General features: G+C 43.3%; 5 protein-coding genes across 11 annotated transcripts; 2 read left to right on the top strand and 3 right to left on the bottom strand.

Moving 5' to 3' along the window:
* Positions 1 to 29,259: 29,259 nt before the first annotated feature.
* Positions 29,260 to 33,291, top strand: rag2 (recombination activating gene 2). The gene is made up of 2 exons (XM_052060091.1): positions 29,260 to 29,491; positions 30,146 to 33,291. Exon 2 carries the CDS (start codon positions 30,161 to 30,163, stop codon positions 31,763 to 31,765), a length of 1,605 nt encoding a protein of 534 aa, XP_051916051.1. The 5' UTR covers positions 29,260 to 29,491; positions 30,146 to 30,160; the 3' UTR covers positions 31,766 to 33,291.
* A 177-nt stretch (positions 33,292 to 33,468) lies between these two features.
* On the bottom strand, positions 33,469 to 40,177 carry rag1 (recombination activating 1). The gene is given in 5 exon segments (XM_052060033.1): positions 33,469 to 35,121; positions 35,123 to 36,827; positions 37,458 to 38,587; positions 38,676 to 39,021; positions 40,032 to 40,177. Coding segments are annotated over 5 exon segments (3,240 nt in total). The 5' UTR covers positions 40,057 to 40,177; the 3' UTR covers positions 33,469 to 35,087.
* A 10,229-nt stretch (positions 40,178 to 50,406) lies between these two features.
* si:ch211-256a21.4 (uncharacterized) lies at positions 50,407 to 54,511 on the bottom strand. Of its 2 annotated transcripts, XR_007961611.1 has the most exons (5): positions 53,955 to 54,511; positions 53,643 to 53,841; positions 52,899 to 52,983; positions 52,470 to 52,661; positions 50,407 to 51,163 (listed from the first exon to the last, which is right to left on the bottom strand). XR_007961611.1 is itself a non-coding variant. In XM_052060135.1 (4 exons), exons 2-4 carry the CDS (start codon positions 53,827 to 53,829, stop codon positions 50,856 to 50,858), a joined length of 687 nt encoding a protein of 228 aa, XP_051916095.1. In that variant the 5' UTR covers positions 53,830 to 53,841; positions 53,955 to 54,502; the 3' UTR covers positions 50,407 to 50,855. The 2 variants fall into 2 exon arrangements, 1 of the variants encoding a protein (XP_051916095.1); XM_052060135.1 differs by lacking the exon at positions 52,899 to 52,983 and having other exon boundaries at positions 53,955 to 54,502.
* A 747-nt stretch (positions 54,512 to 55,258) lies between these two features.
* accs (1-aminocyclopropane-1-carboxylate synthase homolog (Arabidopsis)(non-functional)) lies at positions 55,259 to 70,750 on the bottom strand. 4 transcript variants are annotated; one of them, XM_052060046.1, is made up of 17 exons: positions 70,617 to 70,750; positions 70,405 to 70,519; positions 65,313 to 65,998; positions 62,908 to 63,593; positions 62,752 to 62,811; positions 62,590 to 62,660; positions 62,441 to 62,510; positions 60,976 to 61,042; positions 60,108 to 60,205; positions 59,623 to 59,700; positions 59,422 to 59,522; positions 58,448 to 58,537; positions 58,295 to 58,340; positions 58,005 to 58,146; positions 57,459 to 57,601; positions 57,149 to 57,302; positions 55,259 to 56,371 (listed from the first exon to the last, which is right to left on the bottom strand). In XM_052060046.1, exons 3-17 carry the CDS (start codon positions 65,953 to 65,955, stop codon positions 55,953 to 55,955), a joined length of 2,868 nt encoding a protein of 955 aa, XP_051916006.1. In that variant the 5' UTR covers positions 65,956 to 65,998; positions 70,405 to 70,519; positions 70,617 to 70,750; the 3' UTR covers positions 55,259 to 55,952. The 4 variants fall into 4 exon arrangements, with proteins under 4 accessions (XP_051916006.1, XP_051916005.1, XP_051916007.1 ...); XM_052060045.1 differs by lacking the exons at positions 70,405 to 70,519; positions 70,617 to 70,750 and adding an exon at positions 67,408 to 67,744; XM_052060047.1 differs by lacking the exons at positions 70,405 to 70,519; positions 70,617 to 70,750 and adding an exon at positions 67,408 to 67,743 and having other exon boundaries at positions 65,529 to 65,998.
* furinb (furin (paired basic amino acid cleaving enzyme) b) lies at positions 70,599 to 143,972 on the top strand. 3 transcript variants are annotated; one of them, XM_052060058.1, is made up of 16 exons: positions 70,599 to 70,740; positions 73,928 to 74,199; positions 90,339 to 90,437; positions 105,099 to 105,194; positions 107,427 to 107,555; positions 107,636 to 107,712; positions 115,846 to 115,934; positions 122,378 to 122,550; positions 128,823 to 129,035; positions 131,531 to 131,631; positions 133,427 to 133,530; positions 134,011 to 134,128; positions 134,226 to 134,405; positions 135,470 to 135,597; positions 138,532 to 138,660; positions 139,825 to 143,972. In XM_052060058.1, the coding sequence occupies exons 2-16, from the start codon at positions 74,026 to 74,028 to the stop codon at positions 140,475 to 140,477; spliced, it is 2,463 nt and encodes an 820-aa protein (XP_051916018.1). In that variant the 5' UTR covers positions 70,599 to 70,740; positions 73,928 to 74,025; the 3' UTR covers positions 140,478 to 143,972. The 3 variants fall into 3 exon arrangements, with proteins under 3 accessions (XP_051916018.1, XP_051916020.1, XP_051916021.1); XM_052060060.1 differs by lacking the exon at positions 70,599 to 70,740 and adding an exon at positions 71,891 to 72,090; XM_052060061.1 differs by lacking the exon at positions 70,599 to 70,740 and adding an exon at positions 73,297 to 73,416.
* Positions 143,973 to 144,179: the final 207 nt, after the last annotated feature.

The raw sequence follows: 144,179 nt of genomic DNA, 5'->3' as shown, positions 1-144,179 counted from the left end.
AGAGGAGCCAGATGAGGTGTCTTGGGCATCTGATTTGGATGCCTCCTGAACGCCTCCCTGGTGAGGTGTTCCGGGCATGTCCCACCGGGAGGATACCCCGAGGACGACCCAGGACACGTTGGAGAGACTATGTCACCCAGCTGGCCTGGGAACGCCCTGGGAACCCCCGGGGAGAGCTGGAAGAAGTAGCTAGGGAGAGGGAAGTCTGGGCTTCCCTGCTAAAGCTGCTGCCTGTTGTGTCCGAAAAACGTGAGGACACGACTTCCTTTTTCAACGGTCTTTTATTCCACTGATGTCACAGGTCTCAGTTGTCACCCAACCCACCAATGCTTTGCGACACTGCCGTAACATCGTGTAGCAGTATGGTAAACGGCCATATGCTACATTTACCCCCTCCCTTGATGGAATCTGGAAAACTTCTCAAATCACAAACAACTAGACAAGGGACAGAACAAAGCCCTTCCTGAGCTGAGCAAACCGGGTAGACTGCCGGTTTACCCGCTTAGCCTTGTGGGTATTCTGCCACGCAACAGGCTAAGCACTAGCTAGAACTCAGTCACGTAGTCGTCTAAATAACGAGGTCGGAGGCGGACCCGAGCTGGACGAGGCCCCGGTCCCTCGGGCACAGCTGGTTCCCCATGTTCTTGAAGGCGCCTCACCGGTGTCCCAGGACAAGCAGTAGGAAAATCGTAGTCCCTGTCGGAGAGGTCCAGATCTGCTACAGGTCTTTCATTCAAAGGAGTAGGTGATGCCACTCTCCTGAGGCGGCTGGCATGCCAACGCGACCCGTCGGCCAGACGGAAGGTGGCTGGTCCAAGTTGAGCAGTAATCTGGACAGGCGCTGTCCAGAATGAGTCCAGTTTGTGTGAACGGCCTGGCCGGCGAATGCGGACCCAATCTGACACCGTAAGTGCGGGTTGCTTCGCCCGGTGCTTCTCATCAAATCGCCGCCTCATCCGCTGCTGCTCATTGGCCACCCTGCTGGCTGGAGAGACTGCTGATGCTGGAGTGGCTCTTGTTGGAGGACGGAGGCGATCAAGGGGCAGCTGCAATTCGCGTCCCAGCATAAGGGAAGCTGGGGAGGTGCCAGTCGTGGCGTGAGGTGTTGCTCTGTAATGCAACAGAGTGCCCTGTAGTGCGGAAGAGAAAGGAAGGCCATCCGCCAGGTGTGCTCTTAGTCCATTCTTGAGGGTTTGGTTGAATCTCTCCACGCCCCCGTTGGCCTGGGGGTGATACAAGGCGGTCCTGATATGCTTTATCCCCCTCGCTCCCGTGAAAGCTGCGAAGTCGGCTGAGATGAACTGAGGCCCATTATCCGTCGTGATAATGTCAGGCACGCCCCATCGTGCAAAAAGAGAGGATAGGAAGCCCGTGACGACCTCGGTTGTGATAGACCCAGCAGCCAGAACCTCGGGCCATTTTGAGTGAAGGTCGTATGCCACCAGGAGGAAACGCTGGTGATGAGGCACGGCATGGAGTTCACCGCAAATGTCGACCTGGATATGAGTCCACGGGCCGGCCGGCCACGCCACGGGTTGCAGAGGGGGGGGAGGGGTGTGGCCAGTCTTGCCACTTGTGAGGCACGCTGAACAGTCCTTGACCATGGTCTCCACATCGTTGTCAATACCTGGCCACCAGACCAGGCCCCTGCAGCGTTGCTTGACCCTCACGATGCCCAGATGACCCTCGTGAACCATGGTCAGGATGCGAGGCCTCAAGATGACAGGAACTACAGTGCAGAGCCCCCTAGCCACACAGACATCGTTCCAACAAGAAAGCTCACCCTTCACCCGGTGAAAAGGTGCAAGTTCCTCTGAGATCTTTGCGGGCCAGCCCTCACGGATGAAGGTCCGGAGCTTGGTTAGTGTTGGGTCTACGGCGGACGCTGCCTGAAGGTCTTGCAGTGAGACGGCGGCTTGGAGGGGTGTGTGGAGATGGAGGATCAAAACTTGTTCCAAGGTGTCATGGTCTGTGTCCGGTGCGGGACTGGGCGTGGCCCGGGAAAGCAAATCCGCCACCACGTTGTCCCTACCTGGTGTGAACTGGGTGGCGAAATTGTAAGCTTGTAACCTCTCAGTCCACCTATACAACCGCAGCGGCTTGTGCCCTGACCCGGTTGTAGCTAATAAGGCTGTGAGAGCCTTATGGTCGGTGCGGAGTGTAAAGTGTCGGCCATATAGGTACATGTGCCACCTCTCACATGCCCAAACACAAGCCAGGGCCTCCCTCTCCCCAACAGAGTACTTCTGCTCAGCAGAAGTGAGTGACCTTGACGCAAAGGCTACCGGGCGCTCCGTCCCGTGATGGAGCTGAGACAGCACAGCCCCAACCGCAGTGTTGGATGCGTCACAGGTCACGAACGTTGGGCTTTCCAAGTCAAAATGGGCGAGTACTGGTGGGGAGGTGAGCTGTGCCTTGAGCCGGCGAACGGCTGCTGAGCATACCGGCGTCCACGACCACAAGGCGTCCTGCTTTAGGAGGGCACGCAGTGGCGCCGTCGTATCAGAGTAGTTGGGGAGAAAGCGCAAGTAAAAAGCCGTCATGCCCAGAAAGGTGGACAGTTCTGCGGGGCACGAGGGCTCTGGCAGGCGCAATACTGCATCGACGTTGGAGTGTAGTGGACTCAGGCCATCAGTAGTCAGGCGAAATCCCACAAACTCAATAGCCGATGCCGAAAAGATGCATTTCTCCCCATTCGGGGTGAGGTTGTGGCTCGCCAGCACATCAAGCACCTTGGAGAGGCGGTCATCATGCAGGTCACACGTCGCACCGTGTACTACAATGTCATCCAGGTAAACAACCACCCCCGGGATGCTTGCGAAGATGGTGGCCATGATCTTTTGAAAACAGCTGGGGCAGAGCTGAGGCCGAAAGGCATGCGGGTGTAGCGGAAAACTCCCATGTGGGTCACAAAGGCTGTAAGGTTACGACTGTCAGGGTGCAGGGGAACCTGTAGATAGCCTTGGCGCAGGTCCAGTTTTGTGAACACCGTAGACCCATAGAACTTGGCAGCCAACTCCTCCGCTGTGGGCAGCGGGTATTTGTCAGGAATCACTGCCTTGTTAGCCATTCTGAGGTCAACGCAGGGTCGCAGACCACCCGTCTTTTTCTTTGCTGCCACCAGGTTGGAGATCCAAGGGGACGCGTCAATCCGCTCAATGATGCCAGCATCAAGGAGTTTCTGTAGCTCGGCCGAGATGTCATCACGCAGGGCGAGGGGCAGTCGGCGAAGAGGCTGGATCACGGGGGGCACAGTAGGATCAATGAGTGGCTGATGGTTGAAGGCAGTGAGACAGCCCAAACCTGTAAAGAGCGATGGCCAACGGTGCTGCCAGGATGTAGTCACCGTCAGAATTGCGGCGCCTACATTGTCCGTGATGGAAAATCCGAGTGCGCAAAACAAGTCGAAGCCCAAGAGGTTGGCGCCATGACGGGAGACTTGGAAGGTGAATGCAGGGAGAGTTTTGCAGCCATAGCGCACGGTGAAGGTGGCGGTGCCCACCATGCCAATTTTAACGTGGCCATAGCCAAACAAGTCTTCGGCGTTGGCCTTAATCGAGAGCCGGGGAAATAGGCGTCTAACTGTGGACACGTTCAACAGAGACCTGGAGGCTGCAGTGTCAAGTAGAAGTGGCAAGCTCACGCCGTCCAGTTGCACTGTGCACCACTTGAATGGCTTGGCGCCAGAGCCCACGGAGTGAATGGTGGTCAGGCCTGACCGGACAGGTGAGCGGGATGAGGGGTTTGTCGGTGTGGGGGCAGAGCGGCACATCCTGGAGAAGTGGTTCATCTTCCCGCAGCGCTGGCATCTTTGTCCGGTGGCCTTGCAAGATGGCGCACGCGTGGGGTGTGAGGCCGAGCCACAGTTGGCACAAGGTCTGCGTGTGGCGGCCCCTTGACGTCCGGCCACATTTACCTCGGCACCGTCGTAGGTGGAGGCGGAGTCTGAGGGCTGAGCAGTCGGAGCGACGATCTGAGCCTGAGCAGGAGAGCGTGAAGCGGTGGGTGTGTCTGGATTCGCGAGCCGTGCTGCCAAGTGTGCTGCATTCTCGAGTTGGAATGCCATTTCCACAGCCTTCGACAGCGGGAGGTCGTCCGGCGACAGTAACAGTTTCTCCCGGAGCTTGGGATCAATCGTGTGCTCCGCTAATTGGTCCCGAATCATCTCCTCCTCCAAGCGGCCGAATTTGCAGAGGCCCGCTAAGCACCGCAAATCGGCAATGTAGTGGTGCACCGGCTCGCCCGTGTGTTGCCGTCGTTGGCGAAAGGTAATGCGCCATACTATCACACTCTGCGGAGCAGCGAAATGTCCAGCCAATAAAGAGACACAATCTGCATAAGTCCGTGCGGGTCCGAGAGTACGGAAAATGCGCTGCCCCTCGATGCCCAAGCTGTGCACTAGCATAGCCGTTAGCCGTGCGTCGCTTGCCTCGTTTAGTCCGATCGCCGTCAGATATGTTGTAAAAGAGTCATACCAGCGGGACCACGGGACTGGTGGCTCACCGGGGAGCGTAAGGAACGAGGGGAGGGGAGCTGCGTTAAAGTCCATCTTCGTCGCCAAAATGTTGTGTCCGAAAAACGTGAGGACACGACTTCCTTTTTCAACGGTCTTTTATTCCACTGATGTCACAGGTCTCAGTTGTCACCCAACCCACCAATGCTTTGCGACACTGCCGTAACATCGTGTAGCAGTATGGTAAACGGCCATATGCTACACTGCCCCTTTGACCCGGCCCCAGATAAGCGGGAGAAGATGGATGGACATCTTGACTTATACAGTATAGCACTTTCACAACAGCTGCAGCTGTAACAAAGTGCTTTACAAAACAATTAACAGAAAGTAAAATAATAAACACAACACACAACATAATAACACGCTTAACCTCATACGCTTTGTAGTATGAAGCACGTTGAAAATAGCTATCACATAAGGCATTTCGCCGCGATATAGCACAACATGCTATATACGTACACTGTACTTACACTGTACAATGTACACTGTAAGCATAATCTACAGTGTACATTATGCTTACCGCTTCATTTGACTCTCATGAAGCATCACTTGTAATGTAAATGGACCTCAGTCAATATAAATCATGATGCTGAATTTGCCCTGACAATCAAACTTTTACTGAATCCACTGAAATGAATGTATTCTACTAACCTTTATGAATACAGTACATCACATTGAGGGTCCTCCAAGATTTTTTTTCTCCCCCAGAACCGTATTGAAAAGATTGAAAAGCAGCAACTGAAAAGCAACACCTTTTTGCGAGTTGATTCTTTGAAATTGTTTTTTCTGTTTCCATGTTAAAGCAAAAAATGTGTATTTACTTGGATTCTAAGTTAGTATATGTTCAACTCAACTCAGTCATTAAGAAGCTAATTATGGGGGGAGGGGATCAAACGTCTACTGAAAATATCTTTCAAAGAGGTGTTGATGTCATTTAATCGCACAACCTGAAAAATGTGATTCAGTTCAAAAACAGACAAGTCTAAAATAACTTATAAATTGACGGTGAAATAGTATTATGCTTTGGGAATAAAAATGAGTAGCAGGTGAGTGATACAACCACAATCTGTTGAATAAACCCTTGGCCCTAATTTCTCCCTTTCAAAGGGAGGACAAGTCGGTTATCTGTTACTGCAATCTTCAAGATCATGGCGACCTGCTTGATTGTGACCAACTTCAGCAAAGGTTTCCTCTCAGGATCTGCAGACTTGATACGGTATCACGCCATCCGGTGGCGCCTCTTTAAATTATGTCAATGGTCACTTCTCCGTGCGTGACCATCCTCATTACTCTTTTGTCATGAACTCCAACCACTGTGCTCCCTCGTGTAATGTGGTAAAAATGAGTTATTGATTTGTGCTCCCAGTTAAACAAGTACCTGTGGAAATATACAAGTCTTCGCCCCTTTTGCTATCCAAAAGCACATGTCCATGGCGAGCTGCCTCGTCAACTCGCATCGCTACACATCACAATGGTCCAATTGAGTCAGACTTACTCATGCGCTTTGGTTTTCTAAACGTGAGATTTCTTGTGCTCCTTCTGATTAGGATGTTTGAATGCACTGGACAGTATTTGTCCATTAGCTCCTGAATCGGTTGGTCCAGGCCCAGTAGCAGCAAAATTGTGAAAGGCAGAAGTAGAGAACAAAAAGTATATAAATGCATATAAATTCTAAAATAAACTTTAAATGAAAGCATATTACAAACGATCATTGTTGTCTGATGCTTTTCTTCCACTGGGTCATTTCACAAAGTTATCACGTCCACGAGTATTTTTCCTCTTTTGTCTTTTTGGTTAACTCACACAATGAATTGATTTCATTGCAAAATGATGTCTTCCTAGGATTGAGTTGTTTTATTTTTTCAATTTGGAGCTTTGCTCACAGCGGGGTGACGCATTGGGATACCTTTTTTTTTTTAAATCTACAGTTATTGGGTTACACAATATTAAATATTAATATATGTAAATAAATATTTACTTATTTATTTACATATATTTTAATGATAATGAAATCTACCTTACCATCAGGCTTTTGTTTGAATTTGTTCCGCTGTGCTATTAATGCTACTGGTGAATTATAAATTAGCCGTGCACCTCAACAGGGTATCGGCTGTGTACGTCTATTAATGCTTTAGAGGAGATGTGAGGGCAGTGGTTACAACAAGCCAGAACTTGTGTTGCGGGTCTGATTCAATTTAGTGACAGAGAATTCTATTATATTACCCCAGAGTATTACTGTTGTCACTCATTTCCACGAACATTCAATTTACTTTTCTATAAATGTGTTATCTCATTGTGACACAACAGCACAAAGTAGAATTACTGGATACTGTGGGGATGTACCAACAGAAACAGATTAGGTGATGCACATGCCATTCAAATTAAAAAGAAGAAATATCTTATTTAATATAGATTTTTTTTACAATATCTGGATTTCCTACAATACTTTCAATTTGTTCCCATTACCTGAATCCTGTATACGTCTTGTTGAATCCTGATGAGCAATGCTGCTTACCAATTTGCTCAGCAGCTGCACAATTGACAATACACTTGCCAACTGTCACAGATCCATCTTGCTAAATTTCAAAGTGATGGTGAGCAGCCGAAGGCCGTCATGGAAATAGTTTAATTGTGGAGTTTGCCTGCCATATGGTATTCATATATTTGTGTCCATAGCTACATCTGTGATATAACTAAAACAATCAATGTATGAAAAAAATACCCGGATATCCATTTCCTGTACAGTAGCGTTTATCTTCATTAGGGTCACAGTAAGCTGAAACCTATCCCAGCTGACTTTGGGTGAAAGGCGTGATACACGTTGGACTGGCTGCCAGACAATCACACTGCACATATCAACAAGTATTCAGAATGTCTTCACACTAATCAGGGCCACCCCTGAACAAACTGGGGCCTCAAGCAAGATTGTATTTTGCGCCCCCCCCCCCTACCACATTACAGCCCACCTCTTGCCATTGCAAATGTATCATCGAAAGAAAATGACCATACCACAAAATGGCATTTGACACGCATTAACAGTTAAGAGGTATAATAATAAAATATAGACCTGAATTAAATAGATGTTTCATGTAGAATAAAAATGAGTTTTAAAAAAATCTAAAGTTCACATGCAAGTGTGTTTTTTACATCGGACCACCGCTGCATTTTTGGATGCAATCTCATATAAATTGGCCCATTGTATGGAAAATGTGCAATGTCACAACTCATACAAAGCACTTAAAGCACTCTTCTGTCATTGATAATCGTAGATAACTCCTTACTGCAATGCGGCGGGCAATCCAGATATTTGGAAATGGTATATCTTAATAACAACAATAATAATAACAATACAAAAACTACTGCAATTGCTATAACTTAACTGTCTATGATAGACTATAATGCAAATATTAGCCTACCACTACTACTACAACTACATCAGCAGTGAGGAATGTCATCAGGTTGAAGAAGTACCGGTAGTCCTATTGGGCTTATTTGGCCTGTGGAACGCCAGCGGCAGCTAATGGGTACCCGGTTAGCGAAGCAGAATGCAGCTTTGGGTTTCACCGAGACAAAAACTCAATTGGGTCCACACAACAGAGCCACTAAAAGGAATGTTTACTGTTTATTAAGGTTGCTGGTGACTTGCTCGCTGGTTCCTACACAACGCTGCAGACCAGCAGCAGTGTCATCCAATATGTCAGCGGCTCGCTTGGTGTGGGTCTACAAAGCAGAGACACTTCAGGGAAATTAACCATTTATTAAACACAGCTGTATATGTTATTCCGATTGTGGGTCATACTGCACACTGTATGTGACTATAAACACTGGAGAAGCTATTGTGAGAAGGTACTGTTTGAGTGACAGGTAAGACTTGAGCAGAAGCGCTCACAGCCTATTTCGAAGACACACTCACAGCGCCTGAAAGCTGAGAGACAGTCTGGATTTGTCACCATTTTGGAGTCAAATTTGACAGTTCACACTCTTTTAAAAAGTATATTATTGACTTAATAACTTTTGGCTCTGCATATTTGGTTTAGTTGTAACCTGAAAGTAATTGACAAATTGCCAATTGTATTGCTTTAACATTAAGGCACTTGTATTACATTCAGTAATCCAGCTGCATTATTTATTATTATGATTCATTTTTTTTAACATTTTTCTTTAACAGGTAAGAAATAAATGAATTGGAATAAAATTTTAAAGGGCGGCCCGGTAGTCCAGTGGTTAGCACGTCGACTTCACAGTGCAGACGTGCCGGGTTCGATTCCGGCTCTGGCTTTCCTGTGTGGAGTTTGCATGTTCTCCCCGGGCCTGCGTGGGTTTTCTCCGGGTACTCCGGTTTCCTCCCACATTCCAAAAACATGCATGGCAGGCTGATTGAATGCTCTAAATTGTCCCTAGGTGTGAATGTGAGTGTGGATGGTTGTTCGTCTCTGTGTGCCCTGCGATTGGCTGGCAACCGATTCAGGGTGTCCCCCGCCTACTGCCCGAAGACAGCTGGAATAGGCTCCAGCACCCCCCGCGTCCCTAGTCAGGATCAAGCGGTTCAGAAAATGGATGGATGGATGGATAAAATTTTAAAGTACCGGTATCCCTCCCAACAGACGTAGCTCATAGCTGCTGAGGAGCAAGATACTGTAGCTTAGTGCCTCCCATTCACCTGGTAGTCCGCGAGCAGCCTGAAATTCAGGAAGGATCAGTGACTATTTGACAAGGACACATGTGTGGCTGGACGTTCCGCCAGCTCCTTGATCAGATGTGCTGGAAGTAATTTTCCCACTGAGCCAGATGCGATAATATCAACATCAAGCATTGTCACGATTGCTCAGTTGCATCCAAATCAATACCGTGAAACAAATGTATACCATGCATCACATATGCCACATATACCACACAGTTCTAAGTGGGAGGACTTGCTTTTTAGACTGGTTGTATGCACATTCAAATCCTGACAATGTGTCGAACAACAACAAACATATGGTTTTCAGCAGCACCTATGCAAGTATTTGTCCAAGTAAATCCCAATCCATCAAAAAATCCACACTCGTCCTTTTGGGGCTTGGTCTGGCACCCGGGGCAAGTTACTGAGTAGTTGCAAGGTGACTTTCTCCCATAAGGGAGCAGAACCAGTCCCGCGAATAAAGCCTAAAGTGCTGATCTCTAGTTTTCTCTATGTATTTCTTTTGATCTCTTCCACATTCACGCTGCCTTGTTATCATACATTATTACCACTGCATTCATTACAATTCAGGATGAATCCTAGCCCGGTGCTTCAACATTGATAAAGTGTTATGAGCTTGGAATCAAATTAAACAAAACCTGATCACATCCATATCAACAACAATCAAAGGTGGTATCACCACAGGTGCATTTGTCTCCTGCTTTCATTAACATGGCAGACCAGGAAGGTCTTTCATGACAAATGCAAATCTCACAACGCAAGTAGGTTCTCCTTTGTCTCCAAAGCTTTGAAATGTGTTTACTATTGAAGCTATTTTAGACCATTTGCCTGCTTGGTTGTCTTCCTCTATTTATCTCACAAGTATATAAGTACAGTAAAGCTGAGCTTCTACCTTAACACTCTCTCCCATGTAACATATTTAGAGTTTTCGGCTTTCTGCCTCATTCCTCACTGCCAGGATGAATGCTCACACATACACGAAGAGTGTGTGTGTGTGTGTGTGTGTGTGTGTGTCTGTGTCTGTGTGTGTGTGGCCTTGGCCATGCGTCTTGTTGGTTGCATAAATAGTGTTTTACTAATGGCTTGGGTTCATCAGCCAGTATAAGGCATTTATACAGAGGCAGCCCTGAATTAGACTATGTGAAGTAACAGTGACACCCACAGGACAAGAAAAACGCATTCCCACCTTCTTTACAGAACCTGTATCCTAATCCCTGATCGCCTGAATGCAAAATTGGGAGGAGGGAAAAACACTCAAATATTAATGCCGCCTTTTAAAAAACTCTGTCTGAATATGTCAGGTAAAAACATGAGAATTACAAATGACCTTTGAGAACTTGACCAATGGCTTTTTAGTTCACTTTTCCAACTTGTATCTCAGAGTGGAGCCGACAGTTGGCTGGCAACCAGTCTGGGGTGCACCCCACCTATCGTTAAAAGTCAGCTGGGATACGCTCCAACTCAGCAGTGACCCTGGCAAGGACAACTGGTGTACAAAAATGAATGGACAAAGCTAGTACAATACAAACTTTTTTTTTTATTCACACACTTTGGTAGCAAGCTTAAAAGTCCGTAAAACAAAGTAATGCTAAATAGTGAAACAATCTTTACCTTGTTTTACCTTGTCATTAAAAATACTGTAAATAGAGTAACAAAAAAAAAGGAAAAATAATTCTGTTAAATCACGTGATGTGTTCACTTGTAAATCAATGAGGAATGTCTCAGCCCTTGATATAAACAAGTAATATGTAGCTATTGCCAGAAGCGGTCATTCCGTCAGTACTGACGGAACTTCGGTCAGTGCATCACTGACGGACAGCCATTTTGCTAACGATTGACGAATGATGGGAATTTATTTTTTTTTAATGATAGACTAATCAGTGACGGGGGGGATTTTTTATCCGTAATCATCAGGAACCGAGTCAAGTACCGACGGGCCACTCAGTCCGTCATTGACGGACTCTTGTTTTGCTGCCAACTGATAGAAACACGCTCCACCTGTCTTGTCTGTTTGTTTGCGGGGCTGAAGAAAAGCAGTGTTGCTACCAGTTGCAAAATGCATTGACCAACTGACGATTACACAATTGTTTTGCTCTTAATGAGGAATGAAAATAAAACGAATGGATTATTATTATTATCCATACATTATCTAATCTGTTTATACTCACGAGGCTCGCGTGCGTACGGAAGCCTATCCCAGCTGTCTTAGGGCAGGAAGCGGGGTACATCCTGTCCAATCACGCAGTCACAGGGCAAACATCGATGAACAACCATCCACGCTCACAATCACACCTAGGGACAATTTAGGTTTTTCTATTAATTTGTCAGGCATGTTTTTGGAATGTGGTAGTACCCAAAGAAAACCCACCCAGGCAGGGGGAGACCATGCAAACTCCACACAGGTAGGCCAGAGGGGAAATCAAATCCTGCACCTCTACACTGTGAGATGGACGTGATAACCAGTCAACCTTGTGCCACCTGTTAATATTATTATCATTATTATTATTATTATAAAATAAATCGTCCCTAGGGAGACAAAGAGTATACTGATGATGATTGTATAACCATGTTGTACCACGGTGTTTTGGTTTTGGAAATAATTTTGTAAAATAATTTTAACTTCATTTGTACATTAATTTTCTTAAAAATTGGTCATTTTACTTTTGTTTTTTTTAATGCCTGTGGAAAATCAACTTCTCCACAGAATCAACACTTTTTCTCAGCTGATTCCTGTGGGGACTAATTAGAGAGGGGGAAAAATGCCTCTGTAAAAATTACTTTCCCAATTTTATTGTGTAGAGCCCAAAGTTAAATTTCAGGTTCTATGCTTTTCATTATAATGGTCTTCACGTCATGACCGCAGTTCTTGTTTCTCCAGCTCTCACTTACAGGCCAATAACATGTCTTTCTTATGTGCTTACTTCAGTTTACTTCAATTGGAAATGCCCCAAAGGCAAAGAAAAAGTCTTATGAAGAGAACTTTTAGATGTGCGCGTAGAGATTTGTTGACTTTTGAGACATATTTGTCCCGAAAACTTGGGTGTTCAACCACTTATATAGCATAAAATCTGATTCTGTGATGTTTTGTGTATGAAAATGTTTCTCTTTCAAGTAACATTAGCATTTATACATAGCATATTTACATTTATGGTCAAAATTGTGATTGTCAAAAATATTGAGTAAAATAGAGATTTTGATAAATGCGTTAGGGTGGTTCTGTTTGTGACCAACAGGTGGAACTGTAGGGCTCCTCCTGCAGTGGCACACCTGTTGGTCATTGTTTCATTAGTGTGTGGTTAAAAGGACTCCCTGCCCAAAGAGTCAGTGTCGGATCATTGTGTTTCTGTATACTTGCCATGTTTTGTTTTCTGTCTCCTTGCTCCTTTGATTTCTTTTGGTTTTTCTGGACTTTAATTGAGTGAGTTTTTTTTTAGCTCGTTTCTCCGTTTTATTGCTGTTGCAATTTTTGTCACTCCACCCTGCTCCTCCCTGCCTCCCTGATTTTTCGGGTCCTTCAACTACCACCTCGCAAAACGTGACAAAATGTTTGCCATCATTGTAGCTTCAAAGTTGTTGTGTGCAACATGGAAGTTATGGGAGAGATCAGACACATCATAGCAAATCAATCATGATTCAATCTAGTTTCCATCTGCCTGTGAAATGGACAAATGAGTGTGCCCCACACCAGGGCCTCAAATCACCTCGGTTAGGTAACATACAGTTACCCCTACTGTCCACAGAGCCGACGTTTAGATTCTGCTTGTAATTATTTCCGTAATATTCATCAATTACCCATCTGGCTTTGCCCAGTTTATTTTGTTCTGAATGTCATCCGAATGCCAAATGTTGATTGTACAATGTTCGCGCCTTTGTACTCCAGCTGCTGTCTACTTGGCAGTCCATCAAGCTTAAAGGGCTAAATTGTTAAGTTGTTTGTTGAATCGGGGTGATGACTATAGTATTGCGACAAGCCATGTCCCACTGTTTTTCAGTTGTACACAATGTAGATGTCTTGCGTCCAACAATTGGAGCCCATAATGTAAATAGAACCAATTATATCCAACCCTTTTTCACAGAAGCCAAAAAAGAACAACGTACATTTTTTCTCACGTCATGACCAAAGCGGTCTTCATTTTCGATAAATAGCATGCTGTAATTAATTTTTGGCGATAAATCCTTGAACATTTGGGATGTGACTGTTCAAAATGTTTTTTTTTTCTCTCAGACAGTCAACAAATAATGCTTGTAGCAATTATCACATCATCACAGGATAATTCCATGGATAATAGTCTTGAGTTACTGATGGTGTCGTGGTACATTCGCCTGACTTCCATGCAGGCTGTGTAGGCTCAATTCTTATTCAATGATGGTGTGAATGTGGTGGTTAATACTAGTTGTCACTCTGTTCTCTGTCATTCACTGACAACCAATCCAGGGAGTCTGTCTATTGCCTAGAGTTGGCTGGGAATGGCCCTGACTCCCCATGGCACTGAACGGGACCAGTGGTATCAAAAATGGATGGACGGAAGGATGGATGGATGGAAAATAATCCTGTCATTGACTGTAAGTGCTCACTGCGGCATTGCAGAATACAAACATTCTAACTGGGTTATACAACACTATCCTTGGGTTTACATGTAGCATATGAAAGTATTCAATAATGTGTTCGTGATAAGGGTTTAATATTGAAGGAATCTAATCTGTGTGGACAAACAGTGCTCTGAGCAGCTGATGCAAGTTGTAGTCTTACATCATTCCCTTTCTGTCACCTGCTTGCTACTGTTGGTGCCCCACTGCCAACACACCTGCAGACAACACAGGAGGCAAGTTGAGGCTTCCTGTGCCTCTTTTATCTAACTGTAAGGCTGTGGTTATGACCACTATGGTTTCGCCACAACAGGCAGAGGCACCTCCTGGAAGGAGAATGAGTCTGAGCATTAGTGCTGCACGACCCCCACTCGTCTAGGGCATATTTGTTTGGGTAGAGTCACTTCTCATCCATACGAACACAATCAGCAGCAGGGAAAATAGCACTAAATATACTAGATTTATTGAATGGGTACATTTCTGGAAGAATTTCTCAGCAAGATGAGCTTTCGGAAAGCTTTTGTTTGTTCGTTGGGTGTTTGCAGTAGGTTTAGCCCAAAACTAAATTACCATAATTAGCATAAATCTTTTTGGCACAGATGAGAGATGGGCATAATATTTGAGTATGGACACTGTTTAGTCAGTCATTTGTTTAATGAAGAACAATGTGGTGTCTGAAATGGGAATTTTAGCTATTAATGGCAAAATTATAGGCTGGTGTGGACAGAACATTCATAGATATTCCCCATTATTAAGCAAAGAAATGTAGTCATACATACCAATATGGGTATCCGCGGAGGTGTACAATGCACTCCGTGTGCTCTTCAGGCTACCATGATTCATAGACTGACAATAGCAAAAGTGTCAGGCCTGTGAGCAATTTTTACTTTGAGCAACTGCAAGAAAATCTTGACACATTTGAAAAGGTCTTGTCCTTTGGACTTGCTGTGCTTTTCCACCTCCCAATTAAAATTCAGTAACTGAGGGTGAGCATTGAATAGGCATCTCTTCAGAACCAGTGTGCACATGTTAACATACTCCCACTGTTTTCAAATGAAACGTAATCAGAATTTGTGCAGGTTGTCTTTAAAGAACAATAATGACTCCGACCACAAATGCTGTCTGTGCATGATCAGACAAAAAACAAATTGACATGAAACACAAAAGAGGGGACTTGTACAGTAAAATAATTATTCCACATCATCTCACTACCGCACAGTATTTATCTTCTTCAGCAAACCGACAATTAATTATTCCAATTAAAGCACGTTTGCTTAAATAGTCATAAATTTGATGTAAACATGTGTTGCTGTCCATCTTCTTTTATGACTCCCAGACTCATCCATTTCTTCTAATGGGGAAAAATAAGTGCTGCAATGGCAACATCGCATTCCGGTTCATATATACGGCAAAGTAACACGCATTTTCAAGAGAAACGCGCACTGGTAATGCAGTACATGTGTACAGTCCCATAGTGTGTCATGCAGGCTGGGCTGCAAGATAACCTGCAAAATATAGTGTTAAAATCTTTCTTATGTTTTTCTTTTTCAATGACTTTTTATTCTATGAACAATGACTGAGCTAGGTGTCAAGCGTGGGCTCCAGTGTTATTGGTAACGCACGCTCATTGAAATTGTCACGTCGCGTGTCCGCCAGCAGGTGGCGGGTTTTCTCACCCGCCATCTGCGCACCTGTCCGTAATTTCGGGCTGATTACCCTCCTATATTAATGAGACTCCGGCAGTTCTCCCACTGCCGGAGAATTCCTCACCGTGCCATTGATCTCTCGTGCTAACTCCTCTATTTGTAGATTACTCGTTGCCTTCTTGCCTTGCGGCCTTTACTCTTGCCATTCGCGTTAGTCACTAAATTGAATACTTAGATATTGCCTAATCAGTAGCTCCTCGCACTTTGTTTTTCAGCGAGCGTTTTCAGTTGTTTCCTTATTTCTTCCCTGGTCCTTATTTGACCAGCGTTTTGTGTTTCCGTTTTTTCCCTGTCGGGCTCTTTCTGTTTTTTGTCATTAAAGACACTCTTTGCTTTGAGAAAATTCTTTCGTTGTCTGTTTTCCGGGGATCCAATCCTCTATTTTTTCGTTCTGCACGGAGCGATCATTATCGCTTCGGGCAGATCGTGACAGAATTCTCCGGCCACCATGGATCCCGCAGACATCGAAAAAAAATTTTCCGCTCTTTCCCGACAAGAGCAACAGATGAGTCAGCAGGGCCAAGCCATTAGGGAACTCCGTGGCGCGGTCTCCATGCTGGCTCATCGGTCCGATGATTTAGAACCTCGGTTGGTCCGGGTGGAAGAGCGGAGACCATCTCCCCCCGGGGTTCATTCTATTATTCCCGAAGCGCCCTCCTCATATCCCGTTATGACGAGGGAGCCATCGCTTCCACACCCCCCTCGCTACGGGGGCGAGCACGGGCAGTGTGGACACTTCCTCCACCTGTGCTCTCTCATATTCGACCTACAGCCTTCTGCCTATGCTAATGACGCCGCCAAGGTGGCTTATGTCATGAGTCTGTTAACAGGTCCGGCGGCATCGTGGGCGATTGCGACCAGTGACGCCAAGCCGAATCTCCGTACCTCGTTCCCCGACTTCGTGGCTGCGTTCCGCCGGGTGTTCCATCATCCCGTGCGAGGCAGAGAGGCAGAGGGCCGGCTACTCGCCCTCCGCCAGGGAGAGCGATCGGTAGCGGATTACTCCATCGAGTTCCGGATCCTGGCCGCCCAGAGTGGATACGATGATCGGGCGCTGTGTGGCCTGTTTCGCCGCGGGCTACACCCTCAACTCAAGGACGAGCTGGCGACCCGCGACCACAGCACCAACCTGGAGGAATTAATCGACCTCTCCCTCCTCATGGACAATCGCCTGAGGGAGCGAAGCCGGGAGCGTGGAGGTGATCGGTCCCAGTTCCGACGAACACCCACGGAGGAACAGGTGCAGCTGGGAGGCAGGGACGCTGGTGCGGAGGAAAGAAAGCGTCGTTTCAGCGACCGAGCGACGACTGACGGCGTTCCACCATCTCCTCACGCCGCAACCAGCCATCCGGGGTCGTCACCCCCTGCCCACCAGGAGTACTGTGAGTCACGACCGCGCGCGCCCCCCTTCGAGTCTAGGCGAGTCGACTCGCGGCCTGGACACCCCAACAGACTCGAACTCGAGGGGGAGATATTAACGGGGTCCCGGTCGTGGCGGGTTCGGGCTCTGGTTGACTCGGGGGCTGATGACTGTATAATGGACACCGATCTCGCATCCGAGCTGGGTTGTTCCGTGGAGAGGTTGATAGATAGGAAGCGGGTTTGTGATCTTGATGGGCGCCTCCTGGCGGTAGTTACGCATAGGACGGAGCCGTTGAAACTTCTACTGTCCAGCAACCATGTCGAACATCGCCGTTTTTACCTAATGCCGTCTCGCAATGCCCCGATCGTTCTCGGGTTACCCTGGCTGAAGACACACAATCCCGTGATTTCCTGGGCGCGCCCAGCGATAGACAGCTGGAGCCCATATTGTTACCAGCACTGTCTTCAATCGGCCGTCGGGAAGCATGAACGTGTCACGCCCCCCGAGGAGATCTGCCTTGACGGAGTGCCGGATTGCTATCGGGATCTAAAGGAGGTGTTCAGCGAGGATCGTGCCCACTCTTTGCCCCCACACCGCCCCTACGATTGTGCTATAGACCTGCAGGCGGGCGCTCCGTTGCCGACCTCGCGGCTGTATCAGGTGTCCCAACCCGAGCGCGAGGCATTGACGGAGTACATCAACAGCTCGCTCGCCGCAGGTCTTATTAGACCATCGCGTTCACCGTTAGGGGCGGGTTTTTTCTTCGTAGGGAAGAAAGACAAGACCCTGCGACCCTGCGTAGACTATCGGGGATTAAACGAAATAACAATTAAGAATAGATACCCGCTACCCTTGCTGGACTCCGCCTTCGCCCCATTGCAGTCAGCCACCATTTTCTCCAAATTAGACTTGCGCAGCGCTTACCACTTGATTCGCATCCGGGAGGGTGACGAGTGGAAGACGGCTTTTAAGACCCCTCTGGGTCATTTTGAATACCTGGTTATGCCTTTTGGGCTCACCAACGCCCCTGCCGTTTTTCAAAATCTAATTAATGATGTGCTAAGGGACATGATAAACATCTTTTGTTTCGTTTACCTTGACGATATTTTAATTTTTTCCCAGTCACTACACGAGCACCAGCAACACGTTAGGCTGGTGCTACAACGTCTACTGGAGAACCGGCTCTTCGTCAAGGCAGAAAAGTGTGAATTCCATGTCCCCGTCATCTCCTTCCTAGGGTTCATTATTGAACAGGGCAGGTTAAGGGCGGACCCCATTAAGACGCGTGCAGTCACTAACTGGCCGGTTCCGTCCAATCGCAAGGAACTGCAGCGCTTTCTGGGGTTCGCCAACTTCTACCGACGCTTTATCCGCGGTTATAGTCAGAAGGCGCTCCCCTTAACCCGCCTTACGTCCATCAAAACCCCATTTAAGTGGGATTCGACCGCGGATGCGGCGTTCGCAAACCTGAAGGCGGCGTTCACCAGTCCCCCCGTACTACAGCACCCTGATCCTGATCTCCCCTTTATCGTGGAGGTGGACGCCTCGGATTCGGGGGTGGGGGCTGTGCTGTCCCAGCGCTCTCCGGTCGACCAGAAGTTGCACCCCTGCGCCTTCTTCTCCCGTCGACTCAGTGCCGCTGAGTCCAATTACGACGTGGGCAACCGTGAACTGTTGGCAGTTGTGACCGCCTTGCAGGAGTGGCGGCACTGGCTCGAGGGGGCAAAGGAACCCTTTACGGTCTACACGGATCATAAGAACCTCGCCTACCTCCGCTCCGCCAAAAGACTGAACGCCCGTCAGGCCCGGTGGGCCCTCTTCCTTACCAGGTTCGACTTCATCCTCACCTACTCTCCCGGGTCTAAGAACACCAAGCCCGACGCCCTCTCCCGTCTCCACGAGCCTGCGGGGAGGGATCGATCCCCGGAGACCATCCTCCCGGCCCGGTGCGTCGTGGGGGCCGTTCAGTGGGAGGTTGAGCAGCGGATCCAGGCAGCCCTGGAGGGGGTTCAGGTGCCGACGGAGTGCCCAGCAGGGAGGCTATTCGTACCTCCTCCCTTACGATCTGAAGTTCTGCAGTGGGGACATGGGTCCAAGGTGGCGTGTCATCCCGGGGTGAACCGGACTGTGCAACTCGTCGCCCAGCGTTTCTGGTGGCCGGAGCTCCGCAACGACGTGACGGAGTTCGTCAAGGCCTGCACCTCCTGCGCCTGCGGCAAGTCGTCCCATCAGCCGCCGGCGGGACTGCTCCAGCCGTTGCCCATTCCTCCTCGCCCGTGGTCCCACATCGCCCTGGACTTCGTCACGGGTCTCCCGCCTTCCCGGGGTCGAACTGTCGTACTCACGATCGTGGACCGCTTCTCCAAGGCGGCTCATTTTGTTCCTTTGTCCAGGTTGCCGTCGGCGCTGGAGACCGCCGACCTCCTTGTCGAACACGTCTTCCGTCTCCACGGCATTCCACTGGACATTGTCTCGGACCGGGGGCCCCAGTTCGTATCCCGCGTCTGGAAGCAGTTCTGCCGGTCCCTCGGGGCCACGGCCAGTCTGACCTCGGGGTACCACCCCCAGTCCAATGGACAAGCCGAGCGTGCCAACCAGGATCTGGGGGCGGCCCTCCGCTGTGTGTGCCTTCACCGTCCCTCATCCTGGGTCGACCACTTACCCTGGGTGGAGTACGCGCACAACACCCTCGTCTCTTCTGCCACTGGTAGGTCCCCCTTCATGGCCGCCTACGGGTACCAGCCGCCGCTGTTCCCGTCCCAGGAGGGGCAGGTGGAGGTCCCCTCTGTGCAGCACCACCTCAAGCGGGCCCATCGCGTGTGGAAGGAGGCCCGGGCTGCGTTGTCCCGCACGGCGGCCAGGAACCAGCGGATCGCGGATCGTCGCCGGCGCCCGGCTCCTTCATACGTGGTAGGACAGAAGGTGTGGCTGGCGACTAGGGATCTTCGGCTGGCCGGCACGTCTGCGAAACTGGGACCCCGATTTACTGGACCGTTCGAGGTCGAGGCCGTCATCGGTCCGTCTGCAGTCAGGCTCCGGCTGCCGCCCACCATGAAGGTTCACCCCGTCTTCCACGTCTCCCTACTCAAACCCGTGTCTTCCAGTGACTTGGCTCCTCCTCCCACGCCGCCGCCCCCTCCGCGGGTCGTCGACGGTGACCCGGTGTACACGGTTCGTGCCATCCTGGACTCTCGGCGCAGGGGAAAGGGGTTCCAGTATCTGGTCGACTGGGAGGGCTACGGGCCTGAGGAGCGGCAGTGGGTGCCTCGCTCCTGGATCCTTGATCCATCCCTTTTGCGCGACTTCCACGCTACACATCCATCCAAGCCGGGTAGTCCGCCGGGAGGCGTCCATTGAGGGGGGGGTACTGTCACGTCGCGTGTCCGCCAGCAGGTGGCGGGTTTTCTCACCCGCCATCTGCGCACCTGTCCGTAATTTCGGGCTGATTACCCTCCTATATTAATGAGACTCCGGCAGTTCTCCCACTGCCGGAGAATTCCTCACCGTGCCATTGATCTCTCGTGCTAACTCCTCTATTTGTAGATTACTCGTTGCCTTCTTGCCTTGCGGCCTTTACTCTTGCCATTCGCGTTAGTCACTAAATTGAATACTTAGATATTGCCTAATCAGTAGCTCCTCGCACTTTGTTTTTCAGCGAGCGTTTTCAGTTGTTTCCTTATTTCTTCCCTGGTCCTTATTTGACCAGCGTTTTGTGTTTCCGTTTTTTCCCTGTCGGGCTCTTTCTGTTTTTTGTCATTAAAGACACTCTTTGCTTTGAGAAAATTCTTTCGTTGTCTGTTTTCCGGGGATCCAATCCTCTATTTTTTCGTTCTGCACGGAGCGATCATTATCGCTTCGGGCAGATCGTGACAGAAATAGATCCATAAATTATTTCACGTCGGGAATGAGATCCTGCCCCAACTGGAGAGCTTTGCTTCTCTTGGGGTCTTGTTCATGAACGAGAGAAGAATAGAGATCGACAGGCAGAGTGAAGCAGCTTCTGGAAGGATGCATTACTCAGCATGGTTCTGTCGTCGTGAAGAAGGAGCTGACCCGAATGTTGAAGCTCTCAATCTCCTGCTTGAGCTACATTCCTACCCTCACCTATGGTCACAAATGTCCTTAATGTCAGTTCCCCTGTTGTGACAAAGTGAGAAGCTACATCATCCAGGAGGGAAGAAGAGTAGAGCTGCTGCTCCTCAACTCTTTGTTCAAATTGGGCTGAAAGCTCACTGACTTGCCATTTTTTTAACCCCGTTCATACAAAACACCTGAGCCATCTAGAGGAGTTAAAAAAGAAGGTTCAATGAAGCAAATTTGAAGCTTCATTTTTCTATCACTAAATAGATCGCAAAGAATCATCCACCCGTCCATTCATTTTCTGATTCGCTTTATCCTCACAAGTGTCGGGGGGTGTGCTGGAGCCTATACCAGGTATCTTCGGGCAGTAGGCGGGGGACACTCTGAACCGGTTGCCAGTCAATCGCAGGGCACACGGAGACGAACAACCATCCGCGTTCACACTCACACCTCGGGATAATTTTGAGTGTTCATTCAGCCTGTCATGCATGTTTTTGGAATGTGGGAAGAAACCAGAGTACCAGGAGAAAACCCACGCAGGCACCGGGGAGGACATGCAAATTCCACACAGGAAAGCCAGAGCCGGAATCGAACCCTGCACCTCTGCACTGTGAGGCCGACAGGCTAACCAATTGCCCACCGGGGTGCCCACGAAGAACAATGTTTTTTTTTGTTTGTTTGTTTTTAAGAATCATTCACAAGCTGCTGCTTGTTGCAAAATGAGCTGAGTTCACTGCCACCACACAGCGCTTGATCGCAAATATTTGCATGCAAGTCAAAGCAACAAATTGGCCAAATGACGGCTCGTATTATCCATCTAGACATCCATTTTCTGATCCGCTTTATCCTCACAAAGGTCGCTGGGCATGCTGGATCCTATCCGAGCAGTCTTTGGGCTGTCGGCGGGGAACACAAATTAATTACTAAATACATTAATCTCCCTCAATGTCTCAGGGCACCACTGCATCTCAACAATTGACAGAGCAAATGATGATATACAAAACTGTCATACTCACGAGTTTGTCCATTGTAGATGCCCCTCAAAGTCAATATTACCAAATACTAGTTGCTCGTATAAGACCTGGGTTACATATATGTGTTGAGCTCTCGTGTCATATGAAAACAAGCATATGGGCTACTGTGTTTCCTTATCGCTTCAAGGTGTGATTTGACATTTTGGGTGTCTTCATGTGGCGCTGAGGGTCATTTGCAGTTGTGAGATGGAACACAAGAAGGTGAATCAGAACACAAGCCCTCACTTTCACCAACTGAAAGATGCCAGAGGACAAGTGATTGATCCTGCCTTATGAAATGCATTCGAAAAAATAGACATTCTCCATCTGGGTCACTGCGAGTACATCAACATAATAACGAATGTTGCCTCCAATGGACACTTAATGCTGACAACCTTGTGATTAAATGTGAGAGACCAAACCACTCAGTCCTTTTCCAGCTTCTCCCATTTTGTCGTCAGACGCTTCACTGGTTCCGCTTGATTTAGAATGACGGCTTCCCTTCCTTGCATGGTAAATCTGTGCACCCTTTAGATCACAATATGTGGACAAACAGCTGAGAAAAACACTTTAGACGATTGTCTCATTGAGTGAATTTGGTGCGATCGTCAAACACAATTCTGGGGAAAGACAATCACATTAGTGGAAATCAGAGTTGACTTTGTGTGCAATTAAAATCAGGGTTCAGTTATTTCTGAGTGGGTCATTTATAATGTGGTGTTATTGAGATGCATCGCCAGGATATCATGCTCCTGTGGACACTCCATTAGGTATACTTGCCCAGTTTCATTAGATGCGAGAGGAGCTGCAACAAACACTCTGCCTTTACAAAATTTGTAATATTGAGTGATAGGAAGCAATTTGAGGGTAATTATTGTGTCTCACCAGGGGGCAAACGGGAACAGGTTGCAAAAAATGTGTCAGTTCATGACCACTGTGGTTCTAGGAACAAATGAGTCATGACAAAAGAGAGAAAAGCAAGACCATACCCACCCATCAAATACATCATAGTAAAACTGAGAAATTATCTTTGCAACTTCTGTAAAGCCAGAGTTTGTATTCTATTTTTGTAAAGTATGATTTTGTTGACACTGCTTTAGTTTTGGATCTTAGGGTGAGAAATAACAGTTGTGACTTGGGAGGTTTGTCTGCATGTGGGCAAGAGGTTTGTCTTGTGAATATTCTCATTTTGTATTTGTGCCTTTGACTGTAAACAGCAAAAATAAGCAACTTTTTTTTAAATGTCTGTTGCTGGTTGTGATCACCTCTGTCACTGTACTAACGGAATCTAAAGGCAGACAACACGCAGAAGAGACAAGCACGGTCAGAAATGCAGAATAACAACATGCAGATAAAAAGATCACAATGATGGGGCCAGATGGGGCCAGCTCAAAGCAGACTAGGAGGTGACTGTCAAAGGGCGTATACAATTTGGTACGCTTGTGTTCATTAAAAGGAGGGTTTACGAAACACCATTAAAAAGAAAGAAAGATGTTAGGGCTGTAAATTTCAAACGATAAGTGTTTAATTAGTAAGAGGCAATGCAATGCAATGTTGTAATAGGAAACTCTTATGATGCAACATTTCCATCGGAAAAGGGCACCTGAAGATAATTTCCTTTTAGCAGAGGAATAAGGTTGTTTTTCCTTTTTTATTGGCACTTGAACGGTAAAATGGCTCACGAGAGTACACACATTATATTAAAGCCGCTCCCCCTGTGAAGTCATGAAATAATTGGCAGGTTCACTTCATGAATGAAATAAATAAGAGTCCCGACGATGGCTTGTGCCAAATCAGCCAAACTAAACTCATCCCTTCAAAACAAATATGGACGCTTTCCACTGGCAGGACCATTTAAAATAATAAGACCCTTGACATTCACACATTGGTTATTATTCACCGTGCCAACAATGTTTTGTTTTTCAACGCTGTGTGGTTTAGTTTTAACTATCTTGAGTTTTAGCAGCGCAGACGACAAAATGTATTGTTGAGCCAAATTCCAACGAGGCCTAAATCTCTCCAAATAACTGATATATTCATGCTGATGCAAAACGTCCAGCGATGATTTGTTCTGCGACAGAGGAGTTGTTTGCACTCAAAGTCAAAAAGACACTTTCCAAAACACCATCTTTCACTCTCATTTTATGCTTGCAGCCGTACATTCATAATTAAAGCTGATAATCAAGGTGGGCGCTCACAGTGGGGTCTTCCATTATATCAGCATCGCTGAGTGGCAATACAGGCTCCTGCCAAATAACTTCTGTGTCAATTGGCAGCGATGACCTTAGCCTGCTGCTTTGCCTCTCAACATCAAATCCCACGCATGCCGTTGATTGAACGCGTATGCCCGACATGCAACATGCATGAGCCAAGCATCTTTTCTTGCTTCGATGATAGGAGCGCAGTCAAGGTTATGTCTTTAAACAAAAAAAGTACTTTGCATGGAACTCTGATTATTCATGAAAATGATAACCCATAGTTAATATTTTCTACAACTCAGCACATTAGGGCAGTACATTCAATGTTGTTCACAAGCTTAGAGAAGAGGCAAACCGATAACATTTCTTGTTTGATTTGCAGCGTTGCTTAAAAAGACAACAAAGCCATTCATCCATCCATCCATCCTTTTTCCAATCTGCTTATCCTCACGAGGGTCGCGGGGGGTGCTGGATCCCATCCCAGCTATCTCCGGGCAGTAGGCGGCGGACACCCTGAACGGTTGCCGGCCAATCGCAGGGCACACAGAGACGAACAACCGTCCACACTCACACTCACACCTAGGGACAATTTAGAGCATTCAATCAGCCTGCCATGCACGTTTTTGGGAGGAAATGTGGGAGGAAACCGGAGTACCCGGAGAAAACCCACGCAGGCACAGGGAGAACATCCAAACACCACACAGGTGCACCTCTGCGCTGTGAGGCCCGACGCGCTAACCAGTCGACCACCGGGGCGACAATTAATAATAATGATGACAATTATAATTATTATTATTGTTATGAAAAAGTCAATTTGATTGAAATGTTGACATCTAGCTGTTTTGCTGTTATCGAGAATCTCAAAGAAAAATGAATTGGTTCATAGAAGCAGTTGTTTTATGTTGTGCATTTGACATTCTTATTTTTACAACCCAAGATATACAGCTGTCGGAGAGGAGCATATTTCATCATAATGTTACTGGGCCAGCACTCCAAAACAAGTCATTGCAAGGATCTTGCATGTATTATTGATTGTCATTTTTCCATCTAGTGCCTGGACAGTTGGAGGCCACTCATGCTGAACTGTTTCCTATGCTAAGGGACTCTTCTCATTTTAAAGCTAATCAAGAATGTTATTAATTAGAAGCCAAATATTGGATCCCTGCTGGGACCATCGGTTTCAGTGTATAGTCCATTGATCTATGATATTGACTGCAACGAGGAGCCCCCTCATCAGAATCAGGGCAAAATCAATAGCTGTTGTAGTTTGAAGCTCTGCCCATGCCTCAGTGTACACATCTGTACTTAACTCCAAAGCGTCCAAACAGCCCCTCCGTTTGCCTCAGAACAAAGCAGCTCCAGCACGCCCCGTGACCCTTGTGAGGATAAGCAGATCAGAAACTGAATGGATGAATGGATATTACAATTAGGTGTAGTTGTAGTAGTAGAAGTCAAAGTTATGAGTGAAATTATAACACTGATTTAATCCACGAGACACATTTTTTCTTATACTTTCTTGAAGTATTTCTCAATGCACAGTTGAACAGAATTCATCAAATAAAAGCATTGTTCTCTTTCCACAATCATTAGGACATTACAAGAGAATCAAGAGATTTCACTTTGTGCATGTGCAAAGAGCGAACCCAACAATGGAATGCAATCAATATTTAGCCCCAAAGGCAACACAAACTGTAATAACCTATATACTGGATGTAAGTGCACGGAAACACAATACCCCAAACACAATGCGTGACTCGCTCTTTGTAGCAAGACCACATGCAGAGTTGAAGGCTTACCGTATATAACAAAATTCACATACAAATGATTCTCCAGACTGGATGCTTGCACAAAGTTGAAATATTTATATATGTACAGTACCTGTATATATTTTTTTACTTTGCCATGTTTAATATCCCAATGTTAAATAAGATTGTATCATTGTATCGCCAAAATTCTTCATGCAAAATATATTTGAGCAAGCAGACACTAATGAAATAGCCTGTCACATAAAAACAATTATGCAAAGCAATATTGATCATTTTCTTTAAACAGCCCAAACAAAGCTCCAAATGTGTTTTAATGCTGCCTGTTGACAGACCCAGAGTCTGAGTGCCACACAGATTAAATGGCAAAATACAAACGCAAAGGACCATCAAAAAGTTCTTGTTTTTTTGTGCATTGTTGAACTATTGTAGGAGCAGAAACAGGTGCAAGTGACACACTCTCACGTCCCTGAAGCATGGTCCCTTCCTTGTCTTTTCTCCTCTAACTGAAGAAAGTGGTGTGCAGGTTGTTTGTTTGTGGAGCCTACTCGACAAGAACATTAATTTTTGGGAGAATCAGCACTTGCCCTCAACCTATTTCTTCATTTTAAAACACGAGCAAATTTGACTTTCATGTTTGAGGCTCATTTTTTCACCCTACCTGTAACATCTCAATCGACAGTGTAGCACTGCTACACTTTTTTCTTTTCTTTTTCTCAACCTGTCCTCTTCAGCTGCCAGCTTATGCAGAATGACAGGTCTGTATCCTCTTGATGCCGGAACATTTTTTTCCTCTGCAAAGGTGTTATTTTTTATTTATGCGACCTCACAGCGCAGAGGTGCCGGGTTCAATTCCAGCTCTGGCCTCCCTGTATGGAGTTTGCATGTCAGCGTGGGTTTTCTCTGGGTACCCCGGTTTCCACCCACATTCCAAAAACATGCAGGCTGATTGAACACTCTAAATTGTCCATAGATGTGAGTGTGAGTGCGGATAGTTGTTCATCTGTGTGCCTTGCGATTGGCAGGCAATCAGTTCAGGTTGTCCCTCGTCTACTGCCCAGAGACGGCTGGGATGGGCTCCAGCACCCCGCACAACCCTTGTGAGGAAAATGGATGGATGGATGGATGGACTGTAGCAATTAGAATAACACTGAAGCCGAGCAACATCACACAGTGGATTGGATTCAACTTTTGAGGTTGTGCATAGGTACGCAGGGTGATGGGAAACGATTGTGCCTTGTTTCAGATTTACAAAAGAAGGATTTGAACAGATGTCCTCTGTCAAAATCAGAATAGCAACAGCCAGGTAGTGATGCATTACCAAGGACAGAAACAGGTGCCGCTGTAGATTGTATGACTTTCTTCTATTAATTATGTACAGATCCATGCACCCCGTGAGGTGCGCCCACACGACATACACTGCACATTCCACAAAAGCCCATCTTTGGCTCCACAGCTGTCTTCAACGGTGCCTCGACGTTTGATTTTTCTTCCCGTCACTGAATACCTACCGATGTAACAATTGTTAGAGAATAAAGACGAAACACGCGAATCTGACATCATGTAATATCCTCAAGCAACGAGGGAAGTCTTGTCTCCACAACTCCGCTCTGTAAGCATCAGTTTAGACACACAGGTGCTTTTCAAGCCCTAACGATTTTCCAGGCACTTGTGGTTTCAGTCTTTGTTGTTCACCGCTCGAGTGTTCTCTCAGCCACTCCGTGCACATAAACATTATGATAATGAGAGAGCGTACATCTGCTTCGAGTTCAGTTTTTCTCTGGGTGTTTGGGCGTGCTACTTTCTTTTCAACCCTCAGCTGATCAGACAGATGGGTGGACAGACATCTTTTTCATCAGCTAATAATACAGCATCATAGGAGAATAATGTGTCCACACACTGTTCTGTGTGCTTCAATGGCCCATGCGCATTGTACAGATTTCAATCAGCAAGTGAATGAGATGTGCACCAGTGGAATGCCTTCAAGAAGTAACTCCATTAAAATGTCTGTGGTCTGTTTGGCTTTCTGGCAAGCCTGCAATTAATTTTGATGCCAGAAATGAGCACAACCTTAAGGGATGAGCAGAAGGAAGACAGAAGAGGCTTTGTGTGTGGGTAAACACATAAGAAAAATAAGTGCAAATCAAGAAACAGCGAAACCAAGCATTGTACATGTATTGAATGCAACAGAATCTAGGCTCTGCGCAGCAGTAAAAGGCTGCAGACTAATGCTGTATTCGCTTGATAAATACACTGGAAAATGTCTTTTTTCCTGTCCCAAAAAATATTAGTTAAGACAAGATGAAATAATTGTTTTCCAAAGCAGTTGGAAACAATTAATTACGCTGGTCAACAGCAAGTTTATCAGAGATGGCTTTATGTGATTTTTGACGTTGATTTCCTTTGTGTCTTAGCTTTTTTTCTTGCATATTAGGTCTTTGAGATGGTTTAGTTTGTTGTTTTGAAGCTTGACCTATAAAAACTTGCACAATACAGACTTATTTTACCATGCATTGCAATTTATAGCTTCCAAAATTTCATATATATATATATATATATATATATATATATATATATATATATATATATATAACATAATTGTGATCATATTACGATGATAATGATGATGGTGATAACGATGATGAAAAATGGACATCAGCACAAAACAATTAATCTCATTTATTTGCATCTCTGAGTAAAAAAAATATTGACCAGTGTTCATTAAAATTACATTTAATGTCCATTTCAGATATTAATCGGCTAGATGCAAATTGCTCATTTACTATTAATTAACGACGAGGACATGGTGATATGTAACAAATGAGCCTCCTCTTAAAGCTGATAAAACAGAAACGTCAGTTAGGGGGTTGTGGCATTCTAATTTTGTCACATTTTATTTTGTGTGTTATAGTCTGCGTCTTGTAATGGCATTGAGTACAGGCGGTCCTAAATACGTCTGCTGTGCCCCAAGAGCTGACGACTACATTTCTGTCATCATGCATTGCCTGTATAATTTAGGTTATTTTTTTCCGCTGTATTTTATTTTCATGCTGGTTGTGATTTGGCCCTCTGTTGCGGTAATCAGCATGTGTTAATTATTTAGCTGTTGCCTAATTACAGCAATTTTTGTCTGACACACTTAATTTATGTGACCCCTTGTGGAAAGTAAGGAAGTACAAGTATAACAAGCAGACCACTTGGTCTTTTAGGGATGTCATTGTAGGTTTTTTTCTTCTTCTTACAAGCATCTCTCAACATATTTAAACATTTGTTGACTTTGAACTGCGTAGCGAAATCGGTCGCTGTTTTTCTGAGCTTCTTAGGTGCATTTGATCTGTGGCTGTACCTCTGAAGTGGCTTGCTAAACGCATTCAGACAGTGCCGCCAAAGAGCAGCAGTCACACACAGTTAACCTCAAGAGCTGGAAGTGTTTGTGAGTCAACGAAGCTTTACAAACTCACTGCCAGTGTCTGCTTTTGTCAGAGATAGGCTATAAAGAGTGATTAGGTCGAGCTTAGTGATCTTAAAATTCACAGTAAAGTGAGCTAAAGGTCTCAACGCTCTCGTCTCCTCACCCTGGCTGCAAGGTAAGTGCATTAAAATTGATCGGAAATAACTGGAAGTTATGAGGTTACAAATTTGCATGGCCACTTTAGTCAGTTGAGTGTATTAGTGGAAAGGTTCTGCTACGCGCAGCAGATATAAAAATGGCATGATCAAAGGAATGCTGAAAATAAATTCCAACATGTCCTGTTGGTACTGAAGTGTTTAGTTTTGTCATTTTGTTTGTCTAGCAACTGTACTTCAGTAATGATGAACCAAACTTTTAGATTAGGCTGATAACATTTTAATGACTTGTTGCTCCAGCACCACATTTAAAACACTGTGTGGCCAAATAAAGAGCAGCGTTATGTAGACAAATAACCCAATTAACCATTGTTAGCCTGTAAAGATGATACAAGCATGGATTGATGGGATAACGAAGTTGCTTGTCCGATAGCCTATTATTATTGTTGTGGTCGTCATCGTTTGGTTTGCAGCGCCAGTTACCGCAAATTAACACCGCTCGGTTCGGTCTGAATTAACTTGTGGCAAAACAGAAAAGGCTTTACAACTGTGGTCGATTCTAATTACAATGTTATTGTAACGTCGGCGTACTTTAAAAAGTAATGAAAACAACATCTTTGTGTGCATTCTTGCATGCATGTGTTTGTGTACATGTGTGTGTTGTTTTGAAGCAGACACCTGCACCCAGGATGACTCTGCAGCCTTTAAATCCAGTGAACTGCGAAGGTCTTCTGCAAACCGGTTGTTCTCTTCTACATCTTGATGGTGAAGTTCTCCTATTTGGCCAGAAAGGATGGCCAAAGCGCTCCTGTCCAACAGGCGTATTTGGCGTGCACTTGAAACATGGTGAGCTCAGGTTGAGAGCCATATCTTTCTCCAGTGACTCCCAATACCTTCCTCCCTTGCGCTGTCCTGCTGTTTGCCGCCTTGATCCACACGATGGACTTCCGGAAAGTTATCTCATCCATGGCGGCCGCACCCCCAACAACGACATCTCATCCAGTCTCTATGCACTGAGCATGGATAGTCGTGGCGGCAATCGCAAACTGACCCTGCGGTGTAAAGAGGAAGAATTGGTCGGAGAAGTGCCAGGTGCCAGATATGGTCACACAGTCAGTGTGGTTCAGAGCAGAGGGAAGACTGCCTTCGTAGTTTTTGGTGGAAGGTCCTACATGCCCGCAAAAGAGAGGACCTCAGAGAACTGGAACCGTGTCATTGACTGTCCTCCTCAAGTGTTCTTGTTTGACAGGCAGTTTGGTTGTTGTTCTGCTTATGCTTTTCCAGAGCTGACTGACGGACAGTCTTTCCATGTGGCCCTTGCGAGAGAGGACCATGTTTACATCCTCGGGGGTCACTTTTTGAAATGTGACGGCCGACCACCTCGGCTCTTTTGTCTGCACGTCGAGCTCCTCCAAGGTTGTCCATTATTGTCATGTGAGCTTCTCGATTTTGGTCTATCCATCTCAAGTGCTATCATCACTCGAACAGGCCCCGCTCACAACTATATTATCTTGGGAGGATATCAATCAAAGTCTCAGAAAAGAATGGAGTGCAGCACTGTCATTCTGGATGAGAAGGGGATTCACATAGAACCTCTTGAACCGCCAAAATGGACCCCAGATATCATTCACAGTCAAACTTGGTATGGCGGTGCTGCAGGGGAACAAAGTATGTTGCTAGCTGTGCCAAGTGAGGGCAGATCGTGCCAAACAAATATGCAATACTTTTACCTCGTAAACTTCCAGAAAGTGGAAGACGCCAAAGAAGGCATACAAGCCCAGCAGGTTTGCAGCCAGGAGCTGACAGATTATGACAATTCTACTCCTCTAGAAGAGTCAGACGAGCTCTATTTTGGTCGTGAGCCGCAAGAATTGGATGGGAGTAGTGAAGGTGAAGATAATAGCTACAATGAGAAAGATGAGGAGGATGAGTCACAATCAGGCTACTGGATCAAATGTTGCCATAGTTGCCAGCTGGATCTCAATACATGGGAGCCGTATTACACCACTGAGCTCCAACGACCAGCCATGATCTTTTGCTCCACAGGAGAGGCCGGGCACTGGGTCCACGCTCAGTGCATGGAGCTGTCTGAGACACTGCTCCTAACACTCTCCCAGGGCAACAAAAAATACTTCTGCCTAGATCATGGCGGTCTTCCGATCCAGGGGATGACCCCACCTCAAAAGGTCATGCCACAAACACGTCCCCCTTTAAAAGTGAAACTGAGGAAACCCCAGACAGCTTTCAAGATGTCCAGAACCAAAAAAAGTGTTTTCAGAAGACTTTTTGATTAAGACGTTTCATTGAGGTTGTGAAGTGACAGCCGAGAAAGATCTGTGTTAAATTTGTCTTTGTCACAGAGAGCAGGAGTCACTGTCCATTTTGAAGATGACAGCTGCTTCATGAGCGATGATTAGATGAAGCGCTTGCAGTTTGAAACGCATTTCTGAAACTACAAATTACCTTTTATAACATAACTACAAGAAAATCAGATACATATCAATATGCAACACTTTTTTTCTATAAATGTCTACTATTGTTCAAATTTTCAAACAATCACTTCTACAATATTCCAACTATTAACTATTTTCAGAAAAGGTTTGCGGGCAGTTGTCTTTGGAGGCCCGCCGGCACCAATTTGGTGACCCTTGAAGGAGGGAGTAAAAATAAAAATCGGGTACAGACAAATACAAAACTGAAATATTAAAGTCACTGTACAAATTGAGTGTTAAAGCTAAGAAATCGGTGTCACAGGTGTGTTAATGTCTATCAGTAAGTGTTTTCTTCTGCATTTATGATTATTCCAATAGAAACTATGGAAATGAGACTTTGCCGCTTGTTTTTCTTCGCAGCTTTTTAATGGCCCTTGTGTTGTGTTGTTGTTGTGTAGTTAAGTCAAAATTGTTTCCTTTGGTTCAAACAGAAAATCAATGCGCAAAATGAATTGTGACAAAACAGTTTACGTGTCCTCACAAAAAAAATATTAAAAAATTCAATCGAAACATAAACAAAATCTATTTTGCCTTTAACTTTCTGGAATGATTCAAATAGTAACACCAGAAAATAATCTCAAATGGATGTTAATAATAAATTTACATACATTTGACCCAGCATTGTGTCATGAAACTCAATTTGAATCGTTTTTGTTGACTTTCTAGGAACCCCGGTGTGCAACTTGATTTTGTGTAAAAGGGATCTATGAAATTGAAATCTCACACAGTGTTTTTGATTAGAAATTGTACATTTTCAGTCCTGCTGGTGTTGATGTTGGATCGTAGGATTAACAAATTGGAAGACAGTTTGTTTGCTTGTTTGTTTTTCCAAGTGTTTGCGATTGGCATCGGTAGGTGAATGAGGAATCGGTGTAAAGCAGTGTAAAGGCCGGGGGGGGCAAACTCGTTTTTTGTCACGGGCCACTTTGGAGTTACGTCTTCCCTCGAAGGGCCGTTATGACAATAAAACAAAATAAATGTATAATCGTCTCATTGTATTATTACTGGTACACAACAAACTGATGGATAACTAGTTTTGAAATCACTATAGATTGTTCAATTATTGTTCGAGTGTAATCAGGGTAACAAAATGATTGCTAAATCTCAATGTTATTTATTACACCTGACAATTTGACATTTTGGTAGATATTTTACCAAAAATCATAGAAGTTGACACTCATGATTTGCTTTTGTGGGTTACATAAAATGATGTGGCTGGCCGGATCTGGCCCCCGGGCCTTGACTTAGACACCTGTGACCTAAGGTATAAAAGTGTTCTATTTAAGTGATAGTGTGTATGTTATAAAAAGAAAGAAAATAAAGAAAATGACAACCAAGTGTATAATTTTGAGTTGATTTTCCATGTTTTTCAGATGAACTGAAACATTTCTGCACTGTTGAAAGTACAAAAAAATTGAAAAAAACTGCAGATTACACGTCAAGTGGATTCATTAATATATATGAAAGAAAAATCCAAAGAGTTACTCAATGCATATTATCTAAATCAGAGGTGTCAAACTCAGTTCCTGGAGGGCCGCTGTACCGCATGTTTTTCAAGTCTCACTGTTGCAACGCACCTGATTCAAATGAACAGGTTCAATGTCAGGCTTCCGCAGAGCTTGCTGATGATCTGATCATTTGAATCAGGTGTGGTTCAACAGGGAGACTTGGAAAACTTGAAAGACAGCGGCTCTCCCGGATCTGAGTTTGACACCCATGATCTAAATGGCTTGAAAAGAAACAAAATGAAATCATTTTGACTATCTATGAAAGTGTCCTGTGTCCTGAAGAAAAAAAAGAATATTCAATTAAATATGGTTGAAAGATGTAGTGGAATGGAAAAATAATTACTTGCAAAATTAGTTTTGAATGATGTTGACTTTATTAAAAAAAAGAAAGAGGGGAAAAACCACGTTCAACTGTGAAAACCTGGTGTGCAAACTGACATGTAATTTAGTGGAGAGGGGAAAGAAAAAATGAGGAAAGCTAAGACAGAAATGCTTGTGAATCATCCATCACCGATTTACTTAGAAGTGCAATTTATTTTGGCAAAACACAACTTTGAGACACGCCGTCATAAAATGCATTCTAAAAGATGATGTCTGTTGAGGCCGGTGACAGCCACGTTGTTGTATTGTTGCACTTATGACAGTAAAATGGAATCACACATCCAATAAAATAAGAAAACAAAATTGCTTGCCTCACCCAAAAATGTCAAGGGCAGGAAGAGACAATGCAATCGATCAAAGAAATAAAGTTGCCAACAAACTCAGTTTACACAACGTCCTTCTGTCTTTCTTCCATCTCGGGCCATTGTGATGAAGAAATGTCAAAAGAGGAAAAGTGCAGTTTTGTACCAAGCTAAAGAAAAATCCCTGCTCAAGACTGGGCTTGGTGTTTGGCTGTAAACTGCATTTTTATGATATATGAAAAAGGCCATTAGATGCTTTATTTTATGTGAAGGTGTCGAATAAGCATGATGTATCATCTGAGACGCACAAAATAAGAAAGCTAAAATTCGGTTCAAAGTGACCTGGCATATATTCGGCCCTCAGGGGTGCCAGGATAAAGCAATAAATTAATCTTTTGCAGAGGGCAGTCATGAAACAAAGAGCATTAAACTCTGTGAGTGGGTTTCTCTCCATTCGAAATGGCCACAAATCCACAGATATGGTCAACTTAACACACTTTCCCCACAATGACTTCCACCATTTTCATCTGCTTCTGTAAATATTCACTTGATAAAGTCGTGAAGATGTCACATCCTTGCAATACAATAAACGTAGCTATACTTCACATATTGGAGGGCGGGGAAATTACATTTGTGTTGCAAAATGAGTCTGTGGTTTACCGTCTACATCAATTTACAACCCGTTCCTACACAGTAACCATCCAAACAGCTAAGATACACAATTAACTAGTCCAACAGCCTTAACATCATCCAACATTAATGAACAATAAATGAATGAATAAATAAACTTAAAATTGGCCATTGGTTGCCTGGTTATTACATGAACTACTAAAAACAAATAATTCCACTCATTGACATTTTTTTTTGTAAATAGTGTGTTAGTTAACAACTTGGAACATTAAATAAATCAAAGTTTTAGGGTTAATTTCAAAATCAAAAATCAATGACCTCCTGGGACATACTTTTCCTCTGCTGGGTCAATGGTTGCCTGCAGGGTTTTCACAGAGTACTTATGAGCCTGCATGAACTTCTGTAAGTACTTTGACGTGTAGAGCCAGTGATGTTTCAGGACATCCTCCAGCTCAAAAGCTTTTGACTGACGTGCGTTCATCTTGCGGAAACGCCTGAACAGTTTGTTCGCCGACTCATTCCCCTCACTGGCCCAGGCACCGATAGATCCATCTCGCTCTATTATTTCGGGTACATGGGCCAGGGTCTTGTGCAGGTAGTTGGTTATTTTACCTTTGTAGCGATATTTGAAGGTAGTGGAGATTAGGTCAGCAAAACTCTGGGAGTTAAAGGAGTAGCGGCAAAGTTGGTCAGGACACTCCTTGGCTGGGCAGGTGGAGCGCCACACGGGCTTCATCTGAAGGTACAGCCTCATCAGCTCCCTCAGGGCCTCCCTCCTCTCCACCGAGGGGACCAGCTCACACACCACTTGCACCGCCTCAAGGGTCATTAGCTTACGGGCGTAGTTGCCATTCATCCTCATCACAGGTTTGAGCTTCAGCTTCTGCCTCAGTTCTTTATCTAGGGCTGCCCGCCAGCTGCGTCGTTCCTCCCGGCTGGGGTTTTCCTTTCGGTACACCTCCCCTATTTCGTCCTGGAAAATTTTGTAGAACTCTGTGGCATTTCCAATCTCACAATGCAACGCATCAAGTGTGGAATGGGTTTCTATGAAGGGCTTGGTAGAGACCCCTTTGACTCTGTTCCGCAGTTCTTCTACAGACTCAGAAAATGGGTTGGTTCGCCAGATTTCATAACGTTCCAGGTTCTCCTCATGACTGCGTGTAACGGAGTGGAGCACCATATTTTTAGAGGCCTCCACTCGACTGGAATCACACAGTGTGCAGACGTAAGTGGATCCAGAGGCTTCCAAGCCCTCAAATACACGTACCATCTTTTCATCGTATCCCGACCCTCTAAAGTGGAAGCGAAATGATCGAGGCAGCCCAGCTATGGACAGGATAAGCCTGCTCTCCTTCATCGCGTTACGCTCTGCGACCATGGGCGCCAAGACAGCTGTGAGTGACTCGTGGTCCGCTTCGTCCACAAACATCAGACAAAGGGGCTTACAGGACAATTCTGAGTTTGGCTTTGGCTCAGTGAAGATTGTAACCTCCTGCCTATTACCTTCATCTAGCAATACAGAAATAGACATTATGGTGAAAGAGAAGCGAACAGCTTTCTCAGGAACAACTGGGCCTCCGCCGTGCTTTTCACTGACATCTCCCATGCCGTCACAAGATTCTTTAATCAGAACACTGAAGCCTAGGGTACAGGCACTGTCTTCCATCCCACTCTCTCTCATACCCTCCACTATGTCCTCCTCCAGATCCTTTATTGCTGACACCAGAGCCACATCGTAGCGGAATCGACGTGTGATGGTCTCAGGTGGTGAGTCATCCAAAGTCGAAGTCCAACCAGAGAGCCCATTTATGATCCTGACATTGCAAGATGCAGACATGTTCTTGAGAGCTGGCTGCCATTCAAACTGGTGAAAGCCAGGGAGAAGCTCTTTCTCTGCAGCTCGCAAAGCATGCAAAGGCTGAAAGATTTGCCGGCCGCTGGTGGCTTTGACAGTACGGTACACTTTGTGATACTGGCTGCAGCTCAGGAAGGTGTTGACCCGGATAGCCAAACACACAGCAGGATGCAAGGCAAAGCCTCTGCCTGTAGATAGAGACAAATTAAAAAGTTTCAGTCAAACACAAAATAAAACAGAAACAACAAAGGATGGGAGAAAAGCGCACTAAGATAATAACTCAGGACCAAACTGTGAAGCTCAAACTTCCAAAAGAGCCGGAGAGACGAACTTTTTCTCATTCAAATGTGGTGTCATTCCTACCACAGCACAGCAAGACCGTAAATGTATCTTTGTCCAGAGCACACAAACCTTTGGATAACCAATGTAATATTTCCTTATTTGTAAATGTCATAATGGTCTGCAGGGGGAAACAATGTAGTCTGATTCCAATGGGCCCTTCGCATGAGTTGTTATTGTATATCAAGAGTGGAGTGAAAATAAAAGTCTGACAGTTGGGCAGAAAGAAAGTGAGGGCTGCAAAAATTCAAAAAGGGCCAAGAATGATACTTTAATAGATAGAGATGGACAAGCATGAAAAGAACAGTAAATCTCTCCTCAACAGTGAACTTTTCAACTCATTGTTAATTAAGGAATGAGAGCAGCCCTCAGACTATGGCAGAAATTAGTGAGATCTAATTAATTTGTTTGTGTCTGTGTCGTTCGGTGCGAAGGGGGTGCACAGCGATTGAGCAAGAGACTGATTCATAGCCACTTACCTTGCATTGTGACCTCCAGCTCATCTGCCATTCGGTGTTCATTCGCAGATCTCAGAGCCAGAAGATACAGCGTCAGGCACACTGACTTTAGGTCGCCGCCTTCTTCTTTATCCGCAAACATCCTCACCTGTTTCTTCAGAGACCTCAGTCGATGCTTCTGGGCTCGACGCGTGAGGGATAGCAAGTGTTGGCGAGGCCTTCCTCCTTTATTGGCAACCATGTAGTTGTCAAGCTGTGATGATTGCTGCCGTGCATCCTGTGCTTCATGGCTCATACAGTGAGCTTTAAATGAATCCAGTCTTACATGCTGACCGCAGCCATCTCTTGGGCAGATCAAAAGCAGAGAATGCAGGACGAACAAAAAAGTTTTTGCGGGAGGAATGAGGTCATCGCTGGAACAGGGTAAGTTGCAGGCAGGACAATGAGGCCCTATCAAGTTTTTGTATTTTATAATGCAGCTGCGGCAGAAGAGGTGGCTGCAGGGGGCTTGAACTGGGTCAGAGAGCAGATGGTCACACACCATGCAGGTGAAAGAACGGAGGAAATCAACAGGGAAATTCTCAGACATAAGCTTGCTACTCAAGTGTTGTTTCTGACAGTGTGTGATGGTCCTCATCCAGTGCTTTCTTTGGATACTGGGACTTTTCCATGTCTTAATAAGGGCAGCACCATGAAGGCGGCTGCCAAATGGTCTCAGAACTCGACCTTCACTGCTGACAGTGAGATGGCTGTGCTCCAACCTGGTTCTTTTGACTAAGCTGTGGGCTCTAGAAGGAGCTGTTCTCCTTTTTCTGCCAGTGGTGTGGAATAATTGTTTCTTAGGCAAACACAGGTGGCAGAGAGCACAATGAGGTTTCCACTCAGGGACTTTTGTCTCGGACAAATTGCAAACCCCCCCTCCCCGTATAGCAGTCATCCAGCAGCGATGGCAGAAGGAAAGAGGATGAACAGATTCAGTATCTGTTGTCACGTCCACTTTAAAGACTTTGTGTATGACCTCTGGCCATTTTGTGAATGTGCAGCCCATTTTGCGGAGGGAATTCTTGCTGTCGTTATCCAGAACTGCGTGAACATCATGGATTGGGCCACCGACTTTCCTTAACAGGACTCCACAAAGACGGCACAGACATCTTCAAAAGAAAACATGCATTACTGTTTCGGTCAAAGAGAGATCGAATGTAGAAGATTATCAAGTAAGGTTTCATGTTCACTAATCACCTGAGGTGCTTTATGTGGTTGTCAATTTCTTCGAGCTTCATATCCATGCTCTGATGAGATGGTTCAGCAGTTTCCTTGCTTTTCCCACCAAGACACAATTTGATAACACTCCCTGTAGTCGTACCATTATCAAGGAGTATATTTGGAGCTGTACCAAGGTTAGGTTTAGAGATCCCTGACATGGCTTCCTTCTCACTGGACATAGGGGCCTTCTCAATGGACTTCACTCTAAACAGTTTGAACTTCCACTGAGTGTACTTAGAGTAGGGATGGGAGAGCTCAGCCGGCATGTATGATCTGGGGCCATCTGTCTCCAGGCTTTCCTCTGCCATAATTGGACTTAAGCCTGGGAGAGAAGAAAGGGATGCAATGAGAAGGAAAGTGAGATGTGCATGTATTCAAAATCTCTGGGTGACTAATCTTCACAGACCTCAAAAAAGTATGGGAAGAAAAGTGCAGCAGAGAGACAGATTTAAGGATACAGAAAATGATGTTGGATTTCAATTACTCATTAGTCCCCAGCAAGGGTATTTTAGCTTGGAGCCCTAACCATTGTATGTGATTCTGATAAAACACTTCTTTACATACCCTAAGATCCACTGAAAAAGGTAGTGAATACTGAAGTGCATTGCCAATATACTGAACACATGAAACAAACACTGTGTGATCGACACAACGCCAAGGATCTTCATTTCTCTCATCTCCATTCTTCCTGCTCTAGGAGCCGATGAGACTGTATTTCTTTGACACAGAGCACTTGCTAAATCGCCGCCCCTTATCCCTGCAAGCCTGTCAATCATTTATATTTGTCATTTTCTAAGCTGGAGAGCAAATCCGAGCCCCGGGAGCCATAAACTGGCTTTGTGAAGGCGGAGGGGGGTATTGAAGACATTTATACTTATTTCACAATACATTGATAGTGACTAGAGAGGCAAGGAGGAAAAGAAAACAAGAAGCCACCACACCAAATCGAGATCATAATGAATTATTCCAAATACAACATTGTTCGGTTTGACAGTTAATAATTCAGCAGATAAATGAACATATGGGATGTACAGGAAGGATCAACGATACTGGAAACATGACAGTGTTTATCTTATCCTCGCTAAATTCCATGATCACATCAGACATTAAAGCAAGCTTGTCAAAACAATGTTGAATAATCTGTTAACTATTTAAACCTTACCATATTATACCAATGGCGCTCTTCCAGAAGCATCTCGTGTCTAACCATCTATCAGCATACTCCCGAGAAAGCTCTTTCATTTTAAGAGGCCTTTATTTACTTCTCATGCTGAAGTCTCTTTTGAGACAAACAGCTGAGCCTGTGTACATGAAAGTCAGCTGGGCTCCTACCTTGTTTTTCATTCTCAGCTGGCATCAGTCCCTCTGGGCTCCTCTCTGCGTGAGGGCACAAGGGAAGCCCAGGAGCGATAGGTCTAAACACACTCCTCAATGTGTTTGTTTCTCACAGCTTGAGGCATCTGTTACCGGGAGTCAAAGCTCCATACACGGTAATTGATGCTGTCTTTACCTTTGTGGCTTGCATTTATACTCTTTCCTTGTCAGAATCTCAACAGTCAACCCTCGCCACCTGATGCAAACAGCTGATTTTTTTTTGGGGGGGGGGGGGTACAAGTTCAGAGCCGTAGTGGTTTTCCACATGTGCATAGTTTGAGCTGGCCGTAGTGGTTTTCCACATGTGCATAGTTTGAGCTGCAGACAAAAAAAAATCTACCCCACCAAATAGCACAATGTTTGGTGGGGTAGATGCTCAATTAAAGAATGAGAACAACATGTTGTTTTGTTTTGTCCGCAACTTTCTTGTAATGGCAAAATGAAATGTTATATTTCGTCTCTTTAAGTCCCGAAAATGTGTTGTATATACTGCATTGCAATCAGCAATTTAGACGTGTAACGATTAATTGACGACTAATCATTTCTCAAACTAATTGAGCATTATTTTTGATGTTCAATTAATCATTTAGATAGCTTTTTTTAACTTCCAGTTATGTCCAAAAGCTCTGCATTTCAGCTTCACAGCTGTAAATTTTGGTCCGATGTATGTAGTGCTCCATGAAAGTAGACTGAATAATCAACAGATTAATCGATTATTAAAAGGAATCTTCAATTGCAGTCCTAAGGCAATTCTTACAAAGCGATGTTTAATTCGCAGGGAGAAAATCGGTTGCGGCTGACAAATTTGGTAGAGCACAAAAAAAAAAAAAAACAGCCACAGCATCGAGAAGGTAGCGAGATATCTTGCTGAAGAACTTAGGGTTGTCATTTTAAAATGTCATTTAAATGTCACGTCCCTTTGAAGATGTACCATATTCAGTCTATGACATTCAAATATGCAGCAAAATGTATGTTTTCTGCAATTTACATGTTTGAACTCCGAGGTTCAAATCTCAGCTCAAGTCTTGCTAGCCTGGGGATGGTAGATTGTTGTCCCCATGCTTTCTTGTGTTTTCTCTGGCCACCCCTGGTCCCCCCACCCACACACACACACACACACACCCACACACACACACAGAGGAAAAGAGAGAGAGAAAGAGAGAGAGAGAGTGACATTAGTTCGGAAAATAATTTTATAGGCCTGTCATTAGTTCGGAAGATAATTTTATGGACCTGTCATCCAAAACAAAGCAAATCTCGGCAATCGGGCCCAAGTTTGAATTTCATTTCATGAAACCCTCTGACTGTGGATTCTATGATGCACGGCCACCACTGGCCAACCTTCACTGAGGTGTTGTGCCACCCTGGTCACCTCACTAAAATAATTTCTGGTTACGCCCCAGCATTTACCTCAATTTGGGAATCACTGATGTTGACGATCACCTTAGGTCAGGATCAAGCACCACTAAAATCATCTGGATGGCTCTGTAAGTGGATATGATTAGTGTGTGTGTGTGTGGGTGTGTGTGTGGGTGTGTGTGTGTGTGTGTGTGTGAGTGTGTGTGTGTGTGTGTGTGTGTGTGTGTGTGTGTGTGTGTGTGTGCGTGTGTATGTGTGTGTGCGTGCGTGTGTGTGCGTGTGTGTGTGTGTGTGAGAAAGCATAATAAGTGCAGAATAATTCGTGTTTTGGGTTGATCTTGTGCAGGAAAGTAAAAGGCAAGCTTTTTAGACAAAGCAAGATACCATCATTTGAAAAGCTGGACTGTTATTACATTTTATGACCAAGAAAAAGACTATGGGGACGTTTTCGGCAGATTTGTTTGTTGGGAAGACAACAACACAATTTGATACAATACAAAAATTTGTCCCAGATTCCCCCTCGAATCATTTCTTTAGGGTTTGTTTATATAAAACATCGAAGAGAAGAGAATGGTATATGAGAGGAATGGCATTGACAAGGGATATAGGAGTGATCTTGTATGAAGGAGTTGCAAAGGATAGCAGGCTTAGTTCAGAGTAAAAAAAAACGTCAGAGCTTTGGGTTGATTGCAGGCTGTGACAAGGAAAGGGGCGCAGAGATCAAGCCTTCCAAATACAACTGTTAAAGCTACAAGTCTAAAAAGACTCGGTCCCAGTGCAGCTTAAAGAAAAATGTCAACAGCAGAAATGAACAATGAATGAACAGCACTGATGCTTCGCTATCGTTCTCATAGGGAGTAAAATGTCAACATGGTGTGAAGTGAATATAAAATAAAAAAAATAAAAATCAACCCTGTTCAAATGCCAGGTTTATCTGATATAAAAAGAGTGACACCAAAATAAATAATTTCAAAACATTTTCCAGGATAATGTGCACATAAAATTGTAAACAAACTCCAAATAGGGTTGCACAGATTGTCCACACGCCTCCTGTGACGGGTTTTTAAACGACTTATCTTGATCACAATAACTTGCCATTTGAACAGGGGTGTGTTGACTTTTTATATCTACATTTGAATGAAATCTTTGCGCCATCTTTCTAAATGTCCCGAAAAATGGATGCATTTCTGTGTATGTAAAACAATGAACATTTGGGGAGCCCATTTTTACTATACTATGTAGCCTCTCCTCACTAATGCATTGATGATTTGGCAGCGTAGAACTTTAAGCAGCAATGAAATCCATACATCGCCTACTGTTGATGCTGTTGTCTTCTCGTCTCTTTCTTTTTGCACTCACCTCTGTTATTCCTTTACTTATTTATTTTTCGTCATCAATTGCAATTATTCCAATGAGATGGTTGACAAGTGTCCGCCACAGCCCACTTTACCTTCGTATGACTGCATTGGTGTCAAACATACGCCCCGTGGGCCAGAACCGGCCCCAAGAGGTTCGATCCGACCCGCGGGATCATTTAAAAGTTAAAAAAAAAAATGCATTGAAGACACAGAATGAATATTTTAAATAAAATGCAATTTGTGGATTATCCGCTAGGGGTATACTGTTTTGCTCACAGTAGAAGACAACATTGTTTTGATCGGGGAAGAAAACAAGCAGTCTCAGTCTGTCACCGAGATAGACCCAACACAGCAAATGATATGAAAGCGCCAATCAATGCTTCTTGAGACCAAAACAAAGGAAAGAGATGACATTTTGGTGATTCATAGCACAGTATGGTATAATGTTAATGGTTCGGCCCACTTGACATCTACCGAGTCCGTATGTGGCCCACAATGTGAAATGAGTTTGACCCCCCTGTATTAGTGGGTCTGTCATAACAGTGCGAAGAATAGGGGGACATCCGAGTTGTTGTCTTAGGCCTTGTGTGACTGCGGGTGACTGCTGCTTTTGCTGTTTGCTAATCACGACTGATGGAGCTTTGAACGAGTGCCGAGACGCACGACAGCGTCACGGCTTTCACAAATAGCATCCCCTTCACAAGCCGCTGGCCGCCCGATATCCCAATACTATCCTTGTCGAGCTTTGCTAATATCAATTTTATTGGAGAGCCTTTAGGCCTCATTGATTTGTCCCCAAAACCTTCCCCCAAGCTGCAGGTTTATTTTGGACTTACACTGGTTCCATGTGTCTCCTCTGATTTGTTAAACAATATGGAAAGCAAGTTAGAGCAAATTTGTTCATACCATTTGTGGGGTTTCTTCAGAAATGGAAATTTCCTATTGCCACAGCATACCGGGCATCCAAAGTGAAATAACTTGCAGAAATTAAAGTGTACTCAGTGGGATTATGTTTAGCCTTCCCTAAAGCAAAACCTACAACTGTGAAGGCAATCCAGATGGATGATGATCCACTTGTAGACAACTAAATGAAATTAAAAGTCTAAGCCATGCCGTTTTAGGCCACTAAAGAAGGCCCAGTCTCTTGAATCAAAACAGCAGTATACTTCTTCTGTGTATTCTGTGTTTAATTAAATGGCGATAGTCCTCATTGGAGAACGGTTCTTCTGTTGCTAGGGGACTTACAGTCGAGTAAAAACCCACTGAACTGCATTTGGCTTGTGTTTAACCAAGTATTCAGCCTCTTTTCCTCACTGTCTGATGAAGATTTACATAGAAGGTCTGTCAGCTGAGGAATAGTCGCTTTCAAACAACCACTTAATATTTCAAATGTTCACATTCCATCTTTAATGCCAACTTGTCTGCTTCAATATGTGTTTGTGTGTCTCGTATTTGTACAATTCTGAAATCAAAAATGATTTAAAAAAACAGTACATGTTCAGTCTGGTCTCAATTGGTCAGACCTGCCCCGCTCTACACAATGAGCAAATTGTGGGAAGCTATGAAAAAAGAAAAATCGGTTCTATTATGTGTCAAGGAGTGGGAAATTCACATGGTTTTAAATGTCCCCCAAACAAAAAATCCTTTCTGCATGGAGATCTTTCCATTGTTGTCTTGTCTTTTTTTTAATTAAAATCCCATTATAAGAAATACCAGTTGAGCTGTGCCCTTTTCTTTACCGTCGCTGCTCAGAGCTGAGACAAAGGAACAATGGGCACAGAAACACATTCAGATGAATTGCTGATTTGGAACAGTGTTTTTCAAACATTCTAACGCGGCCAGTGTTGCCACAATTACTTTGCAAAAGGAACTTGTCTAACTCATGATTTGCCTTAAAAGGTAACATTTGACTGATTTTGAAAGAGACTGCAACAAGTAGGTAATGTATTTTGTGTTTATGAGATGCTTACATAATAAGAATAAAAAAAATAATAATGGTGGCCCGGTAGTTGTCCTCACAGTGCAGAGGTACCAGGTTCGATTCCAGCCATGTCCTTCCTGTGTGGAGTTTGCATGTTCTTCCTGTGCCTGCGTGGGTTTTCTCCAGGCACTCCGGTTTCCTCCTACATTGCCCGAAGACAGCTGGGACAGGCTCCAGCACGCCCCGCGACCCTTGTGAGGATAAATTGCATTGGAAAACGGATGGATAATAATGCTAAATGTTATTTGTAAAGTGCTTCAAAAAATACTCAACATAGTAAAAGACAATAAATAAAAAAGAACTATTGTCCAATTCAACCTGTAAAAACGTAGAAATGATCAGCACAATATTTTCAATTTGGTGAAAGTGATGATGGCTTTTCCTCCTTGGAGCTGATGTTTAATGTAAAAAAGATCCAAAATATTGAGCTGATCGATTTTATATTTTTCATAGGTTGAAGTGGACATGAGTAGAGCTGTGCATATGAGTTTTGGTGAGGATGGATCACAGTTGTCAATCAGAGTTGTTGAGGAAGAGCTCTGTGTGTCTTTCTTTGATTCCTGCCAGTACAAAAGCTCTTTTTTCCATCCAAACAGGCCCAGGTTTCACACTGATTGAGTAGAAATATCAATGATTATAAAATATCTTTGTGTTGATTTGATTGCTATCCACGACGCTTTGATGGGAACAACCTGTCACAGTATTGTCAATGTAAACTACATAACTTGGTTTTCTGCTAGTGGTGTGCCTCATGAAATTTGAATGAAAAAAAAAAAGGCCGTGGCTCAAAAAAGGTTGAAAACATTGAGTTCCAGTGACGAGCCTAAAGTCCAATTTACGGACAGGAGGTATTTTTTTTTTCAGGGGAAGGAAGGCATTATTGCTCCGGCCTGGCATCTTGGTGCAACTTGCTGATTGTGAGAATGACGGTAGCGATGGCGTTCACAGGCAGACACGCAAGTAATTGTCTGCTAAAAAGCCTTATGATTGACTGGCGATCAGTACACTCCCACCTCTCAGGCAGTCAGGAGGACGCTCCAGCTGAACCCGAGCAGGAGAAAATGGATGTGTGGATGTGAGAGGGAATCAAATACTGGGGCAATTAAAATAAGTGTCATGTGAGTTTTGCACACACTACACCACAGTTCTTTTTTTTTTTTTAATTCTGTCCCTGAACTTACGTGTGACTACAATTGGAGTCACACGTAACTTCTCATAATGGCTCACCTAATCAATGGGTATAGCAGTAGCTGCTAACCACAAAAGCATACATTACAGTATTACTCTGAGCAGTACCCCAACAAAATAGTACAACGGTTACAGGTTGGATGAAACGGGGGGGGGGGTCAGCCATCCGAAGGGTCCTTCCAAATGGGCACGTCACTGAGTGCTTCAGGACAAACCGTCAGCCGAGATACTGAATGCTTTGGCATGGCCGTCACGTACACCTCCGTTGCGAGGGCCCGCTCTGTCAGAGCATATCATTCAAACGAAATCAAACCACACTACTTGGTGAAAACAGGGCTTTGCAAACGTGAGCTGTGTGAGATTTGAGGGGACTAAATGGCTCTGAATTCGTATGTCAATAGATATCCACCTGACTACTAGGGGCCTGATGTACTGTATATTGAGGTATTGATACAGTTCTGCTTTTGAAGATCAGTTTATGCAGTCAAGTGCAGCAGACTCCGCATAAGTATTTACAGTCTGACCTGAATAGGGATTTAGGGAAGGAAACAAGTGTGGTGTGTCATTATAACCTCTATTGTTCTATTCATACTCACTTAGGCTTTATCAGCTTGCTCCCACACGACTGTGATATGCAGTGATTTTCATCCCTTCCCTTTCAGTGAAAGAAATGCTGGTGCAATGAGGGAGGAAAGAGATGAGAGATGAGGATTGTTTATTCAGTCAGATGGTCTATCGTGTGCAAAATTGATTTGAGCTGAAGAGAAAACCATCTTCAAAAGGCTCTTGGCATGGCCAGGAAGTCACCGACGCTGTATCCAAAGCATTGGGTCAAATGGATGAGAATTATAAAACTGCCTGGACATACTTAGGTTCATTTGTTTTCAGCTTTTCTTTTCAAAGAAAAAAAAAATGGTTAACATGCCTGAGTTGTCGTTGGGTGTCTTGGCATCATGTTTTATCTGCATACTGAATGCAGTACGGTATTTTCAAAAATGACCTGTCCTCTAGATATCAGAGGCAAAGGTATTTGTACTCCCTCATTCCGCCTCTTCGTGCCAATATGAGAAGTTACGTGTGACTATTCTCGTGGAGCTGAACCCATTATTGTAAATAAGCCAATAAGTAACCTCACAGTGTGTGTCTGCAAAGCAAGTACACTCTATATGCAAAACAGAGGCGCATTGTTAAAGAAACGGGCGGGAAGTGATTATATTTGTAATTTAATTTCCTTGGTCACACAGATAAGAGAATGGAACGGCTACAGTTTGCCAATGTTGACGCGAGCGAGGTTCGAACGGAACTAAAGCTTCATTGTTTGAACGTCAAAGATGACACCACTTGCACGAGCAAAGCACCCATTGGGAATTTATAGTACATGTGATGATTCAATAAGAAGTCAAGGACACAAAAGCAACCTTAACGTACCAAACAGCATAAAGGGTTGAGCAATGCAAAGAAAAAGACTGAAACTCTTCTTCCTTGTGTCTGTCTCATTTCAATGTCAGTTCGGGTGGACAAATGTAATCAGCAGGGTAGGCTGGGTGGCGCGTCCATCACAAAGAGCAGTGGTTCTTTGAGGATTCCACAGACGAGATGAACTGAAGTCTTGGCAAAAAGCATGGCTGAAGGACGCAATGTATATTCACATCCCACATCCCTCCCTCCCTCCCTCTTTAGGCTTTTTCAAAGATTGTGGAGCCGTTCACATCGAGATTCCTGACTTCTCCAAAAGTGTCCACTTGATGCAGTGAAGGACACAGTATTCCAGTGGCCATGTTCTTATTTCAACTACATCAGATGTTTCGAGGCAAAAGAGGGATGGTGATGACAAGGGAGATGGAACAAGAGTGAGTTAGAAGGTTCATCACAATGCTGTAAAGATTTTAGGGACATTTTGAAGCTATTCTACGGCGTCGAAAATCCTCCCTCCAACTCTTTGTTCTCTGCTCTCTACTCCCTCATCTCGAGTCTGCTCCTCTCCTGCTGTCTTGTAGTCTGCACATCACCACTTTTTTTTTCTTTTAACTTTCAACCCGGTCGTACTTATCTATCAGGAAAGTTGAAAATGTTCAAACTGAATTATGTAATCTCCAAAGAAATGAAATCGTAAAAAGCATGAAAGCCTGGCTTTATTTGATCATTTATTGTGCTTCAAAAATGGCGTCTAGCAATCAACATATTATTTGGTATTTTATACTCGTCTCATTCTGCCTATTTCACAGAGGAAAAAAAAGAACATAAATGCATGTATACCTGCGGAGATACGTTATGCTGCATTACTCATCCGACTAGTTTTCCTCTGCTTCGCCAAATGACATTGTAAAATATGAATGTTACACTAGCACCACCAACAGGCCAAATAGGAAACTGCTTACTTCAGTCAGTGGCACACTTTGGTCTCCTGCAAACGTATCTGTAAAATCTTGCAACGCTTTCGAGGTACATTTATTTAACTCAGTTAGCGCAACTACAGAACGGCAAGTACATACTAAGCTTTCTTCCTGTTGAGGGTGGTGTAACATAATTAGCACGACATGGCTGGATGTCGTGCTAATTATGACATTGAAATGAGACAGACCCAAGGAAGAAGAGTTTCAGTCTTTTTCTTTGCATTGCTCAACCCTTTATGCTGTTTGGTACGTTAAGGTTGCTTAATAATGATATAATTGATATAAAAGCATTGGATGAGCACAGGTTGTGTTCTATACATGCTGCCAGCTGCCTGCAGGAAGCGCCAGTGGCCTTTGAGCAGGGAGACGTCCTCTGATTGATGTCACTTTAGCAAATGCCCTTCAATAATCAGCTTCCACAATCTCATATCGCTCAGGTTGCATCCGCCTGTTATTGCTTCCTCTTTTTTGAAGACACACCCCCCCCCCCCTCCTCTGGAACATCCCCCAAAGCAGGAAGTCTAAATGTTTGTTGCTGGACATTGGAATTGATACTGCCAAGGGATGATATGCCACCTTACAAGAGAGAACAGAAGCTTCAAGTAAGAATGAATCCATTTGAAACATATTTCCCGATTAGTCATAAAGTGGGTTTCCAGTTCTCTCGTGTATCAAATTAGATTTCAAGAGCTTTCTTTTAGAGAGGAGTGGGTGGACCTGAAACAATAGCAAATGCTGAGAGGTACAGGTGGACACAAGAGTACACTCCACAGTCAATTGGATAGTTTTCGGTGGGATTCTATTTGTGGTTTGAGAGCTGATGCAGGATGACCCTCAAGGACGTTTGCCTCATTTACACAGCAATTAAGCACCGCCCCGTTGCTAAATTGAAAAAGAGACAAAAATCCTCTGTGGATTAAATAACAAATTCATTAGCAGGGTCCAATTGGGTGGAACTGCCTTTTAATCAGAGCATCATCTAATTAACGCCCAATTAACAAAACCGGGGCCTCTTAATTTTCCCCACTTTGGCACGTTGAGAATACAAGCAGAAAGAGCCTAAAGTCGGTGGTGCCCCTCCTCAGGGGAATGTGGGACGTTCAATGTAATGTCTTTGGAGTCAGTCTGCTGGTGGTCCTAACACGTGGCAGCAGCGATCTTGTGAGCGATCACTCGTCCACCATGCTCTCAAGTACATAACTATGTATGGCCGTGTATAAAGAGAAGTAAAGTATTTTTTTTTCCTCTTTCTTCTTTCTTCTTTCTACATACATTCTTGCTGCTGGAGGCTGTAAATTTCCCCGGTGTGGGACGAATAAAGGATATCTTATCTTATCTTATCTTAAAATGTTGCTCCATTGAATGTATTTGCAAACGCATGATACTTTAATTATTGTCAAAATGTTCAACTGACCCATATTAGAGCTGCAGCTGTTGTGAAAGCGCTATATAAATAAACATGTATTGGGCAAAACAACTGGACTGGTCGCAAGACATCCAATTGTGGAGCCAGTAACTTTGAGGCTGATTTAGAAAGATCCCAAAAAGCAGGCCCTGAACTGCTTGTTCACTCCAACTTACTGTGCGCGCTATTGGTTGGACATGTTGGACACGATGTCCTAAGATTACAATCTTTTCCCAAGATCCCACACAACAGAAGCTGAATAGCACGTTCTGTCTCGAACAGATTGCGCCAAGTGATGGCAACAGGTGTACAAGTGGCGGAGGGAGCCGCATTAAAAGAGGTTTTTGCGCTTTAGGTATTGCAGATGGTTTTCATCATGGAACATTTGGGACGGCATCTGAGAATAAATTAAGTTTGAAGTTGTGGAATTGGAAGTGTTCGTGGAAAACAAACATATGACTGAGCCACAAAGAACAAATCGATCACCTGTGCAATTTTTGGTGTAGCCAGCAACTGCAGAAAAGCCAGAGTACCCATTCTGAATGACATTCGGAACGTTCAATACAATACTTGGGATAGCACACTAGAAAAAAAACAGCACCAGGCAATTGTCACAGTGCACTGAAATGATGACACATGAGGAAACACAAAGTTGGAAGTATTTTGCAATCCTTTACGTCATTTAATAAAGCGCCAAAATTGCATTGGTGAACAAACAATATATCGGCATTATTTTTGATTCGAGCATTTGAAAAACATTTCCTCAAACACAAAAGATCCGTTTCCCCCATCACCTCTCACTTTGTCTGCACCTTCTCACCACGGTTAGACACGGAGATGCTGTTTTCAGCAGCCTTTGCGTCGCTGTATTCAAAAACCAAAAACAAGCTATTGCAATTAAGCTCACTCCGGTGTGATAAATCACTTTGCAAACCGTTGGGAAATTGGGCTTAAGTGTCTTTTTGTGAGTTCATATGTCTGGAAGATGCCTTCGGTATCGTGATAAGATGCTGTTTTCCACATTGAGTTTGAACATATTCACGTGAAAATACTGTATTGCACACATTTTCACTGTCATATACAAATGTCGGAGCCCGTTCAAGGTACTGACATGTACCGCTTTGGAGCTATCTTACTTTTACTGATTGCAAGCTGAGGACAACCATCACTGAAGCTACGATTGAGCCGAGAGTTGACCCGCCATGACTTCAGTACCTTCTCCAGGTCTTCCAGGATGTCAGGCACAATAGCTTGCTCAGCTACGAAGATGATCGTTTCGACAACCAGCAATAGGATCCAGCCTAAAGCCCCCAGCCAGTAAGACGAGCCTAAGATGGAAAAGTCCTGGTAGATTTCTTCAGAGTGATGATAGGTGAAAAAGGACCAGCTGAGTAGGAAGAAGAAACCTGCCAATGGAAGGAAAAAAAAAAGGTGGTAAAATCACGAGTCACAAAATGAAAAACGTCGTTAAGGTCTATTATTGGATGCCTCAAGCTTTACAATTGTGTTTTTATGATAATGAACAAGGAAATTAAAACGTCTATTTAAATACATGCTCCCCTTGAGGATATGTAAATGCAACACATTGAAGTCTTCTTGAAACCAACCCAAACCAACACAACAAAGTATTTTTGAAGGTTAAAAGAAAACATTGCTATTTTTAGGACTTTGCTCAGAAAGTCTGCTATATTTAAAAGTAATACAAGGCGGCAACAATGTCCCACCAGATCCAGGAGATAGATGTATTTTGCTCTTTTGTGTATTTAGAAAAGAAAAGACCAAAAAAAGAAATGGAACATGTACGGAAGTGTAGAACTGCCAAGTGGAGTTACCATTTTTGACTGCCAAATACATTCAAAGATGTTTGCGAATATGTTCGAACATATTTGCAAACACGTTGGAATGTATTTGAAAGTACAGTACGTTCAAATGTACTTGTTGACTCAATGTTAATAACTTTTTTTTTTCACATAATTGCCTGGTGGTATTGACTTGCACATGCACAAATAAAAATAATGCTATTTTTTTAAGCATTTGGCCTATATTATACCAATACATTTGAAAATTAAGTTAACATTGTTTAGTGATAATTTTTCATGATTTATTATGATAACTGTGGTGCATGATTTCCATTCTGTATTTTAACCTGATTTTCTAACTTCATGGTATAATGCGGGCCATATGCTAAAAAAAAAAGAAAAAAAAGCATATTTTTAAAATGTGCGCTTGGCAACCCCATACCCTGCGGCATTATGTGGGAATTTTTTTTTTGTTTTTAGCATTTAGCCTACAAGTACGTTGTAAATACTTGTGAACCTGTAAATACGTTTGAACATATTTTTAAGTATGTATAACCCCGTCGGATTATAAATTACATTTATGAATTTCTCAGCTCCCCTATGTGCTCCCTTTAGCCTCAGGGCAGAAAAAGAAATTCTGGATCTGTCTATATGTAGCACACAGAAAACTGTTTATAGATACACCGATGGATTGTTTTATCTTCATTGAACTCAAGTTGAGGGTTTCAGTGGGGTTAGTTTCACAATTTTTGGTCCATAAAGCAGCAGCACTTGATTACTGCTTGATTACTTTTTAACTTTTTACCTGAAAATTGCTTGAGGTGCATCAGATAAAAACTGACGCCTGTTATACATATTTCCAACAGTGTTACTCAGTCAAATGAAAGTCATCTTGGGCATGTAAAGCTATTACCTGTCGATGACATGGTGAGGAGCAACAAGGTGGTGGGATAGAGCGCCTGGCCTGCCATCAGCAGAGAGCGAGTGTTGGAGTAGGAACGCACTGTCTCTGATGTCCAGCAGAGGGCAAAAACAAGTGAGAGAGCCCCTGTGCTCAAGGCCAATAGGAAGGACAGAACCCCAAAAACTCGCTCTGCTTGGAGGGCTGCATCGTAACAGGCACAAAATAAAGACAAGTCAATATGAGTGACCCTTTCTTGAAACTTCCATCCATCCATCCCTTTTTCTTCCGCTTATCCGGGGTCAAGTCGCGGGGGCAGCAGCTTTAACAGGAAATCCCCCCTTCACTCTCTTCTTCCACCTTTTTTGAAACTTTCGCAAGAAAAATGTGCTTACTTGCTCTAAAAGTTGTTCACTCTTTGTTCGTTTTTGTAAACCTCACCTCACGTTTTAGTCTGACAGAGCAGTGATTCCCAACCAGTGTGCTGTTACAGATCATCAGTTGTGCCACAGGAAAGTTGATTGTTCTGAAAATTACCATTTATAACAAATAATGTATCTTTTGTTCTCACCAAATCACTTTCACAAATTAAACAATGGTATGTTTAAATATTTGGTTGTCACCATTTGAAATGCAATTAGTTGTTAAAAAAATAGGCACGACAATGAAATGCAGGGGCAGTTGTCTACTGTACATGAACAACATAATAAAATGAGGTAACATTGATGTTTAGCAGTCATAATGGCCTTTGGAAGCAAATCATAAATATGTGTGGAATGCATAACGTGAGTTTGACATTCCTGCAAAAAACATGTCGGAGGAATAAGGAATTTTCATTTTCTTTCACATTTTCTTTCACAGTAACTTTCAAATTTTTAAAAGCCATATCTAAATAAATGAAAGATTTTTAACTACCGGTACTTTCAAGCTGTTCAAGTGCATGTCTCCGATCCAGCAAATGTAAGCTCTAGTTGGTAAAAAGAATGCACCTCTCAGCACAGAAGCAAGCTCAAACTTGTTTATGTCTTCAGAAAAGGCTCTTGTTTACCATGAGTTATGACTTCTGAAGCCTGAGTTGTGGTAAAAGCAGCATTGCTAATTTTCAGCATAAAAGACACATGTTTAAGTTTGCAATTGCTTTTATGTTTGAAAGCGATTAAACGCTAATTAGCACTTCATGCTCACCGTTGAAGATCACACCATCACCGCCACGGTCACCCCTTGTGTCATTCCACTCAGTCCAGAGTCCACCATCCTCTAACCAGAAGGGTGTCCAGACCGCATAAGACACACACAGGCAACCACTAAGGCCCACACACGATTGTGTGAATCTGAAGCGACTGATTGTGTCCTTTACTTCTGGCAACTTCATGTTTATAGAGCACTACGAGTGGGGAAACAGAAGTGAAAAATTGAAAGTTAACCATCCTTCAAAGTTCACATTGTTTATCAAACACAAACCTGTTTTATGATGCCAAATGATGATAATGGCCTTACCTTTGTTTGAGCTGTTAGAAATAATATGAAAGCCCAAAGCTAAATTAAAGCATTTCAGTCTTTCTTGGCTGAACCTCTACTGCACTTTATTCAACACCTACTCACATATTCATTTTTTTTGCAGTGCTCAACCCACAGTTCAACCCCCTCCGTCACACTCCGCCTACATTGAAGTGGAACCAACCCTACTTGTATCATATCCCTGTGGCATCTCTGCAGCCCATCATCTCACTCTGAAAGTGAACAGAACACGTGGTAGGCCAACTTGAGGAAGCTTGACAAACGAAAAACAACAATGAAAAGCAAGCCAGCTGCACGCTCATATTTGTGTGAGATGCAGTACTTTGTTGGTGCCATTGCGCCGCTGCGTGCGACAGCGCAGTGAGAGAAACCCACCCTCGAGTTTTTAAAGTGTCCATCACAAATGGCTCCCGTTTGTCGTTCAACTATCGCTCTCTCTACTTTGCATTCTTGAGGCAGAACTGCTACAGCCCACACTAGGTTTTATAACTTGTACTGTATCTAGAAACTCAGCTGGATATCAATTCTAAAATGCATACAGTATGTTTTATTTTATTTTTATTTATTGGGACAAATAAAGGATATCTTACATGATGAGATGATAAAATATAATTATACAGTACCAACATGGAAAAAGGCATGACTCCGTTGTCTTTTCAGTGAGTCAATTTTCGCTTGAAAAGAAAGACTCCTTATTTCCCACCGCATTTTTTTTCAGTTTTCATTTTCCAATGACAATTGGGGGAAAAAATATTTCCTTCCAATTTTATAAGAAAAGTTTGGAGAATGTATTTTTCTTTTCAGGAATGACTGCCGCAGGTCACAAAGTTATGTTCAAACATGCTTGGGTGAATATGGTCCAGCAGAACCCAGGAGCCCTGGCCTCAAGCTTATCAGTTTTGGGAAGAACGACAGCAGAAATTGTGAGCCAGGCCCTCGAGTCTTGCATCAGTGAGCTGCATGATTCAATAAACATTTTTATAGACACACACACACACACACAGATACAGATAAAGTGCAAGCTGTTTTACTTGCAAAGGGGGACCAAGTCTTTACTCTCTTCAATGGTGATGAAAGGTGTTGCACATTTTTAGTACATAAATCATACTGTGTAATTATAGAGCAAAGATTATCAATACATATTTAAATGCAGCTAAGTCAGTATTGCAAAAGTTTAAAATCTATTCTTAATTGTCTTGCTGAATAAATGAGGCTTAAAAATCATCATAATGTAAAATGATTGCTGTTATGAGTGTATATATGAAAATTTTAATACAACAAAATTGGATCAGAAAAACTTTAATGTTGGTTGTTTTGGTTTCATTACATTTGACATTTAATTCATCAAGAGGGAGAGGTACCGCCTCTCGTCCCTGCCGACTGCTGTGAGGCTGCTGAATAAACACACAGGGAAAACCGGGACCCCCCACCCCGCCCCACTCACCCATTGTAAATACACAGCCACTTTATGCAGCATATATAAACAGTTGCATATATGCTTATATCTTATATTTTATATTGCATTCTGTACTGTGTACAGTTCATTTGTTTAAAATGTATGTGTGCATGTAAATATTTAGGGTTTTTTCCTCTAGTTTCTTCCCTCTAAATTTTGCTGCTGTAGATTGCGAATTTCTCCATAGTGAGACGAATAAAGGTTTTCTTATGTTATCAGACAAATACTGTATCATGCCTATGGATGCATTGCAAAGCAAATTGGTCTCCCATCAAATCCCAACTATAGAGTATCATTTCAGATATAAAGCCTGGTCAACCAAATACCTAATTCTTGCGGTCCTTCTCTCAGCTTGAGCCCCAACCACCACTCCCATAAATAAAAACACATTAAAAAAAAAAAAATCAACCTTTGGGTGTTCATGTTGAGCTTTTTGCCATAAACATAAAGTCACAAGAGAGCTTCTTAAGTACTACTCGCTGTAATTTGGCAGCCACATCGTTGCCTGTTTATCCATAATTTCACTTTCTGGCTTGTGCCAACAGGGTTTGAAACACATCAAGAATCTCTGGGTCCGCCCCTGCCGACCGCTCTGGCGTGTTCTTTTCCAACCAATCAGAAGAGCGGATTTGATGCTTGAGCGTACCAATCAGAGTGTCCAGGCTCTCTGCAGGCTTAGCGGCTTGGCAGTCAAGCAACACAAGTTCATCAGGGCCCAGCGAGCTCGTGTCAAGAACAGAACACGCCTTCTCCTTCAGCTGGTCCGATGAGTTGCTCTGGGGGGATGATGTTGAATTTTTAATTGTACCATTGTCGGAAGGTGCACTGTCCAGATTCACTGGTCTCGCGCTCTCCTCACTGGCTTCTTTGACAATGAAGAAATCTCTGTTGGTACTGCTTTCTTTCATTTCTTTTAAGGCCTCTCTGATTCTTTTGAGTCCTAAAACAAAAGAAATTGAACACAAAATAAGTCAGGAAATGGAATTCAGTTAACGTATGAACGAGGATCCGAGCAAGTAACATCAAAGCTATTCACTCATTTATTGCGCAGTAAGCAAAAGGTTGAGTGTTCATTTCATACATTTTCACTAGGGACTCCTTAACCCTTAACGCTTAAGCTAAACAGTTGACATTTGAGTAAGCTCCCCTTGGGCAGCAAAAAAAAACAACAAAACAAAACAAAAACAAAAAATTCAGCTGTAGAATACATGCATTTTAAATACTGAAATGTGACAAGTGCAAGTGTACTTAGCAGTAAACCGATACCCTCTTATAAATGTTACATGTTACATTGTTCGACACACAGATATGGCTACTGATTGATCATTTGTAAGATAATCTGTTTGGCACTTTCTAACTGCAATGTGCTCAGGGCAAAGCAGTAAAAGTATCGCTTAGCCACGATCTGGTGGCATTTTGGTGCCAATGAGTTATGTTGAAGAACCGGTAAGTTGCAGAGCTTCATTTAGACAAAAGTAGGGCTTTGATCCCATCCTGTGGCTTCTATAGGTAAATACAACCTATTTTCTTTGGGGGCAGGTGGGCAATTATTTGCTGTTCACTATTGGTGGCACGGCTTTGTTCCCTATCACCTTTACAAATAGCAGGGGTTCGTTCCTTTCATTTAAAATAAATAAACATACTTGTTAATTTGTAGACAATGGCATATACACAATGGGCTGTACTAAATATTACTCCTGTATCGATAATGACGGACCAAGTTGAAGGTGGTCCTGTTGGTCAGCGAATACGATGCGAAACCAGCCAGGTGTGCAGCAGGAGAAGGCTTGTCCACAGCTTAAGACAACGTTATGTTTGAGGAAGCATCGCCACATATACAACTCCTCCTCAAATGATGGGGATCTGAGAAACTAGCAAAAGAGACAAGCAAGTGGCATCAAACCCAGTGAATACAATGATTTTAAAGACGACGACTTTCAGCTTGCAAGCCAATCCTTTGCACAAATTAGCATTTGATTATCAACCCTAGCATCCAGAGCATCACAATGTGACCTTGGTCAAGTTACCTTCCTGAAATCAGCCCAGACATACAAAGTAGCAGAACTGTCCAGGTAGTGAATGTCCATTGTCTGCAACTCATCCGTCAGGTAGCCATGAGCAGCTTTCAATCGACGTCTGTTCTCAGGCAAAAACTCCTTGCTGATCCACTCTACAACATGACAGCGGGAGGAGTCATTAGCAGCGCAGCATCAGTGCACACTATGTTACAAATATTTGTGCAGCACAATTTGCGGCAAAAGCTGAATGGCACAAAGATGTACCTCGGAAGTGAGTGAAAGAGAGAGCGAGAGAGAGAGAGAGAGAGAGACACACACACACACACATCAATCTGAAGCACACATTTCGACCTCGACTATGCAAGCTGATCTTCTACAGCCAGGTTTACCAACTTTATCAAAGAAAGTGCCATTTAATAAAGTGACCCTTCAGTTTGAGAATGGCAATTTTCCACTGTATTGGTAGGAATTGGTTTTGTGCAATAGACTCATTTTTTTTCCAATATTTAGGGTAAAACTACAACAGCAGGCTTTTCACAAGGCATTGAGCCATACCTCTGTCCTGAAGAAGTTGTGCAACCTGATGCTGCGATGTCCCGGTAACACCATGGAATGAGCCCAACTTAGTCAAAGCCTCCACAAGGTCTTGGTTCTCAGTATAAAGAGTGCCTACCCTGTTCCCAGCCATTGCAAAGTCCTGGAAAGGGCAAGATGAAGTCAACAAGCAAAAGAGCACTGACGGCAAATCTTTCGTAAAGGAAAAGCAGAGAATTTACAGTTCTGTCAGGAGTCATTAAAAAAAAAAAAAGTCGGACGCATAATGTGATGCAGCACAAGCACGTTACCTTGCTCAGCCCCCACATTATATGTGTCCTCTGTGGGTCGGGCAAACTGAAATAAGGGCAGATCATTAGCAGTTAAGAGGTGATCTTCAGCCATAATTACCATGATAAAGGGTACACATGAGTAATAATAAAGAGGAGAAGTTAACACCGTACCTTTCCAGACTGAGGACACTGTGAAATGTTACTGATTCATCAAACACTGTCAGCATGTACACTTCGTCTATGATGGCATGGATCTCATTTCTAAAGCAGACGGCAGAGCGATTCAGCGCAGAATACCCACGTATAGCGCAAAAACTATGACAACAGTTTTACAACAATGACAACATGACCTACAGGAAAAGGCATAAAATACAAGTAGAAAAAAAACTGATTCATGGTTACAGCAGCTGATTGACTGTGAAGGTCTACACTGGCCTTTTTGTTGGCAAAACCATTTACGAAACAAAAATTTCAGGACCTTCTGGATCACATTGCTGAAAATGACAATATGCTGATTCTTAAGAAGACTGTTAAAACAACATGAAGGACACGTGTCACTTCTCGCGAGACAGAGGCTCTCGAGCGTAAAATGTCAAGCGGTGTATGGCGTGTTTTGGCAAGCTGCAGGACTGCAGACCATGAGGATTACATGTAATGTCATGGTATTTTAAATTATCTTCAATCCAGCCATCCATTTTCAGGACCGCTTATCCTAATTGGCTGAGCTGGAGCCTATCTCAACTGAATTTGGGCAGGAGGCGGGAGGCGGGGTATAACTTGGGCTTGTCACCAGCCAATCACAGGGCACATGCAGACAAATGATTCACACTCACATTGATTATGTTTACTTGCAGTCAATAAACCTTTCAAAACCGGAATATCAGCAGGTTTCGTAAAGTCATGTAAACCCGAATATGCTCAGATTGGGGCTTTTAAAACACCAAATAGGACTCCTGGGTTACCCCTTTTCGAATCCAAACATATAAATGCGCTGTCACTTATATAGCGCTTTTCTTCAATAATCACAAAAACCTGGCAATTCTGCAGGGGTGTGTAGACTTTTTATATCCGCTGTATGTTACCTTCAGTTATAAGTTATGTTTTGCTTTACCATAAGCATGTATGAAGTGTGGTGCAAAACACACCTTTTGGCAAACTGCAAGAAGGAAAGCATCTCGTTTGGGGTGTAGATCTCAGCAAGTGGATTGTGAGGGTTCATCAGAATAATAGCCCGAATGTTCACCCCCTATTTGAAAAGCGACAGTTGCTCATCAATGAAAGGGGATTTGTGCTTCCGGAATTCGCTGCAGATTTTGAACCGTGAATCAAACGGATGTGTAGATTACCTGTTGCTTAGCTCTTTGCATAGCTTCCTCCAGTTTGCTCACGGTGAGGTGAAAAAGTCGACCATCTTCGTTACCATCCTATAAATGTTTTTCAAAATAAGAAGGCAGGTCTCAACATCAACAGAGAGCCCGCTGTATCATGTTAACTGGAGCACCTTAAGCTAAAGTGGAAAGAGTGTTGCAGATTGTACTATATACAGTAATCATGGCAGTATAAGGGACCCCCGATGTCTGTGGTAATATGGAGTCCGTTTGCGGATAGGGAAAAATTGTGAATAATTGACACTCTCTTATAATTTAATGAAAAAAATATGGGGGAAAATGCAAATAAGCAGGGATCTAAAAAAAAGTGAACAAGTAGTGGATGAGGGGTGGGTGTTGTCAGGATAGGTGAATTTGCAAATGCTGTATCACAAATATTCAGGGGTTCAATTGGATATCTACTGTTGATATGAAGCAAATGAATCCAAGATGCGTGTTCCTACCTCAGATTCGAGAGGAGCATGGAACAACTTGACATCACTGTACAACTGTACGTCCTCAGTAATAGCACCATAGAAAGGGCTAGGAATGAGAATGGCATCTACAAAAAAAGAAAACATTGTTTTGATATACAATGCCACTTGGACACTGGAGGTGGAAACATTTTCTCGTAAAATGCTAAATGTATAGTGCTGAAAGGGGAACAAAACTTAAAAAAAAAACGTAAAGAAAATACCACGTATGTTCCAGCACTCGTCACGTTAGTCTATTACAGCTTTCATGGAATAAGAATTCAACAGAATAATCAATCAATGGACACCATGTTGAGTGAAATCATTATCAGCTGCAGACCAGAAGCGCCAGTGGAGAGTTGTTTATTCTTTACTAACTCCTTGACATTCTTAGTAAACAAGCAGGGGAGGAAATCGCAAACATATGTCACCATTTCGTCAATTCGCACCCTCGGGTGAGTGAAAAGACCATGGGCGAGTATAAGAAGGTGGATAGAACGTTTTAAAACACACACACACACGCACGCACGCACGCACGCACGCACGCACGCACGCACGCACGCACGCACGCACGCACGCACACACACACACACACACACACACACACACACACACACACAGCTGCTTATAAAGTAAAATATGTACAAGTCTTGACATCTTGGCTTTAGTTCTTTAAATGGCAACGAGCAGACTTCATTCCCCTATTTTGTAAATACGCACCTCCTAAAATTATGTTTCCAGCCACGCTGGTTCATTCAAACTCTGAATTTCCAGTGGTTAATGTGGTTTTTTTTTTGTAGTTGTCAGCCAGCACAGTGGCAGTAAGAGGTTATTACTGTATATACATTTGGGAACTTACCTTTTGCGTCACAGATGACTGCTGCAATGCACGAAAAGAGGGCACTACATCCATTCATCACCACAACCTGTATAAGTACACAAATGAACCGCGTTATTTCACAGCTGAAAATAACCTTGTTGTCACCATGGAGGGCCTGATGATGCACAAATTAATTAAATTGCTAAACTTGAAGCAAATGGCAACTTGGCCAATTAAGAAATTCAAATAAACTCAATTGGCAACATCAGCTATAAAAAAACAAAAAAAAAAACAAAACAAACGTGTGGCCTTGTTTTTGTTTTCTCTCTCTCAATTTAAATTAGTTGGAGAATTGCCTACAGCCTGCGAAGCCAGTGTGGGGTAATTCCTCTCATGAAAATTACACCAATAACAACTTCCTCATTCATTTTTAATCATATTCACTAGTCTCAGTCTTCTTCAATACAGAAAATAGTGCTAATTTACAAAGTTATATTTAGAGGCGACAGCCAAGAAGGCATGCTATCGGTATTTCAATCACTGTCAAATGAAGAACCTCAAATAAAGCTGCCCAAACACTAATTGTAACTGGATGGTGGTAATATGCTAGTCTGGATCCTGACTTCTTTCCAGCTGCCATTGGGCAAGGCAGAGAACCCAGCCAACCTCAGCTTAGGGGCCTGTTAGTGCACCTATCAATCTGTCTGGTGCAACGAAGACAAACAGGGTGCTAAGTGGATTTCTCATCGGGGAATAATACATTTTGAAATTGAACTGGGAGTAGATGCAGAAGCAGTGCCATTCTACTTTCGGTGTACTGTTGAGGTAGCCCTACGCATGACAAAAATCAATACTGCTTGTGTGTAAAACTGGGCAGTTCTCTCTTTTTATTGAAGGTCCAGACTGTCATTGTACTTGTATGTCTCCTGCACAATCTGCATACACGTCAAAACAACAGCACGATGACACGTATGTTAAATCTCTTCAAAATGCAAATCCCCAATTGCTGTTTAAGAGCATAAACATTCATTTGCTAGACTAACAATGTGAACTGTTTATGTTTGCCAGACAAAGTCAGGAAACTATGACACGTCGAATGAAATTACATGCCTATTATAGCATGACAAAACCTCTTTATGTTGTAATAATGAAACTGCTGTATTGATGTCATTTTTCTGTTGGGGTGCCCAAATTTATGCACCTGATGACTTTTGATTACTGTATTGCACACTTTCTGTAAATCCTATAAACTTCATTTCACTTTTCAATTTTTATCATTTAACTGAAATTGTTGATCTGACCAACCAATGATTTATAAAGGAAATTCTTGAAAATAATCAGGGGTGTCCAAACTTTTTCATTGCACTGTATAAGAGCTGTTATGCCAGTAGAGGTGAAGTAGAGCAATGTATTGCACATTTATATGAAGTCATTTCGAATGTAATGAAATCATGGGAAAACATTTAACCAGTAACCATTACATTATTAAATTAATTCCACTTACATTGTCAGCTTTCAGTAGCTTTGGAGAACGGCAATAGTGAGTTAGAAACTTGGCAACCGCCTCTCTCAGGCTGAAAGAACAAGATTGAAATAGAATTATTCGAAAATTGTTTTTGTTTTTTTAATTCAAAATAAAAGCACATCACTTACAACGTATGTCCTCTCCAATCGCCATACTGCAACAGTGCTGGGTCAACATGTAGCATGTCAGATCGGGTCAACTGCATTGGAAAGCAAAGTGAAACTGTACTGTCTCGTACTGCATTAATGCATGCCAAAGTTCATCAAAATATAAATCTCAGCACGTATTACCCTTTTATGAAGAAGATCATAGCAGAGCTTGTTCTCGCTTGTGCCCAAATTGATAACACCCTGGGATACGGGGCACAGACAGACAACTGTAATGACTTTTGCGTTTCTAAAACCTATCTGCTAAATGTTACCGGCACGGTGGAACGGTTTACTCACGTCAGGGTTGTCTATGTCATATTTGTTTGCTCCATAGTGAGCAAAGCCTGCCTGGAGGATGCCTTGTTGCTGTCGAATGCTGTTACCACGATTGGACAGGTACACGCTGGCCTCGGGAGACTTCGTAGTTGCCAACACACTCTCAGAAGATGTGAAGGTCTTGACTGATGGGTGCAGCTCCGACTTCATTGTCGCCTTAGTGGAAACAGAGAGTGCGGAGGGAGCCTGTGTACGTGGCTGAGATGAGGATGGGGCAGAGGAGGCCGTTGATGTCGCCAGTAAAGCTGACTGATGGTCTAGCAGGGAGACAGCGGTGTTAGTGGGTGCCGTTTTGGTGGTCGCAGCACCATGTCTGGCTGCAGTTAACGCCCCGGTGAGCAGGTTGAACAGGTGCAACTCATGTTGGCGCTCCCGTTCCGCTCTCTTCTCTTCTTGCTGCTGTCTGCGCTCATCAGCTTGCAACTCCTTCTCGAGCCGTGCCTTCTCCCAGGAGACGAGGCGATCTTCAGCGCACTGCTGCCATACGAGGAGGTTGGCAAGCGCTTTGTTGAGGGGGCCCTGGCTGCAACACTTTCCACCTCCATTGCCACACACGTTTTTGCCTGCCTTACGACGTCTCCTCTGTTTTGTTGCAGCTGGGGAAGGGAGGCTCTCCTGAGATGTGTCATGTGGCACAGGAACATTGCCTAAGCGGGAAGCAGAAGAAGCAATGTTCAGGTCAGTTAAACCTGTGGATATGAGAAAAGCTAGAGTACCATGACAGTTGTTTCTATTAACTCTTAACATGGAAAAGACAGTAGGCCGTTAGACTCAAATGCAAAACAATGATCAATTACTGTAAAATGAAAAAAGAATTCCAATTAAATCCAGGTATCGACCCTCAATTCCCCTAACTTCTTCCCACTGATGCCCTCTTTTTTCTGATTCCTATCTCTGACAGACTTGATGGTGATGCATTATCAATGTTTTTTTATTATTTAGCTGGGCTGCAAAGGGGGTCTTAAAATAATTTGTAGGGAATAACAGTACTCCAAATGGTGTTTTTTTCCCACTGCTATTCATAGTCTCATCCTACTTTCCACTTCATTTGACAGGGTTTTAATCCTAGTTGGATGTTGAGTGAATTAAAATTGTCGAAAGCATATTAATATTTTGCATTACGTTAGTAGTGTTCTCAATATTGTTAATACTAAAGCATGAGTAGTACAAATACTCTAAACATCAATAGTATTACCTCATGCCATTTTAAACTGCAGTAAATTGCCAATCATTATCCTGACATTCAAATATCCAATTTAATATGCACATAAGAAAGAAAAAATACATATTGCACATGCATGAAAGACAGTACTGTTTTTTGTAAAACAATTGTCTTTTTGTTTTGGTTTGCTTTGGTTAGCGATGAGGGGGGCTATAAAAAATGTCAGGCTGACCCTGCGTGTTGAGGGGAAAAAAATAATTGATTGAGCCCTCAGATTTCTCAGAAAACGATAAACATTCAAGACACGGAAAATGGCGGGAAACTCTGACCACCCCAAAACGAAATGCCTAAATTAACATTTTTGCGGGGAAAAAATCCTATTCTAGATGACAAGAAACCTTGGATCATTAATGGTGGCAGTACAGAATGTCCCTGGAGTGAATGGGATTGTGTGTGTGCTAATTTTGCAGATCTGATCAATGATGCCATTGATCTGATCCTGTGGATCAGATCTGTGTAAAGTCTACTCCAAATCCTGAGTCCGGCTGAGTGGAGTTTGTACATTCTCCCTGCCCTTGTGTGGGTTTTTTGGGTGAAATGACACTTCACCTTCGATTTGAACGTAGCATAACGGCCTCTATGAAAACAAAATTGTCCAATTAGTAGAAAATTCCATCGTTACAAAAAGAGAAGTATTATTAAACACTTACAGTGGTTGAACTGTATGTGATATTTTAACTTCAACCCAAAATATCCTTTAAATTCCTCACAGGAAGGAGTACGGTAATATAGTTGTTGCAAACCATACCCACAATGATTAATGCTGACAACATTTAGATGCCGTCAATAGAGTATTCAGGTAAAGGTCCAAATTAAAATGTTTTAAACATTGAGAACAAATCCTTTAAATGCGAAGGAAGACCAAGTTCTTCCTTCATCCTTTGATCCGTTTTTTGTTCAATTGAAAAATTATATACTGTACATGCAAAATCCACAAAGCAGATGTTGACTTTTTTTTTTGCATGTAAACGGAATCAATGTTAAATTACTAAACATCTGACCCTTTCAATCAAAATGTAACATGATGTTGGTACAGTTTCCAGTTAAAATTTCACAAGTGTCAATAATGTTGTGATGCAATGTCTGCTGTAAACAATAATGTACCGGTAATTAAAAAATAATAAATAAATAAAAAAACAACAACCTGAAGGGGAAATTTTTGAAAAAGCAGAATTGTCGCCTTGAGCGAGTATATCCTCTGTTCCCAGTAAAGATCTTCCATCTGTTTCCTGTTCATCTCCTGATCTGTAACACAGATCTGGTTGTGCAACATCAGTGTTCAGCAGGATTTCCTCAGCATCCTCACATTTGACATCCAGTGGATCTTCGGTTTTAGGTGGCTGACCAAATAGAAACCCACCCAAAGTAGCTGGACCAAAAGAGCCTAGGGAGGAATTCCCCTGCAACAATGAGTCACTTCTATCTGGGCTCTGAAACAATTGCTGTGCATCAAATGTTTCACCCTGAGTGGAAGATGTGAGAGCCGGTCGGTTAGCTAAAACTCGATCCATCACATCGTAAAATTTCCAAGATCTCGATTTGTGGTTGTCCTTAATACGACGATACTCCAGCTTCATCTTTTTAATTTTCTCCCTGCACTGGTCGCCTGTGCGGAACATGCCCTTTTCGCGCAGAATGAGTGCGATGCGGTCAAACACACGCTGGTTGCGCAATGAGCTTTCCAATTCTATCTGGATGGAGTCCTCGGACCACAGCTGGAGCAGCTCCACGATCTCTTGGTCCGTCCAGTTGCTGCCTCGCTCGTGCCTCCTGCAGCGAGGGTCCATCTTTCTTCTGGTTGGAGGTTATGTGACGACGTTGTCTGCAAAACTGGCAAGAAGAATCAGCAGGCTAAACATTATCATCACAACTTGAGACACGCAGACCATGCAAGTTGAGCAAGGATGCAATGACTTTTTAGTGTCAATCCTTCTGTCTTTAATTTACAAGGGTCGTACACTTTTGTAGCAATGGTAGTCTTTATTTTTAGCATTGACTATTGCAAAACTTCACTCAAACCGCCACTTTCCAAGACAGAAAAATTAACACTTTTTCCTGGCATTTTGTTTGCAAATGTAGTGTGGTATTTCAGAATAGTCGGGCTGCAACAAACGCTTATTTTAGTAGTTGACTAATCACCAACAGTAATCACGATTAGTCTACAAACCGGACCATATCGTCAGCCTCCTAATGTAACTGCTTCAGTCTTTATTTTTCCCAGAAAACATTTTTTTTACCAGATTCTGATTTCATTTCTGGTATATAAATAAATGATATGTTTAACTTTGAATGTAGCCGATATTTAAGGCATTTTTAAATGACTTAAGCCATTATTTTAAGAGGGTGACGCTATGCAAATCACAGCATACAGCACCAGCAATCAGCTCCTCTTATGTAGCCATTATCTTACATCTTCAATTCCTCAAGGTATGTAAAAATTAATCATGAAGAAAATTATGATCGTACATTCAAATTTTATTCAATTTCCAGCATTCCTTGGGCAATCTAAAAACAAATACAATTATGCTGATAGTACAATATTTGAACTTTTAGTTAAGAACTGTTGCCTTTAAAATTTATAACAATGTTAGGTGCATTTAAACATAGAACAAAAAACTGCATTGTTACAGTATACACACCAATTACTGTTATGAATACAAATTATCGTCATATAAAAATACATTTTTACTTAATGGCCTTAAATGCCTTAGAAGTTCTGTTTTTACATTTACAACACTGTCCTACCGTCTGAGTAAATTTGGGCTCATGAAAACAAAATTGAACACATCTTTAAAGTCTTCAATCATATTTCAAAACCAAATGGGTTAGACATCGAAATCGAAAAGTACATTCTCCACAAAAATGAAGTTTTCGTCTCACTCAAAGACAATGAAAAAGTTCAATTTGTGCTTAGTGCTCACAATTTGTACTACGTTCCACCTCTCATCTTAATCTACAGTATTCGGTTGTTCATTGCCAGGAAGGTGAACATTTTTGTGTGCTCTGGCGGAACGCTTGCTTGCTTTTGAGCGCAGATGTTCCTTGCTGCAGTGAAGATCCGCTCCGAAGGGGTGGAGATAGCGTTAAAAAAAGACATCGTCGCCACATTTCCTATTCAGTGATAGCATTGCTGTAACTATGTTTGCAATACACACATGGAGATAAGTGCTGATGTCATTGTTGGTCTAAAGATCATATTAAAGTTTACATTACAACTCAGCTATGAATAACTCACTCACGTTGACATAATGTTAGCAGCTAAGCTAACCAGACAAGCTGTTTACAGAATCCAAGACGACTGTCCCTCGTCGTCAGAAATAGAATCGGACAAAAGGTGCTTCCGTCGCAAATGCTCGCACATTGCCGTCGTGCTACCATGAAAGGCAGTTTGTACTCTGCATATTCTACATTGCACATTCTTCGCTGTGACGCCTTCGTTGAAATGTTCCCAAACTTTCAATGCCCGATGACAGTTAGCGATGATAGCATTATCATACTACACTGAAGGTCCTGTTCATTCCGACTGGGAGGTGGAGGCGTAGCTTTGCCAGTGGCGTCACGGCTGGCCCGGATCAACGCTACTGCGCATGTGTAATACAGGGAGATAACAATATATTTTTGTTACATAGTTATGTCAAATAACTAAATTAGTGTAATACAACAAAGAAATACGTAAATATGTTTTTTAAATCGTAAATTTAAAAAAAAATGGACGTCACACCGAAGTCGGTCGAGGAATTTCGCAACTCACAGATCAGAGGCGTTCGAATGCACTTTTCCAGGTCGGATGTCGAAACGTTCCGATTTCCCACTACCTGGAATGCAGCATAACAATTGGCCGCTCGCGATTGAAGCCAGTAGGAAGCCTTCAGTCGCTCTTGTTACTGATATTGTGTTGGGGGGCTTTCCACCGAAAACACCGTTATCTGTGCGTGTTTTCCTCTAGTGAAGTTAGTTTTATTTCATTATTGATGGTTTTGATAACATGAAGCAGACGAATCTTTGAGTAGCACTCGGAGATTTACCTTGTAAGAATGTAAGATTGGCTGGCAACCGATTCAGGGTGTCCCCCGCCTACTGCCCGGAGACGGCTGGGATGGGCTCCAGCACCCCCCCGCGACCCTAGTGAGGATCAAGCGGCTCGGAAGATGAATGAATGAATGAATGAGAGAATATATGTATATATATATATATATATTATATATATATATATATATATATATATATATATATATATATATATCTCGATACAGCAAAAAGGCACCGGGTGTGGCGTACGGTTATACCAATAAGTGTGGGAGAAGTGTAACGTTCACATTTCACTAGTAAGCATGCAATTATTTATATCTATCTATCTATCTATCTATCTATCTATCTATCTATCTATCTATCTATCTATCTATCTATCTATCTATCTATCTATCTATCTATCTATCTATCTATCTATCTATCTATCTATCTATCTATCTATCTATCTATCTATCTATCTATCTATCTATCTATCTATCTATCTATCTATATATATAGAACTATATATCTATATATATATATATATTGCTGTATCGACAGAACGTTACGGGAAACATCGCACAGAAATCCATGTATTCAAGCGAAGCAAAATCAGTGAGTGGCAACGCAACATGGCCGCCAGCAACATCACTTGTCGCACAAACCCTAGCTGTTCTTAGCGCCCTCTACGACAGTAATCTAATTCATCTGTAGCGTGAATATAAATCCACAAGATGTCGCTATCACACGGCCGTCGTAAAATATGAAGTCGTAAGAGTCTTTTCTTTTTTTTTTAACACGTAATTCTGTCCAATTTTTATTGTGAATGTATAATATAAGTGGTGATATATACTGTATATATGTAAAGATAGATAGATAGATAGATAGATAGATAGATAGATAGATAGATAGATAGATAGATAGATAGATAGATAGATAGATAGATAGGCGTCCCGGTGTGCCAGTGGTTAGTGCGTCAACCTCACAGTGCAGAGGTGCAGGGTTCGATTCCAGTTCTGGCCTCTTAGTGTGGAGTTTACATGTCCTCCCTGAGCCTGCGTGGGTTTCTTCAGGGCACTCCTGTTTCCTCCCTCATTCAAAAATACGCATGGCAGGCTGATGGAACACTAAATTGTCCTTAGGTGTGAGTGTGAGCGCAGATGGTTGTTCGTCTGATTGTGCCCTGTGATTGGTTGGCAACCAGTTCAGGGTGTCCCCCTCCTACTGCCCAAAGACGGCAGGGTTAGGCTCCAGCACCCCCGGCAACCCTTGTGAGAATAAAGTGGATCAGAGAATGGATGGACGAGGGTCGCGGGCATGTTGCAGCCGATCACAGCTGCCTTCGGGCAGTAGGCGGGGGACACCCACTGTTTGCCAGCCACTCATAGGGCACACATAGACGAACAACCAGTCATGCTCTCAATCACACCTAGGGACAATTTAGAGTGTTCCATTAACCTTCTGTGCATGTTTTTTGAATGTGCAAGGAAACCCGAGTACCTGGAGAACCCCCTCCCCTCCCACCCCCCAAAAGTAGTAGAACTGTGTTGTGCTACCTTTCTTGTTTTATTTTTTCAATCCTGCTGCTTACCCTGTACCGCTGTAACACTAATGTAATTAAATTCAATTTCCAGCCTCTCTCTCTCTCTCTGAGACGAATAAAGGACTTATATTAATTCTTCTTATATATTAATATGTGACTACAGATAACACATGAATCAACATTCAGCAAGAAAAAGAATCCTCGTATAAAGATGACAAAAACATGAAGCGCAGAACATAAAACCAGCCTCAAGCCCCGCCCCTTCCAACAATTACGGTGACCCGAATCAAGCACGCTCTGGATACCGTCTAAGTGACGCATTTCCTGGACAAAGGAGAAGGTTTGTTGTCATTCAGCCGGTTGTCAGCGCGCTTGCATACTGCGCTGACCCCACACAGCTTCCATTCACCCGCTTTGTCACTGTCTAGGTAACCTATGTGGAACTCTGTCTTATGAGCAAGGGGTATTGACTATAATGTCAGAAGAACGACGTTTAATGGAAGAAGGAATTGCTTTCGAAGCTTGAAGTCACCCGGCAAAATAGAATCATCCTGAAGATGGCAAGTTAGTTGTGGACGACAGGCTAACATTAGATCTCCAATCCAAAGATGTGGATAACGTCTTGAGCCGCCAATATCGATTTTAAGTTAAAGGGCAAGTGGCGAGAGAAATAATCAGTACCCACCCGACTGGAGAAGGGGATGGGTCGGCATGACGTCTTGGATTTTGACGTGACATGGTACGAGTGGCTTTTCGTTGTTGAAACTACGAGTAAAACGTGTTCCCCACAGGGTGGGTCGCTATGGCAAAGTGGGTGGGAGCAAACGAAGGGTTAGTAGAAAGCTCAATTCCATTTTAGTCTTTTATCGGCGCCACAGATGCCGACAAGCATCTCACCAGTTTGCCCAGTCAGGTGAATCCGTTCCCGGTCTCGATCCCAGGCGATGTGATCCGGTGCAGGTGTACCTCGTTCTTCCAAGGGAACCGCTCTCCGCGGTGCGTCCTCTGAAGTTTGTTGGAGGTAAGACTCAGTCCCTTGTCGATATATCTATATTTGATGTTTCCGTTGCATATCGCCAATTTCTGATTCATGGCTTTATTTGCCCAGTACATCCACCCTTCTCAGCTTCTGTCAGATGTGCATTAATTTTCCCACATCATTATCCACGCCATGATATAACCACCTCCGTCATCATTTGCATTCATCTCCGTGAAGTGGGAATTGATATGCAGTAAAATTCACTGTACACTAGAAATGCAGTAAATCCAACCTGACCCCGCCCCCTCCCCAGACCACCACCACCACAAAAAAACTATATTTTTACAATGGTAGCCATGTCTTAAATTGTGAGCTGCGGTAAACAAAGTCAGATAAAAAAACTTAAATGGCCTTTGGGCAATCATTGTCGATCTGTTTCCTCCCCTTTTGGTATGCATGTTGATATTAGGGGTCAAGGTCACCATGCTCGACACACAGTTAGAATTCAAGATTTGGCCTTAGCATTAATTTATGGAGGCTCATAGCATCGGCACATACTTATTCAAGTGATGTGGCTTTTTAAAAATGGATTTAATGTCATATCCCATTTGATTTAGGACACACATTCTGTATATTGCACTACATACATATTTATACATTCATTCATTCATTCATTCATCTTCCGAGCCGCTTGATCCTCACTAGGGTCGCGGGGGGGTGCTGGAGCCTATCCCAGCTGTCTTCGGGCAGTAGGCGGGGGACACCCTGAATCGGTTGCCAGCCAATCGCAGCATATTTATACATCCATCCATCCATTTTCCGAACCGCTTGATCCTCACTAGGGTCGCGGGGGTGCTGGAGCCTATCCCAGCCGTCTTCGGGCAGTAGGCGGGGGACACCCTGGATCAGTTGCCAGCCAATCGCAGGGCACACAGAGACGAACAACCCTCCACGCTCACATTCACACCTAGGGACAATTTAGAGCGTCCAATCAGCCTACCATGCATGTTTTTGGAATGTGGGAGGAAACCGGAGCACCCGGAGAAAACCCACGCAGGCCCGGGGAGAACAAGCAAACTCCACACAGGGAGGCCGGAGCTGGAATCGAACCCGGTACCTCTGCACTGTGAAGCCGACGTGCTAACCACTGGACTACCGGGCCGCCCATATTTATACAGTTGCTCCATATTTATTTACAGAGAAAAGCTACTTTTTTTACAGTATCATCGATTCAGCCTTGACATCACCTCATGTGTTAATTCCTCCATGAAAAGGTTTCAGCAATGCAGATTAAAATTCGGATCTAGGTTTCTTGGAATCAGCCAGTATTTATTGGAGGCACAACATAGTCAAGCTACAGAGAACAATGTCTGAAGACAAGATTCCGTTAGGGTAAGTTCTCAGTGACAATGATGTGTGAATAGTGTTTTATAAAAAAGAAATGTCAATGGATCTCCCTGGTAACCATTGTTTCTAGACTGCATTTCTATCTAGAGTTCCCACTGTCTAAAGCAGTAAGAGCAAAAAATGGTTTTGATGAAGAGAAATTTAATCTCAGTGCTATCACTCAATTTCCAGATCATCTCAGACAAAGGCTCTTTTGCTACTACTGTGTCCTGTACACACAGCGCAATATGTTGTCACCCTGAGCTCCATCTACTCTTATGAATGGATGCTCACCTGTCAAAGTTCTGCACCATCACTGCAACATACTGCTGTGCATTCTTTTAGAGGACAGCCCAAAGCACATGGTGGGTGTTGATTTGGCTTGGGCACAGCCTGAAATAGAACTTGAGTGCTGGTTATGGTGTGCTACCTACCTACCTACCTACATCTCCTAAGCCAGCAAGTTACAATTTTAACAGCATTGCTTGCTTGACTGTAAAAAACTATAAGCTGATCTCACGGGAAGAATGTAACATGTGACAAACCTTTTTCTCACTGCCACATCACATTTTGCTGTTGACTGAATGGAAAATGCTGCATTTGAGTTCCTCAATGTGGGAACCTCTCAGTCATAATAGTAAAGTTAGTCACCCATACCTGCCATCTTGCAAGTGATCAGTACACAACGCTAGAAAATAGAGCATTTTTGGCATTTGAAGACATACCGTATATGTATAAAATGTTTCCTTGCATTAACTTTCACTGTTCGGACAGTGTAAGTGTGGTGAAGTAATACCCACTTGCAGCACATGTTTTGCTGTTGACAATGGCCAACGGTGGAGCCCCATTCTTAAAAAAATAATATTTTAAGAATCGCGGGTGTGTGTTTTATACAGATGTTTAATATGAATGCTTCCAAGAATGTATCACTCACAAAATTATGATTTACTTAGCAGTGACATTTCAATAATGTGCGTTGCGCACGCACATACACACACACACACACACACACACACACACACACACACACACACACACACACACACACACACACACACACACACACACACACATACAAAGTCTTGTGTAGCCACAATATTTCAGCTGATAATTTGACTTTTACCAGTTTACGTTACAGTAATGATGGGAAAAGGTTTTGAAAAAATTGATCTTGCTTTCATTTTTTTGAACTACATAAACCTGACATTTCGACACTGTTGTGCAGACTTTTCATCCCCACTGTCAATGAGTGAATTCTGTCAAGAACAAGCGAAGATTCAGCAAAAATCATGACAGAAGCTTCTCAATGGCCACTTACAGTGTTTGATCAAGGTGAAACATTTCATCAAATATTATTGGACCACATCTTGACATTTTGAAATTTCTCCTCCGGGGTCTATTCACGAGTAATGATTGCAAGTATCATATAGTTTAAGCTGTTAAATTTTAAAACAGTGTGGACTACAGCAAATCATAAATTAATTTCTTCTTGAGTGATTTTAATTAGCACTGCAATAAAAAATAGTAAGTACATTCTTGACTTGACATTCAATACAAAAAAAAGAACGGTAATTCAAACTCGGACACCCAATTCTTATATTTAGAAAAATAAGGGATGTACATTTTATATTCATCACCGCAACTGTATATGGGTTAACTGTGCCCTACATATTTATTGAAAGAGTTGTAAAGTAATGTAAAGCTTTACTGCCAACCATGGCCTCATAAAATTGTGCCTTTGCTGTTCGGTTTTGAATTTGGTGTGAGAGGGTAGTTCTGAGCCAGCAGGGACGCGTTAAGAAAATGTTTGTCTTTTTCGCTCACTCTGTTCTGTCACCTCTAGGTCACTGTTCCACTTTACCGCCACAAGGGAGTGCAGCTCCAGTTTGCCTGTGACGCAGTGAGAGACCCACGGATACACTGCCCTGCGTTCTACTTTTCATGGATGCCCAGGTGGCTCTGCTGCACTTATGGACAGTCCTTGTCCTGACATCAGAACTGAATTGGATTGATACCGCAGAGGTCTACACCAATGCTTGGGCCGTCCAGATTAATGGAGGCCCCAAGGAGGCTGACCGCATCGCAAAGGAACACGGTTTCATCAACCATGGCAATGTGAGTTGGACGTCCAATACGCTGTATTTGTGTGTGCTTGCGCTTGTTCTCAAGCTGTTGCTGTCATGTGTGATTGTCCTTACAACACTCCATGTGGCACCAATTCCGTCAGTATTGGAATTCTCTCTGCACCAAAAATGTGTTGCTTACTGCACTTCTTTTAGTGCTCACTTGTTATCTTTGGTGGATCCTGCTGCAATCTGAAGTGCAAACAATTTATATTGATCTGACAGAAAATATATGGAGTGCATAAAAAAAATGTTTTCCTCTATCAGTATATTTTAATGTTCGGTCACAGGACTTGTAAACATTTCTAGTATTCTTTTTTCCTTCTATTTTTCTTTCTTGATGATGTCTAGCGATTGGCTGTGGTAAGAATATAAAGTAAGTTACATAGAAGTTTAAGAATAAATAACTAAGGCAGACAGTGCATGGGAAACACTATGGCTTGCTAGCTTCCGTTCAACGGTCTCTGGAAACGATAGTATCTGTCGTCTATTTTAAACACTCAAGCTTGTCAACTTTATATCCTGAATGACCCACATTTTCCATGACTAAATACAGAACTGCCGGTAGTTACATGCTAGTGTCATTTTGTCCTTCAAAACTCAAACTTTTGAAATGAGCATGTTCATTTCCAATTTTCTTGACACATTGTCATGGGTACGATCTCATCTCAAAGAACGTCTGTTAATTTTTTCATTGTTGACTCAGAGGTCACTGTTGCTGGTGGTTCATTGTCTTTTGGAGGACTGTCTCAATGTCCTCATTTTGTTTTAGATTCAAGTATTAATCTGTTTAAGAAAGCCTCAGTTTCCTAACCAGTGTTGAAATATTCTTGTCCCGTACAGCATAGGTGTCAAACTCAAGGCCCGGGGGGTCCAGATCCAGCCAGCGACATAATTTTATGTTGCCCTTGAAATCACATCATGTGTGTGTCAATGTCTCTTTGAAGGGTTTAATGGTGGATTACATACTGTATTATTTTCATTGTCGTGAATTTCACTATGGGGAGTGCCTCAAATAAGTATTATTATTTTAGTCTCTGGCCACCGAGTGTAATTGCAACAGAGGGTTGGTGTGCAGAGTATGTGACACAGCAGTGATGGTACGGCAGAGGGTTATGTGAGGTAATACATTTGGCAAGGCTTTTTGAAGACGGTGGATTAGACTGGAAAGGCCTTTGTCATTTTTCTGTCATCCTCAGTGGTCGTTCTCGACTAGAGGGAGGCTGGACGGAACTGATGTATAATAGAGGGTAATGGGATTTCTATCTTTAATGTCATTGTAGGAATATCACAAAGCCGATTATTTGTTCACTTCTGTGCCCAGTAATGCCCAAATGACTCTTTGTGTATGTGTAGTTTTGCTTACGATAGCTGAGTGTGAATTTGTTGGACTGTGGAAGAGAAAGTGTTTGGAATTGAATTTGGAATTCCGATTTGAGAAATGAGATGAGCCCATTGTGTCCCATTATCCTTCCATTAAAATGGGACCAGGACATTGAAAATAAACCAGATATAATAATGTAAACAGCAGTGTAATGCAAATGTAATTTATAATTTATTTAAAATCATCATAATCATCATTGGTTTTTATATATTTCTGTGTCCCTCCATCAAAATATTTCCTAACATAAAATGTATCACCAAAAAAAAAGGTTGGGGACTGCAGCATTTGATGACAAATATCAGGAAATGTGAATTACACATAAAATAAAACCATAAATCCATACTAATATCATATTTGGTATTAATTCTGACCTTACTTTAATATTGTTGTACTTGGATTGTGTTCCTGAATACATTTTTAAACATGGATTTAGTAACTGTATTGTTCCCTCATTCCTTTTCTCACCCACCACTGTCGTTTTTTTTTTCTTCCGCAATGTGGCTAAATCTGTAGTGGTCCATCAATTTGTTATGTGTTGTCTTCCTCTCTTCAGATCACAAATCTTAAATAGAGTAGCGATAGTAAATAGCCAGACAGTATCTCTGTTTTCCGTACTCAGTGCTACAATGAAATTGCAAAGATGGCTGCTGCCAGGAATGCACTAAACTGGCTGATTCTCATTAATGTTACTCAAAGATGTAACATTATTAAATCTATAGAATGTATATATGTGACTATTTGCCTATAATTTCCCTCAGTGCGATAAAATGAAGCCTAGATATTCTTGCTCTGTGCTGGATAGTTATACTTCCAAGGCTGTTCAGGACCATTGCCAATTTCTCTCGATCCTTAAAAAACTTCCGTTTGATCCACCACCCTGCTAGTCAATCCCTTCTCTTCTTTCCAGTTCATTTCAAATGCTAAGGATGATCATGTAGCAAAACATACAAAACTCACACTAAGTCTTTGGTCTTCATTTGGGTCAGATAATTTGTCTCTGGCTGCGTTGGTTGAGTTGATGTTATTGCTCAGAAATGACAAATGCTTCCATGTGACTATAGAAGTATGGAGGACAATTTGCTGTGCAAGCTTGGGAGAGTTGATTCCGGTTTTTTAAAGTTGATTTTTTTTGTTTTGAAATTGTCAGCCTAAATATATCAGAAAGTGTCATTTCCTTTATTATCCCTAAGTAGGTAGACCCACGAGACATGCCTTTTGTGTGCTTGTGAAAGGCGCTTACAAATGTGATGTATTATTATTATTATTGTGTATTGCCATTCATTTGTTCAGCGAGGAGATAATTTATTTAAAGGAACATCAAAGAATCTGTAGCAAAGTATCATGCCTTCTCTCTCTCTCTCTCTCTCTCTCTCTCTCTCTCTCTCTCTCTCTCTCTCTCTTCTTAGGTTCATCCCCCTAGGCCCACTCCTCTCCCCCTTAGTCACAGTCTTGTTTTCTCTCTAGTTCGTTTGTGTTTTGAGGTGTTAATATACAAGTTATACACAAACTCATACTCCACAGTATTATGCAGCTCAAAAGCACAATGGCTGCACTTTTGCAGTTTCTGCGGTCTATCCCCACAAGACTCTGGAGGAAAAATAAGGGCAGCCTATCCAGATAAAAGCCGTGAAGTCCTTCTTTCTACAAGAATGCAAGTAGAGCAAGATAAAAGAAATCTAACCTTTCTTTAAGCTCCACAAAACATTGATTGTTGAGTGGAATTCAAGGGGGCGGGGGGTTGGTCAACAGTTAAATTTTTAGACTCTAATTTCATAATGTGTGAAATTATTTTTTGTATGCAATTATCTTCGAGATCTGCTGATAACAAACTCAAGGCCCGGGGGCCAGATCTGGCCCGCCATATCATTTTGTGTGGCCCGCGAGAGCAAATCAAGCATGTCAACTTTTCCATGATGCTTGCTGAAGTCTGAACCAAAATTTCAAATTGGGATATGTAATCCATCATCACATAGAGATAATGCAAGCATGATCTCATTACATACTTATTACATTAACGTAAACAATGCCTGAATAAACCATTATTTTTGACTTCTGATTTCAAAATTAGTTATCACCAATTTGTTGTGCACTTAATATGTAATATGTGGACGTGATTAAACATTTATGCGGTTTTACAAAATTCACAGTCATAATGGCCCTCTCAGGAAAATCGTATTGCATGTTTTAACAAATATCTTGTCCGTTAACTGTCTAGCTGAATAGTGCAGTTATCCATCTAGTGAGGAGAGAAAAAAGCTCTGCCTGTATTCTCACCTGAGGATCCAAGACATGCGGCAAATCCAATGGCCACAAAGTTGCTCATCAAATTGCAGCTTAGGGTGTGCTCCTATAGAAACCCTTATGCTTGAATGGTGTTTGTTATGGAGGATCTGTGAAGGGCAGAGGATCTATCTCCATTTTACAGGCTCCAACTCAACTTTATTTATAATGCACACTAAAACACTGGTTGATTAGATGAGACAGAGAACAGACGGTATGAGGTTTGTGTGTCGCAGTGATGGAAGTTAATCAAACTGATCTTCATCCTTTGAGACAGTTTATACTCTGTTGTTTTCACATCGTCTACTTTCACTCAATTGTCTCCTCTTCAGGGGCTTTTTTAAAGTCTAGCCACGAGGCGCTTCTGTCTCTACATTATTTCACTCACACCATACTACACTTTAAAAAAAAAAAGTAAAAACCTTGTGTATCTGCCATTTACTACCCATTAGTTGCTGCTTTCTATATCATTACCGTTTTAAAAAATCCAGAGTATTTTTATCAAAACTGTATATGTATGTCAAATAAATTGGTTAGTATTGAAGGTATTTAGATTTTAAACTCGGATTCTCAGAAGCATTGCAGGAATCTGAAAAACATTGGTTTCTGTTTTGACCCAAAGCAGCACTGCTGGCTCAGCAAAAGTGTTCTGTAGGCAAATTCTCAAATCTCCTCATGATTGTCAAATCAAGTCAACAGTATTTATAGAGCACTTTCAAACAGCCATCACTGCATACTAAGTGCTGTACATGGAGCAATTTAACATGCACAATAAACAGTAAGACAGCAAAATTGGTAATAAAGGCGGTAGAAAGCACCAAACAGTAAAATCAAGAACAAATCTAAGTCATGTTGAGTCGAATGCCAAAGAATACAAGTGAGTTATGAGGAGGGCTTTGAAGATGGGCAGCGAGGAGGCTTGCCGAATGTTCAGTGGTAGGTCATTCCAGAGAGAGGGACCAGCAACAGAAAAGGCTCGATCCCCTCTGAGCCTCAGTTTAGTTCTTGGTACTTCTAACAAAGTCTGGTCCACAGACCTGAGGCGCCGGGCAGGTGTGTAGGGGCGGATGAGCTCAGAGAGGTAAGGTGGCGCGAGATTATTCAGAGATTTGAAAACAAAGAGGAGGATCTTGAAAATAACTCTAAAATGAATGGGGAGCCAGTGAAGGGATGCCAGAGTAGGAGTTATGTGCTCCCTCTTACGAGTACCAGTCAAGAGGCTTGCAGCGGCATTCTGGAACAGCTTAAGGCGCTTAATGGAGGACTGGCTGACTCCAAAGTAAAAAGGGCATTGCAGTAATCGAGCCGGGACGTGACAAAGGCATGAATTACTGTCTCAAAGTGTTCATGTGAGAGGAGAGGTTTTATTTTGGCCAGCTGTCTAAGGTGAAATAAGCAGGATTTAACAACAGCACCTATTTGCGGATTGAGTTTGAAATCACTGTCCAGTTTAAGGCCCAGGTTTGAGATCGTTGATTTCAGATAAGGAGACAGGGGGCCCAAGTCTTGATTGAAATGATTGCTAACATTTCAGCAAAACAAGTCGAATTATAGTCAGCTTGCCAGGTCCATATGCGGAATTGCTGCTGGCTAACTTGCGCTGTGTTCAGTAGCTTGCACGCTTCCGTTCTGCTGTCTCTTGCAGGGTATTTTGATGTGAACGTAGCATGACACGTGTCAAAGTGCCGCTTTACATTCGACCATTTCATCAATGGTATTTTGTCACTGCAAATCAGACACACTGCAGAACCTGTTCTCTCACAAAGGCACATTTGTCCTGAAGTATACCATACTCGTCATCTTTTTTTTTTCGCCATCTTACTCGTTTAGGATTAGCTTTGAGTTAATGACTGAGCGGGCCGATTCAAAAGAGGGCGTTTACCTGTTTCCGCAGCACTGGCCAACAAAGGCCAGTATTATCCAATCAAAATTGTTCCTGGAGCCAACTGCAGCCCTGAACAGGAAATGAGCAGTAAAAAAATTGATGGATGGATTAAACAAGCGAGAATATTTTGTTTTATCTGCGAGCCAGATGCAATCATCAAAAGAACCACATATGGCTCGCCAGCCATAGGTTCCCGACCTCTGTCCTACATGCTGCTGCCGAAGGACATTACCTGCCTTTAAAATACATGTGGCTAGAGGCACAGTCTGCTTGCTAAAAACACAACCAGTGTGTTAGTTTGAATTTATGAATTTTAGGACCTGTTTGACTTTTGACCTTGAGCCAGAATAATGCAACATGGAGCTCCGTCTCAGTTACCTCTGGGCATTGCATATGCCCAGAGGTAACAAGATGGGATGATGCAGCTCGACATTCTGGTACAGTTGTTTTGTTTCCCACTTCTATATTTCCCATCTGCTTCAATTTCAACGTATTAGCAAATTTGTGCTCCTAATTTACTTAGGGTCAGAGGAAACGAATGTGTTCATACATATACAGGCTGCACTTGTCTATAAACTGCTGGTGCCATATTTGTAACATGAGAGATTTAAACAGAAAATCTTTTACATTCCTTCCTCCTGCACCCCCCCCCCCAAAAAAAAGGAAAAAATGCCCTTTAAAAGCTTAATTCCTCTTTTCTTTTCTCATGTTATGTATTGTCTCTTGTTTTGTTGTTCATAAAATTGTTCATAATATTCTAGTATTGTCTGCATTGTAATTTGATAGTTTGGGATATCTTGTTTAGTTTGGGAAATCTTGTTTAGACACGTTTTATTTGTGTGTAAAGCGACGTTCCCATACCTTGTTAACAGTTTTGACTCTCAGAATTTTCACTGTTCACGAAGAATCAATAATGGTCTTTGAGTGGATTTGTCCTGAAATGGGTTTGGAATGATGATCAAGGAAACGGCCGTAAGTGAAAGTAAACATGTCTTCATGATGTTGGGTTATGTTGAAAAAGAAGCTCCCCAGATAGCACGAAGTACTTTCCAAAGCAAGTCTTTTTTTCCCCACATAGCCATTTTCACAAAGCTCTTGTCTCAGACACACAATACATCAGAGATGGTCAGCCCATATTTGGGACTTTTTTAAACATTGTTTTTGTTACGTCACGTCAGAGAACTATTAGTAGTTCATTTAACTGTGTGTTCTGTACAAACTATGTATTTTACCTACCTATGTTTCAACTTACAAGGAAAAAGCACGCAAACCAAACCACCATTTACACATAATCACCGCTTTGTTATTATCAAAAGCACATGTGACGCATTGAATGGTTACATAACATCCGTGTGCCCCACATTTCCGACGATGTGGTTTGCGCCCAGGTACTAAAAAGCACATATATTCAAACAGGGAAGCATACTTAACATCTCATTACATTCCTTGAAAGTAAGTATATGACCGCTGGACACATCGAAGACCTTTACTCTAGCCATGCAAAAAGGGCCTCCTTTGTAACGGGCGCAAAGACGCAAAAAGGTGAGTAATCAAGTGCTTTTGATACATATTCTGAAATTAGGGGTCTCCTTCCCGAACTAATCAACTATGTAGATACTTGAAGTGAACCCTCCTACCACTACTGAAGTAAATACATGTACAATACAACTCAGAAATCATAATAATGCGACTACAGAGTCGTAGCGAGTAAATACTGCTCAGCAAGCTGACTGTTATGAAACGATACGGTCTCAGCAGATCTGTGTGTGTTTGTGATCACTATTGTTTACATTAGTAATTTGTCACATGGACCAACACCCCACGAATACCTTAATTACCAACACCATTAGAACAATTATTCTGATTTGTTCCCTTCAGTGACAAAAATTACCCTCATGGACCGTTGCATCATCTTTCATTATTGATTGCAGCACCTTACATGAGACGCAAGACCAGCACTGTGCCTCATCATGTAAACATTAAAGAGAAACACATAACATCAGCACGTGCCCTCCCACGCACAGCACTAACAAGTCGCAATGCTCCAAGAAGCTGCAATGTACACACCTTTCTGTTCAACATGACATCTATGTGAAATCACTCGTTTCTGAGCTTAAAACTCTGTCATAAGTGACATTTTGGAGATGAACAGTTGCTTAAATGAATTGGAATAAAATTTTAAAGGGCGGCCCGGTAGTCCAGTGGTTAGCACGTCGACTTCACAGTGCAGAGGTACCGTTTTCAATTCCAGCTCCGGCCTCCCTATGTGGAGTTTGCATGTTCTCCCCGGGCTCAGGTGGGTTTTCCCCGGGTAATCCGGTTTCCTCCTACATCCCAAAAACATGCATAGCAGACTGACTGAAGACTCTAAATTGTCCCGAGGTGTGAGCGTGGATGGTTGTTCGTCTCTGTGTGCCCTGGTATTGGCTGGCAACCGGGTCAGGGTGTCCCCCGCCTACTGCCCGAAGACAGCTGGGATAGGCTCCAGCACCCCGAGACCCTTGTGAGGTGAGCTGATCTGAAAATGGATGGATGGATAAATTCATATGGGCCAAAATTTCTAGGTGTCCACCAAGTGGGCTCCATAAAATTACAATGACATTTCAAACTCCGTCACTTGCCCTAAAAATTTCCACATAAATAGTACAAATTAAAAATGATTCATGTGAGGAGCAGTGAGTCAGCAATTGTTTTCTCTTGAATGTATCTATTGTGGTGGATTTTGGAGGCGTTTGAAGTGCAAATTAAGTGTTTGTTTGTTTGTTTGTTTTTGAAAATTCCAACTGGTCGGCCACAAAAGCAAGTGACAGTGCACTCCACGAAATAGCGGCACTGTTGAGTGTCAGTTTCCAATAAATTAATCAGAACTTCTTTACCTATTTTGACATAGATGGGTTTGTTATAAACATCAGACCGCGTTGCACCCAGTGAATGGACCTCAGTGGTGTACTTTCCCCTGCTAAGTACAGTGTGAAAAGGTTTATACGGACACACATATGCATGCACGTACACACTGTACTCTGCTGAACCCCTCAGAGCGGCTCAATGAAACTCCAGTTTTCAATTGAACTCAGATTAAGAATTGAGAATAATTAAAGGAAAAGCACATCTTTCTTGCGCGCACACACAAACACACACGCACACGCACACACACACAAACACACTTTATATTTAAAAGCCAGATCCTCCACAGCTTGAGTAAAGAATGTATGGTGTGTGGAACGAATGCTGCTCAGAGTCAGGGATGAATCCAGTGTACTTTTAGTGTTCCTATTTCATTCATTCATTGTGAATATTTAGAGATATAGTGTTGCATGAGCAGCTTTCTCTACAATTTAAATTTCTCAGGGCTTCTCTGATGTGGCATAGGATGCCAAATACTATTTGTGGAAATGCTGCTTGGGAATGGGGATTAAAAAAATTATTAGCTATTATGTTATTGTTATTTTATTTTCCATGTTCTGTGAAGCACTTTGTTACAGTTGTAGCTGTTGTGAAAGTGCTGTCAAAATCAAGACGTATTGTATCATGATTATTTCTTGTGGCTTTTCATATCGATATGTGCCCTGCGACAGACTGGCAACCAGTTCAGGGTGAAGTCCGCCTTCCGCCCACGAGTCGGCTACGACAGGTTCCAGCACCCTCACAGCCCAGTACAGATTAGCAGTGTTGAAAATGGATGGATGGATGGATGGATGGACGGATGACTTCATGCTGATATTAGATTGGTGATAGATAGATGACGTATGGGTGCCGTGGAGCATAGCTAAATGAGGCGGCGTTAAAATATTGCTCACAGCTTGAACATTGCAGACTGCACTTTTAATAACATAGTGCCGTCAAAGGATTAAGATATTGTTCAATATAACACCATCTAAAAGTGAAGCAGGAGAATGGCGGTGTATAATTGCAGATGGTGATCAAAAGAGATGCAGGTGAGTGTGTGTGCGTGCGCGCGCGTGCGTGCGTGCGCGTGCATGCGTGTTCATGTGTGTGTGTGTTGCATGTTTAAATGTGCTAAAAGCATCCATTTTTTCTGAACTAAGCCCTTGAAGTCAAGGTCAGAATACTGAGATGAGCCTGTTTTACATATTTCCTTCCTGTGTTCCATCACAAATGCAACACTCCCACAGTCTCCCTGCCGCCAGTCTTGCATCTCCAGATAGATGAATTGATGTCTTTGAAATAGCTATCAGACAATCTTTGTGCGATAGTCGCATTGATTTTCTTCATGTCCTGGACTAACACATATATAAGTCTGCTCCTTCACATCTATTCCAAGACTGGAAGACAGCTTGCACTCTTAAATTGTAGCAGGTTCAGGGAATAGTAATACATGGTTTTTTTTTACTGACCTCCAGTGTTCGATTGAACTTAGATTAAGAACCATTGCATTAGTGGTAAGCACTAAGCACTTTCTCTTTCGCGCGCACACAAACACACATTCATACATTCAACATACAGATACACACACACACACACTGGGGCGGCAAGCCATTGGGTGACAGCTGCCAACTCACAGATCCACCAGGGTAAATGCTAAAATGTAAGGATACATAGTTTGTTTTTTTGGTTTTGTTGTGTTTTATTCATAGCAGCCAACTCTTGAATTATGCACATTTCCCCCCCTTAGGACTCAAACATAGAGAAATAAAGTATATATTATTTATATCTATAATCTTAACATCTGTGCATTTAACCAATGATGAAAAACTAAACAGACATAATTTACATACTTCAATTAAACATTCCAAGAAAGATTTCAGGTCAATTTAGCCAATGGCTCAGCTTATTTAGATGATTTGTATCTGTACTAGCTTGTGATATATTTTTCACATAAAATCCTTGCAATGTGCCCACACACTTTTCACAGCTTGGTTTTCCCCAAGACATGTCCCTCCCAATGAAAGAAGCTGAGACAAGAAGTCTGCAGTCAAAGCTGGGATGTAAACAAATAATTACACTTCATTGGGAAGCACCCAATTAGCCTTGATTTTGGACCAGTAAAATGAACTTCTTCCTGCTACCCAGGAGTTTCAGCTGTAATTTGGCTAAAGATAGCAGCAAATAAAACGCAATTGAGAAGTTGACAGTTTGAGCATTAGCGAGATCCACTGTGCCTGTTATTTCCATCTCAGAGATAAAACAGTTGGTGCTTTGAATTATCTTCAATGGTTGGCTGCGTCCTGAATTGACTAAATTATTAATCGTGTTGTTAATGAGTCACTCCCGTGTTTGTACTGAGCGTGTGAAATCACTGTTGTTTTATAAATGTTTTTAGTGTATGTAGGGTTTTGCGACAGTCAATAGCAGTATAGTGTATATCAAAGAGGCCATGTCCAGTCTATAACTAAATAGACTTAAATATATCATGTTAAGTGCACCAACCTTTTAGATATTTGAAACTGATTGTGTTCACTTGGTAGACTTTTAATTCATCTATGTACGGTATTTATTTTGATTTGTGTTGCAAGCCCAAATTTGAGGTATGAGTTGATTCAAGTATGACTCAAGTGAGGGATGAAAAAAGAGAGAGAGAGAAAGAGAAAATAAAATAAAACAACAGCAGTCATTGTGGCCTTTTCAGTTGTTTACTGAAAAGGATAATGAAAATGCATCATGTCATATCACATGAGCTTTCACAACAAAAATTATATTTATGTTTACGAAGCGAAATTCAGCTATCTGGTGCCAAGCCCTGACCAATGAAATACAGTATCCATCCATCTATATCATCCATTTTCTGATCCGCTTAATCCTTATAAGGGTCGCCGGGGGGTGCTGAAGCCTATTGAGTACAGTATACAGTATTTAGGTATGGTTTGTACAAACATATTTCACTATATTTATATTTCCAAATGTCCCTGTGGCTGAAAAGCAAAACACAAAGAATTTCTGTCGCTGGCAGGCACCGTTGAGGTCCATAAATTGGGGAATCATTCCAAATATGATTTTCATACAATCTCCTGTATGTCCCGCTTCTTTCCTCTTTTTTTTGTGTTTGTCATAAAACTTTGTGGGCGGCCCGGTAGTCCAGTGGTTAGCACGTCGGCTTCACAGTGCAGAGGTACCGGGTTCAATTCCAGCTCCGGCCTCCCTATGTGGAGTTTGCATGTTCTCCCCGGGCCTGCGTGGGTTTTCTCCGGGTGCTCCGGTTTCCTCCCACATTCCAAAAACATGCGTGGCAGGCTGATTGAACACTCTAAATTGTCCCGAGGTGTGAGTGTGAGTGCGAATGGTTGTTCGTTTCTGTGTGCCCTGCGATTGGCTGGCAACCGATTCAGGGTGTCCCCCGCCTACTGCCCGACGACAGCTGGGATAGGGTCCAGCACCCCCCGCGACCCTAGTGAGGATCAAGCGGCTCGGAAGATGAATGAATGAATGATAAAACTTTGTTGGAAGGACAATCCTTTTCATCCTTGACAAGCACACCATGTTGTGTGTGGTTCAATAAAAAAAAAAAAATTCCCAAAGAATACCAGCAATCGCAGTTTTTCCATCGTTAGTTAGTATATGTACGAAGGTCAATCGGGTGTGCGACTGTGAGTCGGTCACTGTAATTTGGTCACAATTGTCCAGTTCATCTGTGTGCAGCCGGCCCAAGTTTTATTTTCCTGCTGCCATCATGTTCTTTGGTAATGAAAATTGAACGATCCCTATCCCAGAAGAAGCCCACGCCACCACATTCACGCTACTCCTTCACAGACAAACTTGTTTATGTGCTTTGAATTCATGAGCAGATTATTTCAAAGTAATCTTTATTATAACAAATTAGAACAAAAGCACAAGTTTTATTTAGAAACATTTTACACATTGCCAATTCGCATTTTATCCTCATTCTAATGACAGGAGTTGCACTTACTAGTGAAGGCATCAACTTTACCACGCCCCAAAGACAGTTATAGCTTGAAGTCAATTCTTGTTGGTTTTGTGGCATCACCTCATAGTCGACTATTCAAACATTTTTGTCATTCAATCCGAAGCTGCTAATGAAATTCCCCCACACAAATTATTCCATTAAAAAATTGCAATGAGCTTTCAAATCTTTGGCCGGTGCTTTTATGGACTTGGAAACAGTTGCGATTCAAAGCACGTTTGTTTGTAAAATACCTTGAAGCATGATGGTGTTGACCAGGTGGAGAGAGAGAGCTAAATAATTTAGTTGAGAACTCCTGAACTTGAAAGAGTAACTTCTGAAACGGTGCAGTGAGTAGTTTCGTGTGAAGTTAGCCTCTAATGCAAGCTCATAACTTCCTTGGAGCCGTACACTCTTGGTCTAATGAATACATTGGCATGAGAAGTATTAGAAATACGTTTGCTCCACAGAAGCACCACACTAGCGCAGCACAAATCAGCCTTCTGTCTCATCGCTATTAACGTTAATGTCGATGTCATTCTTATCACGGGTCAAACCTCGGTCCTGCATTATTCATTGTTACGTTTCCTTTAATGTGTCTTTTTTTTTCATTATTTTAAGACTCAAGGACGTAGCCCATGTAAAAATCTAAACAACTACTGAGGGTTTTTAGTTCAGCACTTGCAACGTAGAAAATGGCTTTCATTCTCGTGAATATTTAAGGTTGTAAGGGTAGTTCAACATTCATGGACGACTGTGAAAGATACAGTAAATCTCAGTTTGCTCCATTAGCAGCCTAAGGTGTACCGCGCTTATTGTGTGGATTATATTTTTGACAGCCAGCGGCTTGAATCAGTCATACACATGTGGTATATATATTTTTTTAACATGCTCATCCTGAGTTATTGCAACACACCATATAATCATGGATGTGTTCGCTTGTCATTCAAATTGGTTCATGGTTTGGTGTAAACGTGTGTGTAATGTTTCGGGTTGCTGTTTGCTGCAGTGAGTGACTGTAGACACCATGTGAAGTAAAGGTAAATATTTCCTTTTACTTTTGCTATGCTTAGTTAAAAAAGAAAACAAATCTCCCTGCTCCTCAAAACTGATGCAGATAATGATAAGCATACATTTTTGTATACTAAAAATATATTTGTTGTGCATCTTAAAATAATAAAATCCCGCTTACTCCTAATGTAGCGGGGACATCGGATGATATTAAAAATTTATATTTATATATATTTATATATATATATATATATATATATATATATATATATATATATATAGACAGAGAGAGAGAGAGAGGGAGAGAGAGAGAGAGAGATGCAGACTGGATCTATCTTTGTGTGTACTGTATTACATATTAAATGAGTCATTTCTCTACTATGCAATGATCTTGAAGACAAAACAATAGAAGTTGCTGGATTTGCATTCATCATTAACTGCAAATGATCATCATTTTTTAATTGAATACAACTTTATTTTCAAATGTGCTGTAACGTACAGTATCTGTAACATACAGCACAGATGAAATTTCTTCCCTTTTAGTTTGTATTCATTACAGCTTTCTCTTGAGAAAAGGAGCAATTCCATCGGAGTGCCAAATAGATTTGTGTGCTTCGAAGGAAATTTATGACTTCTTTCATTGCAAAGTAATAAGGGTGCTTTACTCTGGTATGATTTGTTGTCAGGTCGCAATTTTAATTCAAAGCTAGCTGGACATCTGGCGACTTTCTCTCAGTGCTTCCAAGTGAGGCTTCACGCCTCCAGTCTGGTCAGCCAGCCTGTAGCCCCAAGAGAGCCTTTCATCTCCTGTTGTCTCCTCTTCTTTCTCTTCATACACATCCATCCTTCCTGGTCTGCCTGTCAAATCTTGCAACTCACTCCTCTCTTCCATCCCTTCTTTAGTCCCCTTCTGCCTCTTCTCTTCTGCTCCACTGGGCAGGGAAGGTGAGTCAGTCCCCAGTGGTACCTCTGTACATATTGCAGTGTTTCTTCATGAAATAGAGAGTGGTTTCTTCTGAAACCCCATGCAATAATTGCTTTCTTTCAATTTACTTTTGCTTTGATCTTTTGGTGTATTATTGCAACCTAATTTTGTCATCTACTGTCATTTCTCAAGTATTAAAAAAAATCTAATTAAAATCAGTGGCGAATACTAAACATGGAAAATGAAGGTGAGAAAAAACATTGTGTAGATATATTCTGGTACCTAGAGCATGTGAAAAACACTTTAACTTAATGAATTCCAGCCATTCTATAGGATTTTGACTTATTTAAAAGGTCCATGTATTATTGTGTTCTTTTGTGATGTAAAAATGTAGCCTACCTAAAGAATCATGATACTCTTTTCTTTAAGCGAAAAAAAAGTGTCTTCTTCCATTCTTTATCAATCAGCATTAGAAAATAGTTAACTGTTCTCAAATTTCCATTTTTTGAGGGGGAAAGAAATGGAGAAAAGGACATTTTTATAAAACCGTAATTTCAAGGATAGCACCACAGTTTTTTTTTTTTGCTTTTGTGACATCTCAAACATCTAAATAAGACATTCCTTCTACTAAACAACAAAAAAACACAACAAAAAGGCTTTTGATGGTCAAATATTTATCTGCACTCTATTAAACTGATGAAATGAACTATGAATTGAAGTGAAACAATGAGTTCAGTGAGTGTTTGCGCATGTATGTTTGCATATGTAAGTGCATTTTACTTGCAATTTCGTGCACGTGCATGTGTATGTCCCCTTCACCCTGCAATTCATTCATATTTTTTGGATACAAAATTGCCCTGATGCAGGGGCACACGGCATGTCTTAGACCGCATTCTGGTTTCAATTTGCAAAGGCACCTTCGCTGCGGTGTAGCTTTTGCATGAGTTAGATGATGTTCATGTACACAAAGCGTCTTTTGATGGCTTCTTGTTATTTCTGGGAGGACAAAAGCGTCCTGCTACTTTCAGCAACTCGATCTCCCTCGTCATGATGGAAGACTGGTTTGAATGCACTCTCTACTTTTCCACAACTTCGCCCATGCATCCTTCCCGCTCTACTTGTTCTGTAGCCTGAACCTGGCTGATCTCTTACAGCCGCTGCCACATGGTAGACAGATTTTAAATGATTTCCATTGCAGACAAGCCCGATCCTTAGTCAGAGGCTGCTGCGTAAGATCCTTCTGCACTCTAAGATGCAAAAAAAAAAAAAAAACAGACAGGAAATGACCTATAAATACATCATGGGTACGTGGTCATAGTGGCTTTTCTTTACGTATTCGTTTGGCATCGGGAATAAAAGATTTTATACCAATATTATATGTAATGTCTAATGTCATAAATGTATTTTAAAAAGAGATCAAAGAAAATTTAAAAAAATAAATTGTTAAATTGTTGCAATTCACAAAAAATATTCAAAATTGTTTCATTCATAAGTCTCTGAAAGTGTAGTGATGCATTGACCTGATTGTGATACAGTCAGCTTGGGTTCCCACTCAGTGGCAGTCTGAATGTGAGTGTCAGTGGTTGTTCATCTCAACATGTGCTGGGCGACTGCCTGGTGACCGCTATCGTGTGGAATCCATCGTTCACCTGAGATCAGCTGGGATAGGCTCCAGCACCCCCGTGACCCTGAACAGGACAGGTGGTGTTGAGAAATGAATGGAACATGTACTGTATGGCAACAGACATTTTCCTCTCAGTTTATCTATCTCTGTTTCTGTATTTGTGTAGGTTTTTGGAGATTATTATCACTTCAGACACCAGGCTGTGGAGAAGAGAGCTTTTTCTAGACACACAGGGCTGCACATCAGACTGCAACGAGATGCACAAGTAAGACTTTTCCAAGCAATCACAGCTAATTACTGAGGCCTAACGTCAATTAGCATATGCATAATTTGAAGAAAAAATTAATGTTGATGTGAAGGACAGCTAATCTTAATCAGTGTCTGGCAAGTCACACTGTTGACAAGAATCGTCCGTGTTATTAGGATGAAAATGGGTTTAATGTAACATTTTAGCCTTGGAAATGTTCACCAAGATTAAAAATTAAATGTAACATTAGCCAGAAATGTAATCTTTACTTTTAACGGTTTTTAACTGATTCTTTCTTATGTAACCTGTGTTATATTTTTCAATATTGTATGACAGTGATAATGAAAGTACCGCTTTAATCCTGCTTTATGCTCATCCATCAAATTTTGACTGATAATTTCTCATCAAGAATTTCAGCCACAGCATTATCAGGAAGATGCTGCGGGGGTAAAAACATTTATGTAATATTCTCCACCATTTGGATGTAAGTGAAAAAGCGGCCAGAAATAACATTTACGAAAAAACCTGTGAGCTCTCCTCCAGACTAAGCTGGCTAGTTGCCCACTGCTCCTCCACTCTAGGTCAAGTGGTACTTATGATGTGAGTGTGTGTGTGTGTGTGTGTGTGTGTGTGTGTGTGTGTGTGTGTGTGTGTATATGCACAAGTAAGACTTTTCCAAGCAATCACAGCTAATTACTATATATAGTAATATATATATATATATATATATAGTTATATATATATATATATATATATATATATATATATATATATATATATATATATATATATATATATATATATATATATATATATATATATATATACACGTGTATATATATATAAAACGTCCTGGGTACAACGTTAAACTGCATCCAACTGGTCCTCCAGGTTGGGGGTTGGGTGTGAGGTTAACAACCTCACCTTGTAAAACAAAAACCTGTTCACTGGCTGCCTTGTAGGTTGGGTCTCTTTAGACAAAGGCTAGGAGAAGGCAACTCTGAATCCAAATCCCCCTGCTGCCTCGCAGGGTCTGCCTCTTAGGCATTGGCTACGGTGGTACACCCTACCAGTGTACCCGGAGTGGAGCCCCGACAGGCAGGGTCAGACACGCAGTCAGCGACCCTGGCAACTCCTGCAGCAGACCCGGTCCCAAGTGTATTGGTTTATCCTCTCCCTTGGGCTCCGATCGGTGACGCCGAGAGGGGGACACTACAGCCTGGGCAACTCAGTGTCTCCATATCCCCCGCCCAAGCCTTCGACGCGCACTGGAGAGTGGTCTCCACCGAAGTCGCAAGACTTCGTAAAGCAACCACGGGAAGAGGTAGTTACCGGTTCATTAGAGCTCCGGCCAATTGGCGTGGAGCCGGATCGCCAGGGGCCTCGTCCGACGGTGGGAGGAGTCATCGCACTCCATTGGCTAGCTACCGCCCGCCCAAAACTGGGCAGCCCCCGGTCAATAGGGTGCTAGCCCGTCACACTCGCCTGCTCTACTGGGTGCGTAGAGAGCAGGGGAAACCCGGAAAGCGAGTGCCTCCATGCACCAGGCAAAACACGCAAGAGAAAGAAGTCCCCAGCACTTCGCATAGCAAGCTGGAACGTCAGAACTATGTGCCCCGGAATGTCCCCCGACCCGACTCAGATCACTGACCTAAGAAAGACCGCCATCATTGGGAAGGAACTGGCCCGCTTGAACATCGATGTGGCCTGCCTCCAGGAGACACGCCTGCCAGACAGCGGATCTCTCAGGGAAGAAAACTACACCTTCTTCTGGCAGGGTCGGCCGCAGAAGGAACCGCGCCAGCATGGCGTGGGCTTCGCAGTGAGGAACTCCCTGCTCCACACAGTGGAAACACCGACCGGCGGCACGTCCCGTCTCCTCTCCCTGCGCATGAAGACCACAGCAGGGTATGCCAACATCATCTCAGCCTACGCCCCCACCCTGACGTCCTCCCCAGAAGCCAAGGATGAGTTCTACGAAACTCTCGAAAATGAAGTGAGACGTATCCCCAAGACCGAACTCCTCCTGATTCTCGGCGACTTCAACGCACGTGTGGGGGCCGATTGGCAGGCTTGGCCCTCTTGCCTCGGCCCACATGGAGTTGGCCGACTGAACGAGAATGGCCAACGCCTCCTCGAGCTGTGCTGCTACCACAGCCTCTGTATCACCAACACCTTCTTCGCAGGCAATGACCGCCACAAGGTGTCCTGGAGGCACCCTAGATCCCACCATTGGCACCAGCTGGACCTAGCAATTACAAGAAGATCCAGCCTTAACGCCATCCTCCACACGAGGAGCTACCACAGCGCAGACTGCGACACCGACCACGCCCTAATCACCAGTAAGGTGAGGCTGCAGCCTCGCAGAATCCACCACGCCAAGACCAAGGGTAAGCCGCGCATAAACACCTGTGGCACTGCCGACCCGGAAAAGGTGAACTGCTTCTCCACTACATTCAGAGATAAGCTGAAAGAGAAATATGACCAGCTCAGAAACGCCATCTACGACTCCGCAATGCTCGCCTTTGGGAAGAGAGTGCGGAAAAACGCAGACTGGTTCGAGGCGCACTGGCTAGAAATGGAGCCTGCAACAGGAGCCAAGAGAAAGGCAATGCTTGAGCACAAGAACAACCCCTGCCCCAACACCCGAGACACCCTCCGTGCTGCCAGGAGTAAAGCCCAGCAGTTAGCCCGCCGTTGTGCTAACAAATACTGGCAGGAAATCTGCATGGAGATCCAGTCAGCTGCTGACCAGGGCAGGACCAGGAGCATGTATGAGGGGATCAAAACGGCAACGGGTCCATCATGCAACAAAACCGCCCCTCTCAAGTCCAAGACCGTTCACACGATCCAAGACCAAAGTAGGCAAATGGACAGGTGGGTCGAGCACTACCTAGAGCTATATGCAACTCAAAACACCGTCGCAGGAGCAGCCCTTAACTCCCTGCCTGACCTTCCCCTCATGGAGGAACTGGACAGCGCACCCAAGCCTGACGAGCTTGCGAAAGCATTCGACGCTCTAAACAATGGCAAAGCACCAGGCCAGGATGGCATCCCCCCTGAGGTACTGCGGCATGGGAAACACACGCTCCTGCAACCGCTGCACCAGCTTCTGAGCCTCTGCTGGGAAAAGGGCCACATCCCCCAAGACATGAGGGACGCCTCCATTGTCACCCTCTACAAGAACAAGGGGGACCGCAGCGACTGTAACAACTATCGGGGCATCTCTGAAACGGCTTCAGCGCCTCGCCTCACGAGTCTACCCCGAATCGCAGTGTGGCTTCAGGGCTAAAAGATCCACAGTGGACATGATACTCTCCCTTCGGCAGCTTCAAGAGAAGTGCCGCGAGCAGCACCTCTGTTCATTGCCTTCGTTGACCTGACCAAAGCGTTCGACCTGGTCAGCCGGAGCGGGCTATTTCAAATACTGGAGAAGATAGGCTGTCCACCAAAACTGCTCACCGTTATCCGCTCCTTCCATCAAGACATGCAAAGCACAGTCCGCTTCAACGGCGCTACCTCCCAGCCATTCCCAGTCAGCAGTGGAGTGAAGCAGGGGTGCGTCCTTGCACCAACCCAATTTGGAATCTTCTTTTCCATCCTCCTCCAGTATGCCTTCTCCGACTGCGAAGAGGGGGTATACCTCCGCACACGGCAAGATGGTAGCCTCTTTAACATGGCAAGACTGCGCGCCAAGTCTAAAACCTACAACATCCTGGTAAGAGAACTACTGTTTGCAGACGATGCTGCCCTCACTTCCCATAGTGAGGTAGGACTCCAGCACTTGGTGAACAGACTCTCGTGTGCGTGCAGGGACTTCGGGCTCACGATCAGCCTAAAGAAGACAAATATACTAGCCCAGGGAACCACCGTCGCCCCCTCTATCACCATCAAGGACACGCCGCTGCAAAATGTCGACTCCTTCACCTATCTAGGCTCAACCGTCACATGTGCAACAACACTCGACGCCGAGATCAGCTCGAGGATCGCCAAGGCTGCCGGTGTGATGGCGAAGCTGTCGAAACGCGTCTGGGAAAACAGCCTTCTCAGTGCAAAAACCAAGGTTATGGTGTACGAGGCCTGCGTCCTCTCCACCTTACTATACGGCAGTGAGTCATGGACCACCTACGCTAGGCAGGAACGGCGACTTAACACCTTTCATCTACGTGCCCTCCGGCGGCTGCTGCGCATCAGGTGGCAGGACCGGATTCCAAACACCGCGGTCCTCCAACAAGCCGGCCTCCTAAGCATCCAATGCACCTTGATGAAGAGGAGGCTCCGCTGGATCGTCCATACCTTCCGCATGGACCCCCACCGGCTGCCGCGGGAAATCCTCTATGGCGAGCTGCTTGAGGGACGCCGGAGTGTGGGCCGGCCCCTGCTGCGCTACAAGAACAATGTCAAACGTGACCTAAAGGCGGTCCGGGTGGATCCCAACAGATGGGAGAGTGCAGCAGCAGACCGAGCCACCTGGCGCAACACCATCCGCATCGGGGTCGCCGAGGCTGCGGCGGAGGAGCAGGACCGGGCCTCACAGAAGCGGGCAGCGAGAAAGTGCCGCGCAGCTGCTCCACGCACCACCCCACCATCCTCAACATTCATCTGCGTGAAATGCCAGCGGGAATGCCACTCAAGAATAGGGCTCTTCAGCCACTCGCGCTCATGCGTCCAGTACAGGACCTAATCCCCCCCTACGCGTTGACCATCGCCTTTCGAGACGAGGATGCTATAGTAATATATATAAAAAAAAAAATAAATCCTCATCTCACCCCTCGGGTGGTGTCCGTCCCTCATTCAGCTCGGGTCCTCTACCAGAGGCCAGGAAGCTTGAGGGTTCTGCGCAGTATCCTTGCTGTTCCCAGCACTGCACATTTCTGGACTGAGATGTCCGATGTTGTTCCCGGGATCTGTTGCAACCACTCATCTAGTTTGGGGGTCACTGCCCCGAGTGCCCCGACCACCACAGGCACGACTGTCACCTTTACCTTCTAGGCTCTCTCCAGCTCCTCTCTGAGCCCTTGGTATTTCTCGAGTTTCTCATGTTCCTTCTTCCTGATGTTTCCATCACTAGGGACCGCTACATCCACTACAACGGCTTTCCTCTGCCCTTTATCTATGATCACGATATCTGGTTGGTTCGCCATTACCATCTTGTCAGTCTGGATCTGGAAGTCCCACAGGATCTTCGCTCTGTCATTCTCCACCACCTTCGGAGGTGTTTCCCATTTTGACCTTGGGGTTTCCAGTCCATACTCCGCACAGACGTTTCGGTAGACTATGCCAGCCACCTGATTATGGCGTTCCATGTAGGCTTTCCCTGCCAGCATCTTACACCCTGCAGTTATGTGTTGGATCGTCTCAGGTGCCTCTTTGCACAACCTACACCTTGGGTCTTGTCTGGTGTGGTATATCTGGGCCTCGATGGCTCTGGTGCTCAAGGCCTGTTCCTGAGCAGCCAGGATGAGTGCCTCTGTACTGACCTTCAGGCCAGCCCTCTCTAGCCACTGATAGGACTTCTTGAGATCAGCCACTTCAGTTATGGTCCCGGTGGTACATCCCGTGTAGGGGCTTGTCCTCCCATGATGGTCCGTCTTCCAGCGCCTCATCTTCTGTTCCCCATTGTCTGAGACATTCTCTGAGTAGGTCATCCGTTGGAGCCTTCTCCTTGATGTATTCATGGAGCTTGGATGTTTCATCCTGGACAGTGGCTCTCACACTCACTAGTCCCCGGCCTCCTTCCTTTCGGCTTGCGTACAGTCTCAGGGTGCTGGATTTGGGATGGAACCCTCCATGCATGGTTAGGAGCTTTCGGGTCTTAACGTCCGTGGTCTGAATCTCTTCCTTTGGCCACCTTATTATTCCTGCAGGGTATCTGATCACTGGCAGGGCATAGCTGTATATATATATATATATATATATATATATATATATATATATATATATATATATATATATATATATATATATATAATTAGAGCTGTCAAATGATTAAAATATTTATTCTAATTAAAAATGCAACTGTCATAATTAACTCAAATTCACAAAAAATTAATCGTGACTACTGACGCATTTTTTATCGTTTCTGAATTTCCTTTTCTAATTTTTTGTCCTATTTTTCCCCATTTTAATACTCTCATCAACATGGAATCATGAATCAGTTTTCTATGTGCAAAATTCAAATATTAACTGAAATAACAACTTCGATTTTCAATTTTACATGAACATTTTTCACTTGGAGCAGTTATTCACACATAAATCTCTCACACAATATTACTGTCTATCAATAACAGTGAAAAAAATATTTTGTCACACAACAGCTGCTTTAACAGCTCCATCCATCCATCCATCATCTACCGCTTATCCGGGGCCGGGTCGCGGGGGCAACAGCTTTAGCAGGGAAGCCCAGACTTCCCTCTCCCTAGCTACTTCTTCCAGCTCTCCCCGGGGGATCCCGAGTCGTTCCCAGGCAAGCTGGGTGACATAGTCTCTCCAGCGTGTCCTGGGTCTTCCTCGGGGTCTCCTCCCGGTGGGACATGACCGGAACACCTCACCGGGGAGGCGCTCAGGAGGCATCCGAATCAGATGCCCAAGCCACCTCATCTGGCTCCTCTCGATGTGGAGGAGAAGCGGCTCGACTCTGAGCCCCTCCCGGATGACTGAGCTTCTCACCTTATCTCTAAGGGAGAGCCCGGACACCCTGCGGAGAAAACTCATTTCAGCCGCTTGTATCCGGGATCTCGTTCTTTCGGTCACGACCCATAGCTCGTGACCATAGGTGAGGGTTGGGACGTAGATCGACCGGTAAATTGAGAGCTTCGCCCTTTGGCTCAGCTCCTTCTTCACCACGACAGACCGATACAACGTCCGCATCACAGCAGACGCTGCACCGATCCGCCTGTCGATCTCCCGCTCCCTCCTACCCCCACTCGTGAACAAGACCCCAAGATACTTGAACTCCTCCACTTGGGGTAAGATCTCCTCCCCGACCCGGAGGGGGCACTCCACCCTTTTCCGACTGAGGACCATGGTTTCAGATTTGGAGGTGCTGATTTTCATCCCAACCGCTTCACACTCGGCTGCGAAACGCTCCAGTGAGAGTTGGAGAGCCCCGTTTGAAGGAGCCAACAGCACCACATCATCTGCAAAAAGCAGGGATGTAATACTGAGGCCCCCAAAACGGACCCCCTCAACGCTTCGGCTGCGCCTAGAAATTCTGTCCATAAAGGTTATGAACAGAATCGGCGACAAAGGGCAGCCTTGGCGGAGTCCTACCCCCACTGGAAACGATTCCGACTTACTGCCGGCAATGCGAACCAAACTCTGACATCGGTGGTATAGTGACCGAACAGCCCGTATCAGGGGGTTCGGTACCCCATACCCTCGAAGCACCCCCCACAGAACTCCCCGAGGGACACGGTCAAACGCCTTCTCCAAGTCCACAAAACACATGTAGACTGGTTGGGCGAATTCCCACATACCCTCAAGGACCCTGCTAAGGGTGTAGAGCTGGTCCACTGTTCCACGGCCGGGACGAAAACCACACTGCTCCTCCTCAATCTGAGGCTCGACTTCCTGACGGACCCTCCTCTCCAGCACCCCTGAATAGACCTTACCAGGGAGGCTGAGGAGTGTGATCCCTCTGTAGTTGGAACACACCCTCCGGTCCCCCTTTTTAAAAAGAGGGACTACCACCCCGGTCTGCCAATCCAGAGGCACTCTCCCTGTTGACCACGCGATGTTGCAGAGGCGTGTCAACCAGGACAGCCCCACAACATCCAGAGCCTTGAGGAACTCCGGGCGGATCTCATCCACCCCTGGGGCCTTGCCACCGAGGAGCTTTTTAACAACATCGGTGACTTCAACCACAGAGATAGGAGAGCCCACCTCAGAGTCCCCAGGCTCTGCTTCCTCCAAGGAAGGCGTGTTGGTGGAGTTGAGGAGGTCTTCGAAGTACCCTGCCCACCGGTTCACAACGTCCCGAGTCGAAGTCAGCAGCGCCCCATCCCCACTGTACACAGTGTTAGTGGTGCACTGCTTCCCCCTCCTGAGACGTCGGATGGTGGACCAGAATTTCCTCGAAGCCGTCCGGAAGTCGGCTTCCATGGCCTCACCGAACTCTTCCCACGCTCGGGTTTTTGCCTCGGCGACCACCGAAGCCGCGGTCCGCTTGGCCAGTCGATACCCGTCAGCTGCCTCTGGGGTCCCACAGGCCATAAAGGCTCGATAGGACTCCTTCTTCAGCTTGACGGCATCCCTTACTGCTGGTGTCCACCAGCGAGTACGGGGATTGCCGCCACGACAGGCACCAACCACCTTACGGCCACAACTCAGATTGGCCGCCTCAACAATAGAGGCACGGAACATAGTCCACTCGGGCTCAATGTCCCCCGCCTCCCCCGGAACATGGGAAAAGCTCTGTCGGAGGTGGGAGTTGAAACTCCTTCTGACAGGGGATTCCGCCAGACGCTCCCAACAAACCCTCACTATACGTTTGGGTCTGCCAGGACGGACCGGCATCTTCCCCCACCATCGGAGCCTACTCACCACCAGGTGGTGATCAGTTGACAGCTCCGCCCCTCTCTTCACACGAGTGTCCAGAACATGCGGCCGCAAATCCGATGATACAACTACAAAGTCGATCATCGAACTGCGGCCTAGGGTGTCCTGGTGCCAAGTGCACATATGGACACCCTTATGTTTGAACAAGGTGTTCGTTATGGACAATCCGTGACGAGCACAGAAGTCCAATAACAAAACACCACTCGGGTTTTGATCGGGGGGGCCGTTCCTCCCAATCACGCCCCTCCAGGTATCACTGTCATTGCCCACGTGAGCATTGAAGTCCCCCAGCAGAACAATGGAGTCCCCAGCAGGAGTACTCTCCAGCACACCCTCCAAGGACCCCAAAAAGGGTGGGTATGCTGAGCTGCTGTTTGGTGCGTATGCACAAACAACAGTCAGGACCCGTCCACCCACCCGAAGGCGGAGGGAGGCAACCCTCTCGTCTACCGGTGTGAACCCCAATGTACAGGCACTGAGCCGGGGGGCAATGAGTATGCCCACACCTGCTCTGCGCCTCTCACCGTGAGCAACTCCAGAGTGGAAGAGAGTCCAACCCCTCTCGAGAGAACTGGTACCAGAACCCAGGCTGTGTGTGGAGGCAAGTCCGACTATATCCAGTCGGAAATTCTCTGCCTCACATACCAGCTCGGGCTCCTTCCCTGCCAGAGAGGTGACATTCCATGTCCCAAGAGCTAGCTTCTGCAGCCGAGGATCGGACCGCCAGGGTCCCCGCCTTTGGCTGCCGCCCAGCTCACATTGCACCCGACCCCTTTGGCCCCTCTCATGGGTGGTGAGCCCATGGGAAGGGGGACCCACGTTGCCTCTTCGGGCTGTGCCCGGCCGGGCCCCATGGGTGTAAGCCCGGCCACCAGGCGCCTGCCAACGAGCCCCACCTCCAGGCCTGGCTCCAGAGGGGGGCCCCGGTGACTCGCGTCCGGGCAAGGGAAACTGAGATCCATTAATTTTACTCATCATAAGGGGTCTTTTGAGCCGTGCTTTGTCTGGCCCCTCACCTAGAACCTGTTTGCCATGGGTGACCCTGCCAGGGACATAAAGCCCCAGACAACTTAGCTTCTAGGATCATTGGAACACACAAACCCCTCCACCACGGTAAGGTGACGACTCACGGAGGGGGCTTTAACAGCTCTTTTTATGGAATCAAAACAGTGCAATATAACATTATAAAGTGCACATCTAAGTAAGTAAACTAGTACTCAGCCTATAGTGGGTTTAAGTCAGGCTATGTTGATTCTGTTGAGTCCTTCTTGCGCAGAAGTCTCTCTACGGTTTTGTGTAGACATCATTTCGGATGACGACACTTGGTTCGATGACAACACTTAAGACGTTTTATTTTCGCTAGGTCACTACCACTGCACCGCTGAACTCTCGAGGTGCCACAAGCGCACCGTCACTGTCAGACGAACACAGAGAAGCTCCACCCACTTTATTTCTATGGACACGGAACACTGTAACCTTCCACACAAAATAGTTCCAAACAAGTAACAATCTCGTCAGTCAGTGTATTCGACAGGCTACCTGCTCTTTATTCACCAGAGGCTCATCAACCTTGTCTCTTATTTCTCTCCCGAAACAGTGTTTTCTCCCGCTTGGTGTACCTTAGCCTTCTCCACTACGTACAATCTCTGTACACAGCTTGTAATGGAGGCTCTCGCTGGCAATCCGTAGTGGAGACGTTCGATGCAATGCGAATTATTTCAGCTTGAGTCGAGCTATGGACAATGTTTACAGGCTTGCATGCAGTAGCCATACATTTAGCTGTGGCTTCAGCAAATTTGTTCTTCGTCGTGTCATCCATTTTCTTCGCTTTGAAATGATCCATAGCTGTCTGTCTGAGACGAGGGGGCGGAGTACTCACGTCAACTGTGTGCTTGGCCATTAAGTGGTATTTCAGACTCGAAGTGCTATGATGATAGCTCAGTTTACGACTGCAAAACATCCAGGTAACTTTGGTCTTGTCAGTGGAACTATCTGGCAACTTTTTAAAAGTAAACTTTCCATTCATAAACTCTAAGTATCCGTTTTCGGTGTCTCGCGCTGCCGTGGCTGGCTAAACAAACGTGCGTGGACCTGTGCAGCACGCTTGTTGTTTTGTTTCTAGTTTATTTATAGAGCAACGTGACATCCGATGTGACGTGTGCCGCGTTAACCTCGCGAGAAAAAATGTAATCCCGTTAAAATTCATTTAAATTAATGCCGTCAAACACGCTAAACTGACAGCTCTAATAAATATAGATAGATAGATAGATAGATAGATAGATAGATAGATAGATAGATAGATAGATAGATAGATAGATAGATAGATAGATAGATAGATAGATAGATAGATAGATAGATAGATAGATAGATAGATAGATAGATATACACACACACACACACCTGTACTGGCGACACTATTGCAAGTACTTCTTTGCTTTTGGGAATACGTTCTGGCACCCACAAAATGTGCTGGTTGTCAGTGAATTTTGCATCTCAAGAATGATTGAAACTGGCATCGCTGTGAATGGGCATTGAAGCTGCCACGTTGTCATATAGGTTTGGATGTTTCGCAGCGCGTCCTTGCACAGAAATTTGGGCAACTTCACCCTGACTGCCTTCTAAATGTTGCTGTCGACGGCTTGCGTTTGCAGATCAGTCACTATACTGGATTCCTTTACAGGTGAAATACACATCTAGCAACTTTTCTCAAAAAAAATTCTGTTGCTCAATAACATTTTGTCTGGCTACAAGTCTGCTATCTTGGATGTTTTTCCATTTTGTTGCTTTATTTTTTTTACTGTGCTAAGCGATCGCCAATGGTACAGCGCTTCTCATTTGGTCAAATCAAATCTCCGTCTTAACAGCATCTCCGATTGGCTAGGCAGGGCAATGCATTAAAAAAATGAAATACGGTTTTGTGAAGTAATGGGCACATTTCTAGGATGTGAAAAGCCAGGTAGTAAATTTATATTATTTCCAATTATTCAATGAAGGTTTTACCTCCCACCTTTTACTGGGTCATCAAACGACATGATAAATCCACAAGGCCCACGGACGCTGCTGTCGTGGGTTCACAGTGTTATGGCCATATGCAAACCAGCTGTCAAATATGCATTTTTGGAGTACTTAATGTTGTGGCTCTCTCCCGACCCGTACACACACGTGCGCGCGCACACGCGCGCACACACACACACACACACACACACACACACATACACACACACACACGCACACACGCACACCAACTGTGGTTGGAGTGCAACCATAAAACAGTGGTCCCCAACCAGCAAGCGACAGGGCACTTTGCACCGAGCCGAGCAGATGAAAGCCTTACAGTTCGTCCGGGTTTTGCGAATTTCTCTGTTGTGAGACAAATAATGGTTTTTCTTCTTCTTTTTCCTCATTATTTATTATCTTAGGCTAAAAATATTTTCTTTTGAAAAGAGAACGGAATCTCTTTGTTACTTCAGTCTCTGACAGAATTTTGCTGCATGACAAGATCCTGCGGTAATCGTAACGGCTGTGTAAACTAGCTAAATGAGTAAATACACAGATAATAATAATAATAATAATACATTTTATTTGAAAGCGCTTTTCATCACACTCAAAGACACTTTACAAAAGCTTAAAACACAGGATAAAAACGTGCATTTAAAACAAGCATACATAATTTACAAAAGCACATTTAGATGAACAAAAAGAAAAATGTGTAAAAGAGATTAAAAGGTACTAAAAGCATTGCGGAACGGGTGAGTTTTAAGGGATGATTTGAAGGTTTGGAGGTCAGTACAGTTGCGGATGTGTTGTGGTAGAGCGTTCCAGAGTGTGGGGACGGCGACAGAGAAGGCTCTGTCCCCCCAGGTTTTGAGGTTGGTCACGGGGATGGCAAGGAGGTTTGTGTTTGAGGAGCGGAGATTGCGGGAAGGAGTGTATTGGTAAAGAAGTTCGGAAAGATAGGAGGGGGCCTGATTGTGAAGGGCTTTAGTAGGTGAGTTTAAATTGAATACGCTGGGGAACGGGGAGCCAGTGGAGGTTTTTAAGGATGGGGGTGATGTGAACACGAGTCCGGGTGTGGGTGAGTAGGCGGGCGGTGGCATTCTGGATGTACTGTAGTTTATTGAGGAGTTTGGAGGTTGTACCGTAGAGAATGCTATTGCAGTAGTCAAGGCGGGAGGTGATGAAGGTGTGGATGAGGGCTTGAGCAGCGTTGAAAGAAAGTGATGGGTGGAGACGAGAAATGTTTTTGAGGTGAAAGAAAGCAGTCTTGGTGATTTGGGTGATGTGTTGGTCGAAAGAGTGGTTATTATAAAAAAAAATCACGCATGAAGCCCGCTCTGCACAATATGCGGCAGTTAGCTTTTGATTTAGTGTTATGGTGACTTACTCGTGATGGGCAGATGAAGTCTCATTGGGTGTATGACACATTTCACAAACTGTGTCGAAACTGTGCTGAAACAGTGTTTTTTTCATGGCAACATCTGTTGAGGTCATTGCATGCAACTTCATTGAAGACCGGAAACAGATTTATACACAGTTCACTCACCTGTTTTTATGAAGAAACATCAGCTGCTTTCACATCTTTGGGCCGATGCGATTGCACCGTTTACAAACCATTTCTCCTGCTTCTGAGAAGACTGGTTAACAGGGCACTGATGATGATGACGCACATATAAATTCAATGCCTGTCTGTATATGGTAGGGTAATGTGTACCGCAGTAATGGCATCAGCAGTGACATTGTCTTCTACAAGGCTAAGTGGCTGACAGTCTATGATGATCATATTCACAATGACCTCATCAATGGCTTTCTTTATGAAAGTACCGCAGTTCATCATAAGCATGTCCGCCGGTTCTTCCCTCTCATGCCGGGCACGATAACGCTTCAGTATTGTGGAAGTGCTCCTGTTCCTGCAAGACAGCTCTTGGGAGCAAACCCTACATTTCAACTACAATAGAAAATGAAGCGTAATCCGTTTAAACCGAAGAAAGAAATTAGAATGACCCAAAAGAAATCGGATCACTCATCCAAACAATAACAGATAAATCATTTACCGTGTTCACTGTCGTCATATCAACTTGTCTTGAACCGGTTCCAGCAAAGCCTTGTAGAAGGCAACAGACACATTTTTGGAGGATTAAAAATGCTCAACTTTGAGCTGGTTTAGTGCATCTCTTCTCTGTCTTTTATGTGCTTCTTTGTGTCTCTTACTCTGCTCTGGCATGCTGACATGCAGCATATTGTCCCAAGTGTATAATCAGAAAGTAGAAAATTAACCCATGAATGTGAAGAAACCTTGTGAAGAAAAATAGTTTTCCCCATCAGAATCTAAATGGCATTGAACATTTACACATCCTTGAGGATCCAATTGTCTCGCATTCATGGTGAGTTCAATCCAACAAACCCCTTGACTTCTGTTTGGTTACTGGTATCCCCAAAATATGAGCGTGATTGATTTCTCTTCTGGAACTCAGCAAAATACCTTTGCCTCTTTCACCAACATTTTCCATCCCGTTTCTTCTATCTTCGTTTTGCATCTTGCGGTGCTCTCCCAAATTCACCTTAAATTCAAAACCCTCTTTTAAATATACCGTCTGGATTTTTTTTGCGTGCAAAGCCGTGAAGCAGACTGTCATCCTCCCTGCCGATAATTGGCCAAGACTTTATACAAATGGTTCAGTCATCTCAGAAGAACTCGCTGCTTGTCTGAAGCTTTTTCTATACTGTACTGGAACTTACCATGACAGGGTGGGGTGGTGGGGGGGAAACAACGTTTTGCAGATGTGGGTTGCATGAAAAATTTCAACTCCTATCTCTTGTCTCTCATATCCACCGTTTGGGTTTGCAGCCATTTTTACACCTGTTGCATTCGGTCAGACAAAATTTCATGCCTGATCGCAATCTTAAGTCATGCGAAATACGCCCACCAAGGGTGTGAGCAATCTTTCAGAGTTTACATGCAATTTAGCTCCCGCTACTTTTAAGTCAGGCCAATTGCACACAGCTGGGGCTCGTGTTTATCCCCAGCTCAAGTTTGATGGCGATCGCAATAACTTCTGACATTCGAGTCCAATAACGTCAAAATGATGGGTGTCTGTGCTTGTGTGTTTTTGCACACCTCAGGTTCTGTGGGCAGAGCAGCAAGTGGTGAAAAAGAGGAAGCGGAGGGATGTCTTTGAGGCACCAACAGACCCCGATTTCCCCAAGCAGTGGTACCTGGTGTGTAATGATATCTCATATGTGTGAAGTCTACCCACGTGTAATGCTTTCTATCTCTAATCAGCATCTCAGTCATTACTACTTGAATGGGTAGAACACTCGGACCACTTTTTTTTAATTGCGCTTTTCACTCGTTGCAGATGGGTGTTTAGGCTCCTTGCGAAGAAATTTGATAGGCACCGTATTTGGTTTGAACCGTCGTTTGTAGCCTGACGCACCACTGAGATTTCTCAGACGAGAGCACAGGCGCAGATCTTATGACAGCCGGACTCTTCCAAACGCATCCTCCCACTGTTTACTTTACTTTCTCTATTTAGGAAAGTTTTTGGGGGCTTAACTAGCTTTCTTTATTCCCCCTTGATTGGAAATGACATCCAAAATAGACACAGTGTGGTATCTTCACTCCTTTTGCCAATAATAGCAGTTGTTTGGAATTTTTGGGCTTTGCTGGAACTTTGCTGCAACTCTCTGCCACCTGATCTGCTCAATTCAGACTCTCTCATTACCGGTACATTTAAATCCAAATTCAAAACATAGCTTCATTACCCAGTGTTTTTTTTTTTTCCTCGATTTCATCTGTTTGATTTATGTACAGTGTCCTTGATGGTCTTGAAAGGCACTGCCAAATTTAAATGTTTTTTATGATTATTATTCTCATTGTTATTATTAAAACATTATTTTCATGATTAAAGCCTTTGTTTTAACTCTTCAGTATTATTGACTGGCAACCAGTGCAGGTTGTACACCAAGTAGTAGAAAATGAAAAAGAAAAAAACAATGTTTTGCTTGCTTAAGTCCAGTGAACGAGTGAATCTTTAAATGACGTTTGAAATCGTAAAATGTTGAGAGCTCATTAAAAGAGTCTGCATTCAAGTACTTCTTGATGCTGGATGATCTTTATTAGATTGAAGTTTTGTTGTTGTTGTTATTTTCTTTTAAATCATTGTAACCTGCACAATGATTCACTGCCTGGGAAAACTTCAGTCTTCACTTTCTGAATGGAAACATATCATGTGATTTCTCATGTTTGTCACTTTCCCAAATGATTGAATTTTCACCAAACTTGACTTGACTTGGCTTCACTCGGTGACTCACACTGCAGTCCTGTTTGTGAACCACATTGAGTAACGGGCGAGTTTTGCTCTCCGCCCCCTTGCCCCAAACCCCATTTTATTTGTTAACATATTCACCCATTGAGTCATCATCATTGAGGTCTGCATTGTGATGCATCATCTATTGTTCCATTAATACGTTTCCCTTCTTAATTTTAATTCTCATCTTTATTCTTAATTTCTTGCCAGAGTTTCCCCCTTTAAGATAATCAAACAAATGTAAATATCAGAAAGGGATAAATCTAAGGAAACATAAAATGCAGTTTTTAAATGGTGATTTGATTTACTAAAAGAGAAAACGATTCAAAGCTATCCATCCGTATATAGGAAAAGGACTCGGTGAGAGCTATTCTCCACAAATTGAAAAAAAGCATGGAACAGTGTATGGAATCAAAATTACCCCAAGAGCACAGTGACTACTTGTACATGAGGTCACAAAGGAACCCAGGACAATGTCTAAAGAGCTTCTGGCCGCCCTTGCCTCAGTTATGAAGGTCAGTGTTAATGACTCAACAATGAGGAAGAGGCTAAGTCAAAATGACATCTGTGGTCCAAAAAAAGCATCCAGTGTTAAAGCAATTCTGCAAGGAAGAATGGGCCGACATTTCTTCACGGTGTTATGAAAGACTCATTATTTGCTAAAAACAATAAAGTTGATCAGTTTGAACCATGAAATCTTGTCTTTGTCGTGGATTCAATTGAATATACAGTAGGTATATTCAATGATGATTTGCAAATCACTGTTTTTATTTAGGTTAAACATAATGCTAAGGGTACCTCAATCAGTTATTTGGTTTGGAAGGTAATCACTTTTTCACACAAGGCCCTGTAGGTTTGGACTTTTTTTTTCTTCCTTATTAATCAAAACCTTCTTTTTAAAAACTGCACTTTGTGTTTACCCGTGTTGTCTTGTGAAATCAGGAACAGAGCAAACATTTTTTCACACAACTTTAAGAATTGATTATTTGCCCCACCACAATGGGTCACATGTAAAATGTGAATCAGCCTGTCAAAAATCTTGTGTTGGCACAAAATTAGATATTGGTGTAAATCCAGCCAAAAAGATTTCGATTCTCACATCTTGTAATGTTGAAAATTAACATCTTATTGTCTTCTCCAGTCCACTCTGACTCATCAAGACTTAAATACCAGAGTAGCTTGGGCTCAGGGCTACACTGGAAAAGGTATTGTGGTGACTATCCTGGATGACGGCATTGAAAAAGACCACCCGGATCTTATCAACAATTATGTTAGTGAAGAGAACCTTTCATTATTAAGATACCTCAAAAAACATCCTGAGCGTTATAACCTTTGTTCTTTGTCTCGTAGGACCCCGAGGCCAGCTATGATGTCAATGACGGAGACGCGGACCCCCAACCAAGATACACTCAGCGTAATGAAAACAGGTAAGGAATGCCGTGAATTCCCCAAATTGCCCAGGCATTGGTTTAAACCCTCCCCTAAATGAAAAAAGTGAACATGTGCATTTCACAAGTGCTAATAAAGAGTACAAATTAGCTTGAAAATGTCCGTCTGATCACAATGAAGTTTGAAAGTCCTGCTTGGTTTACACTCCTAAGTCTAGAAATTATAAACTTTCCTCACTTCCACACAATTCAAAGCTTCTGCAACATCAAGGCCCCTCGCAGCTGTTTTGGCACTGATTTGAATCAATCCTTTGATTATTGCATTCATAAATGTTTGCTATGCTTCAATGTTGTGCATGAAGCACCTGCAAAGAATAAAACCTAAATCTTAATCGCACTTTCTTGTAATGTAATTCTGCTCTGCTTTGGTGTAAATGTGAGGTCATACTGATGTTGGACGAGAAGGTCTGGTTCTCACTCTCCTCTCAAAACAATTCCAAAAGTGTTCTATCAGGTTGAGGTTAGGACTCTGTGCGGCCCAGTCAAATTCATCCACACCAGATTTTGTCATCCATGTAGCAATTCGATTTTACATCACTGAGATCTATTGGATCAGGATGGGCTAATATTTTGCATTTTTCTGCAAGACTTGAAGTCATTGACTGTAATATCATAATTTGCGAATCAGAACATAATCGTGTTTATGTCGTGTTGTTGTTTAGGACCTTTTAAATATGATTTGGGGTTTTTTTTCTTTTCTCATGAAAGCACCTACACTTTTGAGAAGTGATCTTGTTTCTTGTCAACACCGTGAGGTTGAGCAGTCATGCAGAGAGCCAAGCCATTTTTCTCGGTGAGAAAGTACCTTAATATCATACTGTCCGGCTGACAGAACTAAGCATCACCGTGGAGGGGATTACTCACAGCCTCTGATTCAGCTCCCCGATGGAGCCAGACCATCACCTTGAGATGATACACATACATTAAATCAGGGGGCTGACATTTTCACTCACATGCTCTCTATGTACTTAAAGTACTCTTAAGTTTGACCATTAAATTAAAAGCAAGGTGTTGACCATCGTGAGCAGCTATGATGTTTGGAAGATCTGTTAAAAAAAAAAAGTCTGCAGTGATTGAGAGCAACACTAAACACGTGCGAGTAAACAACAACCCTTGCAATCGGATTTGATGAGCTAATTCACAGTAAGGAGGTGGGTGCGTTTTTCAGGAGGTTTTTCAGGCTGCCAGTTTGATTAAAACACATGGACACAAAGGTTGTTTTCCTGTTTTCTAATTAACATGTCAGGCTCTGTGCTTCATGAGTCGGGAGTTTCGACGGATATTCTTGGAATGGAGACAGGCTGAAAGCTGGTTGTGGTTTGTCCCAGCTGGTGAACTCGATGCTCTCAATCATAATCATGTTCCCCACCTCACCCAACCCCTTTTGTCTCCGTAATGTCAGTGTGATGTTGATTGTACTGCATGTAGTCAACCTGAAGCAGCAGATTGCAGAACTTATCCTCATCAAGTGTGAAACGACTGCATGTGGTTTCTTCAATGTTTTTAGCCTAGGAGAGAATAATGATGGGCTGTGGTGGATGTCAGACAAACTCAGGTGTACAATGCACTACTAATCACCTGTAGTCAGTCATTGCAGCATTTCTCACTTGAAAAGATATTTTATGAATGGAAGAATGTGAGGTAATACTGTGCTGTGCTCAGTGAGATTTTCTTTATCGTTATGCTGCACAAAAATGACAAACATCCCATTCATGGGTGTCAATATCATGCATTACTCATTTTTAAGTGCAAGCCCCATCAAAATGATATATTTTGTCTCCGACCTCAGTGCTACCCGAGTGATAAAGTTGACTGATTCAGAGAGTAGAACATCTGTCACAGTTCAATCTGAGGCAACCATCAGTCGCTTGGATAACTGCCGCTGAGGGAATCAAACGTGGCTATTTTGGTTGTAAGCTGTAAGCTTTTGACCATTATTATGTTTTTTAAGGACCTGACCGGGCAGCATTCTGCATAGCAACTTTCATGATGCTTGCTAAAATCTCTCCCAAAATTTCACATTCTCATTTGTAATAAATAAGAATTATGCTGTAAGCATGTTCTTGTTACCACCCCCCAAACAATAGATGAATAAACCATTATTCTTGACTTATTTCAGTCATAACGGCCCTCCATCGGAAACTGTAACTAAAATCTGGCCTGTGACAAAAATGAGTTTGACACCCCTGCCATTCTTTATCAGAAGAGAAAACGTTGAATTTATGTGTGCAGTTGTATCAAACCTCACACAATTCAGACCTGGATTTTTTTTTAAAAGGATTATCTTTTGTTTAGCATGCTAGAGAAAGCAATTTTGTGGTTGGTGTGACAATATCCTGACCCCCAATCTAATCCTTTGGATGGATCTGTTTTAAGATGCAAATGAGCAGAAAACAGCAACGCAGTGGGTCACACCATTGAATAGACTCCCCATCGAAACAGACTTGAAACAAAAGCCAAAATGCCAAGAGACAGATCCCTACAATTAAGCCAAGCATGGCTAAGCTGCCAGCGACATTTGGTCATGCTTTCATGCATCCTACTCAAGAGTCAAAATCCAACACAAATGGGCATACATGTGACTGTGCTGATCCACCAAATTTAAACTAGCACTTGAACGCTCTGCATACACAGCAAATGATATAACCAGAGCTTCACCCACTGGAACTAATTGGCTTTCCTGTACAAAAATTTCAATAAATACAGACCTGCAATGGACTGAAAGAAAAAACATTGTTTTGCTTTTGGGAAAAGCAATTCTCAGTTAACATCAAGTCCTGTCAAAATGAAATTGTGCATCTGTTTGAAAATGGTCCTGTAACCACGTGTGCATGTCATCCTCATAAAATGGAGTACTTGATCCACAGAAAAAAACATATCTATATTAATTCCAATGACTAATTAGTCTTCTGTTATTCCTACAAAACACATAGAAGTACACAATAATTATTTCATTATTGAGTTTCTTAATTTTCTCGGGAGGACTATGTGTGACGGTAACGCGCTGAAAAGGCACACTTCAAAATAAACCTTAGCATACCAAAGAATACAGAGATGTCAATGCCTGGGTTCGCTTATATTTTGAACTTATTCCCCGGCAGCGTGTGGTGGCGTGGCTACTGTCTTCAGTCCTTGTTGTGGCCAATTTACATCACCGTCACAAAACTGTAGCCACCGGTGTCAACACAACGCCATCACAAAATCATGTTCAATTGCTAATTAAGTATGCACTAAATAAATAAATAGTCTGAGAAGTGAGACAATTTCATTTGACATCACGTCATGGTGCGGTCTCCTCTGATCTCGATATTTTGAAAACTAACAACAAATGGAAAATGGAGATCAGTCGCCTGTTCACTTTGCACATTTTCACTGGTATTTTCACAGGTAACAAGATAGCGGCGCCGTGTGATGTCGTGGCTAACTACCCTCAAATGTGGCTATGAGATTTTTATACTGTTTCACCCCATTGGCTAAAAGATTACGTGACCCAGCGCCAATCCTGAAAAGCAAATGTCTTTTCTCCTTGCATTTTACTATTCACAAAACAAGTCAAAACTAGTCAAACAGCTGGCTCTGGTCTTCACACAAATGTTCAACAGATCCCTGGAGCTGTGTGAGGTCCCATCCTGCTTCAAACAGTCTACCATCATCGCAGTTCCCAAGAAATCGGCAACATCGGAACTGAACGACTATAGGCCTGTCGCCCTGACGTCTGTGGTCATGAAGTCCTTTGAACGCCTTGTGCTGAACCACCTAAAGAACGTCACTGGACCCCTGCTGGACCCTCTCCAGTTTGCCTACCGGGCAAACAGGTCTGTGGAAGACGCAGTCAACATAGGTCTGCACTACATCCTCAAGCACCTCGACAGCACAGGGACCTACGCAAGGATTCTGTTTGTGGATTTCAGCTCTGCGTTCAACACCATCATCCCGGAACTCCTCACACCCAAACTACTACACCTCGGTGTGTCCCCAACGATCTGCCAGTGGATCCTCAGCTTCCTGACGGGACGGACACAACAGGTGAGACTGGGAGCAACAACATCATCAATACGCACCACCAGCACTGGAGCCCCACAGGGATGTGTCCTCTCGCCACTGCTCTTCTCTCTCTACACAAACGATTGCACCTCAACAGATCCAGCTGTCAAACTCATAAAGTTCGCAGACGACACCACGGTAATCGGTCTCATCAATTACGGCGACGAGTCTGCGTACCGCCAACAAGTGGAGCAGCTGGAGCTCTGGTGCGGCCGACACAACCTCGGGCTGAACACGCTCAAGACTGTAGAGATGATCGTGGACTTCAGGAAACATTCTTCTCCTCAGTTGCCCCTCACACTATCCAACTGCCCTGTGTCAACCGTCGAGACCTTCAAGTTCCTGGGAATCACAGTCTCAGGACATGAAGTGGGAAGTCAACACCATCTCCATCCTGAAAAGGGCCCGGCAGCGGATGTACTTCCTGAGGCTGCTGAGGAAGCATGGCCTGCCACAGGAGGTGCTACGACAGTTCTACACGGCAGTCATCGAATCAATCCTGTGTTCTTCCATCACGGTTTGGTTTGGGGCCGCCACAAAAAAGGACAAAATCCGACTTCAACGGACAGTTAGGATGGCAGAAAAAATCGTTGTCACCGCCCTACCCACTCTTGAGGACTTGCACACTGCAAGAATCAAGACAAGGGCTCGGAAAATCCTCCTGGATCCCCCGCACCTTGCCCACCACCTTTTTCAGCCACTCCCCTCAGGCAGACGCTACAGATCCATGCGCACCAAATCAAGTAGACACTTAAACAGCTTCTTCCCTCTAGCCATTAACTCCTTAAACAGTCACTGACATAGTCACTCTTCTTGCACCACAAAATGGTACTACAAAACTACTAGTATACTCTAAAATGGTTCAATGATTTTGTTGTTTACGATGATACTAGTGCAGCGTGTTATACCGGAGACAAATTCCTTGTGTGTTCTACATACTTGGCCAATGAAGATGATTCTGATTCTGATTCTGATTCTGATTCTGATTTAAAACTAACATCATATTAAGCAGAAACATGAATTTATTAATGTATCACGGCCAGATATGATGTTTGAAGCTGCAACTTTCTGTTGAAAAGAAATGCCTCCCTGCATTATGAGTCCCAATTTGGCCCTTGATTACGTTCAGTATATAGTTAATGAAGGAACGGTCAAGTCGCTATTAACATTGCATGAATACATTATGAGACAAGCCAACTGGCAGTAAAACCTCTAGACGGCAATTGTAGCATTTAATTGCGCAAGTGATGTATAACACCCTCCAATATGCTGTGCCATTATGCTTGTGGAAGGAAGACAAATCTGAATGGGCATGAATAATAAGCCCTGACAGAACATTCATTTGTCTGTTTTATGGTCACTTTTGCACACAATATACAGTGTAGTTATTGACTGCCTGCAGTCTAATAAACGTGATGAATGATTTATGAGGAAGATGACTTGTTTTTTTCTGTCTTATGCTTTTTATGTTGTTGTGTTGTCAATACTTTCTGAGCCTAATTTGTTAAGGTATCCAAATAGTGGGCCCTAAATTGCCTGTTTACTCACTCAAGAGATTGTGTGCATTGTTGGCAACAAGTGTCAGAGTGACAGAGACCGCCGTATTTTAAAGGTTTTTCGATTGGGTTTCTGATGCGTTTCGGCATGGAACATTAGGGAGAGCACCTCAAGCGCAAAATGAAGTTTATAGTCATGGAATTGGATGTTAGTGGAAGAGGCAAAAAAACAAAAAACAAAAAACAAAATCTTGGCTCCGATAATTTGAAGGAAGACGGCAACATCATAAAAGCCATGTTTTGTTTGATTAAACTCGCTCTGAGTACTGAGTGCATATTAATAGGAAGTGTCACTTCATCCGTTTTGCACTCGGGACAGCATGCCAGAAAAGAGTTCTGGGATAGGTCAGCATCAATTTTCATAGTGTGTTGAAATGATGCAGACACAAGGAAATCCAAATGTAAAAGTCCTGGGATAAATAAAGTTTTCTGAATCTGAAAGGAGTATTTTTATCGATGATATGGTTTGACTCCAAACGAGGGATGTTCTGATCGATGGCTGAAAATCATCGATATTTGTGTGAAAAAGGGTGTGATCGGTGAACTGGATCAAAGCCTTTTAAGGCTGATCGATTACCCTATGTATCTAATTGCTCTGTTAAGGGAGTGACAAACTTCTCCAAAATATTTCTCACATATTTCTATTAAGTCTCAATGTAATACAAGAAGTATTAGGGATGTTACTGTTTCTACATTCAATTATTTTTGTTTTTTTAACAGTAATGCATGACGTATCACCAATGATGTCGGGGAATTGACATGAATATCACAATTCTACACACAACTTAAAATTATGTTTTTTTTTTTTTTTTTGAAAGGAGGGGAAAAAAACCTGATAAGTAATGACATGGGTTTTCTCCGGGTACTCCGGTTTTCCTCCACATTCCAACAACTTGCACCGAAGGTTAATGGAACAATCTAGATTCTCCTAAGAGAACGGGATCGGTGACAGCAGCTTAACCCTTTCAGCGACCGTGGTTCCTAGAGTGAAGAGCTATTCACGTTTTTTCTTCTCATATTAATTAATCTTTGTTGTGCATCAAGCACGACAATTGACCCTTATGTGTGTTGCCATCCACTGCCATTATTTTGTTTTCATGGCTAAAGACTAATAAAATATCCTCATGTAGGTTATTATTATTTGTGCATGAAAGGGTCGGAATATCCCTACTCCGAATCGTTACTGGCTCCAAGTCAGTCATTAGATCACTCAGAAGCACCATCATTGCATTGATGAATGGGCAATCTCTTGCGATCATTTTTGTTCCTGGCATTTAAAAAATGTTGAATAAGGGTCAAAGATCCATTCTTCCCATCACTTCTTATTTTGCCTGCCTCGCCTCATGATGTTTATGCACAGAGGTGTCATGTGCACCTGTCTTTCAGAGACGGTATTTAACTCATTCACTCCCAAAGACGTTTTTAAACATCTGTTAAGACTTGGTCCAGAATTGGCTGGGACTGAATGAGTTAAAGACATAAAACAAACTCTTGGTTTTGATGAATTACATTGGGTGTGCTGAATTCATCCGTGTGTATGTACTCCTCTCAGAAAGCGCAAAATCAACTGTGCAGTTATCACGCCCATTTAGCAGGCACAATCCTGTGCTTGTCTGCTTAGTAGATTGGCTTCCACATCTTTTCATGTTTCCATTTTTTCATGCACAAACCTTGAGTAAATCCAAAACTGTATCAGGAGTAAATAAGAACTGAAGGAGTTGCTCCGACCCTGTAAATTTACTTCGAATCAAAAAGCAGTTTTTTTTTTCACACTCTGCAACCGTGCGGCTGTAATCACCTTGGCTTTAATGCTGTGAAGACAGGACATCCCCGAGATAGCTGCTCATCTCCATCCATGTATGATATGGGGGAGGGAATATATTTTAAAAGGAGTTCACCTGTGTAAAAAGAAGGCAAAGTTTGCAAGTTTATACAACAGATGCTAAGGTGTTATTACTGTGTTGAGCATCGTAACTGGCAGTCCGTCCCCGTTATATCTGACAAACGTGATCAGCAACTAGTATTGCATGTATTTAACAGATCGAGGAAGATACAGTACATTTGTAATATGTTGGTGTATTTTTCATCATTGACGCTGTGTCCTGTAAAGCTCAACACCCACATTTATAGAGAATGCATTGATCAGTTTGTATATGTCAGTGGTGAACAGTCAGGGCCAGAAAGGTCTTATGTGTCCACTGTCAGAATCCCAAACCTGTGCTTTTAATGATGTTCATAAAGGTTTTAATGCATGAATTTGCTCAATATGGTACACTTCTAATTGCAAATGCTTTGATATCTGAAGAATGTTGTCAGCTGGATGTTGCATCTACTGTTGTGATGCTCAAATAAAATATTCATTCGATGAATTTCAGGTCTTTTGGGCTTCACAACAGTGCGGAAAACAGGAAAATGTTTTTCTTCAATTCAGGACTAACAGACTCTTATGCTCAGTATTCAATGGTCCAAATGTTTTTCTTTCATGGTCCTTCCGAATCTGCTCTCTTCAAAGACATGGAACTCGATGCGCAGGAGAGGTTGCAGCTGCAGCTAACAATGGTGTGTGCGGGGTTGGTGTGGCCTACAATGCTAAAATTGGAGGTAAGTGCATCATCGTAATTGGGAATTTCTCTCATCTGTCATTTATCTAGTTCTCTTTCAGGTATGGTAAAGTATGATCAAAATAAAAACTCCAATGAATAATATGATGAGTATACAAGACTTTGACGATACTGAGATGATGTGTGGACTTTAAATGACCCTCCAACCCGCTCCCCCTGCCCCCCAATGCCCAAATGTCCTTTTTTTGTTCAATTAAGTAGATATATTATTTAGGCGGCCTGGTGGTCCAGTGGTCGACCTCACTGCAGAGGCACTGGGTTCAATTCCAGCTCCAACCTCCCTGTGTGCAGTATGCATGTTGTCCCCGGGCCTGCGTGGGTTTTCTCCGGGTCCTCCGGTTTCCTCCCGCATTCCAAAAACACACATGGCAGGCTGATTGAACACTCTAAATTATCCCTGGGTGTGAGTGTGAGCGTGGTTGGTTGTTCGTTTCTGTGTGCCCTGCGATTAGCTATCAACCGGTTCAGGGTGTCCCCCGCCTACTGCCTGAAGACGGCTGGGATAGCCTGCAGCACCCCCCGCGACCCTTGTGATGATAAAATGTATCGGAAAATGGATGGACGGATGTTATATTCTTGTAAAATTATTGTATACATATTGAACACTGAATTGAACTTAGTGATTTTATGGAGTAGCTTTTTTTTTTTTTTTTGTCTCGTCGCTTTTTGAAAGCCAGATGACGGTGGCTGAAAAGGCCTCAATCAGGATAATGCTGTCTGGTTTAAAACCAGCCTGACCACTAGTGATGTGTCGTTCGCGAACGAGCCGGCTCCGGGAGCCGGCTCTTTGAAGTGAACGATGGGAGCCGGCTCCCACCTCATGGGGAGCCGGAAGGGGAGGGTTACACACGCACGCACGCACGCACACACACACACACACACACACACACACACTGCAGTTTAGAGAAGGGGGAGGGGTTAGAGAAGAGACGCGCACAGCAGCACACTGAGCAGCACGCGAACAAGACAGACGAGGAGACGAGAGAGCTAGTTAGTGAAAAAAAACAACACGGTGGACAGTAGAAAGGTGAGAAAATGGATAGGAAACGCAGTGAAATATGGACTCATTTCAATTTAATTGGTAGTTCAAAGGCAGCGTGTAGACTGTGCAAGGTTAAAATATCCCATAGATCAGGCTCCACAAATAACCTGCACAGGCACATCAGAAATATCCACCCATGAGTACAATTTGAAGAGAAAAGACAAGCAAGGGAACCAGCTATTAATGAAGGTGCTAGTGTGTCTGCAACTGTTGCTGCTACTGCAATGTCGCAACTGCCTAGATGTACAACCCAGAGCTCTATGAGCCACTTTATGCAAAAAACTATAAAACCAGCAAAACAGAACACAATTGATGAGGAACTGGGTAAAATGATTGCATGGGATTTTCATCCATTTTGTGTTGGCTGTGTGTTGTCGCAACATCTGTCCCCTCAGAGAGAATCTTCTCCAAAACAGGGCAAATATTAACAGAGAGGAGAAAGAGGATCAACCCCTCAAAGCTGAGGCACTTGGTTTTTCTTCATGCCAATCTTCGCTAAAGACAAGCATCCTTTACCTGGATGCTGCTTTTTTTCCTTTTTGTTTTACAAATTTTAATTTATAATTTGTTGTTTGGTATTCAAAGCTTACTTATGTTGTTTTACTGTAAATAGTTAAAAGCTTATAAATAAACACATTCAGAGATTGGAACCTTTTGACGACCTTGTTTTGAGATGGGTCTTTGTACTTTGTTTTTTTTTTGTAGCACTCAATGTTGCGTATGTTCAGAAGAATATAAATAAAGCCATATAAATAATAAATATTTGATATAATGTCTATTTTTTGCATTAGTACTTCATTTTACACATAATATTATGTTATTTTTGGTATTAAATTAATTTAAGCAACAAAAAAAAACTGAGGAGCCATTTGGGAGCCAAAAGAGCCGGCTCTTTTTAGGGAGCCGATCCAAAAGAGCCGGCTCTCTAAAAGGAGCCGGAATTCCCATCACTACTGACCACCCATTTTTAATTGTTGGCTCACAACACAGCATGAGAGACAGCCATTGTTTTTTAGTGCCTTATTTGTTTTCATAGATTTTAACCTTGTTGTTTTATTGTTTCTAAATTATGTTTGGTTCAAATGTCTTGCCTACGTATATTCCACTTTAGTTTATCTACAGCACTTTGTTGCAGCTGCGGGTGTTTTTAAAGTGCTTTATTAAACACGATTGAGTTCCAAAACACACTTTATATCTCAGTAGATATTAAAGATATTCTGTAAACAGTATCCTGCAGAATTTCATCAGGCAAACCTCCCGAGTGAAATTTAATCTGCTTCATCATGCTAGTTGACTCCTTATAAATTTGAAGCAATTTGTTCTACAGCAAAATTATGTATGAATGAATTGCTCCAGCCTCAAATTATCCCCATCGTAAATGCTTGATTAACTGTACGGGCATTGGTTTAACCGTTTCGTACTCCAGTTGCATCTCACGTTCCAAAAGCATGCTAATTTGGTAAATAGAGTCTAAATTGCCCCAAGGTCGAAATACACCTGGAAGTGTGAATGCTTGTTGGTCTACGTACAGTCTGCCTTGTAATTAAATGAAAACCAATTGAGGGTGTGTCCTGCCTCTCACCAAAATCAGTTCAATAGAATGGGTAGTACTTCAAAAAACATTTTTTAAGGAATGAATGCACAAAGAGTCTGCAGAAAAGTAGTTAAAATTTAATGACTGTCTGAGTCTTATGTGTTGTGTTGTATTATTTTTGTTTTTATTTTGACTTCAAGATGGTCCCGCGAGAGTGGCTGCCTTCACAGCAGCTCCTATCCTTGTTGTTCTTCTACTTTCTTCCTTTCATAACTTTGCTGATGTAAATTAGGAGTTTCTCCATTGTGAGATGAATAAGATAAGATAAGATATCCTTTATTCGTCCCACACTGGGGAAATTTACAGCCTCCAGCAGCAAGAATAAAGGTTGTCTTATTCATCCATCCATCCATCCATCCATCATCTACCGCTTATCCGGGGCCGGGTCGCGGGGGCAACAGCTTTAGCAGGGAAGCCCAGACTTCCCTCTCCCTAGCTACTTCCTCCAGCTCTCCCCGGGGGATCCCGAGACGTTCCCAGGCCAGCTGGGTGACATAGTCTCTCCAGCGTGTCCTGGGTCTTCCCTGGGGTCTCCTCCCGGTGGGACATGCCCGGAACACCTCACCAGGGAGGCGCTCAGGAGGTATCCGAATCAGATGCCCAAGCCACCTCATCTGGCTCCTCTCGATGTGGAGGAGAAGCGGCTCGACTCTGAGCCCCTCCCGGATGACCGAGCTTCTCACCTTATCTCTAAGGGAGAGCCCGGACACCCTGCGGAGAAAACTCATTTCGGCCGCTTGTATCCGGGATCTCGTTCTTTCGGTCACGACCCACAGCTCGTGACCATAGATGAGGGTTGGGACGTAGATCGACCGGTAAATTGAGAGCTTCGCCCTTTGGCTCAGCTCCTTCTTCACCACGACAGACCGATACAACGTCCGCATCACAGCAGACGCTGCACCGATCCGCCTGTCGATCTCCCGCTCCCCCTTGCCCCCACTCGTGAACAAGACCCCAAGATACTTGAATTCCTCCACTTGGGGCAAGATCTCCTCCCCGACCCGGAGGGGGCACTCCACCCTTTTCCGACTGAGGACCATGGTTTCAGATTTGGAGGTGCTGATTTTCATCCCAACCGCTTCACACTCGGCTGCGAAACGCTCCAGTGAGAGTTGGAGAGCCCCGTTTGAAGGAGCCAACAGCACCACATCATCCGCAAAAAGCAGGGATGCAATACTGAGGCCCCCAAAACGGACCCCCTCAACGCTTCGGCTGCGCCTAGAAATTCCGTCCATAAAAGTTATTAACAGAATCGGCGACAAAGGGCAGCCTTGGCGGAGTCCTACCCCCACTGGAAACGATTCCGACTTACTGCCGGCAATGCGGACCAAACTCTGACATCGGTGGTATAGTGACCGAACAGCCCGTATCAGGGGGTTCGGTACCCCATACCCTCGAAGCACCCCCCACAGAACTCCCCGAGGGACACGGTCAAACGCCTTCTCCAAGTCCACAAAACACATGTAGACTGGTTGGGCGAATTCCCACATACCCTCGAGGACCCTGCTAAGGGTGTAGAGCTGGTCCACTGTTCCACGGCCGGGACGAAAACCACACTGCTCCTCCTCAATCTGAGGCTCGACTTCCTGACGGACCCTCCTCTCCAGCACCCCTGAATAGACCTTACCAGGGAGGCTGAGGAGTGTGATCCCTCTGTAGTTGGAACACACCCTCCGGTCCCCCTTTTTAAAAAGAGGGACTACCACCCCGGTCTGCCAGGTTGTCTTATTCTTATTTCATAATCTGATATCCTCTGTTCCATTCACGATGCAGGAAATGAATATTGGCCAACATGAGTCCCACTGTTATCGCTGCAAGTTGCTCTTTATTTTATTTATTTATTTTTTAATAGCTGGTACAGGTGTCGCAAAAGGCCCTATATATCGTGACAAAGGTGTTAAGTTGATGTCAGTTGAGACACAGTAGCCATTGCTCGTTTGTGCTGCCCACACACTTCAGAATACAATAGCGCATTCACAACTAAAATCCTGGTTTAAAATAAATAAATAAAAGCACAGTTATTTTGCATTTTACTTCATTCATTCATTTATCTTCCGAGCCACTTGATCCTCACTAGGGTCGCGGGGCGTGCTGGAGCCTATCCCAGCTGTCTTCGGGCAGTAGGCGGGGGACACCCTGAATCGGTTGCCAGCCAATCGCAGGGCACACAGAAACGAACAACCATCCGCACTCACACTCACACCCAGGGACAATTTAGAGTGTTCAATCAGCCTGCCACACGTTTTTGGAATGTGGGAGGAAACCGGAGCACCCGGAGAAAACCCACACAGGCCCGGGGAGAACATGCAAACTCCACACAGGCAGGCCGGAGCTGGAATCGAACCCGGTACCTCTGCACTGTGAAGCCGACATGCTAACCACTGGACTACCGGGCGGCCTGCATTTTACTTTGACTTCATAAAAACTTTGCGAGGGCAGGTCATATTCTTATTATATTGTAATGAGAGGCTATTGGGGGGGAAAAAGTTGTGATGTTTTGACCTTGGAGGCATATTTTTCCAGAAGGTTTTGGCCAAATTGGACTTTTGGGGCGCTTGACTTTATACATGTATTCACAAAGGTTTATTCATTTTATTCGATGTTTCTGAGAAAATTCCTGTCATGGATTAAAGAAGATTTGTTGTAAATGTTGGCATCAGATGATCTGTTAATTTGCATGACAATCGAAGCCATCCTGACGCTGCATGCAGGCCCCCGAGGAACTTGAATCAGCCCCATTCCAGATGTTCCTCAGCGTTCGCCTTCTTAGTCTTCATTACCATTTGTCTGCTGATGGAGAAACAGATTGTTCATGTCCTTCGAGCTTGCTAACGACCTGCTGTGTGTTGCTTCTCCATGTTGGTGAGCACAATAATAATAATAATAGGGGACACTTTGATGGTGGTATCCTTGCTAAGCAATGATTAGTGATAAGCATTTAAACACCGCCGCTGACCTTCGTCGCCTCAATTAACGTTTGCTTCCTGCACGTCTTCTCCTTTTGCTAGTGCTATAACCGACCCCCTGACACGCAGCAGTATTTGTGCCACGGAGTTGCAGGAAGTAAACGAGAATTGTAACAACAGTATTTACGATGACTGCTGTCACACAGTCTGCGCATAACAATGACCAAGTAAAAAAACATTTCTGTGTGGCACTATTTGCTACCTGGCATTCAAACGTTTGCATTCCGCATCTCCTCCTGCGGCGAGACTACTTATCCGTTTGCAGCCCCGCTGGAGAAACTCAGCATGGTGTCTGGAATCAATTATTGAAGTCTTAATGTGGATGTCTGTCTTGCCTTGGTGCAGCAGGTCCAGTCCCAGTAATGGACTTCATTTGAAGGTGGTTCATTTCACACCTCTCGACTGCTATTAATGTTCACTGGACGGATCTGAGGCAGCTCACATCAAATGCCCAGGCAGTGGTGTATTTAGGTGTGATTAAAGGTGTCATTTGGGGTCTACCCCGTGGACACGCCATTCTGTTGCAGGCTCTCTGAACTCTCATCTTATTTTGCAGTTGGGTGTCCGTCAGATGTGTGAGCACATTTATGTGCTCATTAAAACCCTTTTTGTTTCCATCCCACAATGTTTGTTCCTATTGTTGCAGACAGTAACGTGGGTTGGTATTTCCACCGGGAAGATTTCACTGCTTGTCATCCCTTGTTTATTTTCCCCCTTTTGAACTTTCTAAGGCTGTAATTCTTTGCTGCTGTTCTCTTGCCTGCATCTCCCACATCCCTGATCGCTGACCTAATGAGCTTGTCTGTGTGTGCATTTAACAGGAGTTCGTATGCTGGATGGGGAGGTGACCGATGTGGTGGAGGCCCACTCTCTTGGTCTCAAGCCCCAGTACATTCACATATACAGTGCCAGCTGGGGTCCAGAAGATGACGGCAAATCGCTGGACGGCCCTGCTAAGCTGGCCAAGGAGGCTTTCCAACAGGGAATCACCAAGGTCAGTGAGACTGTAATCTTGGACTTGTGTCGTAGATCTTTTTCGTATATTTTAAAGATGCCAAAACAACAAGTAGCAGTAACAAGTTCTTCCCGTTGTTTTTATCGTGTCGCGCAAAAGGGAGGACTCTGGCATTAGCTGACGTATTGTTGGTCTTCGTCTGTCCATTGACAATGCCCCTGAAAGTTGGATCTAAGCGGGGCATTCAATTTCACTTCACTTGCTACAAAAAGAGAACAGTGCAATTAACTACACAGGAAATAATCCTATTCAAACATATCCCACCTTGTCTAGGCTCTCTGACCAGCCCTCGCAAAGTTTTTTATGAAGTTAAAGTAAAATGCAAAATATGTTGTGCTTTTATTGATTTATTTATTTATTATTTTTGCACCAGGATGTTAGTTGTGAATGCGCTATTGTATTCTGAAGTGTGTGGGTAGCACAAACAAGCAATGGCTACTGTGTCTCAAGTGACATCAACTTAACAACTTTGTCACGATATATAGGGCCTTTTGCGACACCTGTACCAACTATTAAAAAATAAATACATGAAATAAAGAGCAACTTGCAGCGATAACAGCGGGACTCATGTTGGCAAATCCTCATTTCCTGCATCGTGAATGGAACAACAGGGGATATAAAATTCTTGCATCAAGGATGCACTCTGTGGGCATGATTTTTGCAAATGATATTTTTATCTGTATATAAGGCTGTATATGTAATTTCCGTGTGACTGTTTATTATTTTGTTTGTTTTCCAATTACAGTATAACACAACCTCTTTTTCCCCCTTTGGTTCTCAAACAATTGATCCACACATTTTTGTCCTCCCGGTTGGACTGATGCCTCAGTCAGTCTTGTGTAAAACGCTGATAGCTAATCCAAAATATAGAAGCCAGACTTCTAACAAGAACCAGCTGGTGCTCCCATTGTGCCTGTTCATGCATCCCGCCACTGTCTTCCACTAAAATTATGAATAAACTCCCAGATCCTGTTAATTACTTCCCAAATTCATTTGTGTTGTGAAGCCTTTCCATCGACCTCGCTTCTTGTTTCTGTTGTTCTGTTCTTGTTCATTTCATTCTAGTTGAACTCTCTTGGTGTCACATTTTCATCTTTGTTTAGTCTACATATCCACTATATTAACCTTTCGCTCAGTTTTGCTTTGCAAGTGTCGGTGAAGCGCTTTGTAACTGTGTTCTAAAAAGTGGTCATGAATAAAGGTAAATACAGGTCTACTTCATCGTATACCGTACCTAAACCATCTTTGAGTCCTTACTAATTCACCGCTTCCGAGAAAGACTTCAAATTCAACACGATTGCAGTTAGCACGGTGTTGCCCTCAACAACCGTTTTGTCACAGGGCCCCTTGAAAAATGAATTTCCATTCTGTGCATAATATAGCCACGTTCTTAGTTCTTCAACAAGAGGGTGCCAAAAATGGTGCAGAAGTGTTGTTTTTGTTCTTTCTCCAATTTTTGACTGGGCAAATACAACCAAATTGAATTCATGAATTTCATGAATTGGCCCGAACTGCACTGCCTGCTGTAGCTTTGCAAACGAACAGTAGAAGTTGTCAGTCATCCTTTGACTAGTCCTTGAAGGCTAGGGTGGGAGGTGGTACGTGTTGTCTCGGCCTCATCTATATTTTTTTCCTATTTTGTATGAGCTGAAGGGTGCATGCTATGAGCTATGAGCAGCAGTCATCGATGCAGAACAACAGATGGATTCAAGCACTTCAGTCATTCAATTGGTATATAAATAAGCTAAACAACCCCGGTCGGCTCAAGTACAGAGAAAGAAAGGATCGTGTCGCAAAACACACAAGCTCATCGGTTTTGACAAGAGCAAACACAGTTTGAAAGGAATACGCACGCACACCACACGCCCGCACACACATATACGTGTTTGCTTCGCTGTTTTTATTTATTCCTGTGGCATTTATTCATTGCATTGCAACTTTGTTATTGTATTCATCAGCACATTCTTTGGTGGAATTTGAAGACTGCAAATTAGCTGGCGCTTGACATGTTTTGTGCGTAACGTATTCCCCTTTGTAAAGGCAACACAGGACAATTGCGAAGAATACACAACGTTTCAGCTGCCTAGTATGTAACAAGCATTTATTATAGGAGGCGACTGGTGCAGGCTTAGGGCGGCCCGGTAGTCCAGTGGTTAGCACGTCGGCTTCACAGTGCAGAGGTACCGGGTTCAATTCCAGCTCCGGCCTCCCTGTGTGGAGTTTGCATGTTCTCCCCGGGCCTGCGTGGGTTTTCTCCGGGTGCTCCGGTTTCCTCCCACATTCCAAAAACATGCGTGGCAGGCTGATTGAACACTCTAAATTGTCCCTAGTTGTGAGTGTGAGTGCGAATGGTTGTTCGTTTCTGTGTGCCCTGCGATTGGCTGGCAACTGATTCAGGGTGTCCCCCGCCTACTGCCCGAAGACAGCTGGGATAGGCTCCAGCACCCCCCGCGACCCTAGTGAGGATCAAGCGGCGCGGAAGATGAATGAATGAAAGATGAATGGTGCAGGCTTGCTTGGTCTTGTGCGGCAGTAAGGTCAGCATGAGCTAGAAGCATGCAATCAACTGAAGCTGACATTAAAGCCTGGTCCGACGAGGCTACGATTTAAGGTTTCATTCATCAACAATGTTTTTCACAGAGGTCTTACCTGTATTATTTTTGAAGTTTTATTTCTTGGTTCGAATTGCTTGTCACCAGGGGGCTGTAAACTTTTGTGCCCGGGGTTTTTTCTTGTCTCATCAAAATGCACTAAATCTAGAAATATAGATCTCCTGGAAAATTAAACAAAAATGATAACATGAAGCATTGGAGTTGTTATTGCAAATGGCTGTTCATTCATAAGTCCATACAGATCTCAGTATTTTACTTGGGAAATATACAATAGGGAGAGCACAGCAAGTGCAGAATTAAGTTTGTCGCGATGGAATTGGAGTTGGGGGAGGCAAATATAATTTCGTTTCAGAAAAGAAAGCTATCGAGCCGATAATTTTGGGGCAGCTAGCAGCAGTATCAAAGACATTTTTTGTTTGTTTTAACCATGTGTGAATTGCGTTTATCCATTAATCCTGCATAACATTGCATTTTAAAAAACTGAAGCAAATGGAATAGAAGTTGAAAGCCGTTTTGTCATTGGGGGTGTGGCTTGACTCCCGACTGAGACTGGCTCAGAGTCTGCGCTGAGATCATTCAGGAGCTCCAAGATTGCATTGCTGAATAGACAATATGTCATGACATTGTTTATTTTTGGAACTGAATATATGTATCCCCGAGCAGAAAAGCTATCCCCGCTGCTGTTCATTTTTCTTTACGCTCTGCTGGCACTCTGTGATGTGTTGGGTTGTTCCTGCCTTTCAGACACAGTATTTAAAGAGGCATAATCACCCATTGCAATTTGTCTCAGGTTTGATCAATTACAATGAGCGCGCTAAACTCGTGTATTTGAATACACTCCTCCCAGAACGCATCAATACTGTTCATTTGGCACTCACAATCCTGGCTGCTCCCGGTTAGAAGATCAGCCTCCATATGTGTCTGCGTTGGCAATCAAGTTTGTGCCTGTATTCACTTTGCATTTAGTAAATCAAACCCAGAGTGTCCAGGTTTCTGCTTCCGCTCTACTTTGTGTCGTGTATAATATTCCAAAATGTCCACAGACTGCATTGTATTTTTTCCACTTTTTTTTTTTTTAGGGCACGGGTGTCAAACTCATGTCACATTGTGGGCCACAAATGGCCTCAGTAGATGTCAAATGGACCGGACCATTAAAATTATACCATACTCTGCTATAAATAACCAAAATAATATGGTTTTCCTTTGTTTTGGTCTAAAGAAGCACAAGAACATTACAAAAATGTTGGAATTGAATGAGCATATCTTACAAAACATTTCATGAAGCACCTTAGATTTCAAGGTCAAGGTCATCTTTATTGTCAAATATGCTTTATGTATGACATGCAGCATAGATGAAATTTCTTCTTCTCCATCCTCAGTGCAAACATGCTGTGCATTAAACACACCGAGCTAAGACAAGATAGCAGCTACACTGTACAAAAGACATAATATAATATTGTATTATATACATAATATCCACATAAAATGTCCTGAGACAAATGCGCAATTTACTTTTATCATTCACGTATATGCATTGCAACTGATCCCACTGATTGTACAAAGGCACAAAATTTGAACAAATAATTGGTATTGAAAAAGGAATTTTTAAACCATTTAAACCACTTGTGCATATAAACTCTAAATTTAATCCCTGCCTACACCTTCCAAACTAAGAAGAGTGCTATTAAATGTGTACAGAATAAAGTATTCACATGTCCTTGATAGCGTCTGCTGTGTTGGGTGTCGGGTGTGTGCTGCTGTTACTGCTGTTCTCTTCTACTCTGATCAAAAGAGTGTGTCCCATAGCAGATACTCCATGAATTCCACCTTATTAAAAATATTCATTCCGTATCCTTTATGCATTTTTTTCACTTTTAAATGAGCCAGTGATCAAACCTCTTTGGGGGCCGGTTCCAGCCCGCGAACCATATGTTTGACACCCATCTTTCAGCGCGCAGTTACATTTCACTCAAACACTTGTCAGTGCTACCATTATCCACTTCAGCCCTCTGAAATCATACCGTTTGGATTTTATTTGGCTGCACTGCACTAATACTGTACTGGTCATTTTCAACCAGACTGTATTTCACTTTCTTTTATCATAAACCGAGGCAATAATGTGTTTCACAGTTGTCCAGCTGCTCAAGGGTTTTTCTGCGTGCAGGACACATGTCATCAACTCATTTTCCCAACAATAATATTCCATATTGGATGTCTGAACTCGGGCCAAACATTGTATCTCTTTCTTGAATGTGATGGAGTTATTACATGTTTTTTTGTCGTAGATTTCATTTCATTGAAAAGGCAATAAATTTAATTAATTTCGACTGGAATGTCAAAATATTGGGAATGGTTCTCAGTATGATGCAGTGACTTTCAGCACCACTGGAAAGTATACCCCGTCCATCCATCCATGCATCCATCCGTCCATTATCCGAACCACCTATAGTAACCATTATGACTGGAAACTATTTTTTTTTTGTCAAATGAAAAGCTCTCTGCTAGTATCCAGCACAACTGAGCATTGGTTATCTTTGTAAAGTTTGACTTTTTACAGGTCTTGTGTTGAATATGAATCCTTTTAGATTATGGTCATAATGTTGTTGTCAGTCAATGGATGACTAAAACATGAACAGTTTTCATGTTACATTTGCATCCTGTCGAGAGTCAGAAACAATTTGAATCTGCTCAGTGGAATACATCGTAGCCCAGGGTCAGTGTGCCGCGTTAATCGTATGAACAGCTGGGCAGCAATTCTATGCTAGTTCAGATCTTTAGAACTCCGTGTGAATTTGACTTTTCTGGTAAATTGCCATTGTGTTAGAGATGAGTAGCTACAATTGGTTAAAAAGAAGGGAAATACACACAAAAAAAAACTAATTCACAAAGGTGATGTCAAAGTTGTGCGGACAGCAGATGGCCCCCTTTTACTCTCTTTTAATAATTTTAATAACTCCATCATGGCCAAGCAGGCCAATCAATGTGTGAAAGGGCAACACCACTCTGTGCCTTTTGAGTGGGACATTTTAAAAATGGATTTCGGAAAATAAAAAGCAACCAGTTATGAAGGCAACAATCAAGATTTAGCTGTCGCAGCTCAGACTGCAAATGCTACTTAGACAGCTCGGGCATTCCAGTAATAAGTCTCTGGATATACCATACAAAATCAAATTCCTGGTGCGTCTTGAAATAATGCACTTTTTGAACTGACAAAGTACATAATTTGTTACTTCAGTCATATTCTTATTATAAGATATGAATCACCTCCCGACTTTTTGACTGCTTGTAAAGTGCACACTTAATGAGATTGAACGGATGAAATACTCTTTGTACTTTAGGGGACTGGAACAAAACAGCCTCTTGGCAGCTATTGTTTTGGCATTTATCTGGCCTCTAACTATTCAACTTGATTATATTTGGTAATAATTTTTTTCTTTTCCGTTTGATCTTGTGTTTTAACACGTTTCTTAACGAGAAGATAAGAGCTGCGGATGTCCAACTCTGTTTCTGAAAGACAACATGTACACTGATTAACAAGGCACTTGAGCAGTGGCACATAATCTGCTGTCTCTCTATCGCTCATAATTACTGTTGTGCAGTCATTTGGAATTATGTGTTCATTTTTTTTCTCAACCTCAGGGACGCAGTGGACTGGGCTCCATTTTTGTGTGGGCCTCGGGAAACGGCGGCAGAGAGAAGGACAACTGCAATTGCGATGGCTACACCAACAGCATCTACACGTTGTCCATCAGCAGCACCACACAATCTGGAAATGTGCCATGGTACAGCGAGCCTTGCTCGTCCACCCTTGCGACCACCTTCAGCTCTGGAAACCCTGGGGAAAAACAGATCGTAGGTGTACACAAATATATACACTCATTGAAAGTGTCTGGTTTGTGCTAGAATGACAGGAACAAAAAAAAAAAAACTATGACGTCAAAATGATGGATTGTGTTTCAAGTCGTAAGCTAACACATCCAAAATCAATCCATGTTCAACATTGACGCGCATTAAGGGAATCTCTCTGCTGTCAAAATAGAAGTGACCGATGTGTAACACACAGGAAGCAAAGCAACTGAGAAAGCGCTACATGCCCCCTTGGAGCTACATGTCAAGAAACGCTTGCCTCAGGGACAAGGAACAGATAACTGACACAGCTCTCGAAGGAGAGCCATGCTGCAAGCAGCCGAAAACAAATACATAGGTGTCCTCTTTTGTTTCTTATTGGACTGGTAAGTGTTTTTCTTTGCCAGAGATCACAAGATCTTTTGTTCTTCACAAATGACAGTTAGTAGCACATTCAGCAATTTAGTTTATCTGACATCCCCTCAAAGTTTATCCTCATCTGATATTTTCACACCGAGGATGAACAAAATGTAGCTGTGAAAACGGTTCGGAAACATGATTCTAGTCAGCATTAGCAATTTGTTATATTATTTATATTATTTATATTATATTGCGATGGCTGGATGGATACAAAATGTGTTTGATCAATCCTTTTTCCTTTTCGGAGAAATATGATGCACTTCCTTTGCAATTTGAAACTGTTGCGTGGTGTCTTAAGGGCCAAAGTAGCAAAATTGAACCAAACAACATTTAGCTTACGCCTTTATCTCTAACCATTTTCAAGCTTCAAAACATCCTTATGAAATCGTGACATTAAGACTAAATATTTTATTGAAAAAAATCGGGCATCGAAATGGCCAATAACATGTCTGTGACATCTAAAATGTTCTGTAAAATTCATTTTTTTACAACTGCATCTGTTGTGAAAGCACAAAATAAATCAGGATGTATTGTACTGTTTTGTATGTCCTTGTCAACATAATACAAAAATCAAGAGCTCATGTATATCATAAAAATACTGTATAGCAACATAACAAATGTGATTGGGTATGCAATTATCCAGAAAGTCCTTCAGCACTTTAAAGTGTCTGATGCTGTGGGATATTGGTCAACGACAATTGTTCAAGTATGTAGAGAGCTGGTTCCACAGGGGTGTGCAAAAATGCAAAGAGCCACTATAAATTTGAGTTACTGTTTAGGGAGTTAATGGCGACAGGGAAGAAGCTGTTTGGTCACGGTCGCCTGAAGGGAGTAGCTGGAAAGGGTGGTGGACAGGGTGTAAGGGGGGCTCCAGTACCCTTACCGGGTCGCGCGCGCGCGCGCACACACACACACACACACGCACACACACACACACACACACACACGCACACACACACACACACACACACACACACGCACACCATGATGAGAAACAGCCTGAAACTGAGGCATGCGATGCACTTTTGCAGCCTGTTAACTATCGTAGCTCACACGTACCGTTTTAAAGTGCTTCCCTGGGCCCTCCTAGATTCTTATTCTTTGCCCGTGCCCTCGGTGAATTGTACACTAAGCAAACTCTGAATGAGAATAATGACGATAAAAGATAGAGCGCAACAGCTCTGATCACAAGCTGCAATTGCAGACTGCTGAGCGCTAACAACTTCCGGTGACGTAATCACGCGCCATTGTAAATTCGAGATTTACCTGCTTTATTTTATTTCGTAAATATTTATTTTGTGAAAATGAGACTTATAGGATTATTAGGATGTACATTAACAGCGTACATTAACACAAAAAATATATATTACTAACATGTACAAAGACACACAAATGTTTTTTTTTTTTTTTTCCCCTCCTCGACACTCCTCGGATCTACTTGGGACCTGTCTTAGATCTACCGGTAGATCAGGATCGACGTAATGGGCACCCCTGGTGTAGAGGGAGAAGAGCATTGGACAGAGGACTCATCCTTGGGGCACCCCTGTGTTGATGATGCATGTTGATCATGCCCTAACCTTTTGAATAACCGAGGATGTGAAGCTCTTTGTCACGTGTATCTATGACCAAATAAGTCATTTCCATTCTTGAATTGAATGGCACAATGACTGAATGAAATGACCGTGACCAGCAGTTAGTCACATACTTAAATTCTGAAACTGGATACTGTACCAGTCAAAGATTAAATGAGTGATGTGACCGGGGTTAAAGCTTCATTCTATGTGCACTGTAAAACTTGTCAAAACCGCACAGAAGCAAAATCTTTTTTCTTTTTCTTTTTTTTTTATTACAGTATATCGTTCTCATGTAAAATTTGCTTTAATGGTCTCTCATTCTATGGTGCCATTGCCATCTTCCGTTTTCTTTTCTGTTACTCATTTTGCTCATGACAGGATCTTTGGTTTCCTGGCCCTCAATGTCTAACACTCAACATCCTTCACTGTGAATTTCCATCACACCTAAGTGGAATACTCGATGTGTAAAATTGAATGTGTCTCTCCATTTCCACATCTCTCTCAAAGGTGACAACAGACCTCAGGCAAAAGTGCACCGATTCGCATACAGGAACGTCGGCTTCAGCACCACTCGCTGCTGGGATTATTGCTCTGGCGCAGGAGGCCAAGTGAGTTGAATCATTTTTCTACAACCATCGGGCATGCCCTCTTTCCAATCAAATGTTGTTTAATCTTATTTAGTATGCGGCACTGCAAGCTCAGAGGTAAGTGTGAATATTAGTTTGCACACGAGTCTGCCAAAATCCCAGCCCAGTTTATCCCCCAGCAAACTGATCTTTTTAGAATCATTTAATTAGGCAGACAAATTAGACTTTATCCCACACACGCATCAGAATAGCTTTCAGCCGTGAGTGACATCTTCAACTCGAGAGTAGTCCCCCCATCCTCCGTTGTTTTTCATGCAGGTTTCCAAATTACTGTCGGCAATTATAATGTGTTCCGTCACGGTCTTGTCTTATGTCATATCTTGTGCATGTTAAGTTTCCTTACCTCCATAATCTCCATAATGCTTGTAAGTTTCATTCTAGCAATTTGTTGGCATGATTTTAGCTGTAACCCTGAAAAAAACTCACAAAGCTGTTTTAGTGCAGAAGCAGGCAGAAATGTCTATATGGAAAAAATAAAATGAAGCTCTTTTCACTGTGTGCTTCTTTGAGCGTTCTTGTCAGGGGAAAAAAATACAAAACAGATATTTAAACCTTCAAGGATTATTGCAGAATGAACAATGGAGTTCACTTCTGTTACGCTTTATAAAATTGCTCATCCAATAAATGTTTCAGTTAGTTTTACAATCCAACTGTAAATGTGCGGTCAGCCTAATTTGTGATTCAACAATTTATCATCTTCTAATGTTAAGGGTCTATGCAGGAAAAAGCATCGGACATTTTTCAGTCTGTGTTCTGCCACTCGCTGACCTTATTCAAACTTAAATCTGTTTTTGTTCTTAAGGCAGACAAATAATCATATCAACGTCAAAGTATGTCAGACCTAAGCGGTGGGTCTCGTGAAAGATCACATTCAGCATGTTTCCCTTGATATGAGTAACGTCTGATCGATGATCTTTATGGGAGCTGGGTTCAAAGGCCATGCCTGTAATTTGTATTTGTCAGTGCTTTACGAGAAGACATTTTTCAAACTCTGATCTCCTTGCGGGCACAACAGGCTGTCATCAGTGACAGCGCTCTATTTTATCGGGCTGTAATCTCATCTATAAATTTGCTCGACATGACAGGTCGATCCATTTGAAAGGAGGAAGTATTGTCTTTCTGCTGTTCTATTACTCCCATCATTCAGCTCTGCACTTCTTGTGGAGATGATATTGAAATAATGGGAAGCTCTTGTCCGTCAAAAGCACACTGTCCTATTCGACAGTATTTCCGACAGTTGTTGGCTTTACAGTAAGTCAAAGCATTGCTCCCGATGAGCCTTTTCATTCAACTTCTTTGTTGCATGGAACATCAAGTAAAGTTTCTACAATGTAAAGGCTACCTATTGCGATCACCTTACACCCCTGTGACAGTCATTACAAAGAAGTCTAGACAGGACACATTCACGGTTTCCTGTTTACTTTGAGGCTAGCCTGGTTTTATATCAGTGTTAAAACCACACTATGAAACAGCATAGTTGTCATAATTAAATGACATGGTGCTCAGGCCCTTGTCTTGACCTTGTTATAGTATTCTAAAAACATTCTGCCTTTCCATTGTTACACGCTAAATTATATTTCCACAAAGGGCGGCATACTTCTCAGCGTTTCTCACATCCCTTCGCTTCCTTTCTTTTGCTATACAGTTAGAGGTCAGCGAAGCATCACAGCTCATAATATATGATGGGGACTAAATTACTCCTTCTAGTCTTGTGCGGCATGAAGATTAAGTGGCCTCTTTCCCCACATTCTGGCAGTACGAACCTGACCTGGAGGGACATGCAACACCTGGTGGTGAGAACGGCCCGTCCCAAACATCTCAGCGCAGGAGACTGGAAGACCAATGGAGTTGGACGCCGAGGTAGTACTGACTGCACTTGCTTGTGTACTATTAGACTGTTCATTCATAATCAAAAGGACCTCCTTCTGTTTTTAAAAATCTCACATAAATTTTGGCCGCGTTTGATTGGTCAGTGTGTCCGCCATTCTGGACGTGACATGTCCATTTGTGTCGTGACACATTTAAATTACAGGTGTCAAATTATCGCATTAATTGCGATTAATTAATTACAGTCACATTTTGCACATTATGTTTTTGACCGCGTTAATCTAAATTTTAATCTCTAACTTGGGATACCTTCCAGCTAATCCTTGAGCCTAATGAGGATGAGCAGTATATTGTAGAAAACAAATGAATTATCACAAAAGCGAACCAATTCTTTTTTGGTGTGTAAACTCTAGTTCCCCTTCTTTATTGGTTCAGCGCATCCACATTGTTTACCTAACATTCTCAGCCAATCAGTGACATGGAAGTAATGCCAACAATGTTTTCTTCCGTTAGTGAGTCACTCATACGGATATGGGCTCCTGGATGCTGGAGCAATGGTGGCTTTAGCGCAAAACTGGACCAGAGTGGGGCCACAGCACCAGTGTGTTCACACAATGCTCACAGAACCAAGGTGAGGGTTGAACACATCAGTCACCATATTGCCCCTCAGGGGTGACACGTTTATTTGCGTAGACACGCACCATTAAGTTGTCTTGTCAAATCTGCAGAGACATTGGGAGCAGGCTTATGTTAAGAAAGAGCGTCGATGCCTGCTGGGGACGGCCTGACTACGTCAGCTCTCTGGAGCACGTTCAGGCTCGTCTCACTCTCCTCCACAACCAGAGAGGCAAGCTGGCAATCCATCTCATCAGTCCTCTGGGCACACGCTCTACCCTATTGTTCCCCAGGTATACAATGAAACACTGCACACCGGACAGTCTGGCTTTTTTTCACTTTGAATTTCACACGCGACTTTCAACAAAGCGTCATATGTTTTTGAGCCAAAATATGTTGTGGCAGAACTGGATAATGTGCAAAAATGTTTAACTATTTGGAAGCTGTGAAAAATTACCTGCAAAATGTTCCTCATGACATGATGTTAATTGAGGTACATTGTAGTGAAACTCCGCTACAATGAAATGAATACAATGAAATCATGTTTGCAGCAAGAAATTTTTCACAACAGGGTTTTTTTTTTCCTGAAGCAATTTAGATCTCAGATGTAAACACACACGCACACAAAATATGTGTACTCTTTATTTTTATTCCAATAGTGAATAAGTGTGAGCATACACTTATTTGACACTTCATATAGTCACTGTAGAAAGAAAAAAAGGGAACGAAATTGCGAAATTTACAATCAGCATTCACTTTCACTTACATCAATTTCTTGGATAATGTCTTTTACTTTGCTTCCTCCGTTTTTCATTTTGATCACTTTCACCATCTCTTCCAGTGTCAGAGCTCTTCTTGAGTTAGCTGCTTGACACCCAAAGGTCCGTTTTGGAGCCATTTTAGCAATGCAACGTTCTTGCTGCGTCTGAAACTAACAATAACAAATACTTCCTGGACTACCGCGCATGTGTAAACCAGTGTGGAGGTTGCTGTTGCCGTTTCCGAACAATGCAGTAGAGGTCGCTGTTGGATTAGACTTTGTTGTAGTAAATCTTGTTGCGAGGCAAGAGGAGAGAAAAAGATTTCGTATAACGCAACAGGGTTTTTTTTTTTTTCGTTATATGGGGGGGGGGGGCTGGAAAATGGGAATAGTGTTAATGCATGAAGATTTTTTTCACACTAAGATGTATTTTCACCCATGCAGGTTTCAATGTAGAGGAGTTTCACTGTATAAACATATTTGGTTTGAAGTATTTCAGTTTATTACTATTCAATTGCTCTCTATATATCTCTCCAAAACATGCTTTTAATTCTGATTCAGGAAAAGAAATACAAAGTGCTATGGTTATTTTTACAGGCCAAATGACTTCTCCACTGAGGGATTCAATGACTGGGCCTTCATGACCACCCACTCATGGGATGAGGATCCTCAAGGGGAATGGACCTTGGAAATAGAAAATGTTGCAGCTACTAGCCGTGACTACGGTAACCTAATTGGCTTCCATTATTTGTCACTTGGATCACGTCACACATCCATCCACAATATATTTTTGTAAACTTTTTTAAACAACCCTATTAGACACTATTTAGAGGTACTGACAATCAAGCAACGGCTATTTTCCGTTGCTGGGTCCTCTCGTTGGAATGAGCTTCCACTGAACGTTATGTGCATGCTCCCTCACTGCCCATCTTTAAAACTTTGTTGTCATATTACACACGGTACATTATATGAGATATATGGAAGATAATTTAGGATGATGAGACCGTCCCGTGTTTTTCTTCTGGTCCTAGAGGGATTACTTCCACCATGACTCAAATGGCCAAAGGGCAAAATAAATCATTTTGTCTGGATTTGCAACAAAACTAAATGGGCTATTGGTCAGCACATGTGCCACCTTTCCACAAATCTTTATTGAGCAAAATGTTTGCATCATCCTGATAGCTCACTCACTGCCTAACATTCATCAAAATAATGCCTGTACCCTTTTAGCCTTGAAGTAGCAAGTATAGTACAAGTCTCTCAGCCACACATCACTAGAATAGAGGATAGAGTGAGAGGAATTCTAGGTCAGGGGTAAAAGTACAAAGATACGGTAAGCCTCTTTCTTTAGGTTTGACTCCAATCCGTATTGAATGAAACATATATCTACTGACTGACTTTTGCTGTCCCATAAAATGGAAAGCATAAGATTTTCCCCCTCCCTCATTGAGCATTGTTGTCCTGTTTTTCCATTTATTTTGTCAACTCACTTTGTCAACCGAGCTCACCAGCTCCCATTTTTGTAGGTGGAAATAAAGACTGTGCCTATCCTTTGGCGTCAGGCAATGATAACCGCAGCGGTGTTATATTATGTCAACATGCTGTCATCTTCCCAGCTGGGATATTGTCTGTGCAAGGGCAGATGGAGGCTCATTTTCTATAACACTGCCTAACCTTTTTCCTCCTCCTTCTGTCCTGCATCATTACAAAAGTAAAGAATAAGAAAGTGAGGCATTGAGATTTGAAAGAGAAACGTGAGATTAGATTTGTGTGGTTGCCCGAATTATTACTGGGAACACACATACAAAAGTAAAATTGAAAATTTGTCAATTTTGCCACTTGCCCTGAAATGTTATCACCACCAGTTGGAGAAATGCTCATCCGCCAAAGCAACCTTTTTAAAATGGTTACTTTTCAGCATAAACAAGACACCAATATCACCAATATGCCACGGTTCATTTGACATGACTCTGTGTCTAATGTTTTAGGTACTTTATTTCACTGCGCAATTGGTGCAAACACCTCTCGTTATGACATATACAGACAGCCTTGCAAACTGTGAAAATGAATATCTTCTAAATGAATAGGTGTCAGTCAAACAGCCCGGACATTTGCTATGGCTTTGTGACGAGCGCTCATTAGGTTGTGCCAGGAAACTACGGTGCTGTGTGTACTCAGAGCGCCTGCTGTCTGCCTCTGCCGTCTGCCGTATTATGGTCATTTGACTCGCGACGCATTCAGCATTTACTTCCTCCCCCGTGTCTTCATGACACGTTTCACCGTGTATTTAATTAAAAAATGGCACTGGCTAAAAAGAGAGCCCATCACCATGTTGCCTTGTTTGTTTACACAGAATTTATCAACACCAGCAATATTCCACTCCAGCGTGTGAAATGATCCTTGATGTTTGTCATTCATTTTAAATGAATTGATTTACATGCATATCCATTTGGCAGTGTTACGACTGCCCGAATAGCCTCGGTGTCGTTTTTACTCAGAGCGTCTGGGCGTGACGGCAATGTGATTTTTCTGGCTTTAAAAACAGCTCAGAGTAGCTGCAGTTATGTTCAGAATAATAGGATGAAATAATGGGTGAGTAAAGCTCAAAATTCTTGTAATGGTTTTTATGTCTGCACACTCAAATTCAGAGGCTGCACTACACACTATTCCAAGTCAAAATGATGAACAAAAATGTGTTGTGTTTTTCCTTTGTAGAAAATGTCCAAAAATAGCAATCTGCATTTTTATCTTCAGAAACTTATTTACTTTGTAAACAAAAAAATAAACTGTCAGGACTTTGTTTTCCTGTGACTGACTTCATATCCACAACCAAACAGACCAGTCAGCTACAGTAGCTGCATCTTGTTTCCAGACCAACCCGATGTTAACGTAATGCGCTGGCAGAACCTTAATGCAGTCAAATCAATCAATACATCTGTTGTTTATGAGGTGAAACCAAGACATCTAGAGTAAAGTACCATATTTTCCATACTATACGACATTTCGGAGTATAAGGTGCACCTTCAAAGAATTGCCTATTTTAGAACCGTTTGCCTTTGTAGGACACGCCACATTATAAGACGCATAGAATAGAAGCTACAATAGTGGCTGCCGTTACGGAATGCATCCGTTAGATGGTGCTACTCGAAAGGGAATACAATACAATGCAGCTTTATTTATATCAAGCTTTCACAACTGCTGCAGCTAGCTGTAACAAAGCGCTTTACCAAACATTTAAAATACTACGCCCAAAGAATCAGAATATCGATCCATATATAAGGTGCAGCGGATTATAAGGCGCACTGTCAACGTTTGAGAAAATTTAATGCTTTTAGGTGTGCCTTAAAGTGCGGAAAATACAGTACAGTGCTCCAATTTTCTAAGACTGGAACACCAGTTCACAGGTGCTAGATGTACTGGGACTCCATGCAACACAGGTATGAAGCAACAAGAAACATTTACCCTCTAAATGTTGGGCTTTTTAAAGAAAAAGGCTGACACTGCTTTTCCCAAACCTTTCCTTTACTTCACTTTCTTTGACTGAGTACAAGTTGCAGTATTGTGTGTATTGAAATATGACTGTAATACTGTTAACACAACGACTAATTTCTCATCTGTATCCTCCTTCAACCTCCTGTTGGTCTGTCCATCTCTTTCAGGAGTGCTGAGTCAGTTCACTCTCACTCTGTGGGGGACAGGCTACAACGTTGTCAGCCCTTTGTTGTCGGACTTCCCTCGGCCTTCCAACAACAGCTGCAAGACGTTTGATGCCCAGCAGATCTGCATCGGTGAGATGTTTTACACACAGGCCATCAGTTGTCCCGGAGCATGCTCTTTTAAGTTCCAACAAACTAAAATAATGTGTTATTCATTATAAAATTGTGACATATATTTCAGTTTTTCCTGATGACATTGCATGTTTGCATAATGGCATCATTCGTACTTCCTCCATTAAAGGCCACTAAAAACAAATGGCTTGCGCAAGCTTGAATCACAAACTATGGATTGACAGCAGACAGGAAGTAAATCAGAAGAAAGGTTTGCCTTGTGTGTGTGAACGCAAACGAGTCAAACAGACATGTCTGTCTCTTTTCAGCTGCCTTGAATGGGCAACATTGAGTTGTAAAACTTTTCTGCTTTGTCTCTGCTTCAACCCGCAAAGTGCCACTCAATCAAATTACATATTCCCTTAGAACAGTTCTGCTGCCCGTCCGGGTTCTCCCTTAGGGATAAAGTGAGAAGCTCGGTCATCCGGTAGGGGCTCATAGGGGCTCAGAGTCGAGCCACTTCTCCTCCACGTCGAGAGGAGCCAGATGAGGCGGCTCGGGCATCTGATTAGGATGCCTCCCTGGTGAGGTGTTCCGGGCATGTCCCACCGGCAGTAGGCCCCAGGGACAAGCCAGGACACGCTGGAGAGACTATGTCACCCAGCTGGCCTGGGAACGCCTTGGGATCCCCCGGAAAGAGCTACAAGAAGTGGCTGGGGAGAGGGAAGTCTGGGCTTCTTTGCTAAAGCTGCTGCCCCCGCGACCCGATCCCGAATATGCAGAGGAAATTGGATGGATGGCAGTTCTGCTGCCCAGTCTTTCCATATAATTTTGCTGCTTGATTTACCGACTTTTCGACACAAGTAAGGATTTATTTTCTCCAAAGAAGCACCGAAACCGAAAAGACTGTTGTTGTGGCAGTGGCACACTATATCGTGTGTGAGATTTTTTTTCTCCCGTCTCCTCTATTGAGTGACAGAGAGCTACAAATGACATGTTGCCAGTTTTGGCTGTGTGCTCCAAGATGAAATACATCTCTGGTGCCAATAGAGCGGCAGCGTCCATGATGACGGTGTCGAGATAGCGACGGCTAATTTGAGTCATTCTCAAATTACCCGTCGTTTTATCTAAATCTCATCGATGAAACATCTGCATGTTCTTGTTTTTGTCTTGCTCCTCCCACAGAATGTAGCCCAGGCTTCTCCCTCTTCCTCCAAGGCTGCGTCAAGTTATGCCCTCCCGGTTTTACGTCGGGGCCACAGCTCCTTAATCTCTCTCTGGAGAACTGGGTGGACTTATCTTCAGTACAAGCCTGCCTGCCCTGTCATCCCACCTGTCTCACCTGCTCTGCCACGGGGCCCGCAGACTGTCTATCCTGCCCGCTTCACAGCCGCCTGGTCCTCACTTCCTGTTCGCACCAGAACCAGGTCCAGCGCAAATCTCCTCTTGCTGGCGGAGAGCCCAGACAAGAGGATCCAGCAACAGATGATGATAAAAGCGGCGGAGGCGGGGAATCTACTGACCCGCGCTCGTCTTCTCAGCTACCCGCCGTCGTGGCTGTGCTCAGCTGTGCCTTCATCCTGGTGGCCTTTGCGGGTGTTTTTCTCACACTGCAGCTGCGCTCGGGTGGCTGGAGAGCCAAATTGCCCGACAGACGAGTGGACTTTGGTTTTGGCCTAGGCCGAGGACAGAAGAGGAAGGCTCGCATATGCTACAAAGGGATCCCCACCGTGTGGGGGGATGAGGACATGACCGCCTACGAGTCTGAATCAGACAGTGAGGAAGTTGGGGGTCGGAGCGAAAGGACAGCTTTCATCAAGACGCAGAGTGTTATCTAGTCGACGCCTGGATTTCCTTTTCCAGGGTTCCTCGGTTCACTACAGAATTCCGCAATCTGAATTTGTAAGTCAAATTATGTCATAATTGATCACTAACCTATGCTGATCTGGTAGCGAGGTCAGAAGTACAGTTTGAAAAAGACTTGGAGGCCAAAAGTACAGGGTGTTCCTAAACCTATGACATCAATTGAAATATGTAAATCTAGGGTTTTTCGTGCACTTGCATGAGTTATCTCCATGCTTTGTCCTGTTTTCCCAAAACATGTAGGTGAGGTCAACTCAACTCAAAACTCATATAACAGTGGGAATTTGCAGAGGTGGGCACATCAATCTGTCAGTCATCCTTCTAACATTAATTCAGGCTGGCCCACTGCGTCCATCAGTGGCCGCGAGAGTCAAAAACGTGTTTACTCCGACGCACACAGGCGCAACCAAAGCAGACTTGAATAATACGAAAGAAATAAATTGGTGGTGTGTTTACTTTCGGTCCTGCAATTACTTTTTCCCATATTGTTTTCAATTGTCATGCTGTGTGTGTGCGCATATTGGTGCATATGTATACAAATATACACATGCGCGTGTGTGTGCGCGTGTGCGTGTGTGCGTGTGTGTGTGTGTGTGTGTGTGTGTGTGTGTGCGTGTGTGTGTCCGCGCGCGTGCGTGCGTGTGCATGTGAAATAGTAAGTATGTCCTTGACATGGATTGGCTGTCGACTGGGCCGGCCTGAAATAATGATGGAAGGATGACTGACAGACTGACACGCCATCCTCTGCAAATCTGAATGTGTGTCTGAAACTAACGATTACTGTTTGTAAAGTGTAGATTAATCTGGCCATCATTATTTTGTTGATTAATCAATGAATCAGATTTTTTTTATGCTTAAATTTCCATCAAAAACAGAAGAATATAGATGTAGCGATATATTGATAGACATATATATAGATATATATATTGATAGATAGATACAGTAGATAAAAATGGACAGGGCAATATATATATATATATATATATATATGATTTCATCACTGGTTTAAACGGTCACATATAAAATGGACAAAAATGTTGATCGGTATTTTCCGAAGTAAAAGTATTCAACACAATTTTAATCACTACGATTTGAAAGCGGGCTGAAGAAATGGAAAATATTTACTGTTGAGACACTGCAATTCTGAATATCCATCCATCCATCCATTTTCCGAATCGCTTAATCCTCACTAGTGTCACGGGGGGGTGCTGGACCCTATCCCAGCTGTTTTCGGGCAGTAGGCGGGAGACACCCTGAACCGGTTGCCAGCCAATCGCAGGGCACACAGAGACGAACAACCATCCACTCTCACACTCACACGTAGGGACAATTTAGAGTGTTCAATCAGCCTGCCAATCATGTTTTTGGAACGCGGGAGAAAACCGGAGCACCCGGAGAAAACCCACGCAGGCCCGGGGAGAACATGCAAACTACACAGGGAGGCCGGAGCTGGAATTGAACCTCTGCACTGTGAAGTCGACGTGCTAACCACTGGACTACCGAGCCGCCCCAATTCTGAATATTTGGTCACTTAAGAGATTTTACTGTCAAACCAGAACAGTCTACTGCGTGCAACACCTGCTACGGTGCACATCTGAATGTCCTGCGTGCTGCTTTGCTTGATTGTGCTTGAGCTTATTCTAACACAAAAATGCCTTTTCCTTGATTGTCAATGTCACAATTCACCCTGAAAAAGTGACATTAAAATCAATTATTTTGAAACGTAAACATTTAGTCAAACATTCAACTTTTTTTGTCGTGATAAGTTGAGCTAGAATTGGCTATGTTGATGTATGGGGGGAAAAAACAAACAAATGGAACACCCTGTATGATACAATCAAGTGGGAACTGCTCGTGCCTTTCTTGTGCTGCGTGACAACATGTTCTTACGCCACCGCGCAAACTGATTTGGTCATATCCTCAAAACCGTGCTTTGTCAAGAACCGAGGACCCCCGTAACAGTTTCAGACCCCAACTCAATGCCAACTCCTGATCGAATTTGGGGGAAATAAAACGCAGGCCTTCTTGTCCCACCAAATGCATCCCATTTTTTTCATTGTGTATTTATTACCATTTGTAATTGTATGACTTGTTTAAATACAAAATCACCTCTCCATATAATGGTGAGGTTGATTATGGTGCCGTGTCAAACTCAAGACCTGCGGGCCGGATCTAACCTGCCATGTCATCTTACGTGGCTGGCAAAAGCTTGCCGCAATTTTTTTCTTGATCTTTTTAAACAAGATGATGATGACGATCGATGTTCCTGCACAGAACATGTTAGGTAAGGCACAAGAAGTGGAGCTGCCTCGCGCTCTAGCCAAAGATTCGTCTGTAAACACGCGTCATGCATCATGCAGATCACCTTCTGGCTAGTGGATGTCATGGCTTGTTAATATTAAAAATGATTTCATGTGTTCTAGTTGGAGAAAAAAATGTCACACCCCTGGTCGAGCCGCCATTTAAACAGAACGGCCACCTCGAACAAAGGCGCAGAATGGCTGGAGGCTTAACCGAGGAAGCCAAAAACATTTTCTCCATGTTTGCCGACGATTAAGGTGCTTTATCATCGAGATATTTTTGCTCTTGATTTCCAGCCTGAAGCGGTGTTGATTTTATTTAGAGAACATCTCAGTGAAGGAGAGGACCCCTCAGCAAATAGTTATTTTTTGCTTCAGAGGTAATATGATTATCAGAGCCACACTGAAAAGAAAAAAGCCCATGCATCCATTCCGTTCTATACCACAAAGTCACGGGTGAGCCGGAGCCTATTCTCGTGTACACACTGGACTTGGAGCAGGGCACACCTTGACAAGCAACTAATCACATCACATTTACACCGACAAACACTTGAGAGCTTTCAATGTAACTAACGTGAAGGCTTTGAGAATGTGGAAGAATGCCATAGAAAAACATGCCGACACCACACAGCAAATCTGACTTGACATTCGAACCCAAACCTCAGAAGTGGCGACAGTGCGGCACCTCACATAAAACCATCCATCCATTTTCTAATCCGCTTATCCTCACGGGGGTTAGAGAGTTTTTAGAATGAGGGAGGAAACCGGGGTACCTGGAGAAAACCCATGCAGGCACGGGGAGAACATGCAAACACCATACATGAAGGCCAAAGCCAGAATTAAACCCTTCACCCCTGCGCTGTGAGGCCGACGTGCTCACCAGTTGACTTCCGTGCCGCCCTCTCACATAAAACATTCTCTTGAAATCTAAAAAAAAATGTTCTTATTGTTTTTCACTGAATTAATTGTGGGGGGGTTTCAGTTACAGTCTGGCCCTAACTTCTTCGTACAGCAGAGAGGACATTGACTTCATCTGATTGAAATAAAATTAAGTCTTTTCATGTTATTGTATTTTTATGTTTGTTTTACTTTTTTTCTATTTACCTTGCAGTGGATAATATTGTGGAGATCAATTTCATGCTGGAATAAACTGGCGTTGGTGTTTGCAAAGACCCCGTCTCTCTTTTCATGATTTAGATTCGCACACTTAGCATTGCTAATTGTATTTGCTCGCCAAGCAAGCAGATGGCGGTGAACTTCTCCCTGGTCGTGTTTCAGCTTTACCACTTCGGTCCTCTATGGACACCTGTTTGAGCTTTGATTTCATCCTCTGCGGCCTTTAAAAAACATTAGTCCTAGGAACCAATTTGTAGGATC

Source organism: Hippocampus zosterae, chromosome 3 (assembly GCF_025434085.1).
Source record: "Hippocampus zosterae strain Florida chromosome 3, ASM2543408v3, whole genome shotgun sequence".
Taxonomy (NCBI): domain Eukaryota; kingdom Metazoa; phylum Chordata; class Actinopteri; order Syngnathiformes; family Syngnathidae; genus Hippocampus; species Hippocampus zosterae.
The sequence above is the reverse complement of the archived record's forward strand: the minus strand, read 5'-3'. Positions and strand labels throughout refer to the sequence as shown.

Excerpts from the sequence above, each read along its gene's own strand:
- si:ch211-256a21.4 (XM_052060135.1), bottom strand. The coding sequence starts at position 53,829 with ATGAAGTTGCCAGAAGTAAAGGACACAATCAGTCGCTTCAGATTCACA. Across the intron at positions 52,662-53,642 it reads TGATGGTGTGATCTTCAACG|CCCTCCAAGCAGAGCGAGTT; the intron begins GTGAGCATGAAG and ends GTTACGATGCAG. Across the intron at positions 51,164-52,469 it reads CCTCACCATGTCATCGACAG|GTTTCTTCTTCCTACTCAGC; the intron begins GTAATAGCTTTA and ends TTCCATTGGCAG.
- furinb (XM_052060058.1), top strand. The coding sequence starts at position 74,026 with ATGGATGCCCAGGTGGCTCTGCTGCACTTATGGACAGTCCTTGTCCTG. Across the intron at positions 129,036-131,530 it reads ACCCTGGGGAAAAACAGATC|GTGACAACAGACCTCAGGCA; the intron begins GTAGGTGTACAC and ends TCTCTCTCAAAG. Across the intron at positions 134,406-135,469 it reads TCTACCCTATTGTTCCCCAG|GCCAAATGACTTCTCCACTG; the intron begins GTATACAATGAA and ends TTATTTTTACAG.
- accs (XM_052060046.1), bottom strand. The coding sequence starts at position 65,955 with ATGGACCCTCGCTGCAGGAGGCACGAGCGAGGCAGCAACTGGACGGAC. Across the intron at positions 60,206-60,975 it reads AGTCATCTGTGACGCAAAAG|ATGCCATTCTCATTCCTAGC; the intron begins GTAAGTTCCCAA and ends CTTTTTTTGTAG. Across the intron at positions 59,523-59,622 it reads TGCAAAGAGCTAAGCAACAG|GGGGTGAACATTCGGGCTAT; the intron begins GTAATCTACACA and ends CTTTTCAAATAG.
- rag2 (XM_052060091.1), top strand. The coding sequence starts at position 30,161 with ATGACTCTGCAGCCTTTAAATCCAGTGAACTGCGAAGGTCTTCTGCAA.